Source organism: Lytechinus variegatus, chromosome 12 (genome assembly GCF_018143015.1).
Source record: "Lytechinus variegatus isolate NC3 chromosome 12, Lvar_3.0, whole genome shotgun sequence".
NCBI lineage: Eukaryota > Metazoa > Echinodermata > Echinoidea > Temnopleuroida > Toxopneustidae > Lytechinus > Lytechinus variegatus.
In genome coordinates, this window is record NC_054751.1 from 26894586 (window position 1) to 27016481 (window position 121896).

The 121896-nt window shown below is 34.8% G+C and overlaps 2 protein-coding genes across 6 annotated transcripts; one reads left to right on the forward strand and one right to left on the reverse strand.

Moving 5' to 3' along the window:
- The first annotated feature begins 9887 nt into the window (after positions 1–9887).
- LOC121425671 (MORN repeat-containing protein 4-like) lies at positions 9888–23176 on the forward strand. The gene is made up of 5 exons (XM_041621826.1): positions 9888–9993; positions 14836–14937; positions 19005–19119; positions 19850–19959; positions 21265–23176. The coding sequence occupies exons 2-5, from the start codon at positions 14871–14873 to the stop codon at positions 21417–21419; spliced, it is 447 nt and encodes a 148-aa protein (XP_041477760.1). The 5' UTR covers positions 9888–9993; positions 14836–14870; the 3' UTR covers positions 21420–23176.
- Positions 23177–30373: 7197 nt separating this feature from the next.
- LOC121425669 (attractin-like protein 1) lies at positions 30374–119800 on the reverse strand. Of its 5 annotated transcripts, none has more exons than XM_041621824.1 (24): positions 119409–119800; positions 115007–115093; positions 114243–114356; positions 92361–92483; positions 89110–89297; positions 78916–79075; positions 72157–72256; positions 71279–71495; positions 66068–66251; positions 65265–65419; positions 63959–64111; positions 63259–63408; positions 62563–62660; positions 62262–62379; positions 60928–61113; positions 59461–59655; positions 56768–56842; positions 53168–53327; positions 52513–52568; positions 51630–51794; positions 50800–50954; positions 39369–39503; positions 33419–33520; positions 30374–32028 (listed from the first exon to the last, which is right to left on the reverse strand). In XM_041621824.1, exons 1-24 carry the CDS (start codon positions 119696–119698, stop codon positions 31639–31641), a joined length of 3756 nt encoding a protein of 1251 aa, XP_041477758.1. In that variant the 5' UTR covers positions 119699–119800; the 3' UTR covers positions 30374–31638. The 5 variants fall into 5 exon arrangements, with proteins under 5 accessions (XP_041477758.1, XP_041477755.1, XP_041477757.1 ...); XM_041621821.1 differs by lacking the exon at positions 39369–39503 and adding an exon at positions 41281–41421; XM_041621823.1 differs by lacking the exon at positions 39369–39503 and adding an exon at positions 42924–43058.
- Positions 119801–121896: the final 2096 nt, after the last annotated feature.

Sequence of the window (121896 nt, forward strand, 5' to 3'; positions counted from 1 at the left end):
ACTTTGGATGACGCCCCTGTCAGTTGCCCCGATGTCCATGCGCCCCATGGTCGCCCACCGGATGAGTGCTACAGCGGTCTGGCGATCCCAATCATCTCTTGCATCCCACTGAAGACCTGGAATTGTTTCCCGAGCCGTCTGCTGGCTAATGTGTCATTGCTCCATCCTGACGCGTCTATGGACAGTCATTCCCACAGAGTCGTCGTACCTACTTTGACATTTTTGGCACCTTACGTGATGCAACCTGACGAGGTGATGCCTCCCTTGCATTCCAATGTACAAGGTCCTGACTTAGCTCCGCTCCAACGACAGACTGTTTACCTCCACACAGCCCACCCCAGTGTCCCATTTTTGCAGTGTAAACTAGCCAGTTATCCTCAATCTTTGTGAGTCTTCTGCTGAGCTCATAGGACTATTTCTTGACTTCGCTTATTTGAACTCATAACTCTTTTTTCATATCATTTGTACACCTTTTGCTTTGAATGATTTGTTTTTTTACTCTTTCTGTCAGCATTTAACATGACTTGTGATACACTTGATATTTTTTTTGTGCGTGCCCCCCTTTTTTTTCATTTTTTGATTGCTGTCCATGTGATGTTCCCATTATGTTTTTTTTATTTCACATGGATTTGATATACTTATAAGGCAATAAAGGACATTAGACTGGTATCAACATGATCTTGGTTTTGTAATATGTTCCGATGATTGTTGATGTTTATGACGAATGTGATTTTTTTATCATTGCCTGTTGTTTATCATTATGTAATACTGCATCTTTTTTTTATGTCAATCAGGTTATTGAAACTATTTGTGATTGCAAATTATATCAAGTCATGTTGCTTTTGACACTTACATGTTGCCTTACATATGATGTTTCAATAGTTTTCTGCTTTTTTTAGAATAGCTTATTGAGTTTTATATGATATTATTTGGATATTTCTATTGAAGCTTAGTTTGAAGCTCAGTTTTTCAGCATTTTATTATTCGTGCACTTAGGACCAATACTTTATGCATTTTCCTTCGAATTGTTTTATTTATGAACGTTATATGGATAATATTTTGTAAACGTGTTTTTGCTATTGCTCTTCAATGATATTTGTATTCCCCATATGCCAATAACATTTTTTTTAATTGCTTGGTACATTTCTTTGATGTGTTTAGAGAATAGTGGCAATGGTTTTTAAGGAATGTCAGTTTGAGTCAAAATGTTTGGTATTTTCATATAGCTTACATGTTTACAGAGAGGTTTTGTATTTTGAATAGTCACAACGTTTAGTATTTTTATATAGCTTGCATATGTCCAGAAAATTAAAGATAAAGGAGTTAGTATGGCAGAAAGAATTACTAAAAGTTAAATGTATACAATAGAAGGCTGTTGCAAGATCATTGTATGTTGTTGTTTGGTAAAGGAGCCATGCCTTTAATTTGTGTTTAAAATTGTAATACTTTTGATGACGGTTATTTGCGCAGAGAAAAGTTAGCATACTATGTGATTGCCCTTTTGAGTTTGTTTTATTATTGATGACTATATGCACAGAGAAAAATTAACATGCTGTATTACCGTTTTTATTTAGTTTATGTTAAACTAATATTGATGAGGGTATATAAACAGAAAATGAGACAAACTGCGCTATTGCATCATAGAATAAGTTTCATTGGATGCATACGTACTATGTTTATGTTTATCATCTTTATACTACATGCTTGAACATGTTTAGTCAAAGAGATTTTGTTTTACATGTATTTCGTAAATTGCATTAAACGTGTAGCCTACAGTATGCTTATGGTTAACATTCTATGCATAAAAAGTTTCATTTGAAGAGAATTTTTTGTACATGTATTTGTGGGATTGTCACACATAGTGTGTATAAAGAGATATGTAACTTGTTAGTGAAAAAGGTGCAAAGATAGCGGTGTAAAAAAAAACCCTTTGTATTGTATGCAATCAAAGTCCGCCAAGGCCTTAACTTAATCGTTGTTTAACAAAATTTAGAAATGTCAATCGTGATATTTTGAATTGTGTTATGAATGTCATTGTTTCAGTTTTGCTTTTCGCTTGAGGTTTTAAGTTGGAGTTCTGTACCATTTTTGATTGTACACAATAATCTTTAGTAATTATAACTCAAGATTGAAAGTAGAATACCTCGGGTATAATTGAGGTTCTTACTACTATGCATGTTTTTTGTTAATTCAGGAATAATGATTCATATCGATCAGTGAGAGGAAAAGGAAAAATGGATCACGCCAATATATGTAATTTTATAGTCGGCTATGTTCAGCCTTGGTTCCAATAAATGATGAATGACTTTACGCAAACTTATCTGATGTGTTTAATTCCTCTACTTTGGCGCTGAGGGTAATGTAAGCCCAAATATTTTCAAAATATGTTTTCTTTTATTCTCCCTATACGTCCTATCCCCACTCCTTTTCCATTAAAAAAATAAATAAACTTGAACTATGAAATGGGCTGCACTCCCTCTCTGACTCCTTATGCTTTCTCAATATAGATAATTAAACAACATGAAAACAAATTTCTTAAAAAGTAATTGATGTAAGTAAAAAACGTGTTAATAACGTTCAGCAAAAAAAAGACACAAAACTAAGATGTTAAACATGCTAAATCATTTATTTTTATTCATTTTCATTATAATTATTATTTTTGATGAGCTTGATTATAATCAATGAAAATTAATTCTTGAATGGATTTGGGATAACTTGAGATGTAACAAAACAAAGATCTGCAGAAATACTGAGCTAATTGGCTTACGAATCCATCACAATCATATAAATGAAGATAAGTTCACAAAGAAAAGATTATGAAAAGTCCATACGAAGAGGCCCAGGGTAGGCCCTAAAAGAATCACGTTAGTCATATATATTTTGTATATTCTTAAACCTTATATTCTTATATAAATTTCCATTAATTCAGTGATCAACTTTAAATATGACCAACGTTTATGATCGTTTTATTTTTTGCATTATTTCCGGTTAACGGTATTTTTTCCATTGCGGATTACACAGCTTTTTCTATGCTTTAATTATTATTGTTGAGCTACTTTATTCACTTGACCATGTTTGCAGCAATTTTCATATTTTCCTTGTCTTCGGATACCCATCATGCAACTGAGGTATGTTTATACTCTAAACACTCACATTTGTATTTCTTGCGTTATATCTAACAAATAAAATAAATAAATTACATATTTCACACGCAGCCTCTCATATTTTCCTTTTTAGTCTCATACAATCAGACACTGTTGATTTTGTTTACACCATTCAAACCCTATTTTTACCTCAACAAATAACATATTAACGCATAATTTTCAAAATTGTCATCATATATAAGTATTCTATAAAATAAAGAATATTGAACTACTAAAATGTCTAAATTACTAAGTTAAATCAATTTTTATATCGGGCAAGGGTCTCTTTCGTTGAAATATCAATGAAAGGTGTCTTTAAAAGGACATCGTGTTCTAAATAAGGGAAATAATGAAAATTTCGATTTTATTCAGTTATGTTTGTGAATCTTTAAAGTTTTTTTCTCTTTTTACCTCATTAAAGTAAGCTCCATACATCAATTCTACAATCAGTAATAAATAAAACATCATTTGATCTCTTTTTATTGAAATAAATGATTTTAAGAAAACTCATCATTCCGAAATAAAAGGTTCAGGTGAGGATGAAGACTAAATATTTTTCCGATACTATCGATATAAAACGATGTCGCGGACTTGGAAAACAAAATTGCCTTCGTGAAACGGTTTACGCTGATTTGTCGCCAATCTTCCTATCTCGGAAGAATGGTCCTAGGACGTTCCTACGTATCGCTCATCTCGTCATGCAATTCGCAACAGGCCCCAAGTTTATATATAGGGCCTTGACTTAGCTTATCTCTCCCCTCAGTGCTCGCACTGCAGGTTGGCACTTAATACTTCAGTTTGAAAGGACACTCGTAAAATGACGTCACTCTCGCCGATGAATATTCATTAGATTGTGGTCGTGTGTGTTCCATACAAACATGCACACAGAAGTGCATGCATGCAGAGAGTTATATGAGAGGAACATTGGCTCCAGAGAGAAGTTGTCAATAACGTGTGTGTACTATTCCATGCTGTCCGCATGGGAGAGAGTGCATGGCAATTCGGTTAAACGAAGTTTCCGATATAAAGAGATAATTACTCTATGTACAGTAGACGTATACTGTAATAGAGGCAAATGTCAGATCAGGGGAGGCTGGAGTACAATCAGGTTTTCTTTTTGTAAGGGAAGAATAGTGTATAATTATAGCCAATTGATCTAAGTAAGGGAAGTGAACAATAATGTTTTTTAAAAAGAATGGAATATTATGGAAGCTTAAAAGTGCCACCGAGATGTTGAGATAATTATCTCGGGAAGTCGACATCTTGATAGCAAAAGATAAGATGACGAGATCCTGGATCTCATCATGTCGACATCTTTTAGAAGAGATGATGAGATGACAAGATCCCGGATCTCATCATGTCAACATCTTTTCGAAGAGATGTTGAGATGGCAAGATCCCGGATCTCATCATGTTGACATCTTTTAGAAGAGATGATGAGATGACAAGATCCTGGATCTCATCATGTTGACATCTTTTGGAAGAGATGATGAGATGACAAGATCCTGGATCTCATCATGTTGACATCTTTTGGTAGAGATGATGAGATGACAAGATCCCGGATCTCATCATGTTGACATCTTGTAGAAGAGATGATGAGATGACAAGATCCTGGATCTCATCATGTTGACATCTTTTGGAAGAGATGATGAGATGACAAGATCCTGGATCTCATCATGTTGACATCTTGTAGAAGAGATGATGAGATGATCTTGTCATCTCAACATCTCTTCTAAAGATGTTGACATGATGAGATCCAGGATCTTGTCATCTCAACATCTCTTCTAAAGATGTTGACATGATGAGATCCAGGATCTTGTCATCTCATCATCTCTTCTACAAGATGTCAACATGATGAGATCCAGGATCTTGTCATCTCTTCTACAAGATGTCAACATGATGAGATCCGGGATCTTGTCATCTCATCATCTCTTCCAAAAGATGTCAACATGATGAGATCCAGGATCTTGTCATCTCATCATCTCTTCCAAAAGATGTCAACATGATGAGATCCAGGATCTTGTCATCTCATCATCTCTTCTAAAAGATGTCAACATGATGAGATCCGGGATCTTGTCATCTCAACATCTCTTCGAAAAGATGTTGACATGATGAGATCCGGGATCTTGTCATCTCATCATCTCTTCTAAAAGATGTCGACATGATGAGATCCAGGATCTCGTCATCTTATCTTTTGCTATCAAGATGTCGACTTCCCGAGATAATTATCTCAACATCTCGGTGGCACTTTTAAGCTTCCATAGAATATACCTGCATGGTGAAGCCAATTTGAAAGGAGGTGAGGCAAGTTTCAATGGAGGTTATTAAAAAAAAATAAACTGTACAACACATTATAGTGAAGCCAGTTTAAAAGGAGGTGAGGCAGGTTTCAATGGAGGTTTTTTATAAAGAATAAACGGTACCACACATTATGGTGACGCCAGTTTAAATGGAGGTGAGAAAAGTTTCAATGGAGGTTTTTATAACTGTACTCTGAATTATGGTGAAGCCAATTTAAAAGCAGGTGAGGCAAGTTTCAATGGAGGTTTTTAAAAAGAATAAACTGTACCACACATGATGGTGAAGCCAATTTAAAAGGAGGTGAGGCAAGTTCCAATGGAGTTTTTTATAACTACTACAAATGATGGTGAAGCCAATTTAAAAGGAGGTGAGGCAGGTTTCAATGGAGGTTTTTTTAAAAAGAATAAATGGTACCACACATTATGGTGACGCCAGTTTAAATGGAGGTGAGACAAGTTTCAATGGAGGTTTTTTCAAAAGAATAAACTGTACCACACATATCATGGTGAAGCCAGTTTAAAAGGAGGCGAGGCAAGTTTCAATGGAGGTTTTTATAACTGTACTCTGAATTATGGTGAAGCCAATTTAAAAGCAGGTGAGGCAAGTTTCAATGGAGGTTTTTAAAAAGAATAAACTGTACCACACATGATGGTGAAGCCAGTTTAAAAGGAGGCGAGGCAAGTTTCAATGGAGTTTTTTATAACTACTACAAATGATGGTGAAGCCAATTTAAAAGGAGGTGAGGCAGGTTTCAATGGAGGTTTTTTTAAAAAGAATAAACAAGATATGGGGTTCACTTAAGCATGCGGTGTGTAATATGTAGTTCAACTACTTAGCAGTGAGCAAAACACGGATATCGAAGTCTTGTATTTTGTCTTCAACTTTTACAACCTCACATTTTGACAGTATGAAGAAAAAAAAATACTTTTTTGGATAACCCAATGTTCTAATATACGTTTGGAAAACCGAATTACTATTTTGGTTATTTTCTACGAACCTTCACTGGCAACTTATTGTTGATATTTGGGTGGCTGGCCAAATTTCGTTATGTTGAGAAAAAATATCAAAGAGCATATGAAAAAAAAACATTTATGTAAAAAAGCTTGCCTAGCTGCTAGTATTTTCGTCTCTTGTACTATTTCATGTTACTCTGATAGATTTCATGTTGTTACACAAAATGGGGTTTAGTATTCAGAACAACCCTTAACTTTGCCTCAACCACAGTACTTGCCAAACTGGATAAATCAACATTATCAAGCTGTGTAGAAGAACTTCATGATCATATAGATACCATTAAGTGCATACATATGTAATGTCTTTCAAGCTGTATGACATAGATTTTCTTTTCCATCCAATATCAGCTTCTATATTTTTTAAGCTTAGTATTTGTTGTCATGTTGGCAAATTGTGAAATAGTTCATGTTGAAATATGTTGTATGACCTGTCATGCAGTTTTAATGTTATTTTTTAAGAAAATATTCTGTCATCATTTTCAGTACATATACAAGGTTTAAAAACTGTATCTTATAAAAGTTTATTCAATGTATGCCTTTACCAAAGTTGGCCATAAGCACAGTGGGTACGAACTATCACTGAAGACAACAGAGCAATCGCTCAAAATATATGTATAGCCTTATAAATGTGCAAGTCAATAAAATCTACTATGACTACATAGTTTTTCTTTGTGCAACACAGTCATATTTCATTTGGATGAATTAAAAATTGAGTGGTGTGTTGGGGTAATGCTATGGTAACTGCAGTTCTGTTGTACTCTGACGGTTGGTGTTGTAATGATGTGATTGCCAGTGTGTGGACGTCATGTTGTAAGAGAAAGTTAAAGTGTTTGCTTTGAAATGGACTCAACCCATGAAAGTTCAACTTTGTGCTGCAGAAACTGGTGTGGTAGTGGGATAATAATGATGATGAGGAACAGGGTACCCCAGTATTCAATGCTATTCTTAAAGCCACAATTTTAAGTATATTTTACTCAGTATTTTGCTAGAGTAAAATACTTATCCATCGTTGGTATTCAATTGCATTTTTTTGGCTAAGTATTTTGCCTAAATGTAAGTCGGCCATCTACTAGACTTAAGTCTGCATATCCAAAAATGAAACGCACAGAAATTCATTCATACATTTGGCACTATTTGGATAAAAATTTATAACATCACAATGGGTATTAGTATTTACCTCATTTTGGATAAGGTAAATTCTGAGATCTGATCTGCATGCAAGTTTAAGCATTTTGTTAAGCCAGCCAAATTGCTAAGTAAAATACTAATAAAATCAAAACTTAGAAATTAAAAGGCGGCCAAGGTATTATTTTTTCTCCAGAGGACATGTACAGATTTCTTGTTGACAAAGGATGACATGATTATTTTGCATAACCTGGCTTATAAAAAAATATATTATGTATATTCCATTTCAGTGATAATTGGATTTTTGGGAAGGGGATTTTTACGTATTGGGGGAATGGAAAAGTTTGCTTCTACATAAAATCCATTCCATTCCTCACCTCTCAAGTTGGCTTTACCATCATTTGAAGTACAGTTTATTCTTTTTAAAAACCTCCATTGAAATTTGCCTCACCTCCATTTAAACTGGCGTCACCATGGGTGGTACCCTTTATTCTTTTAGAAAACCTACATTGAAACCTGCCTGACCTCCATTTAAATTGGCTTCACCATAATTTAGAGTACAGTTATAAAACCTCCATTGAAACTTGCCTCACCTCCTTTTAAACTGGCTTCACCATAATGTGTGGTACAGTTTATTCTTTAAAAAAAAACCTCCATTGAAACTTGCCTCACCTGCTTTTAAATTGGCTTCACCATAATTCAGAGTACAGTTATAAAAACCTCCATTGAAACTTGCCTCGCCTCCTTTTAAACTGGCTTCACCATGATATGTGTGGTACAGTTTCTTTTGAAAAAAACCTCCATTGAAACTTGTCTCACCTCCATTTAAACTGGCGTCACCATAATGTGTGGTACCGTTTATTCTTTTTAAAAAACCTCCATGCATTGAAACCTGCCTCACCTCCTTTTAAATTGGCTTCACCATCATTTTGTAGTAGTTATAAAAAACTCCATTGGAACTTGCCTCACCTGCTTTTAAATTGGCTTCACCATAATTCAGAGTACAGTTATAAAAACCTCCATTGAAACTTGCCTCGCCTCCTTTTAAACTGGCTTCACCATGATATGTGTGGTACAGTTTATTCTTGGTATACCTTTATTCTTTTGAAAAAACCTCCATTGAAACTTGTCTCACCTCCATTTAAACTGGCGTCACCATAATGTGTGGTACCGTTTATTCTTTTTAAAAAACCTCCATTGCAACCTGCCTCACCTCCTTTTAAATTGGCTTCACCATCATTTGTAGTAGTTATAAAAAACTCCATTGGAACTTGCCTCACCTCCTTTTAAATTGGCTTCACCATCATTTGTAGTACAGTTATAAAAACCTCCATTAAAACTTGCCTCACCTCCTTTAAAATTGGTTTCACCATAATACCAGTACAGTTTTTTTCTTTTTAAAAACCTCCATTGAAACTTGCCTCACCTCCTTTTAAATTGGCTACACCATAATTTGTTCTTTTTTAAAAACCTCCACTGAAACCTGCCTCGCCTCCTTTTAAACTGGCTTCACCATAATGTGTGGTACCCTTTATTCTTTTTAAAAAACCTACATTGAAACCTGCCTGACCTCCATTTAAATTGGCTTCACCATAATTTAGAGTACAGTTAATTATAAAAACCTCCATTGAAACTTGCCTCACCTCTTTTTAAACTGGCTTCACCATAATGTGTGGTACAGTTTATTCTTTATAAAAAACCTCCATTGAAACCTGCCTCACCTCCTTTTAAACTGGCTTCACTATAATGTGTTGTACAGTTTATTTTTTTTCATAACCTCCATTGAAACTTGCCTCACCTTCTTTCAAATTGGCTTCACCATGCAGGTATATTCCATTCTTTTTAAAAAACATTATTGTTCACTTCCCTTACTTAGATCAATTGGCTATAATTATACACTATTCTTCCCTTACAAAAAGAAAACCTGATTGTACTCCAGCCTCCCCTGATCTGACATTTGCCTCTATTACAGTATACGTCGACTGTACATAGAGTAATTATCTCTTTATATCGGAAACTTCGTTTAACCGAATTGCCATGCACTCTCTCCCACGCGGACAGCATGGAATAGTACACACACGTTATTGACAACTTCTCTCTGGAGCCAATGTTCCTCTCATATAACTCTCTGCATGCATGCACTTCTGTGTGCATGTTTGTATGGAACACACACGACCACAATCTAATGAATATTCATCGGCGAGAGTGACGTCATTTTACGAGTGTCCTTTCAAACTGAAGTATTAATATAAGTGCCTACCCGCACTGCACTGCTCGCCGGCCGCCGGGTTGGCGTCGGGGCGCGGGCCGGCTGACTGACGTGACCGCGGTCGGATGCGGGTCGCGACATCGGCAGTTGACAGCGGAACGTGAGGTTGTTGTTGCCGTAGATTTTTTGTGAAACAGGCACAGGTCAGTAGAAAGAAAAAAATATGATTTTTTTCAGTTTCTACAAAGATTTGAATCTTTGGTTTTAATCATATATACCGTATCCCGCGATATGCATAGTGTTAATTCGAAGCAGGGCCTAGATAGATCTAACTTTTTCGCTGGAATAATGTCACTCAGCTCGATATTCATCATGCATATGCAAGAAGCACATACGGTACCGGTACGGTATTACGGTATCGTTCACATCCGGGATGGGAGCTGTGGGCGAGGCCGAGGCGACTCGCTGTGTGTGACCCAGAATTGCATTGACCGTGTAAATTGGTGGCACTGCACTGTACGTTTATGAGAAATACTAGTAGCCTAGTATGGACGGTTTAATCTGTAGTGTTAGCTCCGCGGTTCAATTTAATAACAGATAGATCTAGATCTAACAAAAAATACTTTGTACAGTAGAGGCGCGCGCGCATGGCAAATATATATGGGAGACTCTCCAATAAGGGAGACAATCTCCCATATTAGAGACTTGCTTTGCAAAAGAACAAAAGAAACAACACCAACAAAAGCATGATTTTTTCCACCCAAACTTTTGTTCCACCGAGGTAAGAAGCTCATTTTTTTTTGTGTGTGGATGACAGCAAAAATCCTTATAAAAACAAAAGTAGAATGTGAATTTTGAAAGTAGACGGTGAAAAGGGGTAATATTTCATGAGGAATCTGCTTATCACATTTTTATCTGCCGCCAAGGTAATCCTTTTTAAGCAAATGTAAACAAAGAAAATTGGTCTCCCAAACTGGAGACTGTCTCTGAAATTGGATACCCAAATTCTTTATAAAAGTCTCTGATATTGGAGATAATCTCTCTCATGGGAGACAGTCTCCAATATTGGCCGTGCACCTCTACTGTTGTATGGAAAGACAGTTTCATTTGGCCTTTGCTTTGGCTTTGCCTTGGTTTTAATTTTATTTCTGAAGGTCTACTTGTACTTGTAGTACGGTACTTTGTACTAGTAACTAGATCTACACAATGACTTATGTTGCGTGATGATACTTGATACTTAACTTGTTAAACCAAAACTAAAGTCTTAAACTTTAAAGCTTCATTCTCTGTAACTGCTGAACTACATTGGCTCCCCAATCATGCCAATGTAGTAAAATGTCAGAAATTGTTAAATCCTGTAAATAAATCCCCAGAAATGACAGTTATTCCTGTCTAACGTTAGATGACTCTTTACTTTTAATACTTTTTAGAGCTATTATAAGAAAAATTGTCGGGACAGGTCCAAGTGCACTATGAGTGACTGTACAGTGCGTATCAAAAAAAACGGGACAGATTTGAAAAGTCTATAAAATTTTAGTTTCAAATTATTATTTCTATATTTTGGTGTTAATAGGTGCTCTAAGGTCTGGTCTTTCAAATGCTATTAAAAAAATTAGTTTCGTTCATGCTTGAGCGAACACGGGACGTTTTTGTTGGGGGTTCAAAAAGAGGCTTGCGCCAGAATTGCAGAATATGAGTAATATGATGATCGGACTTCTTGCTTATTAGCAGACTTCCTCTTAACCTTTTCATTATCTTTGCCATAATTTTCAAATCATGCGGTCAAAATTCATTTTCAGATCTATTTATTTGCTTGAATTATTCTGTTATTTCTTTTCAATATGCTCTCTGTTAGCTTTGAATATTCCTTCTTCAAGCTAAAATTATTTTTTTTCAACCGAATTATGGGAGAGCATGGATTTTTTTATTCAAATCCTTTCATTATGTGCTACAAAGATTATGGTGCCTTTTGAACAAAGCCACACAGATGGGTGGGCGCTCGGGTTGCTCCCCCCCCCCAATTAAAAAAATCATGACCAAATAAAAGTGGACAGGAAATAAAAGGACAGATAGAAAGTAAAATATGATATTATTTTCTGAATATTATGTCAAAATCTATCACAAAATTTGATATTTTAATTAAAAAGTGGGAATATTTGCGTGCTCACAACTTTTTAATACATTTTACCCGATCTGCCATATCTAGCTCCTTCAAAATTGACTCAATACACCATTGTCATTGAAAGACATGAATCCCTTCCTGTGTTTCCTGTCAAGCAATTAAACTTGGTCAAGGAATTAATGACCCATTGAAAAATAGATTCATGTCTTTTAAAGGTACATAACATTGTTTGTTTCACATAATAAAACGATTTTAATAATCACAAGTTTTCCCAATTAATCATTCAAATCTTCTTGCTTGGGTTGACAAAAAAAAATCTTCTTTTCTCAGTTACTTATGAAGGAAAATTAAAAGGTAAGAGAAGATTAAATGAAAAAAACGAAATAATTGAATAAATAACTTTGTAAATGAAATTTGAGAGCATAATTCGAAAATTGTGGAACAGATAATGAAAAGGTCAAGAGGAAGTCTCCTGATTAGCAAGAAGTCTGATCATTGTATTACACATATTCTGCAATTCTGGCGCAAGCCTCTTTTTGAACCCCCAACAAAAATGTCCCGTGTTCGCTCAAGCATGAATAAAATTTATTTTTTTAAATTGCATTTCAAAGATAAGACCTTAGAGCATCTATTAAAACCAAAATAGAGACATCATTATTTGAAACAAAAATTTTATAGACTTTTCAAATCTGTCCCGTTTTTTTTTGATACGCACTGTATAGTGTGTGTGTGATGATGACAGCACTGAGTGTGAGAAGACAAATTGCATATTTTGATTTTAATAAAAGTAATACATCATCATGATACTTAGGAACATACTTTTGTCTAAAGTTACTGTCAGCCTCGCCATAGATGGGGTCTAGGCCAAAGTTGGTCGTTTCATTCATGTAGTTGCATGTGCTCACCTCTCTACTTTTGGTGGACTAATACCTTGTACCCCTAGAGCCTAGTAGACATTTCCAAATCGAAGCAAGCTTAGAAGGCCATGCGATACCACCTATGCAAATAGGTGGTATTGTTACATTTGCACAAGCACAGAAATAATTAATGGTATAAAACTTGAAATACATGTGCTACATGGGTATATTTGGTATCATATTAAAGGGAATCTTTATACCAATTACTTGAAAGAAAAAGAAATACTTGAGATGACTTCATTTACCAGTAATTAGCAATTATGTAACATCAATTGGCCATTTTTGCATGGTGGTAGACGAGGGGAGCATGAATTTTCATTTCATTAAGAAACTAAATGTGTAACATCACAGTACTTAAATATGTAATAGTTTTGGGGCTCACTGGCTTATTCTTCAATCATAAGTGGGTCAAATTTGAACTTTTAAGTTTAAAGGATACCTAATATAATTAATTGATGTAAATCATGAAATTAGCATGATGGAAATTGTGACTGTCTGGTGTGTAGGAAATGTGAGATAAAATACAGTTGTGGGTTACACCTTCAATAAAATTTAGAAGCTGCAAAAATTTCAAAAGGGAAAGCACAAACTAATTAAAGGCTTCAGAGATAAATCAATCTATTGTATTAATAATTATGACCTCATGGTTTCAATATTGACAGCGTAGACTGATAGTGATAACTTTGATGTGTCCGAATCTTCAGATTTTCTGGTAACATAACAGATAGCAAATACACCTTTTATGCAATTTTAATTAATGAAAACTTGTTTGTTGCAATAAAGCCCTCATCTGATGCTATTTACTTTTTTTCTTAATGTTACATCACACTGCATCTATAAATCACTAGATGACACATATTTGGCAGGCACAACAGTGTTCAGAGAATATTTTTCCAAATTATATTAAAAAAAACTAAACAAAAAACTACTTGAGAATGAAACTGGTACAAAGATTAAACTAAACAGAGGCAAATGTACCCATAGAATATGTTCTGTGCATTGACATTCAAATGACCCAGTACCAAGAGACCATGTCCTGCAGAATGTTGAGCAAGAGGGTATATTTAAAATATAACAATCTAAAATAACATAAAAGTATTTTTTCCAGGTGTCCGGATTTATTTATATCATGTTAGTTGTTTTTGTTCACACTAAGTTTAAATAAGCTAAAGCAGTAATGAGAACTTTTCATTGTGCATTCATATTTTTCCTATATTTATATGTTAAACCTGGCTCTCAGTTGTCAACCTGTGGTCCACTGGTCTTTGAGCCAAGAGGTGACAAATCCCACGATTTGAGTCAAATGAAATAATTTTTCATTCATAATAACCACAGTAAATATATTATAATATACTGGTTAGTGTTTACAAGTGTATTTGTGCAACTAAAGGCAAGACTAATTAATATTTTAGGGGTAAATCAAGCATTGATACATATTTACCCGAAAAATTATGTGAAATTTGGTCTTAAAAGATGATTGCGCCCATTTATTTTGGTACAGTTATCCCCAACAAGTAAAATATCACTGGAAAGGTCTCACTCTAAAGAGTTACATTAAAATATGCATTTAATTTCCCTATAGGGTGTAAAGTTTATCTGATTCTCAGATTTATTGGGAAGTATGTTTTTTTCACAGTTTTCCACATATTTGACCTTCAACTTTTTATGACATTACCCTATGCCTTTTCTGATTGCATTTTTGAATTCCTCAGACAATTTTCTTTCAGAATATATATACTTTTATGGGTATAGAATGTTAAACATAAGAAAAAAATACAATTGTATATTGGTGCGTTTTTGGAGGAAAATTTGAGTTGTAACGGAAATGGGCCCAACTCAAAACGCATGGCCAAAATTGAATCTATCTGTGACTGGTGTAATTGCTGATCACTGAATGTACAGACCAAATGTCTATGTATATCATTTGAATTATCAAAGCAATAACATTGCAGTAGAACTAAATTTTATCTATTCTATAACTTATCAAATACATTTTTTTTTCACAGATTGTTTTGTATTTGTTCCAAAGTAAGAAATTATCATGACATCATCTCAAGGAGTTTACAAATATCCAGATGGAGAGGAATACAAAGGAGAATGGCTGGAAGGTAATTATAAATATATATATATGTATATTTTTATACAGTGCGTATAAAAAAATGGGAGAAATTTTTTGAAAACTCTAAAAAAAAATTCAAATTATGATCTCTATATTTTGGTGTCAAAAGGTGCTCTAAAGTCTTATCTTTCAAATGCCATTAAAATAATTTAGTTTCATTCATGCTTGAGCGAACACAGAATAGAATGTTTTGTCTGGGGTTAAAAAGGAGGCTTGTGCCAAAATGGCATAAAATGATAAATATGATGGTCGGACTGCTTGCTAATCAGCAGACTTCCTCTTAACCTTTTCATTATCTTTGCCATAATTTTAGAATTATGTGGTCAAAATTCATTTCTAAATCTACTTATTTGCTTGAAAAGTTCTCTTGTTGTCCATTTTAATTTGTTCTTTTTTAGCTTTGAATATTCCTTCTTTAGGCAAGAACAATTTTTTAAAAGCCAAAGTATGGGAGACCATGTTTTTTTTTTTAAATCCTTTCATTGTGTGCTACAAAAGTTATGGTGCCTTTGAACAGTGGCATACTGATGGGTGGGGGCTCAAGGTGCTCCCACCCCCCCCCCCCCCATAAAAAAATCATGACCAAGAAAAAAAAGTGGAAAGGAAAGTAACAGAAAACATAGAAATTGAAATATATCATTTACTGAATATTATGTCAAAATCACACAATTGCATATTTTGATAAAAAAAGTAGAAATTTTTGCTTGCTCGCTTCACAACTTTTTAATACATTTAACCCGATCTGCTATACCGGGTACATGTATCTTGCTCCTTCAAAATTGACTCAATACACCATTGCTATTGAAAGACATGAATCCTTTCCTGTTTGTCCTGTCAAGCACATAATTAAACTTGGTGAAGGATCCAATAACCCCTTGAAAATAGGATGCATGTCTTTTATAGCATAACATACTTTGTTTCACAGAATGAAAGGATTTGAATAATTACAAATTCTCCCAATTTAATAATGCAAATCTTCTTACTTGACAAAAAGTCTTCTTTTTTTTCTTATGAAGGAAAATTCAAAGGTAAAAAAAGTTTAAATGAAAAACAAAATAATTCAGGGGCCTGTTGCATGACGAGATGAGCGATACGTAGGAATGTCCTAGGACCATTCTTCCGAGATAGGAAGATTGGCGACAAATCAGCGCTTTCCGTTTCACGAAGGCAATGTTGTCTTTCAAGTCCGTGACGTCGTTTAATATTCGATAGTATCGAAAAAATATTTAGTCTTCATCGTCACCTGAACTTTTTATTTTGGAATGACGACTTTTCATAAATTTATTTATTTATATAAAAGGAGATGAAATGATGTTTTATTTATTACTGATTGTTGAATTGATGTATGGAGCTTACTTTATGAGGTAAAAAGAGAAAAAAATTGAAGATTCACAAACATAACTGAATAAAATCGAAATTGTCATTATTTCCCTTATTTATAACACAGTGTCCTTTTAGAGACACCTCTCATTGACATTTCAACGAAACAGACCCTTGTCCGAAATAAAAATTGATCTAAGTAATTTCGACATTTTATTTGTTCAGTATTCTGTATTTTTATAGCATACTTATATATAGTGATAATTTTGCAAATTACGTGTTAATATGTTATTTGTAGAGGTAAAAATAGGGTTTGAATGGAGTAAACAAAATCAACAGTGTCTGATAATTAAGTATGAGACTAAAAAGGAAAATATGAGAGGCTGCGTGTGAAAAATCAAATTTATGTATTTTATTTGTTAGATATAACGCAAGAATACAAATGTGAGTATTTAGAGAATAATATACCTCAGTTGCATGATAACTAACCGAAGACAAGGAACATGAATATTGCTGCAAACATGTCCAAGTGAATAAAGTCCTGCTTTGCAATAATAATTAAAACATAGAAAAGGTTGCGCAATCCGCAATGGAATTCAAAAAATACTATTAACAGAAATAATGCTAAAAATTACAACGATCATAAACGTGGTCATATTTAAAGTTGATCACTTAATTTATGGAAGCTTATAATTATAATAATATAAGACTTAAGAATATACAAAATATGTTCAACATTTCAATTATTTTAACATGACATAATATATACATGTAGGAGCCGAAAGGGGCCTACCCTACGATTTGAAATGCGCCTATTCGCATGGACTTTCCATAATATTTCATTTGATAAACTTATCTTCATTTGTAATTATTGTAGTATGGATTCGTAAGCTATATGTCTAATCTGTATCTTAAATTAAATTAGCTATACTGCAGATTTTGTTTGTTTCACCGTATGACGTATCCCAATCATAATGAAAATGAAATAAAGATAAATAAATGATTTAGCATGTTTAACATCTTAGTTTTGTATTGTTCCTTTTTTTTAGCTGAACGTTATAAATACTTTTTTCCTTACATAATTTCTTTTAAAGAAATTGTTTTCAAGTTGTTTAATTGTCTACAATGAGAAAGCATGAGCGGTCAGAGAGATAGTGCAGTGCTGCCCATTTCGATAGTTCAAGTTTATTTTTTTTTAATGGAATAGGGGTGGGGATAGGATGGAGGGAGAATAAAAGAAAACATACTAAAAATTGGGCCTACATTGCCCCCGGAGAAGTTAAAATGACATCCGTTTTGGTCGTCTTGTCGACCTGAAATTGATGACAACTAGCCCCCATATAAAAAATAACTTGGCGCCATCCCAGATAAAATGTATCATCAACCCCCTAAAAAATATGTTTAGAGGTGATATGTCAGTGTGGCTTGCCGTAAACGCATTTTCTCTCAATGCCGACGGTGGCGGGCGGTGTGCAAAGAAGATCATGCCTACGTAGGACATGTCTGGAGGTGTCTTTCCAAGGACCATTCTTCGTATCGCCCAAATCGGCTTTGTGAAACAGTTGAGCGATATCTCGTTCTTACGTAGAATGGTTCTACGAAAGACCATTTCATGCAACAGGCCCCAGGTTTACAAACAAATAAATTTGTAAATGAAATTTGACAGCATAATTAAAAAATTATGGCAATGATAATGAAAAGATTAAGAGGAAGTCAGCTGATTAGACAAAAGTCTAATCAAATTTCTCATTTCTGCCATTTTGGCGCAAGCGTATTTTTGAACCCCCGACAAAAACATCCCGTGTTCGCTCAAGCATGAACAAAATAGTAAAAGTTAGAACAATATCAGACAAACGTTAAGAAAGTTATGAATTTTCAAAAGTTGTAAATATTGGTAATCACTATACCCATGGAGACTTCAAACTGGCCACATTTGACATGTCATAGGGATGTGAAGCAAGTACTGCTCTGCCATAGTCTTAGGGATCATCTCAGTTTTAAAGCAGCCATAACTTTCTTATTGCTTATCCAATTTCTTTCAAACTTTCTTCATTCCATTTTATTTATTTTCTTCTTTCCAACACAACATATTATGACCAAGGCCGGATTTCCCTTTAAAGTCATGAAAAGAAAAGTTTAATGGAGGAAGTACTATTCTTTCATCAAATAATTTTTGATTTTTTATGGCATTGTGGGTCTGAGTCCCCCTCTCATCATATTTTCGGAATAGATACATGTATGTAATGCGGCATACAAACACGTTCTTACAGGGTTTTATTACTTTTTCATTGATTGTGATGTATGATTTTACACAATTCAGTGTGAAAATTGCTTTTAAAAAAGTGATTTATTATTTCAATTTGTCTCTCTATATAGTTTGAGCTAATGTTCACAAATATGTTACTGCTTTTGCCTTTGATATTGAAATCAATATTTGTTATGCTGCTAATGGTTGTGAAAAAGGTTACCAAAAGATTTCTTAAAACATGAAATTGCATATAAATGTAATAAAACAATTAAGTTCATATATACAATCAATTTTAAAAGTATGACTGGATAGTATTGTATGTATATTATTGCCATTTTCAATTACCGGTACACAAAATTATAAAAAAAAAAATTAATGGGAGACTCTCCTATTACAGTGTCTGATGGCTCCTGCCTCCTGTCTCTCTCTCTCTCTTTCGCTTATTTGTGAAATTATATTGGGGGTTTCTTATCTGATCTTAAATAAAGGAAAAAGGCATGGTGTAGGAGAGCTGTATCTTTCTGATGGATCCAAATACAGTGGTCAGTTTGACAGTGGGCTCTGCTCAGGACATGGTACACTGCTCTTCGCTGATGGATCAAGGTAAATTGAAAAGCCAAAAAAGAAGCCTTAAACTTGACATAAATTTGAAAAAAGAAAAAAGTCTGGCATTGACGTGAAAAGCAGATTTTTTACAACTGGAATTTTCTCTCTTAATGCAGTAATATCGACCATCAAATGTGTTCAGCTTTCAAACCCTCATGGCCATGATATGCAGAGGGGGGGAGAAATATTTTTCATGCATGATTGGGACCTTTTTTGTGCTTTATCAAATTTCAAATATGAATTTGAAATTCATAATTCTTTGAATGCAATATATTTTTTAAAGATATGATTTGAAAATTAACTCTCCCTAAACCAAAACATAAACATAAATAAAGATATTGTCATGAAAAATAATTTTGTTGTACATGTATTTACATGTAGACTATATATGTAATCAAAGTGAGTTTGCATGTAGGATTGAGTTTAGATTTAAATCTCATTCTCTCACATGATAGATTGAATTGAAAAAAAATCTTGGTAAGTGTGCATCTAGATAATAGAGAGATCCGGATAAGAGGAGGCCAGATAAAGAGATGTCGGACTGTATGATAAATCATCGCTAAATCTCTGTTTCGTTTTTTGGGATGTACTCTATATACCTCTCTCTCTGAGATCCCTCAGATCATATAGAATGGATGCAAACTAACTATGATGTAGAATGAATAGAGAAAAACCCCGATATAGCAAATTTAGTTTGATTTTGAATACATTCATTCAACATGTACAGGTACGAGGGTCAGTTCCAACTGGGCAAGTTTGATGGTTTAGGTGTGTTCACACGACCGGATGGCATGCTGTTTGAAGGAGAGTTTAAGCAAGGAAAAGTGAATGGATTAGGTAAGAATGCCAATTGAATTGGTATGGACCAAATGGGTCTGTTTGATTTAAGAAAATTATTCTTGGAAAACATGAATAATGCATGCTTTGCCTGTTCTTGTTGAAATATTACAAGATTATTAGCTGATAATTTCAAATAAAAGGTTGATTTTGTAAACTATATTTCAGTTTTTGTTCATTTTGCTAGATTTACTCCTTACTGTGCGATATTGAGAGTAGAAACTCAGGGCTGTTTCTGTTGTCAATATCAAGTACTGGAAATTTATTTTACAAATAAATATTCATGGTCAATAACTTGGCACCACTTCAGTAGTATGGAATAGGGCCTAGGGACTTGTAATTTGCTATCAATAACAGAATTGAGGAAGTGGAGCACTTTTACCAATCTGATATCTTTTTAGAAAGTTCTCTATATTATGTACATGTAAGTTACCCTTGTTACAAAGTGAACAAAATTCATAACAGTAAAAATGTACCACCCAAATCATAAGCGTTTGAAATTTTGGAGTCCATAAATTTTGTATCTGTACAATTTGTTTTACATTGTGCAATGCAATAAACAAAAACAAAAATACAATAATTGAACAATAAATGAATCTGCATTTGAAGATGGTGCTGACTTTGTGAGATGTTTCATTCATGATGATGATATCAATGGGGGACTTCAAATCTATTGTTGGTGATGGAAGCACAATATGGATTGCATTTCATAGCTCCAAAACCTTATGTGACAAATAATCCTGATCACAATATTGACAGCTCAACACCTCCATGTAGTGAGTGACTTTTCAGGACCATCTCCATTTTATGTTTGGTGTTATACTTGTGTACAAACTGACCTAATACCAACACCAAAGGTCAACACTGAATTTAATAATCACCTATTGTGTTAGATCAAGTGGACATCAGACTAAATGGGACCAAACAGGAAGTACACAAGAAAGATTGAAGGCCATTGACAAATCAGCAATTTAACTTAGTACATATGGAGTTTTAGTTCATTGTAATAATAATAATAATAATAAAAACAAAAAATATCAGTGTTGATGATGAGGACAATAGTGAATACAATAAGAACAATGAAATTGGATGATTTCAAGTCCGGTGTTGGTGTTCAAAGCACAATTCGGTTTGTGTTTTTTAGCTCCTAGCCCAATTCTAGTGAGTGGCTTTTCAAGACCATCTTCATGTTATGTTTGGTATTATACTCATGTAAAAATTGTCAACTCTGAACTTGAAGTCATCCTATGTCAAGTGAACTTTAATACTAGATGGATTTAGATTTGTTTGTCTTTCTCTCTGCAGGGTTGTTGACATTTGCAGATGGCACCCATGGCTTACCAAGGAACGAAGGACTGTTTGATGGTACCAGGCTCGTCGAGCGACAACGAGCAAAAGACATTGTAACAAAAGCCAAACAAGCCGCTCAAACAGCAAAGAATATACAAGTCAGAGTATAGATAGATACTCCAGGGGGAAAACATTTGAGTAGAATCTGTATCAATGAAATGTATTTATGCCATCATGGACGTGTTATTTTAGCAAAAGAATATATGTTACCAGGCATGGCAAAACCCACAAAAAGTCACCCATAAATTGATTTTTTATTAGATATATTACGATATTTTCATTAGATATCCATTCTGAAAGAGGAGATTCTCAGCTTTAAAATGAGATATAACTCATAACTTATTTCATGATCATAACCCTTGTTAATATAAGGATGATAATTCACCAGAATGCTACATTTGAGAAATCTATTGATTGCAGGTCCTATAGAAATGCGATCCTAAAGATTGCATAGTACTCTATTTACTGTCTCCTGCACACATTTTGGGCTTTCATGTAGCTTCATGCATTTGAAATTTATAATATTAACTGTTACTCAATGTCGTACGTTGCTGCTATAATGATATAAGTGACAAGTTGGAAGTTGTTATCTGGAATTTAAAATGTTTTATATTGTATATAGTTTTTCTCATAGAAATGATGAAAAAAAACCTTATCCTTATTTCAAACTTTCAAGACACTTTTTATGGTCATTGATATCCAATATATTATATGATGAATATTTCATAATAATTTATAATGACAACTAATCTTTCTACTTGTTAGTAATGTACCATTAACATTGGAAGTTGTATTCGTTAATACTATTAAAGCTCACAGACATTCATTCTTTTTATTCTGTTTTCTAAACTAACATTCCAATTTTTGACAAATGTAAAGCTATGAATGCCTACATGTGAATCCCCTTGTGTGTTTTTTGTACATAGTGATATAATCTTGCAAGGTGTTAAAGTAAACTTTCATAAGTCAAATATTTGCTCAACATATTTGTCGAACAGATTTTTTTAGGCAAAGTTAGCTGTATTCCTCTATTCAGATGCACCTGAAGAGGGGTTCACTCTATTGGTTTCCAGCCGCCGAGACTGAGAATGTCATGATTTACTTGTCCAATCGATACAGAAGCAATGTCAATATTCAATATATTTTTATACACTGTAGGAAATCAAAATCATTGTCCTTCTCTCTTTCCCTCTGTCTGTCTCTCTTTCTCTTTCCATTTCTCATTAGGCAAATACTGTATATAGATTACTTTTCTTTAAATTATATGCACTTATGTAGGGATGAACATTAGATCTGATTAATGTTTTCATAATTTATTAAGGAAATCTGCTTTCACTGTACACTTGCATATTTGTAAAATTCCCTTACTTCCTTCAGCAGATTCCCCCCCCCAAAAAAAAAAAAACATGTGACACCCTTTTATAAAGAACCAAACTTAATTTGAATACAAAGCAGGCTGGGCTGGCACCTTGTGATGTATAAAAGTTATATTGCATGCATGATATCAATTATTTCCTGATTTTACTCATTTTTTCCTTCTGAAAAAGATATCAAATTACCGTTTAAGCAAAAAAAAATTTTATGGCAAGTCATGAAATTGGATTAAATGTTCATGAATTATATAGAAATATTCAATTAATGGGCTGGCCCAAATTAGATTATTAATTATTCTTATCAATACAAGGTGATCACTTCTAGTTAATGAAGATCTCATTTTGAGTTATATATATGCTAGATTTTTTTTATATATAATATACATATAGATGAAGGGTGCTATGTTGATAATACAGTATAGTTAGTACATGCAATGAAGTGGCGGATTCAAGATTATCAAAATAGAGGGGTGTGCTATGATCAAATTTGAAAATAAATAGGGTGCATGTGACATTTTTCCTAGATTTCTGTATTGATATATTTTTTTACAGTATCAAAATTTAGAAGCCCCACCTGGATCCGCCACTGTGTAATGCAGACAAAAGGATAAGAAATATACTTGGTTAAATCAACATTCTTCAAATATTTATTAGCAACTCCTCATGTTGATTATTTTCTTCTTTTTTTTAATTTTACGTTTATAGTGAGTGGTAATAATGCAATATATGTGTGTCTTTCACCAAGTAATTTCTTTAAGAATTGTGTTCAATGTATCACCGAGTATGGTTAAATTCCGACATAAATCAAAGGAAAAATAATAAAATGATTTGGCAATGCTAGGTTGACGAAAACGTGCATATCAAACAAGTTACGTGTATATCCCTTGAAAGTCGCTGGTTTAAGCCTAACCTGCACAGAGTTGTAAGATTTTGAATAACTGAAAAGCTCAAGCCGAAGCAGTTTTCTCTATTGAGCACCGCTTTTGAAAGCACTAGGCATGGACTAGAGAATTTCTGAAAGGGATCAGTGTTAGATCAAAGTCAGAATTTACTGCAAGGCCAAGGGTCATTGTGCTTGGCCAAGCTTCCTGTCAACTTGGGTCTTTTCTTACAAAGATTGATGATATGATCAACCCCAACTATATGGAAATCCATCAATGTCCGAATTTTTCCTACAGGAAATTGCAATGTTCTCTGGCATACAAAGAGAAGCAGACTGAATTTTCAAGACAATGATGACTATATGAATTGACATCATATCCAGAAATTAGTTTGAGTAAGTATTTCAGATGTTGGTGTTGCTGGCCTTCCATACTCATGGGAAGTTGGATCAATCGCAACTCTTTGTAAGACGAGAAAGTCACCATGACAGTTGACTCCCTTTCGGACTGATTTACATACGTATGGAAAAGTTCCTTGAAAAACAAGTGCAGTTGGCTGTGAATAACATGCTTGAATGCGCATTTTAATTTGGGACAGATTATTTTAGTGAGGACTAGAATTTGGAGAAGTGAAAGGGGTATGGTATCGAGTGGTCAGGAGAGCTGGGCCCCATCTAACAAAGAGTTGCAATTGATCCGATCAATCGCAGCTATCTTAATCCCAACATCTAAAATGCAAATTTGTTCAAAATACTTTCTAGATATGATGTATATTCATACATTCATCACTTCCTTGAAGATTCAGTGTGATTCTGTGTTTACTAAGGATATTGTGCAAATTTCCTGTTGAAAAAATTATGGTATGGATGGATTTCCATACAGTTGCAATTAATTGGATCAATCGTAATTCTTTGTAAGATGGGGCCCAGAAAATCCAACATAGCTGCCACGCTGCTTTATCCAATGCCTTTATCTTATGCCTGACACAGCATATAGATTCATCATTTCAGAAAAGTGAGCCAGAACTCAGTTGATATACATGTATTAAGTAGTATTTTGGGCAAGGATTTGAGACAAGGACTTGTAACCCCAACAACATTTATTTTTAAATCTTGATTTTGATGATGATTTTGATGATGATCATTGATGATAATGAAATAAAGTTATTAAAGTATTTTGACATATATATATATACATATATATTATATGAATTTGTCAATGTATTTAGTGTGTGAGAGGCATTGGTTTGATAGAATTTCTTAGTTTAGATAGAGACCCTTAAAAAGATCAAACAAATGGAACAAAATGCTTATTTCACCAAAATGTGATATTTTATTCAAGATCATAATCATAACCATTTCATCTCACTCATTTTGCCAATATTTATAAAAAATTTCTTCCCATCATAAACAATCTTTGTGCATACACTTTATTACATTAAAAATGTCAAACTGTATTAAACATATTAAAATCTATTAATATATAATCATCTTTCATACAGAGATTGCACCATCACTGATTACATAACATTTGCTCTACTAAACGAAAAAGCAACTAGTCAATCCTAATTTTGCAAGTGTATATTGGCAGGTTCCTACTGTTAAAACTAAAAAACTAGAAGCATCTTGGATACCCATGGAGGATACAAGTAAAAGTTCTCTGAAATTATAAATTACAAGCAATTTAACAAAAAAAGAGTCATTCTAGAAGTGAGGAAAAGAGGATTAAAATTATGTAAAAAGAACCGATAAAGGCTATTAAAAGGAGATTGACCTGTAATATAGCTCGATAGTCTAGAATGTATTTTTCATTCCTGTACATACACAAGATAATCCAAGAACCTGCTGCATATTATGACTTCATATACAAGCACCCCCCCCCTCAAAAAAAAACATAAATGCACACTTGTACATGTGATTGTTTGAAAATCATTTGATGTTTGAACTTGAATCAAAGTAACTCTTTCGTAACAAACATGACAGTCTGGGAAATGTGTGTGTGTGTTGGATTTTTAGTAGTAACTCCAAACAGCTACATAGTCTTCAATGAGTTCCAATTCATCCTGCCAATGCCAGAATTTATTTCCATCAACAATATCTTAACTTGCAGCTGAATGACTAACCTTCAATCTAGGTATAAGGTACAACTATTGTCTTTGCTTTTAAGGGTTTGATGCTGTTTAACGTCAGCAATATGTCTGACTCTGATACAGAAGACAGGAAAACAACCACTGATTATACATGTACACACCGTCTTGTTTGGTTGGGTTTTTATTATGGCTTGTCTGAAAACCCTGCACCGAATCCTGGTCGATAAGAAAACAATGGCCAAAGCACGATGTGAGTGTATAGGCAGTGACTGCTTACTAAGACTGTTTATAGTTTTCTGCATCAGACACATCACTAAAGGTTTGGCAAAACAGCAAAGATAAAGCTGTAGCCACCAACTATATTACAGGCTACAGAAGGACTAGACCAAGTCAGAAATATTTTTAATATGTCCCTAAATAAATTCTGCATTTCAAGCATAGAGCAAGCATGAAATTAATTACACTGACAAAGACAACTGTTGTTAATGAAATATGGAATTCACATCTATAGAGATGAAAAATTATTCAAAAATCTATGACAGAAATCTGAAGCAAATGGAATGATAAAACAGGAATGAATATGTTTTCACTTGCAGAAACTAATCCATAGCTTTTTTGAAAACACTGCTAACATTGTTGATAAACATTCACTTTGGAATGCCTGAATTGAGTAAATCTTACAAACAATCATAAACGTGAATGATTCTGTTCTCAATCGAAAATAATGTTTACTTATTTTCAAGCTGACTTAATGCAGAAGTATGAATCAAGTAAAATCTATTTTTAAAAAAGAGCTCTATGTGTAGTCGGCAAAAAGCAGTCAACTACACATACCCGATCGCATACAATTATCTGTAAAAAAAATCAAATGTTGGGGCTAATTCACGAATGTAATGAATATATGTGATGATGTATAATATCAGAGTTCAGAACCATACAAAAGATATCAATAATTCATGGCAGGCAAACTTATAACATGTTTATATACAGCATACTGCATCTTTTTATACATCGGATACACACTCATTTGATAGTTAATTCAATTTCCTTTGTATGTAGATGACCGATGCTCTGCTTTTGAGAATCAACAAGCATTTGTTGTGTAGATTACAGCGTTCTTATTGGCTTCTGTTCCCATGTGCCTGTCAAATATTGCAATATTGTGGCAATGTAAAAGCATTCTGATCCAAGAGTAACAGAAAATAATCCCTCTTCAGAGCCTTGAACGAGCTACAAACAATTACATTCAACTACTAAGCTAATTTGAATCATCGCAACATGCAATGGCAAATGATGACATACATGAAAGAACATTGTGAAAGGTAAATCATTTTCTTTATAAAGATCAATCTAGCGCATGAGTAAAGCAAGTGATCCTAAATGGCCTATATACAGTACACACATTATTATAAAGCTCTGCACAAGTATCCTATCAATAGTACTGAATAAATCATACCTGTAACAGCTTCTGGAAAGTCTGTATAAGTCTTTTCATTGCAAGAGATATAGACCAACAAGCCAACATGAAATGGAATTAATTGGACTACAAAACAGAGGTACAGAAATTAAAATCACTCGTAAGCATATTCTGACATCTTTCTGACTACAAAATGTATAGATAGCTATGAAAAATATGGTAGAGTGAATGGTAATAATAAGGAAAAGAAAAAAAATGTTTTTAGCATATCAAAGGAACTTTTTAACACACAGGACATATGGGATACTATGACCATCGTCAATGCAGAAGTTAACATTTGAAAGACAATGAGAGTCAAAATACAATGCTGATTTTAGTTTTTTACTTGTCTTCATTCAAAATTAGAGAAAAACTAATGAATAGCAATGTCAGTGTATGTATTGAAACTTCTGATGGCAATTTCGACATTAGCCCTTGTTTATGTTTTCCATTCTGCTGGCTAACTATTATCAGAATATTAAATAATATTTTATTTAATAAATGACATAAGCCATTCCCTCCAAACTTTAAAACATTTTTCTACTTCTCGTATTACTGTCCGAACCAAGCTCTGTGTAAATGATATTATGTACTTTTTAATCCAACACATATTTTCGTTGTGCATTTCATGCATGTACACACGGAAATCAGCATATCAAATTTTCAAATCCAACCAACCATAGTTAGGTTAATAAACAATCAGAGTATACACAAAATTTGAAAGATTATTTTTCTATATATACTTCTGCAAGTACTGATGGATACGTAATAAGCTTGAGTATGGGAGAAACTATACATCAGGCTATATCTCCAAATTCTGCTGGGTACAGAGCTCTCTAGATTTACTAACGCATTTAAAATTATCATGGTTCTGTGGATATACATGTAGAGTACACATTCCATTTTTTTTCTTTGTTTCATTAAAAAAATATCACTTAATCCTCTATTCACTCAACAGATTTTCTATTTTACACGCATGTTAAATCACATACCGTTTACATTAAGACAACAGTCCGAATATAAACCTTGACAATTTCTCTCATACATACATGTATCTGACAAATAAACCATAACACTTATTTGCAGCATAGTTCATTTAAAACATACAATGGGCCCATGGCAATAAAACCACATCGGATAAAATATCCAAACAAACCACCTCTTTGCTATGTATATCTCAAAATATCAGACGTAAATTATCATGCCAGTTAAGATTGCCATTTCTCTATACGGTAAGCAAGCAATCTTTCATCAGACATTTTTTAACATATACTTGCACACTGCACTTCACCTGTCTGACACCAGTACCGGACGCAAAGAAACGTAACAGAGGACCTGTTAACACTGGTTATATTACATGTCACAATAATGTGTTATTTCCATCTTGGATCAGAAAGACGAGACTGGCCTACTGTCTACTCCTTTAGTGCAAACATGTTTCTGTGTGGTCAGTACAGATGGTGACTTGTACTGTTAAGGTGTTCCTTCTAATGGCTCCGCACTAAATTCCACACACTAATCAAATGACCAACTTTAACCTTGGGTTTAACACTATAGCCTACCCTAAACCTATTGCAACCCTAACCCTAAACGTACATGTAAGACGAAAATAAGCGGGGAACATTTATCGCAGGAGCAATGTCATGTCACCGTTTTAGGAAGGGTTTTCAAGTTGATGCTTCAAGAAGGAGTGGGCAATCAAAGACGTGGAAGAAACAAGTTGGGGAAGAGGAGAATAGGTGGGTTGAAAGAGAGGATGTACAGAACCAGAACTAGATTTATCTTTAAGTTATTGCACTTTGGCACTTTCACAGTATTCTCTTGCCTTGTATTTTGACGTAAGCAATTTGTCTATGCCGAAAGCTGTTGTTCCATTGCATGGGCGATGGGGCTGTGCTCGCATTGGGGTTTGGATCATATTAATCACATACATTCAAAAGCATTGTTTTACATTACCATTTCAAATAAAGAATGTATAGCTCATGATGTCCCCCTCCTCATATTCATATTTAGTTTAGAACAAAAAATCCAATGAGTCCTGGGTATAGGAAGCAAAGGCTAGCTACAATTAAAATACCACACAAGCCCTATCCCTCTTTGTATGTGGAAAGGTCCTTTTGGATGTGAAATCAATGATAATAATTTATTTCACTTTGATAAGTATGTACATCATCAATTACATTCATTGCGTTGATTTTATACTTTTAAAAAGATAACAAGAATGCTAAAAAGTACACCATACGTCTAGCTAATCCCCAAAATATACATAAGGAGAAAAATGGAAGTAAGAATAACTTTGGCAGAAATCTCTAATTTACAGTTTGAAATGATAAAACTTAAACTGATGCACACATTTCCTTTCTCTTCATCTCAATTCAACTTTCTTTAATTCCAATATTTTAACTTTATCATTTCCTCTATCTTTTTAATTTTTCATCAATATTTCACCCATTCTCCCTCTCTCTCTATCTGATGTATCATTCATAAACCATGCCCTTTACTGTCATTCCTAGATAAGAGTTGGAAGAATTTGCAAAAACGTTTATACTTTTATAAACAGTAATGAATAACATAGGATTTGTACAGCGCACGTATCCACTTTGTTAGGTGCTCAAGGCGCTCCTACATTATCCCGGCTAAGCCAGTCTACCAATTCCGGTGCGCACAGCTTTTTTAGGAATTACTTCCTGCCAGTACCCATTAACCTCACCTGGGTTGAGTGCAGCACAATGTGGGTAAATTTCTTGCTGAAGGAAAACACGCTATGGAATCGAACCCATGTCCTTCAGATTGAAAGACGAGTCTTAACCACTAGACAACGACGCCCCCACACACCAAATTTTAAAATAGAATTGCCTACAATTTTAAAAATAAATTACTTTTATTGTTACTAGACAACCCAGAAACTGAATGTTTCTATTCTTATTCAAAAGAAAAATACTACAAAATTTCTTCAGAAAAAAATTCCATATCTAATATAATTTCCATTCTTTTGGAAAATCAGATGCCAGGGGAATTCAATGAATTTGCATCATATCGCTCTGTATAAATGCTAGATTCTTCTTAAGTGCAGTTTTAAATTTAGAAGAAAAATATTTTATGCTCCAAAAATTAGCCAAAATTTGGTAGAGCCTTGGAACTATTGTCAGTCATGTTTGACAGAGATGTGAATTTGTTGCAAAAATGTCAAACTTTTTAAACGTTTTAAAATCGTCTTTCAAACTCAAAATGAGCTATTGCCAAAGGTTAAAAAAATTTGGTAATCTTTTGGAACATTATATGCAAACATTGTACTTTGCTATTTTGTGGTATGCACATGCCCCAAGTAAAACCATACTTCAGTCTTGCAACCAAATCACTACTTGACAAAATATCATCAAGTTGTCAGTGAAAATATATCCTTGAAAAGATTAAAAAGTACAATTATTTGCACAAATGTTTCTCATTCATTTCACTGTCTATTCAAGCTAGGGAATAAGAATAATCAAAATCACAAAAATTTCACCTGACAACAGCAGGAAAATTAATACACATGAATAAAACCTTATAATTGGCAAAAATCATATTAAAAAAATTCTGTCCAATTGAAATTACACATGTAATTTAAACAATGGCTTGTAAGTCCCAGATTATGTGTTCAGATTTCAAAAAAAATATAATGCTGTTGAATCTGCTTAAATGAATATCAGATTCCATACTTATCTTCTGGAAATTTATATCAATTTCAAAAGCAACTCAATCCAAAAATATAATTCTATTTTGAAACAAAGTCTTTACATAATCCCTAATCCCTGCACTTTCACACGAATTCATATCAATCGATAAGGAAACCTTACTTGGCAAAAAACCCCACTTCATTGCATTTCCTTACAGTTTGCCTTGCAAGAAAAGTGATACAAAAACCTAACGCAGTCATCATTCAAAATCTATAAAATCATCTTCAAGTATTTCAATGGCAATACATTTCAATTTCAATCTACAAATATTGACACATACTATACAGGATAAATTAGGCACTAGAAATAAAGATATATCTCTTAATAAAAAGACTCTAATCTCAAGATGTCAGTCATATCAATCAAAATGCAGTAAGTACATAATATGAAAGTCAACCTGGATATTGAATTTCTATGAATAATTAAGTCTACACAAAAATGAGATCTTTTTTAAATGAACATAGCAAAGTAAAATACAAAATAGTGTTTTATGACATCACTAATGTAGATAGCTTATAAAATAAAACATATGAAAGTTTGTACAATGAAATTGAAAAGAAGATGCGTGGGCATTCAAATATATCATGATTAAAAGAAAATGAGAAAAATTTCACGAAGCCAGTCATATCATGTTGTTATTCTTTCATGAGGAAAAAAATGCTGGAAGAAAGCCCTAATTACGTTTTTCTTTTAATAATTTTTAAAAATCATATATTTCACTTTCCATCTACAGTTATTAAAAAGACATAATGGCATTGAGAGAATTTGTCTGACATGTTGAAATACGAGTTAAAATGGAAGGGAATGAATGGCGTTATACCATAGCAGGGTTATCATACTCTGCATGATGTCGTATGTGTCTAGTATCATCTAACACACCGACTGATAGTGTATCGTCAGAGGGTATCGCTGCTAGCGGCGCTACCGGTAACTGGTGTCTTTGAAGCTCTTCTTCCCTCTCCCGCTGTTCTCTCTCCCGTACCCTATTCTCCCTCTCCCTTTCCCTCTGGTCTCGCTCCCGATCCCTCTGCTCTTTCAGCTCGGCTTTCTTTGGTTTGAGCTGAACGAGGGCCGATGCTAAAGCTAGTCGAGGTTGACCTAACGGGGGCGCTTCGCCATCCGGCATGGGCAACTGTAGGAATACGGTCATGATGCCAGCTTTGCTGTCGCTGCATGGCTCTAGGGCGGCTAGTACTTGATAATTCTATGAAATAAAAAGAATATATGATCAAATATCTTCATTTCCTTTTAAGAACAGTCAAACTTGCTCTAAAGTGGTATATAAATCTAATTTTAGTGACAACCAGAATAGAAGAACCGGCCGTCTATTAAAATGATGAGGTTGGTTGCCACTGAATGATTTTCCACATTGAAACATGTATCAAAGAAACCAATTCATCAGTGGTGTACAGATACAGATACACTTGCTTGTATTTTTTTTACAATCTTTCTTGTGTGGTCTTTAAAGACAAGTTTGACATTAATTCACAATCTTCAATGTGTAACATTAGACACAGGTCAAATGAATACATGGTATGGTGTGAATTTTTCACAATGTTACCAATTTGAGGATAAAATCGTCTTTTTTTTTTTATTAGAATTCCCAACAGGATTTAATGAAAATAGCAATGAACCAAACAGGTTGCAATATGGGTAGAAAACATTTTCCTTTATACTTCTGCAAACATACAGTATTGGATGAACAATTTGATTTTGGGTCTTCATGATTTATTGTGCCCAATGGGCAAAAAATGACTCTATTTTTTGCTAGCTACTTTTGACAACCTACTACCTTAATCTGCAAAATTGGGAATTTTTGTTAATATATCAGTGAATGGGGATTTTCTGGGGCTTTTCATATTTCCAGGGCTCTTGAGCATTTTGGGGGAGAAATTGATCATCCCGAGCCCCCGTAGAACTTCTATCACTGGTGCCCAACCCCAAAATTGTTAAAGGGGATTGAAACCTTTGGAACATATAGGCTTGTGTCGAAACAGAAAAATCAAAGAATAAGAACAAAGAAAGTTATCGGACAAATAATGAGAAAGTTATGAGCATTTGAATATTGCAATCACTATGCTATGGAGATCCTCCCACAGGCAATGCGACAAGGATGTCTGATGTCACATGTGAACAACTTTCCCTCTGATGGACTCTAAAATACCCCCAAAATGTCTCTTTTTGCTTTTTCTCAAGGTGATACAAACTCTTTATTCATGATGTATTTTGTTTAATCTGTATTACATGCCCTCCTAATGAAAGAACACATGATCTACTGATAGATGTGATAAAAGAGGCAGTTCAAGTGAAATATATAACTAAAGTAATGGGGAGAGTTATTCACAAGTGACATCACACATCTTTGTCGCATTGCCAATGTGAGGATCTCCTTAGCATTAGTTATTGCAATATTCAAATGCTCATAACTTTCTCATTAGTTGTCCGATTTTTCTCAAACTTTTGTTGATCTGTTTCTTTGATTTTTCTGTTTTCATACAAGCTATCTTGTTCCAAAGGTTACATTCCCCTTTGATTCCCACAAAATAGAAAACGAAAAGGTGTGACAGTCAAGCAGAGCATTTCTTGTTTCTTACTTGGCATTCGGCAACTAGATCTGGTGGTGCTGATTTGCTGACCTCCACATTGACCGCTGCAAATGGTCGACTAGCCATCACGGCCATCTCAACCGCCCGTTGCTAAGGAACAGCAGAATAGGGGAGGCAAAGTGTGGAGAGATCAGAGAGATACTTCCATTAGAATACCGCATGTCATACTTGCAATTCATCCTATCTTTAATAATTCTTACCATTTATAAAATAAATGAATGCAGCAGAAATATGGATTACTTCCATCTTTTTCAAATATATCAATTTTAATAACTATAAAATACATAAAATATCCCCTAAACATTCTTTGATTGAATAAAAAGCATGACATTTAATCATAATCATAATAGACTTGAGACTTCTCATTCTTATTTTTCACTGAATTTATCTTCATTTTATTCCAAATCTTTATGTCAAAGTGCTTACTCGCTGATATATAACTCTCTGGATTAAAATTTTATATATAAAACTGACATATGCTAGGATAGCAAATATATTAAAGTCACTTTAGACTCAAAATCTTTTTAAAATATTTGCGAAAATCAAATTTTAACAATATACTAATCAATACAAAAATATTACACATTATAGATCTAAATGAAATGCAACTTTCAGAAAAAGATGACTTTGCCATTTAAGCACTAACTGACAAATTTCTGCAATGTAGCAATACATTCTCTTTGGGCATTGCTCAATTTCATCACTATGTGTTAGTCTAATCAAGGACAATCGAAACACTTATGCATATATATAGTTTAGACAGTTAGTGAAGTGCATCTAAAGCAGTATTCTAAAGTGAGAAATATTTTGTGCTGTAACAATCTGATGATATAAAGGCATGCAACAGAAGGCAGGTATGCGAATTAGCTGGATATACTACTACAACATATAAAATAATGAAGAAATGAAATAAAATACAAGCATGAAATGGAACATGATACAAGCAACAAAATCAGCAAAAGGAATGTTAGGACAATTCACATTCATGAGCAACAAAACAAAAAGTAAAAAGAAGTATACAAGCAATCAAAGTGACCAATTCTTCTTAAAAAGCAAATTTATCTATTTTGTATCCTCTTCAAACTCAGTTAATCTAATTTTGAATAATTAATAATGTGCATAACCCAATATTTAACTCATCTGGACCCCCACCCACAAAATTATTTAATAAAAAACGAAATAAATGAAATCGATAATGAAAATGATAAATATAATAAATCAAATAGAATTACAATGAAAAAAATCTGTAAAATAAATTATTAAAAGAATAAATGAAAATGAAATAAACAATTGAATAACATATAACAATCAAAACAGATCACATAAATAAATGGCTTTCAGAAAACTCTGGTGGTTTACTGTCTCCTGGCAGTGTAGAAAGCAAGGTCATTTGTACTAGGTCCATGATTGTACACCCAAAGAAATCTTAAGCAGCTTTATACATGCCACACCATTACAAAACAAAAATGTGACAATATAGCTTAAATTGTCAAGTTCACCTTGAAGGGAAAGTTCACCTTGATGATAAGTCAGGTTTAACATAAGCGGGAAAAATACAGAAAATTTTTGGTGGAGGTTTGTTGTAACTCTTTCAAGGAATAACGGTTATGAATTTTTGAAGTTTTGATTTCAAGACGTCACAGACAAGCAGCTCCACCAACTGTCATGTGATATAATTATAAATGTGTTTTATTTTCCTAGAAAATATACTTTATTTGAGAAATGGATATATCAGACACATCATTTTGTATCCCATGCAATATTTTCATTACTCGTGTTCCAATAAAAAAAATAGAATTCACATCGCATGACATATAGGGACACTGCTCACATTTGATGTCACAAATTGAAAATAAGAAAATTCACAGCTCCCTAATTCTTTGATGGATTTTCATCAAACCTTCACTAAGATTCCCTATTTTTTCTGCCAACTTATCATCAGGATAAACTTCTTTAAGTATAAGTGGGATCCAGAGTCATTCTTTTCATATGATTGAAGGGGTAGGGGGGGGAGGGCAGGGGTGCCCCACTCCTTCTGTATGTTTCCACAAATGATCACACCGCAACATTTCAAAAGGGCCCTATCTCAAATCATTCTAAGCCTTATTATCAAGAAACAAACATCATTAGTTGGTCAGGGATAACAGACAACATGATCACACAACTGCAACAATATGAAGCATAATCATTCATTGGGACAAATTCTCTCACACACGCTTATCATACCTTTTCATCACATAAACAAACAAAGTTTATAATAGGCACAAAGGGAGGCACACATGTATATGTAAAAATGAAATTTGAATGTACATGTACATGTATCTCACTGTTTGATGGCGGTGACAACTGTACAAAAATCTTTGTACTTAAATTTTCTAATGGGTAAGAAAAGCAATCTTGATTATCTTGTATAAACTTGTCGTGTGGTAACACAATTAAGGTTTACTTTTAGATTCATGAATTAAAGGATGAATGTCAAGAATAGCATTTGGTCAAGAGCTGAAAATGACGACCAGTAGGTGAACTTGGTGCGTTAAACATTTGCAATCTGCTGCAAAAAAATAAAATAAAAAGAATTAAAAACATTTTTTGGCTACAAGCAGCAAAAACCTTGTCAGAACAATTCAATTCTAGAGGCCCTTTATCACCATTTCTCATCCTACAAGCTGTTGGATCTGACAAAATTCTCTTGATTGGCCGAGAAGGGATGGGGAACATTGGATGTAAGTTATCAGCCGAGAAGGGATGGGGAACATTGCATGTAAGTTATCAGCACCCCCCCCCCCCCCTCTCTCTCTCTCTCTCTCTCTCCTGCAGTCCAGGGGAAAGGGGTATTCATAATGATTTAAGTCTTACTAAAAATACACTTTTATTCCTTGCTGTGTGTGCATGGCCATACGCAGCACGGGGCAGGAGAGCATTTCCTCCTATAACTTTTGAAAACTTATATTTTTTTTACTGAAAATTCTACAAAGTTTTGCACAAAATCTTCAATTTTACTTTTAAAAATGCAAAATTGCCCCCAAACAAGCTCAGTCACTTTGGGTTTTGCTCCCTCCCTTCTTCAATTTTTGTTTATGCATCCCCCCCTCCCGAAAAACTTCTGCGTATGGCCTTATGTGTGAGGTACATGTATATAGTGCATCGTCGAATGCATGCTATTGCATATCAATCAACCAGATTAGCTGTATAAATAAAAAAATAAATAAAAAAAATGTCATGTGTGCATAGGCATTGAAGTAGGGCTTATACTAGTTGTAAGTCTCCAAGATGGTGAAACCCCCCTTGATTACATCAAACACATAATATAAAAACTAATCAAGTCCATGTCCTCTGAAGTAAATGTAGTGTCTACTCCAATGTTGATCTGGATGAATGATGAATAATGTAAGTCGTAAAATTACATACATGTACTACAAGATACCCACTGAGAATGTACATGTTATTTGATAGTTAATGATGCCACTTATTTCAATTTCATTTAAATCATATGTCGAGTAAAATGCAATGAATATGGGAATGATATTAGAAAATACTAATTTACAAATAAATCTGCTGGTGTTCTAAATTTCCTTTATAACATTTTTTTTAATGACATCTTTTATTTCATGTGGTGACTTCAACAGAGTAAATAATGAAATTGAAAATAAAGTGATAATATTGGATTTGGAAGCTTTCTAGCTGTTGTTGCAAAGAGAACTAGGTTGGTATACATACATGTATACCTATTTGAGTTTGATTCATATCAAAATACAAACAGTAGAATATATCACCAATTTGTAATAAAAATTGAAAACTTGCAATATTTTGTCTCAAAAGAAATCATCTATAAACAGAACAGCCAAGTTTAGATCCATGCCACTCTTTGTGTGTATTTAATGTAATGTGACCTCATTATTATTGTAAATAATCATTAAAAAGGAGCAAATTTAATGCACATGATTTATAATAATTGGACTCTATTTAAAGCAAGAGAGCAAAAAACTAATGTGCATGCCTACATATCAACTTTAAAAAAAGCAAACAAATAAAAATATACTTAAGCATCAATTAATTTGATATTTTTTTACTAGCTGCATGTAATTTAGAGCCTTTGAATATTGGTCTTGCTTTGCAACATCAAGGGTATAAAACAAAGGAAATCTGTCATTTATCAATACAACAGATTTGCAAACATTCACTTTATCACTATCCAGAAATAGTTCTTGCAGAAAATTGAAAATGCATTTTTTCTACAATCATAAATCAATAAATCATTCTTGCTTGCTCCACATCAGTCCTTAACAATCATTCAAATTAATTTGGCTATGTGTAACCAATGCATTCAGAATAAGATTTTTTTCCATCATAAAAGGCAATATTGATTCAAGTTCCAATACTATGGCCATATTCTTCTAATTTTGGATAATTGTAAAAATATTTGTTCAAAGGATCAGTTAACAATTATAATCAATTTTGTAGTGTCATTTGGACTCTGTTCTCAAGGGAGGGAATTTATTTACCAAATAAATTCAGACAATGTGATAAAGGTGATATACATAATTCACATTATGAGTAATACTGACACTCTGGTGGTTATATGAATCAAATGGATAAATAATGATCAACCATGTTTGCACTGGGTTACAAGTACTCGGTGGTATGTTGTATAATAGAGGTAGAGTTTATATGGGGACAAAATGATTTGAGACCTTTAAATGCAAGACAAATATTCATGTACATGTAGGAATAAAACATACGATAATGATACACGTTAGTAGCTTTTATTTTAAAGTGCACTAGATGATTGGTACATGTATGTAGAAAGAATGCATTAGTGGGATTAATCATCAATACTGTTAGCCGCCGCTATCTCTGTCAAATCTACTGGAATGTTTTCCCACAGGAAATCCTTATATATACACAGATTTTTAAAGCCTATTTTTTTAAGGTATTATTTTTCAAATTTTCCAAATGCCATAAGATTGACTTTGCATGGAGAGGTTTCTTTGGTTAAAGTACCCATCTTACTTTTCATTCTTCATCTTTATTATATGAATAACTTCCATTAAGATGTCACTCTATTTCTTGTCCTTCCATTTCTTACAATATGCCTACAACCATTGTATTTTCTATTTTGGTTACATATAAAACCAGGTTAGGTAACAATTTGGTCTATATTTCAATAAGGACTTTGATAAACTAAATCTTGATAACATCAATCAAATAGAACTGAGTTACTAAAGTAAAAGCCTACAGTAGTTGAGTTTTGTTTAGAAATAAAAATCCTAGCAATTTAAAATACAACAGAAAATAAATGAAGATGAGATGAAATATATTAATTCAATGGATATACATGTATATTGATAAACAACATGACTATAAATTATAGGGTGCATTTATCATCTCTTTTTAGGGGTAGAATTACGGTTCCAAAACATGTTTTGGGGTAATTTTTGCAGATGATAAACGCAAAGGTGTGTTGAGAATGGCGGTCAAAAAGCCTCTTCTAATCACACAATTTTGTGCAATCTGTAACGTATTTGAGCCAGAAACGTGTATCTGGATAAGAGATAAACACAAGTCTATTTCCAAGCGTGCTTTTTAAACTTCACTCCACCCATTTGTGGTTTCAGTGAAAATGCGCAATGCAGCTACGCAGTGCCAAGGCCAGTGTTTATGCGTGAGCAATTCATTGATAATCATCACCCTTTGCAAACCATACTTGTAAAGGTCTTTGCATACATGCACTTTAATAGTGGATATGGATTGTGCTTCGAACATAAAAGTTGATAAATGCACCCATAGTTGAAATCATACATGTATAGGTATCAGATGGGATGAGTGTACCTATGGACCAAGCCGTAAGTGTACCCCTACTTGCGTTTGAATACTGCACGCAATGTTTGTTTTTAAATGCCACAAGGTATAGCGGGTCTTTGGACAAGAAGAGACTCACCCTAACACGACGATGGCGGTCATAGCGATCCTTTACCTTGAGGCCCGCCAGAAATATGAGGAGGAGAGATAGGAAACAGACAAAGAATGCCACCAACACAGTCACCCAGTCTAGCAGGGGGTGATACTGGGCTACCTAGGAGGGCCAAAAATAAAGGGGGGGACAAGGCAACAAGATACGTTCAGGGATCAGTACCACTACATTGTTGGTGGACACGTTAATACCATCCTGACTGTTATTTGTCCACATTCACACGGTGTATATATGTGGAATAGTCATGGCGTTTGGTTCTACACACCTGGGAAACCTACATGTACAAAGAGTGGCAAAGGCAAAAATGAAAAATGGACCAGTTAATAGACACCTTTGGTACCTGTTACACTTATTTTGTATTGACCTCAAAAATGTCCCGCTTAATCACTTTCCATGCCAAAGTCTTAAGGATCTGTAAAAAGAGAATGTGCCACCTAATTTGCTGTGCTAACCGTTTACTCAAGTAAAGGGGTCTGAATATTCAGTCTCAATGCCCTATGTACTGAAGGCCCTCTCATTCAAGAAATTGAAACAGCAATTTTTATATGTGCTAGTCTTTGTGAAAACCCACTTGTTGATCAAAGTTTCAATCAGGATCTGTACCTCCAGACTACATGAATGTACCACCAGTGCCTATACGGTGTGTGCGTGTTTGGTTGGCTGTTGAAAACTTGTTAAATCTAAGAAAAAGCTTTTAGAATTTTAGAATTATGGCAATGAAGGCAACAGGATATTGTCTGAAACAATCTCCTCTTATAGGAGGCATTATGGCTGAGGAAGTAGAGCGGGGGTTTCAGATTTAAGTGACCAAGGATGATTCCCACTTGGTGCGCTAGTGTGCCCTTTGGTAAATCATTTACCCCCATTACCAGGTCCTTCAGTCCTCTGGTTGCTTGCTTGCTTATGAGCTTCCACAATTTCTTAGCAATCAGGTAAAAAAGTCTTCACCAGAAGAACTAAGGTTATTAGGGTCACCATTTAGACTCTAAATGTAATTTTTGAGCTTTCAAAACTTTGAAAGTATGAAATGTGGTGTTGTAACAGCCTACCAATATATACATCATTTTGATCTGGGATAAATAACAAATGAGTGTTAATCCTATTCAAAGAGGATTGATCGATTGATTGACTGATTGATTGATCAATCAATTGATTTGGGAAATGTGTCTTGTAGTTTCATGATAATAAGGTTTCTGTATTTTGTACTGTAATCTGTTTAAGTAAGTGAATTTTTTTTATAAGGATTATTCAAGAAGTACTATGTCTGTGTAATGTCATGTTCACATACACTCACAAGCAACACAGGTACACAGAAAATAACACCATTTCCACAACACATTGAAATTGATTTCAAACAAACAAATATAAACTAAACTCCACTGAAACCCTTCAAATTCAGTAAAAGTCAGGATAAGTTAGGATGGGATAGGGTATTACAAATACCAAAGGCTAACAACAAACTCCTATTTTATTATTAAGCAACACAAACAAAAATGCACAGAGCATGCAACAAAATACACTCAATGCATAATCCACTTTCATATCCAAGCATCCATAAAAAAGGATGGAAATTAAAACCAGAGAAAATAGTTAACTAACATTATAGTTGAGAAAAATAAAACAAAATCATATGTTGAGTTAAATAGGCCACTATTTAAAAAGGCAAGGGAGGATTATGGGTAAAGGTCCAGGCACTTTTAGCATGCACAATGGGCAAAAGGTGGCATGCCTCATGCAGATGAAAATCATAAGGTGAAAGAGGCCAGTCACAACTGTCTTCTAAATCTCCCTTTGAGAGAAATATATATAACCAGGGTGACTGTACGATTCCGACTGCCACCATACCCTGGCGACGACGACGACGGTGGCAGGAACGTACCTGTCTGTGTCTGAAAGCATCGCAGCGCTGTTTAAACTTCCAACCCAGGACAAAGAAGAGCAGGAAGAAGAGAAAACAGCTGAAGAAGACGATTAGGAACTGAAGCAAGGTGAACATCAGTAAAGGATGGATCAAATATACCTGTTGGTGAAACCAACCCCACAGCAAAAAGGTATAAAAAAAAAGAGACAGGAGGAAAATGGGATGAAAAAAATAATAGAGATTGTTTGCAATCTGTAGATCAAATATACCTGTTGGTGAAACCAACCCCGCAGAAAAAAAGTTAAAAAAAGCTGGGAGGAAAATGGATAAAAATTTTTTTTTACTTGATTGCAATCTAAGGATCAGATATGTCTGTTCTTGAGACTAACCCCCGAGCAAAAGCTAAAAAAGATGGGAGGAAAATGGATAAAAACTCAAAGAGCTTGTTTGCAGTCTACGGATCAGATATATTTGGTGAAACCAACCCCACGAGCAAAAAGGTAAAAAAGCATGGAGGAAAATGGATTTAAAAAAAGTTTATTTTCAATCTACAGATCAACTCTACCAGTTGTTCAAACCCAACAGCAAAAAAGGCAAAAAAAAAATCGATCAATAGGTAAGATACACCCTTATTGCTGGTTAAAAAGTTCAAAAATATATACCTAGAGAGAAAAGGAAATGATGGATAAGTAAGTGTTTGCAAAATTTATATGCAAATTGACCCTTCATTTACTATTAATCTACCAGCAAACAGAATTAAAAAATTTGGTGTAGAAGATTTAGAAGTGGAAATCAACTTTAAAAAAATAACATATTTTAAATCTATGCCTCTAATATCATTTCTTGTTCCGGAGAACAGTGGGAAAATTGGGAAACTGGCGGCATGATTTTCAAGAGCTGCAACCTTTCCTGTATAAACCAATAAAAAAACCTGTAGATACAGACATATAAATGAAGGATAATGTGTTTAAAAGTTACCCACACAACTACATGAAAGCTTGGTCTATAAAGTCATAACCTGCTTTGCCTTTGCAAAATTAATTATAATGAAACAATAAAGTTTTACTATCTCTTTAAGTCATGAAGATTGTTTTCTTGTATTTTCTAGCTATCAGGTGAGAAACCCTAAGACAGGAAATGATTTTGCAAATGATTTTTTTTTCATGAGGAAAAAAGGATCTCCTTAAAAAAAAGATACCTCAAGCACAACCTTTGGTAGAAAGAGCCAGAAAAACTAAACAGGAAAGATCATATACATGTATGATCTTGTCCTTGTTAAGAATTGAAATGCATTTTTTGAAAAAGAAACTAAGGGCTGCTTTTCAAGCTAAATCCACAAAAGTGCCTTGCCACTGCTACGAATAGAAAGTGAATTACACAGAAGGGCAAGTGCTGCTGATGATGATAGTACAATACATTACATTATCTGCAATAGAAAATAGACATCAACCAAGTTAGTGGACACAGGAAAATGAAGAAGAAAAAAAAAACACCAACAACCACACCAGATTGACGGATGTTTGGGTGCATTGGATTATATGAGTATGTGCATAGAACACTATGATTAGTTTTGAGAGGCAAAATGTGAGACTGGTCAAACTGAAAACCTTGATATAAAGAAAGATCCACATCTTGGATGAGGGGGTTCCCCGACGTCTTACCTGGCGTTCACGACGTGTTATCAAACAAGTCTGTAAACGAACACCCACAAAAAATAGGAGCAACGTTACAATGAAGGCACCCAGTGCCGCTGCTATGTAATGAAGAAGCTCCGGCTGTACATCCACATACAAAACCTGACAGGTTTAGCGATACGCATGGGAGGGAAATGATGGAAAAGGCAAAAAAAAAATACAAATAATAATTCTATTCGTTCATGTCAATAGGTCATGAGGGCAAAACTTTTGTATATTCACACCATGCAGTTGATTAGACTGTGCTGTATAATCAAGTTGAATGATAAACTCTAGAGTTAGTATAGTATAGTCAGGGTGATATGATCGTCAATGCAATATTGTGCAGGAAAGCATTCCATCCGGATCTCTGAGGAGAGTGACGTCATGCTAAATGTCCGGACATGCACCGGCGTGAGTGCAGTTACACTACCTGTCGGATACGTCGGAATTCGAGGTGTTGGTAGATACGCCAGGTGAACGTCATGAGACCGAGTAAGAGCACCATACAAGAAACAAAGACAATCAGAGCTTCAAGCACATCCTGGAAGTCACCACTAAACTGAAGGGGGATCTAGAGGGAGGGGTATGCAGAGTTCAATTGCCATGGCAATTCAGACCTTCATGGCATTTCACACAAGAAATTCACCTTCATGGTTAGCAAAATGATTGACAATGCAAATACGTTCATGTAAATCATGATTACATTAAACAATTATTGAAAAAAAGAGAAAATCTAGGGATACTTAGAGCAATATTGAGTTACAAAAGTTTATATTCATTTTCAAGATGCCCCCCCCCCAAAAAAAAAGAAGAAGAAAAAACACAGTTTCTCTATGAAATTAAATAAACAATATGACTGAACTGTCAGGACTGAAGTTTTATTTCAGAAAACTGAAAATAAAAGAGATAACCGAATGGATAAATGAAAATCAGAAATATGTGAGTAAAGGGGAATTTCCAAGGCTCATCGGGGCATCTGGGGGCGAATTCGCCCCATGGCCACTTGTAATGTTTACCTGCCATGCGCAGAGTATTCAATTTCAGTTTGATAACACAGAAACACTCACATGAATAGCATCAATCTCTTGCTTGTCAGCTTCAAAACTATTTTTGTACCCTAATGGAAAGAATCCTGTGTATGACCTACATGTACTGCTATTTTCTGCTTACATGTACATCAAGGCTCCACATTAACTTTTTTTGGTGGTGGCCCATTTGGGCCACCAAAACCTTCAAATAATTTTTTTTGGTGGCCCACTAATAAAGTTTGGTGGCCCGAAAATATAAAGAAAAACATTAATTAAAAATGAATAAAACAAACTGAAATATTCTGCAATCACTAACACGTACCACTATTCTTTGTACATCTTGTATATAAATCGTGCTTGCTGTTATTTTACTTTGCATAAAACAAAAGAAAAAATGAAGAAAGAAAAAAACAAAGAACAGGTCATAAAAAAAAATTTGAGAAAAACAAAAGAAAATATAAGAAAAATGAATAAAACAAAATTATCAAAAAATGGGGAAAATTATTATTATTCAGTAGAAACATGTTCTTTAATCAGGTATTTTCAATGGGAAGGGGTATAAATCAGGGGTTTAATCACTCAAAAAAAATGAAAGAAAAAATAAAATGGCAAAAGTTATCTGGAAAAAACAGTGAGACAATTCCTTCCCTATATTTGACAAAATGATGGAAAAAAAATCACATGTCATATCAATGAAATGCCTTCCCAAAGTATTTACTTCCTTAAGAGTGGTTTAAGAAGTCATTTGTAAACAAGAAAGAAAGAGCGGCCTATTTATTTTTGGCTCAAAGAGACACAGCTTCGAAATAAACCAAATATCAACATACATACAAATGCACATATGGGACTGTGATGTACTCACCTATGTGTATTAATGCATTTGGAAATCGGTCTTTTTGAGTCAAAAGAGAGGTCATAATTCCTCCTTTTAATGCTTGCAATTAATCAGGTTTCAGTAATATGGACTGTAGAAGGGCATTTCATTGGTGTAAAATGTGACTTTGACGTAGATTTCCAAAGTTCTGGGGAAGATTTCTTAGCAGTAACATTTCGTATCGCAGCTCCCTGGGTCTAAATAGTCTGCTCGTGCACGTCACAGCTAGCTGCATTGGTTTCATGCATGCAAAGCTCAGCCAGACAGCCGGCGTGGCCGGCTGAATAATAGTTACTGTATGCTAGCGGTAGGCCTACATACTGTCATGACTATGCACTCTTTGTGTGTGTGTATTTGTGTGTAGATTAACAAAAAAGGCGCATGAAGAATTGGCTTGCAATTTTAACTGTAGAAGGTTGATAAATGCCTGCAAAATCGGGAGAAAAATTGCGCTACTTTGAAAATTATTGGTTGCCCGATTCGGGCCACCAAAACTTAACATTTTTTCAATAATGGTTGCCCGAGATGAATTTTTGGTGGCCCCGGGCCACCGCTAATGTCGAGCCTTGTGTACATCATTTATCTGGAAGATTACTCGGTAACATTTTTTTTCATCATTTGATTTGGTAAGCATTTCTCCTCTTACAAAGGTTAACTGGATCTTATGCCGTGATGGCACTCCCTCCTTCCACTTCATTCTGTTTTAAGTATCCTTCTCTTTCAGACCAACACAAGTGTTTTCCTTCTTCACCCATTGAGTGTATCTTTCATCATGTTGAAAAAAGTGATGAGAAAAGTGGATACATGTACTTATCAACTACTTTTGCAATTTCTCTCTACAACTCTAAAACTTCAATTTTTTCTTAAAGTAAAAATTACTTAGGATTATCTTGGACAAAAATAAGCTTCTGAATATGTCACTATAAACGTAAGTTATTTTGACAATTTTTTTTTTAAATAAATGATTGCTTTCTTCCTTTTTTTCTTTACTCAATTTATCAATTGGAAATGTTCTGGTAAGTGTAGCAGAGGTCTATTAAAATGTGAAGTAAATTAGTGTTTTTCACTTGTGTTAATGTGTAAATACACAAATCAGTAATATCGTGCGTGACAATGTGTAGCAGTAGTCTTTCCTCAACCAAAAGTTTTATACAACACCACGATATAAAGCACAAAAAGTTCTGTGCTTTCATGACAACTTTCATCCCCAAAGCAATGGTATGATGTAGACAAGCCCATGATCCAATGAATGCAATTAAGAACTATAAGTTTGATAATCATAGTCAAGCATTTGAGAGATATTTCTAACATTAGAGGCAGTTAGTATAAGGGCTGTGTTAGTCGCCGAGGAGAGAGAGGAAAACAAGAGCAAAAGAGAGAGAAATTTGACATACACGTTTGGAGTATCTATATCTCTCTTGTAGCCTTGATATCATAAAAGTTGATCCCTTTTTTTATTAAGGGTAATCATGTAATATGGGATTTACTTTGCGGGGGAGGGGGGTGTCGGGACTGAAGAAAACGTCACATTTTGACGAAAAACATTTTGCATCATATATTTATTGAGATCGCTTTGCTTGTTACGTCAAACTACATATCCATTTTTACTGCATCCGATCATCATAATCATTATATCGTGACTCGAAGTTGTTATTAACAATGTCATACCAAAGACTTAGAAAATGGTACCTCGTGCCTCGATGCAAGGTGTTTGGCATATTCAAATAGAGAAAGGTAATAATTAAGCAAAGCTCACTGGATGCTTGTAGTATGCATGCAGCTAATATGGACTACTATTATCAAAGAGAGATATGACAACCCAAACCTGAACTGCTGAACGTTATTAGGCAATAAATGCTGAAGGATTATGTTGCGGTTGTTAACGCTCACAATGGACCAGTTCCAGAAATGGAGAAAAATATTAGAATACTTGGGCTAATGCACATCAACATGGCAAGAGATGAAGATCCCATTGCCAGCTAAAAACAACAGATACCAGGTCAGAATTTATTCAGACAATTTTTTTTTATTCGCATTGTATATTAGGAAGATAAAAAGTAGTACAGAGAGAAAACAAATATATAAATACTGAGGAAATCGGAAGCATGGTGAATCTAGAAGAATGACTTTGTCAGTGAAAGCAATAAACTGCAAGTGCAGATCCAGCGGGAGAGAACCTTTGTGTCCTGGATGGCGACTTACCCGATGTGTCCGTACTCTTGTATACAAGTTAATAGCAATCCTGCCAAAGAACATACCACAGGAGAAGAGGACAACAATGGCCATAACTACCAGGGCTATAGCAAAGAGGATTACAAAGATGTGTGTCCCATCATCTATCGTAGGGTGTCCGTCATCGTTCCAAGAAGGACTTACATATACACAGTTACTCGTCTCCAAGCACAGCTAACAAGAGGACATGAAAGATATGTTAAAAGCCAAACTCAGGCAGTTGCGGTGGGTAATTCTTTGGCGGGATAGTCTTTATAATGACACAAAATTGTTGTGAATGTCATCATAGAAATTTTTAGCATGGTTTGAGCAAGAGATTGTGGATCTATAAGAAGTACCTGAAAGCCTTACTGAAAACCAAGTGAGAAAATTTGAGATTCACTTACATAGATAATCATATGTGGGCACGAGCACTGATTACCGCTCGCAAGAAGACACATCAAATGAAGCATGCCTTGCGTATTGTACAGACCAATTTCTAATTTCCTACCAGTATTGTTTGGCGCTTAATATAATTATTTGCCTCTGCATCCATACACCTTGCGTTCATTTTTATTACCATTGGTTACAATCAATTTTACCAATGTCACCATTTCTGGAATTCATCTTCAACATAATGTGAAGAAAATGAAAGAATATATCTTGAAATCCTGATATCATTCTTTTCTAAGTGGAGCTACAAGTGAAACTGGACTTTGGAGTGGAGCACAAGTGCAATGCAAGATCTCATGGACTATCAGATCAGCACAAAAGAAGTGAAAGTAGGAGAGGGGGTAGAGGGCAGGAATGTATAAAAGAGAAAGAAAAAATGAGAAGGGTTTGGCAGAGAGGGAGAGAGAGGGAGTGAGATAGGGAGGGAAGGTGAATATACAATGGACCCAGTGTTTCCTCTATTCAATGAAGTTCATAGTCACAGTATTTCAATATCATGAAATCCTAATGCCTCTCTCTAACATATCATTCTCATTGATAAAGTGTGAATGAAGGGGATGATAAAATACTTCCAAACTTTGATAATCACAATCCATTTTTATAATTGAAACAAAAGTGTTTTACAGATATGATTTAAAGAATGATAAATGCCCTGAAAAAAAAATCCAATGTAAACAAACACCGAAGACAAATAACTCATCAATAACAAACGATGAGCAAATGAAGATAATGCAAACTAGGAAATTGTTTGATTTCCTTTTCTTTTGACAGCGATGAACAGCCTTTCTCCTTCGGAAATGCTTATCTCAAATGCAGAACCAAAATCTTCACGGGAAGAAAGGATTAAAACAAAAACATTCCTCTGGTTGATTTCATCAAAGATTCAAGAATATACACCAATTTTCTTCTTGTTTTGAATAAATCAAATTCCTCCCATGATAATCAGCATCATTTGATATTCACAACAAGATGTCCATTGCCATCTGCTCCAAGCCAAGCTCCACCTGCTAAGGGAATACTTATATATATGTACATCGTTCATGCATTTATTTTCAGGTGAACTAAAACGCACATTAAGAATATGAAATCAGAAATATACATGTATCAAAAGGTATGTAGAAACTGAGGCTACATCTGATAAGTTGAAAAGAGCAACGGTTATTCAACTGAAAACATTTACCTTCACAAAATTTTCTGAAGCATGTTTCTCAATAATTTGGCACATTTATATTAAGAGCAATCCAACTACAGAGCTAAAATTTCATTCACATTAAAGCAGAAAACCTACAAGAATTGACATCACTGGCAAGTCTTATGTAGCACTGACGCTTATCTTAATATAGATATACAGATATATATTAAAATTTTATACAATCAAGTTTTTTCCCCCTTCTAATTCAATTTTAATATCTAGGATGTCTTATTTTCTTTCTTCTTTTTTTGCCTGCTTTCCTTTTTGCAGTAAAGTTGGATCCCCCTTAAACTGAAAGAAACACAAGGGCAAGAGGCTCAAATAAGAACATGCAAGAAGTTTTCCTTCTGCTCAAAGTTACATTAGAGGAAATAGCAACCGTAACTAAAATATGAGGCCAAATAGATGAGGAAGGAGGGGTCATTCCAAAATTATGGGGGTAACTTAAAACCAAATAGAGGGAAATGCAATAATGATATACTGTACATTTGTAGCAAAATATCAACACTTGACACTGTTATGTATTACAATGATGGGCTTATAATAGACAGATATAATTGACATATATTATGCTCATAATTCAATGTCACAAATTAATAGAAATATTGTATGATTATGGTTCAAATTAATTTGGGGGACAATTATGTAAAACGGAATGTATTTTTACTCATACTTCAATATTTCTGTCATGAATTTGAATAAACTCATATTGCTTTCATGTATTTTGTATGTTTTTTTTCCATATTCAGTAATATTTGGTGATCTTCCATTGACAATTATTTAAACTCTTCAGGTTTCGCCATGAAAGAGAAGTTCAAGTTTGTATTCATGAAAATAAACAATTTCTACAAACTTGAAATGTTGGTGCTGCCTGGCTTATGACATATCACGAGACCTGAATTTCAGATTCCTTATTGGGTAATTACAAGTTTGGTGTCGGTGTTAGTGTTGAAAGCACTTTTTAGATTACATTCTCTTGCTCCAACATCTAATGTGAGTTTACAAATATGATCCAGATTAAATCATTGATAGTTCAGCAACCAGCTGGAAAAATATTGAGTTTAAGTTTGGTGCAGGCTGGTGTTGATCTAGGAAGCACAATTTAGATTTCCTTCCCCAAACACAACACATATTTATGAGTTGTAAAAATTTGATCCAAATAACATTAGCGGCAGATCCAAAGGAAATGAAATTCATTTCAGGAACAGGCCCATTTTAAATTTGTAGATGTACTGACAAAAAAAAAATTGGTCCAATTTTAACATAAAAAAAGTTAGCTCTGAACGCAAATTAACCAATGTTTGTTGTGTGAATTTGAGAAAATGAATTACAGGTCATAATCTGTGACTCGTGGAAAAGATGACTGTGCCATGATATCTAGTGCATTTAATACTTGTTCCATCAATATGAAAACTAAATTTCTGAATTTCATTCAACTGTAAAAAAAAAATATATATATCAGATATCAAATGGTAATTTCTTCCCTCTTTTCTTTTTTTCTTGGGGGGGTGTTGTAGGGGAGGAGTATCTCAAAATGATTTTATTAGTACGTATTTACTAATTTACTCTGAAGTTTGTAAGATTTGAACATGAATAGAATGGAGTATTTTTTAAAACCAATTCATTTCTTTCATTTGTAATATGATTTGAATTATATCTGTGATATTTCAGAATGTTGACCATGGCAGCAAGTAAAATTCAATTATGATTCTGGTTTTCATAAAATACATGTATAAGGATAAACTGCTTTTATTTGAAATAAATTTCCCAAACATCAATAGTTTCAACTATAATCAAATGGATAGTAAAAAGTAGTGACAAAATAATTATAGAGAGCTAAGCTTTTGATCCAAATGTAAAAATTTTAAAATAGAATAATTTCTGAATATTGTTAAAAATTCATATCTTTTCAGATAGACTACCTTGTCTCGCCAGTATTGACACAACACTGCACAAGGTAGGAAATATTACTTCACTAAAGGCTACAGTATCAGGCAAAATTTGTAAGAAATGCTATTTCGGTCGATATTATTATTCATTTGGATCACAAGTTGAACTCCCGGAGTGGCTTTATTTTCATTGAATAAAATGAATGCCCCTGACCTCAAATGACATTGGTGTTGTGAAATTGGAGAGGTAGAAGTAGAAAGTTGTGTTGCCTTCTATGCTGAAGTCATATTCGTAACGAGAGAGCTTGCGCCTGTAGGTAGATTCAACATAGGTACCATCAACCACGGTCTGCTCGCCTTCAACATCTCCTACAACAAACGAATGAAAATAGTAAGTTAAACTGTTTCACAAAAAAATATGATTGATTTAAAAGTCATACTTACATTCTTACATGTGCATGATATAAGTCAAACATATGTATCAAACATATGTATCTGGGGCCTGTAACAAAACCCAGTGCTTGATCTTGGAATGATTTTTACAGTTGATTTCATAGATTATGTGCAATCAATACAAATCAATGGTACAATCAATCGCTGTTCATTGTGAAACAGGCCCCTGGTCAGATGAAAGCTAATCAATAGCGTTCTGAAGCTCCCAGTTTTAAGTATTATAAAAAACAGGAATATCTCAATTTGTAATCAGAAATATCACCATGATTTTAAAAGAGCACTGGGGGGCTATGAACTGTGATATATTGCAATGTATGTTATAAACCTGTAACAAGCCTGAAGAAAACACATTCTCCGCTCCCTGGGGGTATTTGTGCAACGCTTAATTTTGATGCCGATAATCCGAAGCAAACATTGTTTCATGTCTACATGCAAGCTGACCCGTGAGTGATGATCTATTGCCATGAACGCCAATGGACCTGTAACAGCCAGAAGAAATATACATTCTCCACTCCCTTGGGAGTTTAAATTTTGTTCACACATTCCATGAAATTACATTTCCCACTGAGATGCGTTTAAAGGGTGACTTACTTGCAGTGTATGTTATATTGAGGTAGACTGGTCTGTCGACACGTAATATAAACTCGATATCTCTGTTCGGGCTGGTGGGGGCAGTCATCATTGCGATACGGGTGTAGTTTTTATCCTCCTCATCAGAAAGATTGAACGTATACTGCCAGTTCATCAAAAGCTTGTCTGTCAAAATAAATGAGAATTAACATTCCATTTATTTAATTCTTTTGTTCACCATTTCAGCATCGTGGTGGCATATACAATGTAAACAATTTCATGTGACCAGCCATCCCTAAACTAACAATAGGGGAGGATTCTCTGTAAATAGTAAAAATAGTACAGTAATTTAGTTTTCAAAAGCAAAATTTAGCTTATCTGAGTCATTCTTCTTCCATATACCGGTACTGTAAAAATATGAGTTTGTGAAATTGACTACAAGACAATATACAAGAGTTTCTTCAACGACATTTTTGCTGACTGCTTGAAAGTTGCAGCGAGAGTACACAGTGTGCACATCTCATGTTTGAGTAAACCCTTAGTCAAACATTTTTTTCTCCTTATTTCTTGAAGCTCTTGCTGAAAATCTTCCCAAAATTACCTCTGTCAGCAGAGCAGCTTGAAGCATGGAAGCTCAAAGCCAAGTGGAATGTTACAAATGAAATCCGATGGTCAGCTGTAGAACCCATCAATGTATTTTGCATAAAATTGCAAGTGTTACATCTCCTTCCTAACAACTCCCTGACTGAACAGTGTAACAGCATTGAAACAATAAATTGTACGAGTGCTAAACTCTTCTTCAGGCCCAGTTGTTGATTTAACTTCAATCAGGGTCTGTGCCTGCAGACTAGCTGCTGGCTGCCTGCAGTGGTTGAAAGGGTAATAGCTCTGAAGGCCTACTTACAATAGCAGTATCCACCATTGACGGGATTCCCATAGTACTTAGCATTCGTTTCACACCTGGAAATATACAGAGAATACAAGAGATCAACGTCAATATCAAACATTTGTATATAACTACATCATCTTATCAGCGACAAAAAAAAATGGCAAAGAACAATTTTTCACTGAAGTCATTCTGTTCATGATATTGGCGCCCCCTCAACACTATGTTTTGATGACACATGCACTATATGAATATCCAGTAATGATATTATTATCATTCATCATCCTCCTCCTCACCCCCCCCCCCCTTCTCCCTTCTCCTCCTCATCAACATCCTCTTCTTTCTCCTGTTCTTCCCCCCCTCATCCTTATCAACATCAATATCCTCCTCTCTTTCCTCCTCCTCATCAACATCATCATCATCAACATCAGCACCACCATCATCATCATCACCACCACCATCACCATCATCATGTTCATCATGATCATCATCCCATCACAATCATCATCCTCATCTTCATCATCTTCATCATCATCATCATCATCATCATCATCATCATCATCATCATCATCATCATCATCATCTTCATCATCTTCATCATCATCATCATCTTCATCATCATAATCATCTTCATCATCATCACCACCATCATCATCACTAATTTTACGCTCACCTGTCACAGTTATTACCGGTCACTCCCTTGGCATCACAGTAGCACTGACCAGTGGTCTGGTGGCATATATCCGAGTGACCGTTACAGGAGCAAAGGTTACACTCGCCGCCGTTCTGAGGCCGACCATAGAAACCAAGCTGACATGTGTCACACTTCTCACCTGGGAGAAAATCGGAAACAGAACGATAGCTTATAGAGCTACTAAAAGACTATTTGTATGGCAGTTGATATCAATGTATCACGTTGTCCTAATTCACATTTAAGTAAAATGTTACAGCATTATTATGATGTTTGAGACTGAATGATTTTGCTAAAACGCAGGTTTTCCATAGATTCAAGCCTGCATATGTATGCTGGCCCAGTCAAAACAGGTTAAGGTGAAAACATGATGACATGAAAACATCAGGGGGCCTTTTCATAAAGCTCTTCGTAAGTTAAGAGCGACTTTAAGGACAACTGTTGATCATTTTTTACGCGTTTCACAATCGCCAATGAATCGCTCTTAACTTACGAACAGTTTTATGAAACACCCACCTGGGCAGTCTTAGACAATTATCTCCTTTATTTGAGAGTTGGCACTTTTTTGGAGGGGTGGGGGTGTCTTCTTGTCTCCGAACCTAAAAACGATGCTAAGCTTTGTCATGTGAAGTCTGAGAAAGCCAAATGAAGTATATTGAAAATGGGCAAGGAAATATTTGATGTAAGCTGGCATAAATTCATGAATATATGAGGTTTCTTTTTTAGCTCCCACTATGATATGTCAAAATATTATTGCATCCTAATAGGAGGAGAAATAACTGCATACATTTACTTTCAAAGATTTGAATAAGTGGTATGCAAGCTGATATGAATGCATGATTCTTGTTCATAATTAGGTTATTACTTCAGGGGCCCATCTTACAAAGAGTTCTGATTGATCCGATCAATCACAACTATGGACGGCCAGCAAAGTCAACATCTAAAATGCATGACTGTTCAAAATGTTTTCTTGATATGACGTGAATTACACAAATTCATTCTTTTCTTGACAATTTGGTGTGGTCGCCTTTGCTTACAAAGGACATTTTGAAAATTTTATGTAGAAAAAAAATGACACTGATGGATTTCCATAGAGGTACGATTGATTGGATCAATCGTAACACTTTGTAAGGCGGGGCCCAGAATTCACTCAAAAGGTGTAAGAAGATTTATTTCTTGGCATGCAGTATTATATCTGGAATCCAAAGACATATTAGCTAAACTAATCTTCTATCAACATTGTAGCATGATTGGAAACTACAATCAAATTTTGCACTGATTCCATCTTAGACTTTAATGGAGTCAAGATGCTACTTCAAACTTTTCTCAAAATAATCATTTAAAAAATTCCGTCAGAATAGGGTCAGGTACAACAACTTTCAAATTATTTGATGATTTTTTTCTTTAAGGTACCTATATCAATTCTCATGTAAAAGAAAGGGGGGCCATCACTTCTTGGGGTAAACATTGAGGTCATTCAGCATTATATATGTTTGAAAATAAACATTCTCAAATTAATTTTTTTTAACTTCATGCATTGTCAAAGTTGGTGTTCAAGCCATCAAAATATTGTTAAATCAACTCAAATAAAAACAAAATTAAATCAATTGGCATATCAAGCAAGGGCTTTCACACACCATATTCATGCAAAATACATATCAAACTAATTTTGAAACAGAAAAGAAAGAAAAGAAAATCAGGTATAAAAAGCTTTACAAAGTAAAATTAGACTATCAGCAAATCATTCCACCTATTGTGAAAATCTCCACTAATTTCTTTTTTTTAATAAATTCAAAAGATGAATTCTCTGCATGGCTGAATTGGCATTCATTTGAGTGTTTATTTTTCTTTCTCACAATGCATTGCCAAGAATCATTCACTATATCTACAAGACTTGACTTCTTTTACATATTATACCTGACATCCTCAAGTCAAGAAATTGAAATAAATACAGATACTTAAACATATGGGATAAATATGGATTTTACATAATACAAGATATAGCAATATTTCACATCACACTACATCACAAAATTATACTTAGGGCATAAATTAAATATTAGATTACATTATATAAGCATACATATAATAATTCAGAAACAGTAGGAATGTGAATTCTAAGCCTGGATTCTATTTTGCACATACATGTAATCATTATAAATTTGGTGGGACTAAGCTGAGAAGTTCCCCAAGGCTCTACTGTAGGTCCCCTTCTGATTCTTTCTTATACTAAAATCTTGAAATATACCTTATGGTCATCAAGGTAAATGCTTTCACACATACATATAGGTCTGTTCTGCAGAGAATCACACCTGTACAGAGACCTTTAATAGCAGTAATTTTATAAAGCGCCCTTCCCACTACACAGCTTCGTCAGGTTTTACCAATTTTACCTCACTAAATTGGCAAACAAATATTTTCTGCCTGCTTTTCAACATAGTTCAAAATCTATTATAAAAAAATTGTTATAAATATAAATTTATTACAAAAAATTTAATAAAAAAAGTAGAAATTTTAATTCCCAAATATTGATTTTTATGAATATTCCATAGCAAATTTATACATTGCAATGATTTATTCAGAAATAGCACAAAACACTGCATTGGGATTGCAATTGAATTATTCAGTACATTCTTCTCTTTCTGCTCATACATCATGTATAATTGCCAGCATTCAGATAAAAATTTGTTGTACCTCTATGATCAGTATACGATCAAAAGTACTAAACACTTAAAAAGTACAAGGTAAAATTGCAGCCTGATTTAGGCAGATGTACACTCATTATGTGAAGTTATAGTCAAAAGTTTATAATAGTTATGATAACGATTCCTCATCTTGTCTAAGGTAAAATATACATTTCCATCATAAAAACAACAGACTTATTTATAAAAAGTGTGCAATGGTGGTTCTATCACTATGCCAGTCATAACTATAGTAAAGCAGTTTGTGTAAAGGCCATAGATGCGGCATACATTCAGAGATTACAGTAAGCTTGAAGATCAAAGACCAATCACCTCGAAGCATGGACATAAATGACAAGTTTATACAGTTTAACACAACAGTATAAGGAGCGACGCAAATAACATCAACATAATCAGTAAAACTAGTGAAAGATTTTGATAACAATCCTAGGAAAAGGCTTGACCTTTTTTATTTTACCAGGTCTCTTTTGAGCATTTCCAGAATGAAATTGCCCCGAGCCCCTGTGAAATTTTGTCCATGTACGAGAAAAACTTGATGGGTCAGCCAGGTTTACTCAAGCATTTATTTAAGGAGACTGAAGACTATATTTATATGTATAAAATCAAACTGGACAAGTCTCACTCAAATCTCATAGCAAAGACATAAGTTTCATGTTTCTTTTTTTTAAGCCAGATCTTATATGTATACCTGTAGAAAAAATAATGTGAATAACACAGTACTACCATCAAAAATATGAAAAAACCCAAACAGCCATACAAAGCAAGGGTACATAAATTCAAGCAAAAACACAGTCAAACCAAACTTGTATAGAAAATGAAACAGACATCGATTAAACTAAAAAATAAGAAAAAACAGCAAAAGCTTTCAAAATTGTCGCACCTTCTGTGTAGTCTTCGCACAAGCCACACTCAGACGAATTTTTCGGGCAGGTACTGTGACCATTGCACTGGCATGCTATGTGTGTGTCCAACGGGTTTAGGGATGGATACAAATGATGGAGATTGGTTGGACCGAGGAGTAAGGACAGCAGAATCCAAGGAGGAGGATCACCAAATGCACAAAACAAAAAAACAAAGATAAAAAAATAAAGAAAAGAACAAAATATTCAGCAGCTAATCACAAACATTCAAGTATTTCTACGTCGATTAAGAAACGGTTAAAAATGAAACGGGCAGCGAAGTTTCAAATAACAAAATGGAGGTGATGTACATCGTAACTCTAAAATACTCTACATGAAAATGAAAATGATAAACAAAGAGAAATTAATGAAATGATAGGTAAAACACAATATCAGCCATTCATTAAAAATCATTACAATCCAAACAGTATTATGAAGGAGAGTTTTTAAACAGGTCTGTATGCAACAGACTACATGGTTGGTCTATAATATGAATTCAATAACTGAATGAACATTGCTCTATGGATTAATTAGTTGTCAAATCTTAAGAATTTGAAGAAAAACATTTTTTTATCCATTATGTGGAATGAAAAGGAACAATGGAAGCTAGTAATGTACTATGAAAAGCTATATGATAAATAATTACATTTATAACATGGTGATAAAGGCAGATTGAGTATATGAAGAAGAGAAGTTAAGAGAGATTAGACGTATGTTAAAGGGGTAGACCTAGATAGGAAGCCCGATACAAAGAGAGGACATAGACTATGCATAGAGTATGACAGAGGTAGAAGGGCTGAGACAAGAGGTTGATACATATATGTAGAGATTAAGACAGGAAGAGTCAAGGGGGGAAGAGGAGAAGGCAACGAGAAGAAGGGGAGAGAAGGAGGAGGGGAGAGAAGGAGGATGAGGTGGAGCAGGAGGAGGAAAGGGAGGAGGAAGAGTAAGAGAAGGGGGTGGGAAGAGGAAGAGAAGGGTTTAGGAGGGGGAGGAGATGAGAAAGGTAGCAGTGGTGTATAGTTTGGGGGATTGTAGGGGTGGTTGCCCCCCAAAAAAATTAAGACCTAGAAAAAAAGGGGGGAAAGAAAGAAAGGAAAAAAGAGAAGGGTGATATATGATATAATTTTCTGAAAATTATGTAAAAATCTATCACAAATTTGGATTTTTGTGTGAAAACATCGAAAATTTTTGGTAGTTCCCAACTTATAAATTTTATCCAATCCATAATATCTTGCCCCCTCAAAACATTTTGATCATTGCGCCACTGGGAAGAAAGAAGAGGACAGGAGGAGGAAGAGGACAGGAGGAGGAGAAGGGGGAGGGGAATGAAGAGGAGGAGGAAGTGACAGAATATATCAATGCAGATAGGAAAGAGAATGGCTGAAGACAAGAAGAAATTAAATGAAATTAATGTTGTTTTTTAAGGAGAATCATCACAATATGAATTATAAGAACAAAATGCACAAAATCTTCAATATTTGAAAAATCTTTGAGCTGCATAATTCATAAACATTTTTTTGTTATATCAAAATGAGTTTATAATGTGATTGAACAAATCATTCCAATGTTTGAACTCTACAGGGGATCCCATATTATGTGAAAATTCTAAATGAAAATTAGAATTATTGGACTCAAAGAATAGCTGAATGAGTGGCATATCCTCTGCTCTGCATGAAAATCAACATGAAATGAATAAAGCAACCATTTAATAACTGGAGTGATGGGGGGGAGATGTCAAGATGCATACTAACAGAATGCACAAGAATGTTCTCATGCAACATGCAACAAATAACATGTACATCAACGGACACAAAACCAGACACAATCAGTCTTAGACCAATATTACTTCTTTCTTTCATGAATAAGCCCTGGCTTTCTGGAATGCCTTGGTCCTGACCAAGACCTTAATCAAGCATTGCAGACTTGGTCTAGGTCTTGGTCTAACTCTCACGTCTTGGAATAATAATATTTCCAATAAATAATAGGGTAGTTTGAAACACCAGTATAAAGCCCCCTACAAATGTTATTATTATTATTACATATATATGTAAATTTCTCTCTTGGAAGAAAATTTCACTTGCCAACGATTTTCATTATTGGTCTAAAACTGAGCTTAGGACTACAGAACAAATGGTTTTATCACATTAAATAATTACTTGTTCTATTTCACAGTGAACAGATTCACCTCTAAATCCTAAAATCTTCCAACAAATAACACAATTCCTCGTCATCTTATTTCTATCCTCACTCAACTGACATTATTTATAATAGAATTCCACTATCATGCACTAGTGTAAAGCTACAGTATATAAAAAATGGAGAGCTTGAACTTGAATGTGTTTCTATGATCAGGAATATATACTAAAATAAGAACAGATCAAGGGAAGGAAAAAGATTGGAAATCAAGGACAGAATTTTGAAAGCTTTTCATTTGCTTTTAATATGCCGAAATAATTGTAATTTTATACTGTATTTTTTTCTGCTTTATTGCTTTCTTTTTAACTTTTTTTTCAGAGGCAAGATCAACAAAGGCAAATACTGAAGAGAGCAGCTCATGTTTTCACAAACTAGATTACTTCTCTGATTTATTTTAATTCAGAATATATCCATCTATCACATGCTACGACACTCAACAAACTTGAAGGGGGGGGTGTGTTGGAGGTTGACTTACATGGACACTGGACGAAATACCACCTCTGTGCGGGACACATGGCGTAATCAACCACGGGGTCAAGCTCCGTGTTGATGGGTCCAGTGTAGCTACCGGTCATACACGCCCCTAGACCGTCTCTATTGCCAGCATCACACCAACCGCATCCAGGATCGCCCTGGCATTCGGCACACGTCTGGTAGTCAGAACATATTTCTTCCAAGAAAAGAACAAAGTGAGATCAATGTGTCATGGGCAAAACTACCAATGAAGCTCTACTACAAATGGGCATTGTGATGTGTGCTTGTAATCCAAGCTACATTGAAGCTCTATTGAAGATGTTACAATTTGAAGCAGATTTTTGAAGATTTAGGGGGTGTTGCAAGAAAATATTTGCAATCAATCGCAAATATTCTGTTGCACTTTTAACTATATCAAATCAGATTACACTCCTTGTTTCATGGAGCAGATTCTTTTCCAATCGTGCTTTTTAATATGTTTTTAATTTATCATTTATCTATACAAGTGGAATGCCTCTGGCCGTCTCACCTGCATCAGGCGGTTCAATATAGCAGCAGTGCTGACTTTGAAAACTACTCTAACTCGCACAAGATGTTCAGTGATACATGGTTACTCTTATGTCCACTTTTTATGAACTAGACCAATAAACTTACAGAGATATGATGGTTATTCAACAAAAAAACCAAACATGGCCAAAGTTCATTGACCTTACATGACCTTTGACCTTGATCATGTGATTTGAAACTCGCACAGGATGTTCAGTGATACTTGATTACTCTTATGTCCAAGATTCATGAATCAGATCCATAAACTTTCAAAGTTACGATGGTAATTCAACAGATACACCCAATTTGGCCAAAGTTCATTGACCCTAAATGACCTTTGACCTTAATCATGAGAGCTGAAACTTGCACAAAATGTTCAGTGATGCTTGATTACTATTATGTCCATGTTTCATGAATCAGATCCATAAACTGTCAAAGTTATGATGGGAATTCAACAGATACCCCCAATTCGGCCAGTTCATTGACCCTAAATGACCTTTGACCTTGGTCATGTGACATAAAACTCACGCAGGATGTTCAGTGATGATTGATTAACCTTATGTCCAAGTTTCATGAACTAGGTCCATATATTTTCTAAGTTATGATGACATTTCAAAAACTTAACCTCAGGTTAAGATTTCAAAGTTGATTCCTCCAACATGGTCTAAGTTCATTGACCCTAAATGACCTTTGACCTTGGTCATGTGACATGAAACTCTAATAGGATGTTCAGTAATACTTGATCAACCTTATGGCCAAGTTTCATGAACTAGGTCCATATACTTTCTAAGTTATGATGTCATTTCAAAAACTTAACCTCAGGTTAAGATTTGATGTTGACGCTGCCGCCGCCGTCGGAAAAGCGGTGCCTATAGTCTCACTCTGCTATGCAGGTGAGACAATAAACGATCTCCCGACTTACTTGGGCATTTCTCTACATTAGTCCTCCATTCAAGGCAGAGGCCAAACGGAAATGATGTCATGTACGTCGTGGAATCAATACACCTCTGTTGGCTTTGACACCACATACAGCTATTAGCATTGTCTGACAGGCACGATGAACAGGTAGCAAAATTATCGCATGGCTCGCTGCAAGACCCTGTGTTACCTGTATTACAAAAAGAAATTTAAAAATGCCATTTCAAAGAGTCTGCCGATAACAGAGTACCGAAACGATGATGTCAGTTGCCATGGTGTCATGGCGGCCTGGTTCTAAACAAATGAACCCGGGGGCCATTTCATAAAGCTGTTTGTAAGTTAGGAGCGACTTAAACAGCGACTGGTGATCCTTTCTTACGCGCTAAACCATAGCCAGGATCACCAGTCGTTCTTAGAATCACTTTTAACCACAATAGCTTTATGAAACGGCCCCCTGTTATGGCACTTAGAATGATGGTAACAACCAGAGACAAAACACATCACCATTTTTGCGAGCACAAATGTGTACAGACAATTGTGCAGCTGCGACTCAGTTTAGAACCAGCCGGTTCAAGGTCATGACATCGTAATATCACACTTCGTTACTCTATATTGTGCACTTGACAAACTCAACCAATTTGAAGTGACAATAGAGATACCGTAAGAATAATTTGTAAATGTGATTATATGACAGAAAACATCTGACACATATATTTGAACAGAAAGATAATCATTAAGAATTGAAAATTTATCAATAATTTTTACTCACATTTACTTTACCTATCGACAGCCACTTCAATAAATGAGATGCTTTTCACAATGCAATAAAAAGCAACTATTCTCATTTTCAAGTACGGGATTATTGAAGCTATTGCATCTTATTCATTGTGTATCAGGAGCTGGAATGAGCTTCCTAAATTCATATGTCTATCTCCTTCTTTGGGAGTTTTCAAGAAATATATCAAGACCCTTCTATTTAATCACAAATGAAGTATATAACAACTGATTATCTTTTCAAGTGCTGTTCATCTTGTTTTTGTGAAACGTCATAACATTACTTGAGTGAGTAAGAGTTCTACAGAAATGAAAATATCATCATAGCTGTTATTATCATCATCTTCATCATCACCATCATCATAATCGTCAGCAACATCATCAGCAACACTATCACTGTTATCGTCATCATCATTAATATCATCACCACCATCATCATCATCACCATCATCATTATCACCATCACCATCATCATTTTCATCATCATCATCACCACCACCACCAACACCATCATCTTCAGCATCATCATCATGATAATTATTCCAATAAAATGACCAAACTTACCTCCAGATTGTGATGATTGACACTTTCCTCCAGACCACTGACAGTAGTTCTGACTGTTACATGACCGACAATTATAGAACACTGAACAGGAGGCTTGCTCACATTCTCGACTCTCGATCTGAAAAGCAATTGAAGGATGACCTTTTTAAATGACTGAACCCATAAAAGAAAAAGAGTGGGCGACATTATGCCTCATTATCATTTCACTTGTTAAAACACACACACATGAATTAAGGAATTGAAATGAATTTTATTTTAGTCCAGTGAGACAGTTGGGTACATCCCATATATCCAGTCTTACCTCATCAGCACAGTGCCCACTGCAGTTTCCATCGCAAAATCCACAGCCAGGTACCTCAACACACGATTGGCAAGTCGTCTTTAGACCACACTGTGGATCTGTTGGATAGACAGTGAAGTGATAAATGATCTCTTCAAATGCTAAAACGTTTTCCAAAAACATATATAATAATCCGAAATCTTGCTTTATCAAGAAAATAAACCATAACAATTTGAGTTTTATACATTAATTTTTGTTTATCTTGCAAGCTCAAATGAATAAAAAGAATGTATATGATATTTAAATCCACATACATTTTTTTAAGTCCACATTCAACCTCATAACTTTATAGGGATTGAGTGGATATTAGCTAGTCCTCTTTGATATGACCGACCTATAGGGCAGGTTGAGTGGTTACTGGCTAGCCCTCTTTGATATGACCTACCTGTTTCTATAGGATACGCTGAGTAGTTATTGAGAGCCCTTTTTGATATGACCTTTCAATTTCTATAGGGAAGGCTGAGTGGTTATTGGCCAGCCCTCATTGATATGACATTAGGCAGGCTGAGCGGTTATCGGGTACTCTTCTTTGACATGACCTACCTGTTTCTATGGGGCAGGTTGAGTGGTTATTGGGTACTCTTCTTTGATAATACCTACCTGTTTCTATGGGGCAGGTTGAGTGGTTATCGGGTACTCTTCTTTGACATGACCTACCTGTTTCTATGGGGCAGGTTGAGTGGTTACTGGCTATCTCTGGGACGGAGTCGACTGATACACAGATTTCATTGACGAGATCCCAGACGCACCAGAGGCCTGGAAGGCCTTCACAACACACGGAAGAATTAGTAATAACAGAGCAATTCCCTGGAAAAAAAAAGAATGAAGAAAGAATCATAAATCAGTCATAAATTGGGCACTTTACGAGTGACATCCAGAATCAATCAAAGATACATGTAATCACATGTGCTTGCACATAAACATTTCTTATGAATAGACATTAATCAAACATAAAAGGGATTTGGACATGTTCTATAAAATCTTTGATAGACCAAATACACATTGAGTAACTTGCCCTAATTCAGCTTTTTAGCATTCCTTTTCTTTTCATTTAGAGCTGTTTTGTAGCTATTTACTTTTAGCTCTCTTCCCTCCTTTTTAAAGCTATTTTGTAGCAATGTTGTAACTCTTGAAAAACAGCTTGAAAACACTTATTTTTTCCCCCATTTAGTTTTCTCCATAGTTTTATCCATTAACGGTTACAGAAAATTTTGTCCCTAGTGCTCACTTAGATAACTGGTAAAGGCCTCCCTTTACTTTTGTATCGATTAATATCAATGGAATTTTAGAATATGTATATATATATATATATATATATATATATATATATAATTCCGAGACGAAAGAAAGAATATACCTGGGATATATAATAAGGCACTGGTAGAGAGAAGACCATTGTATCCGCTGTATATCCACATAGATTCTTCATAGATAAATGCTCCATGAGCGAAACGAGAAACCTCATTGTGTAACCCTGTGCTCATTTCTATCGACTCCCAGCTTCCACATTCTGGTAAAAGAAAAAACTGAATTTATTATCAGATTCACTGAAATAACTGTCAGTCAGAATATAGCTTAAATCGTCCACATCCATGCCTATATGTGAACAATCCTCCTACTCTTCATCATCATTGTCATCAACACTATCATCATCATCACCATAAACATCACTAACATCATCATCACCGTCAACATCATCATTATCATCACCATCACTAACATCATCATCATCATCACCACCATAACCACCACGATAACCATCACTACTCCCATCATCGTCAGCATCATCGTCACTATCAACACCGCCGCCATAATTATCATCATAAACATCCCTAAATCATCATGATCAACAACATGATAACCCTCCTCCTCATCATCACCAACACCACCACCATCAACCTTACAAGGTTAAACATCATCAACAACATTAGAAACCTCCTCTTCCTTGCCACCAACACCACCACCACCTCTACAAATACTATTGTTACCATCCTCAGATGCTTCCTCTATCTCATCTTACCCATAGCTCTCATCTCCTTCTCTCATTTATCACCTTTTCAGTTATCATCATAATGAAAGATAGCAAAAAAGTGTATATTCATACCAAAATCATCAAAAGGATTGTAAGAGTTAGACCAGTGGTATATGGTGTGGTGCTTGTGACTCCATGTCGTATTTGTATTTTTCAGTGTCTAACTGGAGCCCAATGGCTGTTGATGCGGTCCTCCCACAGCACCAGTTAATTTGATATAATTTTGGCCCAACTATATATGCAGCATACATAAGGTTTGATTTTGCAACATATTTCATCTACATGTATCAAGGTTGTGTAATTTTGTATCATATACTATTAAGTGCCATAATTTTGTCAATTTTTCTATCATATCTTGTATTTTTACAACCCGGGTCCCGTAACACAGAGGTTAGCAATTAATCGTACGCTTGATTTTTACGATTGATTGTACAATGTAGTCGATGGAATCAATTGTAGAAAATGTTCTACGATCATTGCTAACCTTTGTGTTACGAATATGTTTTCCATGTCATTGCTGATTTGTTTTTACTTTGTGCATGACAATTAATGTTGAATATCTGAGAAATCTCTTAACCCTAACCCTATGACATTGTAGAAATCACCAATATTATGTCATTTCATTACTCACCGAGATTATATGCTAAGAAGTCTTTTGAGTAGCACTTGGCTCCGTTAGGGCGTGTATTATCAGTATGTGTATTGCCCCCAAATACAAGCATTAACCCGTGGAGAATCACTGCAGAATGAAAAAACCGTGGCTGACCGCTCTCCTTCAATATAAGCCTACAAGAATAAAACATGAATTTGAATCAATAATATTCATTTATGGTGAAATCTGTATATAATGATCACCCACGGAAGCCAAGGAACATGTATATGAAAGCTGCTGCTTTTGTCAGATGTTGATACACCAAGTTTGTATGTATAATAATCCCCCCCCCCCAAAAAAAAAGTATTTCTTAACTGCTTGTTTACAAGACCAAAGGATTATCAATGTCATTTTTAGAAAAGATGCAATCCTTCCATATTATCTAATTTTGCTGTATCCAAGAACATTATTCTCCTGTTATCCCCTGTCGTAAGAAACAGAGAAGTAAATTAATGAGCATATGGGCAATTCAATAAAATATGTACGTCCCACCCCAATTACATGTACATGAAACCTTCATGAAATTTTCTGATTTTGTGTTCTTTTGACTTGTCTGTAATGCTTTCAAAGGACTATGACTTGGTCAGTTTATGAAATGAAGAGAAACTTGAGAAAAATGAGGGTCGGATGTATAAAAAGGTTGATTATTTTACGGAATTGCCAACATGGACAAAAAACAATTATTATCCATCTCGTCTGTCTGTGGCCAGTCTTCAATTGAGTGGACTAATTTGGTATTAGGTGTGCGGAAGGATCGAGGGTTTATAAATGCATCGACTCACCATGATCTTGTATTGATATCATATTGGTATGTTTGATCAGACAGCATGTGTTCTTTACCAGCCTTCAGTTTGAATCCTCCGTGTATGTATACCTTGCCACTGCTGGGAAGGTACACACTGGAATGGCCATATGCCCCTTCTACAGCAGCTCCCCTAGTCTTCACCTCAGACCATTGACCTGATGCTATAATGAGGCAAACAAAAAGAAAAACATGTAATCAAATATATTTTCAAATCAATGATATATTAATCCATTCATTTAAAAAATAATATTTATCATCTCTTATTATTTGTTTGGTATTGTCTGTGACTGGGAGGTTAAAAGCAAACTAAATCACTATGACCCCCCAGGTCTCCCCTACCGATATTATAACCAAATGGGTGAGTGCAGGTGGACCACTACACCAGGGTTTCCCCCTACCCTTAAATAAGAATAGTGCAGACATGCAAAGGTGGCGACTCTCCTCTACAAAGGGCCTCCATTTAAACATCCTATCCAAGGGACTGAGTGTTTTTAATGTAAAATAGCCTGCACCAAGTATAAAACAAGGGAGGGGCATGGTAACACACAACGCAGGCTTTAGTCATCCACCCTAGATGGACTTGAACCTACAATCAGGCCTGTGCTTACATGTAACTGACCAAGTCAACTTGCTCAATTTAAACTACTACAGTGTATTGATTAAAATCATAAATGTTAGATCCGAGTCTGTATCATTCAGACTACACTGAACTGCATTCTTATCAGCTAATCAGCAAGCTGGATAATATTCATTTTTTATCAGATGAAATTCCATAAAGCATGAAACTGAGTCCATTGACTTTGGCCGATGCCAAAACTAAAACACACAGGATGAAAGTCAGATAAGAATGACTGCAATATCATCTTTTGCAGATCTATATTTTGACATTTTCACAACCAGAATAAACTACTCATCATACTTTTTCTTTTCTAATTGGAAAACTATTCACGTTTCAAGACCTATCTAAATTCACACAAATAAAGACATTAACATTTATCAAAGAAATGCCACAAAGAGCCAGTAAACAATTCGGACTCTAACTATGATATTGATCAAATGGGATAGGGAAATTAGGAGGAATTTTCTTAATTCAGTTCGTTGTTTGTATGCCAAATCTCATTTCCAAATTTGCAATGATAGGCAACTGATTAGAACAATAGATTTTTCATAATAGAAGGTGAATATAATTCAGTTTAGATAATAATCTTGCTCATTTTCTATGACGGCTAATTTATCTCAAGGTCAAAATACTAGGTCATGATAAAATAGAAAAACATATTGAAATGATTTTTTTTTAGATTGTTCTTTGGGACTGATGTTGCTATCATATGATGAAAAGTGGCCCATGACTGACATGTAAAAAACACAATTAAACCCAAAGTACAAGGTTTCACATCAAGCCAATCAATTTTTTTATTCTTTTTTTTCAATATGAATCAACACCATTCCTAAACTGCCCATTCTGGGAGCCAAACGGAATGTGCCGGAGGGGAGAAAATTCCACATTGTAATACAAATGCAAAATGCTGATAAGCATGAATGCATGATGAACTCAGGTTAGATTTGGTAGTTAAGAAAATGATAAAAAAATATAGTCTTATTATATTCAGTACAACATTAGATGATAACTTTACATGTATACATGTATGGTCTTTCATCCTCATCGCTCCCTATATTTCATATTTATATTATAAAAGTCATCTGACCTGTCGCCATCAGACAACCATCATGATCAAATTCACAAGGAAATGCCTCCAATCACAACCCTTGTGTGCAACTGTGCATGAAGTGATACATGTATGTTCACTTCTTTGTTCCCTGTGCAATTGAAATTTGATTATTATCATTTCTTTGTTTTTTTTCCTTATTATTTTATTAATTAGGAATTGACAGTTTACTGTATTTGTTTCGAATAATGTTGTATTATATTTTACTGCCATAAATTTGATTTGTCATTGAAAAGATGTTTTGTTATGTTGAATAATTGATAAAATCCCTTTCAAGGGGAAATTAATGAATATGTATTGATATATACATTTGTTTTCCAGTCAGATTTATTATCCTGGAGGTAACAAATTGTTCATAATACATGTACTTAATAGAACCTATATGATGTAAAGACATGTAATATATTAAACTTATATTGTAAATAGTACATGAGCACTGTAAATCTGTGTAATTTGGCTGCAATTCAGATATTTCAATTAAGACCTGTCTAAACTATATATAGCAAAATATAGCTCCCTCGTTTGTGCTTTATGTACATGAATAGACTGTAGGATATGACAACCCATATCCACTTTGTCTATTCCAGTAATATAACTCATTTCTATTGTGTATCTAATATTGAACTTACAATTTAAAAGAAGGAAAAAAATCAACATTAATTTTACCTTTAATTTTCTTTCTCGCAATGCTTTTTGAGCTTTGCCAGGGTTAACTTTTGACCCCAGGGTATGTAAGAAATACATGTACATGTAATTATTATTTCTTAGGAGCTTGGGGGCAATTGCAGAATTTTGGGGGCTATTTCTTTCATTTTAAAGGGCTACTTTTTACGGGCAACGAGCAATTATGCAGTCAATGGAAATATCATTCTGCCATAGTTGGAATATCGATTTTCTGAATAATCTTGAACATTGTTTATGAAAGATCTTGGGGCGACTCTAAAAAGAATACAGAATCTCCAGATCTCAACCCATGGATTGCCAGCTATATGTTCGCTATGGGCTGGCTATGGGTTAACAACATTTGCACAATCACTATTGATCCGCCTTCGTTCTCAATAATAGTGAACCTACATTCAGGAAACAAACCAAGGCCACTGGATTTCCTTTGATGCTAAGAAAAACTTAATCAGATTCAGATACCCCCATGCACAAATACATGGTCCTTTCAAATTCAATTCTCCCACCTGACCAAAACATACATAACTATATTAATGTTCAGACAAATCTGGCTTGCACACAGGAAATAAGGCTAAGTTTTCAATTAGAAGAATAAGTCAGAAAGGGGGATTTGAACTATGATTTATCCCTTGCCAGGCAAGGATTCTACCACCAGGCCATCATCAGTTCATTATACAGTCGAGTGATCTTGAAACAAACACTTCAGCTCCTCAAGCCATTGGTTATTGTTCTAAAGTGGGATTTAATTTAAACTCTGGTTTTGAGTTGCCGTTTAATTAATGGCAGCTAATTGTGACACAAACACTGGTTCAATTTATCAGCTCCATTGACACATAATTCAGAACTATCTGAAAATAGTACCGACATGTATAACAGTTTTCTTTCTGTCATTAAAGCATGACGAAAGAGCAGAATAAACACTGGAAATATACAATGTAACAGAGTTTTGATATGTTTTCTCTGAAATTTTGCACAGAGTTTATAGACAATGGCCTAAATTAAACTAGACTCCAAGATATGGACCAAAATGTCTACTTCAAACTCCTCCAGCAAGCATTCTAGAATTGCACAACTCATAAACCTTTATGAGTTCAGGGTTGCTTGGTTTGTTGTTTTTCACAGAAGGAAACTAAACATTCCCATATAAGGTAGCTCTACACAATATTGTCGTTTGATAGGGACTATATACATGTAGTTCTATGGTCTACAAAGTACACTGTTTCAGTTAATGTTCTAGTTAAGGCCTTATTTAAGTTTGGTAAGACTTAACAATGATATTATGGGAGGATTTTTATTTCATTTCAATATGAATAAGAGAAAAGTACAATACTATACAATTTTTTTATCCTTCTAATATGGGCAAAGAAATACAGCATGAACAAGCTAATGAGACTTTAAAAGCCCAATAACACAATCATTTGCAATCGTTAAATGGTCAATCATAATCATTATTGCACATTTATATTGCACAACATACTGACTTTCCAGCAAATGATCAAAAGTCTTTTTTTTTTTACTCCGCCCATTAGAAATCAAATGAGTAATCAAATTATTTCAATTTACATGACACCTATATAGATCCCTGTGATTTGATTGGATGTTTGATATTGTTCATTCAGCCCATTTTGCAATGACGTCATCAACCATGCTATTTTGGATCCATTCATCGTGCAATTTCGGATCCATATGACTTTGTCCATTGCACGCACACACCGAGACTGCAGCTGCAGTCACCAGCAGTGCGCATGTTGTAATGACGTAACAATCATCAGACCAAACTCATACTGCATGAGCATGTTTGGCATCGAAATTCATTAATTTCATATGAAAAAAAAGGTGTCATAATGATTTTTTTCATTCATGTAATGGGGAGAATACTTCATTCGGGGAAAGATGAAATAATGATCCATTCAACTCAGCTACGCCTCGTTGAATGGATCATTTCATCTTTCACTTCATGAAGTATTCTGTCCATCACACTCATAAACATTCATTATTTCTATATTATATAACTCTTTATACGCACGCAGGATAAACCTAACAACAAAATTTCATAAGGCTCAGATCAATCTTACTTTTCTTTCTAAACTATGCTCCAACCTCTGATACATATACAGGTGCATGCAAGTCTGTTCACCTCCCCCCCCATCACATTTTGTACAGGTACATTCTGGCAAAATGAACATGAATGGATCATTCAAACATAAATAGATTATTACAAATGAAAAACCAGAGAAAAAGTCAAGGTTGATCACTCATAGTCCACCCAATAAACCAGTTCACGGTTAGCTTATGATCAACTTTTCTCAAATGACCTTTGTGATTTTTCATTAGGATAAGCACTATCATTTTCATATGTAGATGTTGCGTAAGCTTTACCGGTAGATATTCAAATTCTAAGAACAAAAGTAATTGTATAGACCAGGTGACTAGGATAGTACATCAGGGATAAAGTTTGGAAATCTGTTTTATTGTCTGCCTTTGGCACATTTGACTATTGTTTAGGCTACTGTCAAATACCAGTGATTATGAAGGCTCTATTTATTACTCTTCAGTTTGGATGTGATAAAATGAATATTTTGAAAGGAATACCTGAATAATCATCAAGTCACAAATGCTTATATGTCAGTGAATTTGAAAGCCACCTTCATGGTTTATCTCAAATGACCGTTTTCTGCTCGTGCGCAGTTTACAACCGTGAACAGGCTTATTGCAAATCAATGGGAGGTTGAATAATTTTGCATGCAACTGTATATTTCTCTTCACTTCATTCAACTTACTGATGTTATATTCCTGGACCAAGTTAGTGTAGCTATATATGGGACTATAGCCGAAGATAACAATCATGACATCATCAATGATGTGAGCACTGTGACCCTCCAAGGCATAGGGTCCATCCGTCATGTTGGTCCATGTTAGACTAGGAAGATGAAAGGACCACATCTCTGCTGTTATAGCACTCCCAAACAACGATCCACCGTACATATAAAATGTATCCTGCAAATAGCCAAAAAGTCAAATACAATGTATAAGGGTAAGAATGCTCATCACTACAGGAACTGCGTTTACACAAATAAGGACTAATAATGTTTCTGAAGAGAGTGAATAAGAAAAAGGGAATTACAGAGAAAACTGAAAGATACGTACAAGGGGAGGAAGAGCAGGAGAAGAAAGAGAAGGAGGAAGAGCAGGAGAAGAAAGAAGAGGAAGAGCAGGAGAAGAAAGAAAGAAAGAAAGAAAGAGAGAGAGAGAGAAAGAGAGAGAGAAAGAGAGAGAGAAAGAGAGAGAGAAAGAGAGAGAGAAAGAGAGAAAGAAAGAGAGAAAGAAAGAAAGAAAGAAAGAAAGAAAGAAAGAAAGAAAGAAAGAAAGAGAGAGAGAGCATTGGCAGAAAGAGAGAGGATAGAGGGTAGGGAATCAGGAAAAAAATGAATAATTTAAGAGAAAACACTACTAAACAAGGGCCTCAGGAAACTGCATAATTGTCAGAATATTTTTATCGCTAAATGACGTAAATGCAGCCATGGTTGAAAATTTCATGTTATACATCATCTTACAAGAGAGCAGTACAATGTTCATTGCAACATTGCCAAGATTACTCTTATTAAAATGCTTGTTTTCCTTTATTTTTATCTCCATGAAGACAATTAAATGGTCATACCTCATAAAAGACTGTGGAATGTGAATATCTTGGTCTGGGAAGGACACCATATTCTGCTTCAGTATTGATGACCAACGACGTTTCTGATGGAATGTTGTATCTGAAACAACAAAAATAAGAGAAAAAATGTTATCTTAAAAAAAACAATTTTTAACTTGCATTGCATCTTCCATTATAATTGGCATGTCATCTAGTGGCTACATGTCACCTGGTTAAAAGATGACATTATTATTGTTAGTAGTAGAAGTATGGGAAATACATGTAGGCCTACCCTTTGGAAGTATATTTTAGTGCAAATTTGTTATTAATTTTCAGTTGTTTAAAATGTATGAATTCATGTAGCACTATGTCCAACAGGCGACCTGTAAACTGACAATATATTGAATGATATAATGTACATGGTAACATAGAAATGAACAAGAAGTGTCTTTAACAGCAGAAGCTTGAAATGATACATTAAAAAAGGTGAATCTTAATAATACTCTCTCCATGGGAAAAAAAGTCAATGAGAGGACAGAATCTGACCTGGCAAGTTGAAACCCTTTATAGCTCATTTAATAAACACTACCATGATCATTGTATTCATTACATACATGTACTCATCAATATATATCGAAATCCTCACATACACATTCTACCATTCCAATAACACACACACCTTCCTCTTCATAATCTCACTCCATTCCATGGGACATGTAGTTCATGGTCATTCACCGATATGGAGTTCATTTTGGAAAATGTCATCAATTTTAATAACAGCAGTCTGTATGTGGGGCGCCCCGTAGTCGTTTATTTAGTTGATGGAAAATCCTTTCAAAATACTAAATCTACATCAGAGGACTCCTATAGAAATTGAATCAAGTCAATAATGAATTCAGTTCATCAATATCATACAATATCAAAACATGTAATTAAAAAATGTCCTGGGGGGGAAAGGGCTAAATAAATGTTCATGTAGGTGTTAAACACGAATCTTCCATTTCAATATTGTTTAATACATGTTTTGCTTATAACAGACCTGCCAACTTCTGAGAATGAAAAATTGTATTCTGTGATAAGAAGAAAACTGCATTTTCCCAAAAAAAATATGTATTTCGTAAAAAAATGCATGGCATGCATGCTCATCGCGGCGCTCAAGCTGCATGCAAGCTAAAATGCGCACTGGTATTAACAAATGATTGAAAAAAATAAAAGTTACCTGAAATTACATTGATCCAATAACCTTATTTGTGTTGTTTTTCTTTTTACAAAATCATATTTTTTAAAGAAACACTAAAATATGCCCAAAACGTACTCATTGGCAGCTCTGTTATATTACATAACATAAGATACTAATAACAGAACATATAATATAAGTTCTACTGTCATGCACACACAAAAAAGATCAGTTAATTTCAGGTTTTATGTGTTGTTATAAAGATGCAGAAAAGCAAAGCTAACCAAAACAATGAAAATTGTCACATGCAACAAAGCACTGTTTTCCATCTCAAACTTTATATTTTCACAATATTACTAAAGTAGTATTCCAATTGATGGCCGAGACTGTAGTCTCAGTGTATGTATCTCTTCCATGAAATACTCGTTCATTTTATATTCATTTCATGATAAATTGATGCATGCCTGGATCTGGAAAAAATAAGTGGTGGTTTGTGGTTCCTCAGCATCTTTGCTCCCAACGCCAACTGAACTCTAAAGCCACACTAGTAAAGTGGATTAGGCTTCATGCATTCAAGATGGTATTGGATCTGGGCAGGGTTTCATGAAGTGATTCACCGATGGCAGCTCTTACAAGCCACTGAAATCCTAGCATCCTATTGGCTGAGAACAACTGATCAATGAAACTCAGTGAAAGGTTACTTCATGAAAGTGTCTTGTTCAATGAATCTCCAAAACATAGCTTGGAGAAGATGACAAAGTAATGTAACTCTAAACGTCATTTGACATTGCATCAATTCTTATTCATGGCCAAACCTGCCAATGGACCTACATGTACTCGGTCCATGATCTGACACGCAGTATGTCTTGGAATTACTCAAAACAGCTCAAAGCTCACAAAATGTTCATTATACTACTACATTCTTTTCATTCTCATAACACTCAGTCAAGCAATAAATTTCACTATCCCAAAGTTAAAACAAATTTTACAATGTACTTGATTCATTAAACACATAGTGGCCCTCCTAAATGGAACAATATTTCTAATATCAAATGTTCAACTACAATAACTTCACTTAAGCCAAGTTAAAAAATGTGGACATAAGTGAATATTCAAAGTAATTTTTCCTGCCTAATCCAACATTTATACCGTCCCCCATCCGTATGTACATGTATGCTGGTGATTGCTGATGCTGTGTGTATATTTTTCATTTAATTTTCTTATTATGTACCTTGTTTTAATGGGAGCTACAACTCACATGTTTTTATATATAAACTTTTCAGTAGTTTCTATTTTTCTCTTTACATGTCATTTTCATTCTTGTACATATTGTATATTGTTTTTATGTTGGTGGGAAAATAAATAAACTGAACTGAAGGACTTGTTGCACGATTGATAAATCAATCACACGATAGATCATAAGTTTCAGCCATGATTCACCCACATTCAAACAACCTGTATTACCCACAGGTGCAATCAAAGAAAACATGTGTGGACACTGTAAACTAGGGCACCACCACTGCCTTATGATATCACATAGAAATATTATTTTAAAGTAAGAACAATTAACATTTGATGATCAAGTGACAGACCAAAAGCTTGCAAGATCTCATTAAATGTTTCTTTTTTTTACAAACTTTATTTCCTTTATAAAGCTAACACTTTAATATCATGTGTGCTCGTGTCAAGATTCATAGTTTACCTTGTCTTCCCATTTCTTAGTTTGTAAACACCTTATAATGAAGAGCGAAATGATACAATAATCATGATTCTTAGTATCACTATAAATGGCAGCGTCAGAAATACACAAAGGGCGACAGGCAATTTCGCCCTCATGAAAGCCCATATAAATCGCCCCTAAAATTCCCCCAAAATGCATGCTTTGGCTGCCACCATTCTTTCTTGAAATACCCCCAAGATCTGTTCCAAACAATATTCAAGATTAAATGAAAAATCAATATTCTAACTGTGGCAGAAGAATAATATTTGCCTTTACTGCACAATTACACCCCCCTAAAAAGTAGCCCTTCAAATGAAAGAAATTGCCCTAAAACATACTGCAAAAGCCCCTTTAAAAAAATACAAATTAATTCCTACCCTGGTGATAGGGGTGTACATATTGATCTGAATAGAGAAATCATACTTCTTTCTATCACCACCCTAGATCTTGAGGACAGAGCATAATAATTTGCATAATTGATGGAACAACCTAGAAAATAATGAGGTCATAGTAATCAGGATGTGAAGGCATACATTGTATTTTCTGCACAACTTATCTGCCACATATGTAGACAAAAAACAACATCCTGCCTCCAGATAATACATTAAACTATAGGCAAATAATGCTGATTAAAATCCTGAAATCTGTCCACGTAAACTTTTTAATTTCTTTAAATGTTATTGTTGTTACAATCATATTAGATTATGACTTGACTTTCCAACTTTGCTTTCTTACCTACAGTGTGTAATGAAATGCTCACAATTTTCATGGCTTACAAATTCTAGATCCATAAGAGTTATTTGAACATTAAACAGTACCGAATTTGACGAGCAGTAGAATGATAAATGCTCAAATCACTGCGTGAAAGATTTTCATTAGTGCGTCCATCATCAATGTAGGCGAGCAGCACATTTTTATAGTTGGACCGATGCTACGGGTTTGGAGAGGGCTCACAAATCATTATTAAAGATCGGTATCGAAGGAAGGCTGTATAAACACCTTGCCTTTTATGAAGAGAACGTGCTTCTTCAACAGAGATTATTAAGACGATGAGTGAGGAGTGTGATAATAGGGGGTGAAGTTAAGGGGTATATGGAGGTTTAAAGGGGAGTTCACCCTGACAAAAAGTTTATTGTAAAAATAGCAGAAAAAATATAAAAAAATATTGCCAAAGGTTTGAAAAAATTCATCAAATAATTGAAAAATTATTAGAATTTCAAATATTTGATTTGTGACGTCATATTCGAGCAGTATTTCTACATAGCGAATGGTAAAAAATCAATGAAATGTCATTTTCTCAGAAAATTGAAAATGTTTTTCACTGTACCTTTTGTATACCAATAGACAAAATCATATCACACCCGATCATGAATAGAAAACAAATGAAGTCATCAGGAACCATACAAAGTTTGAAATTCATGCATTTTATATTACATAACACATGGGCAGCTGCTCGTTTATGACGTCACAAATCCAAAACTTTGAACTCTTATAACTTTCTTACTCTTTAACAGATTTTCCTCAAACCTTCACCAATATTTTTTACTATTTTTCTGCTATTTTTTACAACAAAGTTTTCTTCAGGGTGAACTTCCCCTTTAAGGAGAGCAGCAAGTCTTACAGGTAGCAAAGGGAAGCAATTTAAGGCGGTGCTGTAGCAGCCCGAGTTTGCTCAATCTCAAGATTTTAGCCCGATCGGCTCTCTTCGCGATTAATCTCGAGATTCAAGAAACTCCCATCTCCACCATCGCACGAAGAGCGATTCTTGCTCAAGCAAGGAATTCTGCACCTGTAATTTAGCGGGATAATTCATAAAATAGCGCGCTATTTTGCAAATTGACATGAGATTGCAATCTCGAGATTAATCCTGCAAACTAGCGAGATAACTGTGTCTTAACTCTCCAATACAAATAATCTTGAGATTGTTTAGATCTGGATTACTTGTCGGATCAGAAGTAGCACGCTAATTCGAAAACTCGGGCTGGTGCAGACGGCCCTATAGAGATTAAATAAAGAGGGTAGCAAGTGTACCAGAAGAAAAAAATAGATTCATGTAGTTTTTACATCACGTCTTGATCTAAATTAAAATGTTAAATCATCTCCTTTTACTCGATGCCACTTCTAAGGGGGTGTGAGTGATTTGAAAATATGTTGGGTCATCAAAATCTGTTTGGCCAATGATATTTGAATTTCAAATAGATGAACCTGTATCTTGATACAATTTAATGTGTTCATTGTTTAAATGAATTATGCATCATAGGAGTGGCATAAAGTAACAGGAAAAAAATAGGGAAATTCCCCTGCCTCAATTGAACTGTTGCATTTAATAAAGATCCCTGAAAGTGATGGTTGATTATTGCTGTCGGAAATGATTTAAAGATGAGCATGATTTAAACATTTTAGACGTGTTGGCCTAATAAGGCGCTTCAGATTTCATATTTATATATATATTTCAATAAATATTTCTATGGCACCTTTTCTAAAAGAGTTATAAGTGCATAAAAGAGGATTATGTAATAGCGGTCCACCAGTCTCCGCTAAAAAATCACCAGCAATCCCCTGTCCAAAAATAAAATGTAATGACTCAGCTCTAGTATTGACAGGAGAAAACTTTGCTTTGTATAAATTTTTTGGAATCATTAGCAATAACAAATCAATTTTTAATATGCGAAAATATGCTTCATCCAATAAAGCTAATAGCCATTAATAGTTGTTACCAAGATCAGTATTATATTGCACATACTACATGTAGTAAAATGGGCTAATGACATAATGAAGCAGAAAAACATTTTTTGTTTAGAGGCAACAAATCTATGGATCAATCGAATACTTGGGATGTATTAATGAGCAAAATACTTGTCTGAGCTCACCCAAATGTGTAATGCAAAATGAAGCATTTTGTGTGATCATGCATCAACACTATAGAATGTTTAATGAATCATGCTCATTGTTCATTAGGTCCATATTTACATTAAATATTTCATAAGAATGTACTTTATTGTTCATTGTTATTAGAATTTTTTCTGATAATAAAGAATGACAGAGCATTATCTCAAATATGGAATGTTAATTTGGCACGCCAGAGTTATTTCTTTCCAAAAATATACTATCAATCATCATGGAGACGATAATGTACGTACTGTGTAATGTAAATATTTACAATCAATGTTTCTGCTGTTAAATATTGCCAAGTATAATGATTGACTGATTTTCAGTTATTAATTTCCCACATATAAGGATCACATATTTCAGCTTTTAGCAGAACTTTTTTAAGTGCATGATCCATGAAATTAATAATACCAGATAATGTTGATCAAATGCATTTATATTCACACAAACATATAAAAACAGGTCAAACAAAATCATTATTTATAATAAAAATGTGCAGAGCGGAGGAAAGACATGAATGAGTCAGAAAGAAGATAAAGGAGAAACTTTTGAATTGTGAATGAATGTGTATTGAGTTATATGGGGAGCCACTGTATGGGAGCTGATGCTATGAAAATCCACTGTATGCGTAGCCTTTTCTGCAGCTTTTGTCTTTGCCATTAGGTTAACGAGTCTGATGCTGTTAGGTGAAATGTCAGCAATACATCTGATGTGGAAGACTACACATCGTGGCTGCAAAGCATTACAAATATTTGCAATTAATTACTATAAAACTTATAATTGATTTAAGGACCAAAAAAAATTGACTTGCAGGTGATTGCAAGTTTCTTAAAATGCCTCTTGAGCCAATCAAAATCAAGAATTTAACTAAATTACCAGAGCTGACAATCTATTCAGTGTTGAAAACAATCATTAAACACCCCAAATCTTGTGTATAAAACTGATTAAAAAAAAGAAAGCTACAGCCTTTCTTGTGATGGATATGAACACTCACCTGGACATGGTTATATTTTCTTTCTCATTATATGTATATCCTCCAATCACCCACAGGTCATCGCCGATCAGGATGGTACTGGCCGCGCCCCGCCCTTCACCGATAGCGCCCTCTTTTATCTCCCAAAGGCCATCTTCTTCCAGCGTCCCACAGTCTTGTCCTGCGGAAAGAAAACAATACAAAAATATTATCTGAATGTCGAACCCTTGATAATCAATTGGGGCAAGTTATTGAGAAAGTTATCATGACAATGGTCAGTTTGTATTTCACTATACCAAGTTTTTAATATATTTGTAATCCATATGTGAAGTTCATTTGTGATGCTTTAAAAAGCTGATGTTCTTTAGGAAATTAATGGATGGCTGTATGTATCGATCATTTGTGACAGAAACTTGTTGATATAAGATAAATTATATAAATCATATAATAAATTCCAAAAATGAAAACAAAATCAAAACTGACTTTTTATTTCCTATATACCAAAAAATTACTGTAAACAAGAAACTGTAGTCTATGAGAAAAATTGGTCTGGCCATTGAAAATAAACAAATATCTGGGTTTTTTCTTCACGTTATGCATTAATCAATATGCATTTAAACCCTTCAAATTTGCAAACATTTATGAAAAACAATCAGACAATAATGTTATCACACACAAACACATAAATTCAGAACAAGGACATTTTAAAAAGTTTCAAAATGTGTAAATGGCAGTAGAATATACAAAAGAATATAAATACATCAGGTCACCATAAGAGTAATATGATTTGTTCTCTATTTTAGTATATGTATGTGCCATTACTGTATTAACATGATTTATTTTCTTGTAATAGAAAACCATAACTGTAATCACACACAAAGGATATTATAATGAACCCAGCCTTATTGGATAAGGAGAGGGAATCATCAAAATACTTTCAAACAAGCTCATTATTACCCTATCAGACAGACAGAGGCCCTCTCAAGGAACACATAAACATTTTAATGACAAACAGATTCAATCCTTTTCAAAGGTTTGGAGGGAGATTTGTTTTTGTCATTTTGATCTTGGGATTCAAAAGTTATTCTACACTTTCTTTTCTTATTAAAGGTTAGGAGGAATAAAGGTAGCTGGAGGTATAATAATTGGCTAAAGTTAAAAATGATCGAAAGTATTGTCAAAATTCTATGAAAAATAAAATACAAAACATAGGTATGAATAGTCCCCATATTTTTTTTATTATTTGTCATACAATATCAAAATTTATAAAGCACTGAATGATGATTTTCAATTTATACCCTAACTACTATTTTCAGGATTTCAGTACACGGTTCAATTCTGTGGAATAATATTCCATCTACAGTAAGAAGGGCGGAAACCTTGCAATCATTTATTTCATCTTATTGGAGAAACCGAAGATCTTATTCCAGGTTTTAAGACACAATTCGCTAAACTTTATTCTGTTTGTATCATTCTAATTTGTTGTCCTTTGTTTTTTTTTCTTTTGTATGTGTTTAAATGTAACAGGGCCCTCTGGGAGAACAGTGTACGTCACTGATGAGGCTACCCTGAATAAATAAGACTTTATTAATAATAATAATACTATAAAAAATAATACCTTTTATGACTGTTTTTCTAGTATTACAGTAAATCACAGGGGCCATGGAAACGGTGGGGGGGGGGGTCTTTCAGCCCCAAGCACTTTTTTCCTAAACCATGTACAAAAACATACAAATGACCATCTGATTATGATTTTTTGCATGGTCAGCCCCCCCCCCCCCTCCCCACTTTCAAAATTGTTCCGCGGCCCCTGCATCACAAGACAATGTCTCATTCCATAACTCTACACGCAGAATAATAAAACTATGGTAGATGACTATTCTTGTGATAAAAACAAATAACCAACTTTTCTTCGACCCATCCAATATTATCCATGCCGCCAGCAAGTGCTTCCCTCATATCAACCCCAAGGCCATTCATTATTGCAAAAACGTTTCTTCTTCTCCAGCACAATTGCAGAAGACGACTTGATAATACAAAATTTAATTGAGCAAAGAGATTTAGCCATCTTATCAAATCTCCCCTGAGAAATCTCTGAGACGTGATTGAAGGTTGATAGTAATATGGTCTGCTGAAAGCGAAAGAAAATTCTTTGAACCACCTTATATACATTCAATAATCATCCATCTTTTTGTAATACCAATTTGAATCACAAAAAAAAACTTGAATAACAGGAATAAGAATGATGGAGAGAGTCAACTATAAAAAAATACTCAATATATTCAATATACCGGTACTCCTGAAAGTGTGAACTTATGTGATTTCTTCAGAGTAAAAAAAATTATGCAATAATAAGCAGAGAGATGCACTTCTCCATAATAATCAAAACAAATCAATGCATTGAGTTTTGCATCACACTGCCACTCTCCCAGATGCCAATTGTCAAATTTTAGATGAGAAAATTTATGAAGCCGATGATCTATTGGAGAGGGCCTCATGTAAAGCGATGATTAGGCAGAGAAACTGACCAAAACCGGGGCCCTGTCTCAATCGTAACTCTGTGAAAATCCATCAGTGTCATAATATTTTTTATACAGGAAATTGTCAAAAGGCCTTTGTATACAAATGAGAACTTACCAAATTGTCAAGAAATCAATGAATTTAAGGATTGATATCTAGAATTTTTTTTGAACAAATATGCATTTTATATGCTTTGCTGGTCAATCGCAACTCTTTGTAAGACACCCCCCCCCCCTGACATTGTGGTGAGAAGAGGAAGAGGGTACACATGTATGTGATGAGTCATAGTGAATGTTCAGGGAGCTGAAATTAATGCTCTCCACTCTTTGCTTTCACACCCATCTGATCAGAGAAAATAACCGATATCTTCATACCAGGACAACCAAATCTGAAATACATGTATCAGGTCAAACTGAATTACTTGTGAAAATGTGTTATTTCTCAGAGGAAAATACAATATGAGTTTCTACATTACATTTCAAAATTTTCATTTTTCAAATTTTCAACATTTCATTTCGATACATTTCAAAATTACAACAAAATAGCAGAATCAATCCAAGGTCAAAAATATTTTTGAAGTGTAAAAGCAAAATAAAAGTTAAAGTTCATGAAGAAGGATAAACATGTAATAATGATAACAACATAAACAATAACAATAAATAACAACAATAATAATAAAGATAACAATAATTTCTAACTTTGGGATCGACATTGCATGCAGGCGCAGGAAGCGCACAGTGCTACGGTACAGTAATGTACTCTGTGATGCTTCAAAATGAAAAATATATATTATATGGCAAAAGAGCAAGAAGAATTCACCAAAAACTGTCTAAATTTTGCAAATAAATATGCAGTAAATTTATCTCCCACCTCCTGAATCCTGGTAAACAGCATCATTTTATGCATGCCAATTGAACCACACCAGCCAGTGCAGCATAGGCCTACCGCATGCATGCACTAGAGCGTGCGCGCAACAGATGTCTACTATTTCCCACAAGGCAATGCGAAATTCGGACTGTCCACTTGCAAACGATGGGTGGCGCACCGTGTTGTAAATCCACCAAATTATTTAGGAATTATTGTGATGGAGTGGGTATGAAAGCACATTCTGATTCACCTTGCCTTTACTATCAATACAACACTTCCCAATCAAATATACAATTAGCCATGTACTCTGGATATAGTCGACAGGCTGTGCAAAGTTGCGAAGCAGACCTAATAGATGACACTGGCTGGCACTATAAAACAAATGCAATTTAATATTGGGTCACCTGAGTGAATATTCAATTAAATAAAATTGATATTGCAGAGATCATCACATATCTTGTGTAAAAATCTGAAGAAGTTTCAACTCTCTCTGAATAAAGGAAAAGTTCACCCTGAAAAAAAAACTTTATTGGAAAGATGGCAGAAAAAATTAATAGAAAATATTGGTGAAGGTTTGAGGAAATCCATCAAAGATTTAAAAAGTCATTAGAATTTTAATTTTCAATTGGGACTTCATATGCAAGCAGATTCCCATGGTTTATGTATTTGAGAAAAGTAATGCAAAATGTCATTTTCTAAAAAAAAATGAAACTGTTTTTTTAATTGTACCTTGTGCATATCAACAGACAAATCATTTCACACCTGCTCCTGAAAGAAAATTAATTTTAGTCATCATAAACCGTTAAAACAAAAAAAATATGATTTTACATGGGAATGCTGCTCATATATGACATCACAAATCAAAACAAAAATAAAAATTCTAGTATTACTTTCTTAATCTTTCATGGACTTTCCTCAAACCTTCACCAATATTTTTTTCCTGGTATTTTTTACAACAATCTTTTTGTCAGGGTGATCTTCCCCTTTAAATAAAGTCAGCAGAACTGTGGATGTAAAGGAGCAAAGGAAGAACATATCTACTTGATAGAATGTTACAAAGAATGAGAAGGGGGGAAAAATGGAAAGGAAATGAGCTAAGCAGAAATGATGGTGGCTTTTCTGAAATGATTTAAAAACACTGAAATCAGTGACTTTGAAGGAAAACTTTATTGCATTTACATAAAGCAAGATCAATCCCCCCCCCCCCATTTCCATTGGCAATGCCTGTTTCGGTGTTATTTCCACTAATAAAGTATCACACAATATACATGTATATCAAAATGAAAACAGAAATGAGTCTACTGTTATCTGTGAAATCATACTACCAATATAATATCAGTAATATATAAAGATAAGATGCTTTGTAGTATGCAGCTCCATTTATGTTCCAATAGTGCCCAATAGGTGGTTTCAAACCGCCTCGATCACAAGAATCCCTATTAAATTACAAGAACTTTTGAAGGCTAAAAAATACCCGTTAATTATTCTTGCATTCACACCGGTCTGAAACATACCCTTTTGGGATAAGTTCCTGAAGTTACGAGCATGCGCAGTATGGTCTGATAAGCAGGCAAAGGCGCGAGATTCAAATCACTAGCCCAGCAGCCACCCACGGCGCCCGAGCCCAAAGATACGCTGGGCTAAAAGTTCCCGTAAATTGCTTTCACATTGCTAAAATACCTGCGACCTTGGAAAAATCCCCGCGAAAGTTCTCGTAATTTCGCCAAGTACCTACTATTTAGCGGGTATTTTCTTTCGGGGAAATTACGCATACCGGTAATTTGCTTTCACATTACCAAAATACCTGGTATTTTCTGATAAGGCTAAATTTCCTGATCAGAGAATATCTGGAACTGACGAACTTCAAGGCGGTCTGGAACCACCTAATGTTCATGGAGATAATGTGTGGGAGTATGCTTTTAAGACAAATAATATTTGGTAACCTATATAGTTATGAGATCTGTAACCATAGCAATTATTGTAAACAATGCAAAGGCAAAGAAATAGGGTATAATCTGATAATAGTCAAATACCATTTTGTCAGGGCAGTTCTTAACCCCAAACTGTTATAATGAACCCCCTGCTAATTAATTTTTCCTGTTCACACGGTTCCAATTTTCATCTGAACCCTTGTAAATGGAAACATTTGCTGTTCTCACACAATTTGTTTAATAATCCTGGGCCCCCGTTGCATAATAGCTACCATTATAAAGGTGACTTTGAAATGCATTTGGTAACTTGCATGGAATCCTTGATTGGTTGTTGATCAGTGTTACCACGGTAGTTACCATTGGATGGCAAAGTTACCATAATGATAACTTTTAATTTATGCAACGGGTCCCTGGACCAGCAGTAGCCACTTGTATTCATGAGTGCTAATCTCTGATTGAACAAGGCTGAGTCGTGTCTTATTTACCATAGCCCTACATGTACATGTACGTAGAGTTTGGGTTAAAGAGAAATTTTACTTGCGAGAAAAATGGGACCTTCTAATTTCTAAATAATCTTGTGCCAACATAAAATGACATTTCAGCCCGATATCAAGTTGGTTTTAATAAAACTGAACTGAAAGGTGAATGAAATATATATTAATGAAGATTGGCAAAAATCCATCAAATATTAACACAGTTAGGAATCATTATAGTTTATTTGTGACAACAAATGCAAGCAGCTGCTCCATAGGCCAGCACTCAAGTCATTATATGAATTACAATTGTGTATTTTTTACAGTAACTCTCCATGATGAGTTAATTTTTACATAGCATACAGTATGTCTGATTTTTAATGCAGTACACTTTTTGGTTTCATCACAGCCCTGAAAGTAATTATCTTGACAAGCATTTAAATTCACATTATGAATCTATGTAAACGATCTGAAGAGTCCAATTCACAACTAATTATAGTTACAGAAAATGTGGCTTATTTCTTATTCCCTGAATTAAAAGTACTTTGCCCTTCCTTTACACTTTGTATCGGCAACTTTCAACAAACTGAATTCAAACACCTACTGTACAACAACAGGAAAGTTTATATCGAACTGAGTCTATGACGAAAAATAGATATATGAAGTCTATCACTGGATGCATTTATCAATTCTTTCTGGGGTAGAATAAAGGTGTCAAAACATGTTTCAGGGTATCTTCATGTACATGTATAGCAGGTGATGTACACAAATAAATTTTTAGGGTTCAAAATTCCTTTTTGAAACGTGCACTACTTAATTACGCAATTTTTACTGCTTCGTGGTGCCTATGCGGTATTCAAAAGCATCTATGAAAAGTGTAGGAATTAATGAGAGTATACATGTATGCTTCGGAAGTTCTGCCTTGGGTTCATCTACAGTGAGAAAGAGCTAGTCATAATGTCAGAATTTTATATCTGATCACAGTTATGACTCACACCATGACTTAGCCTGACAGGGTTACAAACCAAATAATTGTGTGTTTGACCATGAAAGCCATGGTCTTTACAAACAGCTTCATAGCAATGACTTCCTTTTCAAGTGTGTCTTCAATCATCAATGAATCTCCTTATTGAGTCACAGCATCTCACAGGTAGTAACAACTCATCATAAATGTATTAACAGTTATGGGAGCGCAAAGGGTATACAGCATCTCATACCCCTTTCATAAACCTATCCTCCAATTAGCCGCCTAAGAGTAATGCGGATAATTCAATAAAAATTGCGTTCACAAACTCCGAAAATAAGCTGCATTATTTTTACGAGCGCCCGTCCTGAAAAAGGCGGATAATCGTCATGACAACTGGACACGCCCCCTCCGATGCGGTTGTGTTGGAAAAGGGTGACCTTGTGACCGCACCATGGCAATTATCCGCATTATTTGGAAATGCGTTCATTAACTCAAAATCTTGTCCCGATGCTGCTATTATGCGGATAATAGCAGCATCAAAATAATGCGGATAACTCTGGTCCTCCTCCAATTTTACGACCAAATTATGCTGCTATTAGCCGCATAATTGGGTTTATGAAAGGGGTATCAATCTCATAGGTAAACAAAAATTTTTTTAAAATGTAAACAATATGAGAGTGCAATAGAGGGCAACAGGCAATTTGGCTCTCATGACAGCCCAAATCACCCCTGAAATTCTCCAACATTGACATTCTTTTCTATGAATTCACCAAAGATCACCAGGTGGTTTCAGAATTCAGACCGCCTCAAAGTTTGTCAGTTCCATGTATTTTCTGATCTGGAAATTTACCCCGATCAGAAAATACCAGGTAATTTGGGAAATGTGAAAACAAATTACGCATAATCTCCCCGAAAGAAAATACCCACTAAATAGTAGGTACTGTCAAAATAACAAGAACTGTTGCGGGATTTTTCCAAGGTTGCGGGTATTTTGGCAATGTGAAAGCAAATTACAGGAACTTTTAGCACAGTGTGTAGTAGGGCGTGGGTGGCTGCTGAGCTAGCGATTTTGAATATCATGCCTTGCTTGCTTATCAGACCATTTTATACTGCACATGCTCTTTACTTCAGGAACTTATCCCGATGGGTACATGTATGTTTCGGGGCGGTGTGAATTTGGGAATAATTAACAGGTATTTTTTGCATGAAAAATGTTCCCGTAATTTAACGGGGATTCTTGTGATCGAGGCGGTTTGAAACCACCTAAAATGAAGTGTTTTACAAAAAAATTACAGTATAAAAAAAGGAATAAATCTATATGTTTCTTATGACATTTTCCCCATTTTTTCTCATTTCAAACAAATTACATAGAAGTTTTCAGTAAGCATATGAATGCATGAAGATAATTCTCAGCAAAACAAAATCTTAGTGTCCTGCTTCAGTTAAATTGTCATAAGAATAAAGATTCAACTCTTTGTATATTATTTTTTCTGTTTCTATAATTATCTTCCATGTACAGGTAATTTACACCTCAGTAGTGCTGATTCAAAGCAAAACACAAATATAATCAAGAAACGGGTGAAATGGTGAGTTTTCTGAAGATTATTTACATTCATCATGGTATTTCCTCATGAGCAATCACTTTAAAACAATCACGGATATGAATACATGAGACTCGGAAGCAAAACATATTTTCCCCCTTTCAATGACATCATTTTACATTGATAATGTCCTTTAGAAGTGGATGATATCCTGAAACAAACCAACTATTTCTCAAATCATAGAACCGTATGATTTTATGTCATACTTTTCCAGCAATTTTCTTGTAACTTCCTGCTCTTTTCTGTCAGTCTTTCTCCCTTTCTTCCTCTCTATCTCACATCATAGAACCATATATGATTTTTGTCACACTTTTCAGCAAATTTCTTGTAACTTCCTGCTCTTTTCTGTCAGTCTCTCTCCCACTCTTTCTCTCTCTTTCTCTCTCCTTTTCTCTGACTCTCTCCCACACTTATTGATCTGTAAATTGCAAGCTCATTGACAATATTTACTCATTTGCATCAGTTCCTGAATGCACACACATTGCTTCCTGATTGTCAATAGTATACACGCATCCTGAAGTATTACGAAACTAATAAACCCGTTTTATACTGAACAATTCACAGTATTTCACTGCTTTAAATATACTCAGCCAAGTGTCTGTATACATGGCTCGTTGTTTGATATGTCAGGCATGTGTTTGGCAAATTGTTCTTCTCCATGAGCATCTTCCAATATTCTTATTCTTGAGAACATGCTAAAAACGTAAAGTAGCCTTGAGTCTATATTAGACATGATTTATAATGCATTTTGTTGTGCAATAAAAGGATGTTTGGGTCTAAATGATTTGCATAATAATCAAAGCATATTGCGCAAAGTGCCAATATTTAACAATTCCTACTATATGGATTTATGTACAAAAACTTGCTGTGTAATATCATATTGCACAATCAAATGAATAATGATCATTAAATATAGTAATAATTACATTGGATGGCCTTTTTCATGGGATATTAATTTCCCTATTAAACTCATAAAACATTTCTGGTATTCCATTCTGAGCCATCTAATATAAGCCCTACGTAATATGATCATTTGTTACAGCTATTTACTTATAAATAGTATGCAAGGGGTAGTTTATCAAATCTAGGGTATTGTAAGAATAAATGTAGGATTAAGGTTTTAAAATATATATTGTTCAAAGTTGATAAACTCTAAAATGGTTTAGAAATGGGGTTCAGAAAGCCTTTTTTAATCAGTTATACATAGGTTACAAACAAAAACTTCTTTGCTATGTCATTTAAGTTACTCTCAACTTTAAATACATGTATTCCTGTTTTACTATTTTATTTCATGATCCAAGTATATAAAGACATGGGAAAAGCACAAGCCCCTCCTTTCTAGGTCTCCAGGTCACTGAGCACAATACAGTAACACAATGACGCAACGTCAAGGCAGATTTTCCTACTGAACAAGTTGATGCACACACCTTTCTCAAACATGCTTGCTAAGCCATTTGGAAAAAACTACACAGCCAAAGACACCAACCGTCGTGGATCAAGTGGTTATTTGTCTTGTCTTTCAATCTGAGGAACATGGGTTCAATTCCTAACTGTGGTGTGTTTGCCTTCAGCAAGAAATTTACCCACATTGTGCTGCACTCAACACAGGTGAGGTAAATGGGTACCAGGTAAGGAAGAAATTCTGTCGATCGTCCCCCTGCTTCCGCCGCCTATGGCGCCAAGGTAGCCGAGATAAAGCCAGGGTTATAATAATAGCAGGGCCCACTGGGAGAACAGTTTACAGAACTGAAGTGGCTACCCTGGGTAAATATACCATTATTATTACCCTACAACCAAATAATATATGTATTTGTAGAAATGATTTCAACAACAAAAAAAGAAAGAATAGATCCTACCTTTGAAACCAGGTGGACAAACGCAGGCTTTAATGTTGCTATCACAGTAGCCCCATCCACTACAGTTATTAGGACATGCAGGAATATCACAGGCTTCTCCGAACCATAGAGGATCACAAGAGCAGTTCAGATGATAGCTGGAACAGTTCCCATGGCCACTACATCCATTACCTGGACAGCTCTCGATACTGTCAAGATAAAAATCATGAAAAATCCCATGGTGGACAAATATCGTTGAATATTGCAAGAATACAAACAGAATAAACAGAGAAAATCATACAAGCATCACCAGAAATGTTTCACCAACATTGGATTTGTATACTGTATAATATCAAATTTTCAATTTTCTATCATTTTCAAAACCCTGATACCAAGTGGATTTTGATAAAAGGAGAAGAATAAGGCAAACATATTGAAGTGTCAGCAAATTTTTCTTGAGAGAATAACAAATAATGGCCTTTTAAGATTCAGATGCTAGCAGTTATTTTCCAATGTGATATTAAAGTTCCATCTGATGTCAATGTATCCTTTCTCTTCCATCTTCATTATTTGAATTGTCATAACAAAAAAAAACGCATACTTGTGATTGGTTGGTTGGCGTGCACATGCATACTATGTACACTAATGGACCAACACACAAGTCATAAGTGTGCAAGTTTCAGTCAATTGCATACCTTATGTTTGATCACTATGACAATCAAAATAAGATAATTTTGTGAATACCAGCTTTAATATCAAAGATCCTAGCCATTGCATTTTGCATATCATCGCGACATGTACAGGTACATGTATGGCATCTACATGTATCTACATGTAGAACATGAACCCAGACAACATTACCACAACAAGGGGGTGTTTCACAATGAGACTATAAGCCAATTGCAAGAGCCAACTTGCGAGCGATATTTGACATGAAATTTCACAAATACATTAATACCTTGTTCACATTTGCTCTACGGCAGCCGTACTGCAAGTTTTTTTTTGCAAACCACCTATATGTAGCTCGTACATAAAAATGTTAAAACAGCTGTTTTCAACACGCCGTATGGCCACCGTAGAGCAAATGTGACCAAGGTATAAACAAGATTTAATCATCTGAATAATGTGGTGATGCATTATGTACATGTACTACATTCAACATGAAATCAAAGAGCAATTTTTCATCAGACTTTGTTTGTGAAACATCCCCTGCCCCTTTTTTCTTCTTTGGATCCCGATTCTGTTGATAAAGGGTGTTTTCTCACAGAACTGTCATGCCAATAGATAGTCAATCAGCCCAATTCAGTGGATGGGCATAATGTATGGAAATCAGAGTCTTTGACGTCAGATGTAGCACACCATGCACCCATCTCTCCTTCATATTCTACTTTTTGAGAGGCATTTTGGATTTAGATTCATCATCAGCAAGATCTGTCAATACATCCCTTGCTACAAGCTTCCTATTCCATTATTCACATGCATATTGCCTTCAGGACCGTTTTATTGCCCTCAATTTTAACAATTTCCTTGAATTTCATTCTAATCCATGTAGCCTTCTACATGTAATCGTCACAACTGCAACTCCCTATACCATGCTCAAGCCCATCTCGAGAGGAACAAAAAATACATTAAAAGCGTATCCAACCTTGATTTAAATGAAAATGTATACTCTCAGGACTTTCATAATGAGGGCCTCACTAGAAAACAAGTTGAAATTACTGCCTAATTGCTCATCTGACATTTCAAAAAATTATCATTAAAAAAAAGCTTTAATATTTCAAGATCTGCAATAATATCAAATACATCTTGTGTAATTGCACAGGGCAAGATTGTTACTCGTCTCTACCCTAATTGATATGTCCAAAGTCCACTTTGTAATCTACATTAATCATTAACAATTTTTATTCTTCCTGCATGTAGCTGTCAATGTGCCAGCGAGTTCTTGTGATGTAATATTAACTTGGGCATTGAACTGCCGCCATATAAACATAAACATTGTGTCACAATCGTTTGGAGATTTTTAATACCTATAGGGGTGACTTCTTTCCTCCCTTGCTCTTTCCTTGCCTTCATCCCTTCATTCCTCCATTCATCTCTCCCTATCTCATTTCAGTTTTAGTGGGAGGCAGGCACACCAGGGGCCTGTTGCATAAAACTTTTTACCTGAAAAAACTCTGGTAAAAACTGAAAACTAAGGTTAGTCTGATTTCTGCCATTGACTGTAACACAGTGCAAAAACTCCGGTAAAAACAACCTGAGTTTTCTCAGGTAAAAAGTTTTATGCAACGGGCCCCAGGGCCCCCATTGCATAAAAGTTACCATTATGGTAACTCTGCCATGCAATGGTAACTTGCATGGAATCCTTGATTTTGATTGGCTGTTGATCATCGTTACCATGGTAGTCACCATTGGATGGCAAAGATACAATAACAGTATACAAATAGCGAATAGGCATGAGTGCAATGGTGCGAGATTTCGCATGAGGTGAAAGAAAGATGCTCTATTCAACGAGGCGTTAGCCGAGTTGAATAGAGCATTTCTTTCTTTCACCGAATGCGAAATCTCGCACCATTGCACGAATAAGAATATTCGCTATTTGTGTTGTACAACGCCTCGGAATCTAGCGAAAATATGAAAAAAGAAGAGTTTTTCCCTCCAGTAATCTATGAAAAAGGAGCAAAAATATTGAAAGCGAAAAGCAAAATTCCACAAGCCGGGCCCACAAGCGCACATGATCTTGGACAGCATTGCGCATTTAGCCAGCGGGTTGTACGCGCATTGTCATCTTATTCAATGAAATCGCATTGTGACGTCACCTCCTAAAGCCGTGCAACGGTACATTTTGGATGGTACGTCTTGTGTGCAACGGTACGAATGTGTGACATTCAGCCTCCCATTTGATCGCGTACAACAAGCTAAGTAGGCGTTGTACAATAACAGTAACTTTTATGCAACGGAACCCAGGAATTTATTTTATCATGTTTTATTTAAGTCAATTTTTCTTGGGGGCAGAAATTAGACAAGTTTTTATATTGACAATGTACATGTAGCAACACAATCATTTTTTCTTATTCATGAATTTAATCTAGTTTTCAATTCATTTTTTTCTTGGGGTTTAGAAATTAAACATTTTTTTTAATACTGACAATGTAGTATTAGTTAAAACATTTTTAAATTAATTTGTCTATCTCATTTTTTCCAATTCATTTTCAATTCATCTTATAGGGGGTGTCAGCCCCATGAAACTCCTTAACGAGTATTATATATATTACCTGTATGATATATTGAAGCCATCTAAACTGAATGCAGCATCGCTGTAGAAGTACAGGTAAGCAAAACCAGATGTTGTTACTATCTCATGCTTGATGTCAACTGAATCATGGATTATAAGACCACTGCAAAGATCAAACAAAACAAGGCAATAAGAGTTATTAAGAAAGAAAAGACTCTATCAAAATGAGATACAATTATTTGAAACAAACTCTGATACCCCTTTTCATGTTATTCATGGATACTGTTTGAATGCGGCTTATTGCAATCTATGAAAGGTCGAGGACCAGAATAAGCCGCATTATTTTGTCTACAAAATAAAATATGTAAAATAACTATTCCAAGTTCATAATAATTACATTTGTCATAGTGCAATAAAGGAAGAAATATCCATGAAACTCGATATTACACATTAAAATTCAAGTAATTTATTTTTTTAAAGACTATTTCTTAATATTAATCATGTAAAAGATTATCAAATACATCCGTCTGACAGGTGGAAATGTATAATAGGCTTTTGATGAGTAACATCTCAATTTAACAGGGAAGTGGGGGTTTACTTCCCTGATTATTACACTTACTTAAAAAGGAGAAGAGAGTAAATGTAGCAACAATTTAACTTTCATGGATACACTGTTGGCCCGCTGGGCTTCAGTTCCAATTAACAACTCATCAAACATTTAAAGTCAATTTGACAAGCAATGATTAAAGCAATCTTCATGTGTTCATGTTTTCCGAAACTCATTTTTAGGAGTTCATGATCGGATTTTACAATCAGTATTTATAAGAGACTATATAATCATGTCATCTGGATGCATCATCACAAAAGTGTGATTTTAGCCCCAAAATAGGAAGTGTAAACACACCCTAATGAATATGCATGAGATATGTGAAGGCTGATACATCAAGCAAGTATTGAACAGCAGCGCATATGAGCTTCAAGAAAAATCGATGAGGACGCCTGCACATCCTGCTAAATCTTGTCTCAATCAATTCAGAGAACAGCAGAAACAGAGAGCAAGAGAATTCTCTTCGCTTTTTTCTTTGCCTCTCTTTTTTTCGCTTTCATTTTCCCATAATACTATTTCACCTTTTAATACTTCCCTCTAACCTGGTAAATTTTGCTTATGCCATCTACTTTCGTTTACACATATTGTTCCATTCCAAGCATTATTTTACATTTTCCTCTCTAACTAATTTATTTTAATACTTCCCTCTAACCTGATAAGTTTTGCTTATTAATCTATTTTTGTTTACAAATATTGTTCCATTACAAGCAATATTTTACATTTTCATCTCTAACTACTTTATTTTCAGCCCCTTGTAAACAAACACACTTGCAAATGATACCCTTAGCTAGAAAATTACACTGCATACATGTGTGAAGGCAGTTGCAAATTAACCTCAATTCTACTGTATTTGTTTTCTTTACAACTGCGAACATTTCTGATTGAAAGAGAGGGATGATTTTTCCAAAAAAAAGGAAATAAATTGTATTTCCTGTGATAGTAAAATCCTATCTAAACAAGAGCTCTAACAGGTAAAATTTCAGAATCTTTCCTCCAAATTCGGAATCGTTGAGACTTGAAAGGTTTGTGTATGATGTACATGTATATCGATAATGAAGTAAATGAGTTTGCTCAAAAAACAAAAATGTGATATTAATCTTGTTTCCAACAATTTGCTTGCTTATTTGTTTTGGTTAATAAATGTCTGTGTACATTACAGTTCATTGTTTACTATATGTATATGAACCTAAGCGTAATCTTATAACATTCACATGTACAGTATAAATTTTATTTCCAGTTTCATTAAAAAACGTACCCTCTTCAGTTGGAAAAATACTATCACTGAGAGCACTACATACATGTATTAAATAAAGACAATATAACATGGAAGGAAAGATACGATACAATACCAATACAACTATACATATCATGGAGAAAAGAAAAACAAAAGATGCATGGTTTATGATTTTAAACACTTTAGACAATCCCTCCTTTAAAGGAAAATTGTTCCTTCAACTGCTTTTTAAGGTCAAATCAAATTTATCCTTCTTCACAAGTATTTGTGAAAATCAAGACTGATGAAAAAACTAGATTATTAAACAGTGACATGTCCACCATGCAGAATACGAATGATTCTCATGATACATGTACAAGTAAAACTCTCCTCCCTTCTTTTAACGAGAATCAAACGCAAAGTAGATGGGAAATGCACAAGAGCGAAGGTCTTCATCTATATTCTACCCGCAGGCAACGCTTCCCACAAATCACTTCCGTAATTGGAATCTAAAGCCAAGTGAATACATTAGTATGTTCAAGGGAAATCATTGTTAATGACAGGTTCTAATGGATAAAAACTCGCACATGTAGCATCTGTACTGTTTCTAAACCTTTAATCTTGTGTTTAATGGTGTCATTATTTTTTTAACGATGATGATGAATAAGAGATAATGATATATCATAGTAATAATAACAAATAATGACAAATAATATGATTTTGATCTAAAATTGTATTGAAGGTCATGGAGGAGATACATGTATGACTCAAATAATATATCCAATGTATTATAATTTAAAACAAAAATAAAAATCCCTATATATATAGAATTTCTGTGTAAATAAAAGAAACAATTAACTTTTTAATGAGGTATTAAAGGTAAAGTTAATGTTCAATCTTAATGCTACATTTTTATCCCATTCTAGATTTACATTGTACCTACACGGAACAACCCTTTAAGATTAAAGCCAAGACAAAGGAAAGAAAAATAATGGAAAAAAAAACTTTGAGAGAATCCTTTAGTAGTTCCCTATATACATGTATGTATTACTTTCCTATAGAAATTATTTTTTACTGTTTCAATAGAAAAAATAGGTTTTATAAAGTATCATCTGAACTTTCAAAATTATTCATTTTCTCAGAAAAAGGGGAAATATTAATAACAAAAAAACAGTAACATTTGATGGATGATCTATAAAGCCTACATGCAGGTTCCATGTATAGAACTCTAATTCTACATAATAATAATACTAATAATAATAATAATGTATGATTGGTATAGTACACGTATCCACCTTGCTAGGAGCTCAAGGCTCTCCTATATTACCCTGGCTAAGCTAGTCTTCCGATTCCGGTGCACACAGCTTTTTTGAGGAATTACTTCCTGCCGGTACTCATTAATACCTCACCTGGGTCGAGTGCAGCACAGTGTAGATAAATTTCTTGGTGAAGGAAAACACGCCATGGCTTGGAATCGAACCAACGTCCTTCTTATTGAAAGACGAGAGTTAAGTATATAGTTCTGTTTTCAGGTGTATGTAAAAGACCTATGGGTTAATGTAGATTGAAAACACACTCACAGACTTCTTTACTAAACCCTGAAGTTGGTTGAAATATGAACTGACGACTGTTACATACAAAATTCCAATAATTTGTATGCATTTTAGTTTTAACTAGCAGTTGAAAGGTTCATATTTTATTAAACCGATATATGTAGGTTAATTACAAATTTCTGAGTGCCTGTAAACAACTCAAGCTCCTACCTATAATATTGATTCAACTGGGGACCAAAAGTCTCATAAGTAATTATTACTCATCAGGCAAACCCATTTAAACAAGTCTCTCCTTCTCCTTTATAATGCCTTTTAAAAAAAGCAAAACATAATTATAATACCTATACAAGTACAATACACAAGGTGGTTCATGAACCACACAAGTCACACCTCATTTCGCCGAACGATAAAATATGATATATGATCTTTTGACCCCTAGATGACCTTGGCTTTGACCTTATCTTCTTCAAGAATACACATGTGGAATTACCCAAAGATAATAATAGGCATTTATATAGCGCCATCTATCTAGAAATATTCTATTCTGAGGCGTGTTATTATTATTATTACCCCAGCTTTAGCTCCAGCTTCCTTTCAGCGCTCATGCATTCAAGGAATTAATCCTGCTGGGTACCCATTCACCTCACCTAGGTAGAGTGCAACACAATGTGGATACATTTCTTGCTGAATAAAATTACACCATGGCCGGGATTCGAACCCAAGACCCTCTGTTTCAAAGTCAGAAGACTTATCCACTGGGCCAAAACGCTCCACCAAGTCTAAAGGCAATTGATGCAGATATGAAGAAATGAGAGCAAGTTGAACAAACACTTCAAAAAAGGATGAACATGATCTCATATCATTTGACCTTTTGACCCCTAGATGACCTTTGACCCCATCATTATGAGGCCATATGTGGTATTACCCAAGGATCATATGTACCAAGTATGAACATTACTGATGTAAAAATAAAGAAATGAGAGCAAGTTGAACAAAAACTTTAACATTTTCAAACAGACTAATGGACCAACAGGTAAAGTGATTATTACATGTTTGTCTCTGCCAAACTTTGTTCAGGCGAGACAAAACTGTGTAATTTAAAGGGTAGAAGCTGCTGTAACCATGAGCACTTTCATTTCATTTTCATGAGCACTACACGTAGTCAAAAAGCAAAAAAGTTGTTCAATCTGCACATTTTCTGGGATTTTGGTCATAATGTGCTGTTACCATGGTACCACATGCACAAAATGAGTCTTACATCATACTCCAATATCAGTATGTATGCCAAATTCATAAGCACTGTTCAAAACTGAGAAATGTATGTAGTTCAATTTACAAGATTTTTACCTAATACAGTTATTATATGGCAACACAATATCCAACAAGTGCTACATGCAGCAAAATGTGTCTTGTACATCTTTACCTCAAGACCCAATATGTGCCAATTCTCATGAGAATTTGTCAACAACTGAAGAAGTTAGATCCGCCACATTTGCAATAGACCAACTGACCAATGACCATCCGACGAAAGACCACACATACAGTGTACATGTTATACAGCATTCATACAGCAGGGTTATGATAATTTAAAACTGAATGAATAGCTGTTTACAGAGTTTATACTACAGAGCATATACAGAGCAGTATCATGGATTTTAATTTGTGGAACTCTCAAAATGATTTTAAAAAACAGCATCCTTACAATCTAAAAAGAAAATTGAACAACATTGAAGTACTCACAACTCATTTAGAAGATGGTACCCCCCTCCCCAATTTTTTTTATCACGTTATTTGCAAAGCAAGGTTTAGAAAATGTTAGGGAAATGCATTCCAATTCTCATGGCTTCCAGCGTAATATCATGTTCTTTATTTTGTAGTCTCTTGCAGGAATTGATTTGAAACATGACAAGTACAGAACCATAAAAGACACAACACCGTTGTCCTTGAGCGCCATGGGTTGCCCACCTGGATAGGCCTATAATGTTACCCTTTGAAAAATGTCAAAACATCAATGCTCTATTTAAATCTTCTAATTTGCAGATCAAAATGGGGGAGGGAAGAAATATAAGCCACCATACCAACTCTTGTTTAAAGGAAAAGTCCACCCCAACAAAAAATTGATTTGAATTAAAAGAGAAAAATCCAATAAGCATATCACTGAAAATTTCATCAAAATTAGATGTAAAATAACAAAGTTATGACATTTTAAAGTTTCGCTTAATTTCACAAATCAGTTCTATGCACATCCTGGTTGGTATGCAAATGAGGAGACTCATTACTTCTTTTGTATTTTATTATATGAAAAATGAAACATTCTAATTATCTGCTCATTGTCAAGTGAAACAACGATTAATTCCTCCCTGAACATGTGGGATTAACATTGTTTAATATTATACTCTCGCCTTGCAAACAGGCGGTGGGTTCCCAGTATTGATTTCCCTCAGCAAGAAATTCATCCACAATAATGCTGCACTCGACCCAGGTGAGGTGAGTCTGGCCAGCAGAAAAGAAGGACTTCCTACAAAAGCAGTAAGCACTGAAATTGGTAGCTTTGGTGGGGTAACTCTGTGTGCCTTGAGCACCCATCAAGATGTATGCGAAATGCCTAATATACAATACCCTGATCAATTCTTATCACATCCAAGATATATACTGTAATCTTATTTTTGCAAAACAATAACATACAGATGTGGCCCCAAAAAAATGAGAAATGTAACAAAAATGACCTTCATTTTTTACAGAACCTCCCCCCCCCACATTTTTTTTTGTTTGTCAAATTTATCTGGACGAAAATGACCTTCCTTCTGTACATGTACATGTTACTTGCAAACAGTATTGATAAAATTTGCTCTTTCATCATTCAATGTTACAGCATTGTCTAAGAAAATTTCAGTCTTTTAAAGTTCATTTCATTTCAATATCATTTTCTGCGGGAGAATCATTAAAAAAAATTACTTTAATATCAATTACCAAGTTTCTATAATATTGAACTGCATAATATATGAACACACATTTTATCTTGTCTGAGTGTAAACATACAGGATCAGAAATGTTTTAACCAACATATAGAAATATAGGAACCAACATTTGGTAAATATAGAAATATATAAAAAAAATACCTATTCCTTTTGTTTTACACACACTTTCTTATAACCAATAGTCGGTAGGTTCTGTTTTTAATCAACCTAATATATTCTTCTGAGAGTGTACATGTATGGAGGAATACATCAATTCTACTCAAAATACACAACCAGGAAATGTAATTCTCATATTTCTCCTGGCTCCACGGTGTATTGATTTGATAATCAAACCGTAGAGGACTACATGTACATCTCATGCTTATTGCTGCTTCTTTATTTATGTTGTGTGACTCACAAGAGGAGCGTCTTCATACAAACTTGAGTTGGTCCTCTAGACTGCTATTGCTGATCTGATGGGATGAATGGGCATATCTTATGCTTTAGTCCTCTATTTAGCTTATTAAAATGACAGTTGAAAATATCTTGGACTATTTCCAAAATAGCCTAAAATAGCCTGCTATTTTGCTAGGTGTCTTTTAATACCAGACTACATGTAACGTCAGCATTTTCCCTGCTTGTTAAATTTAACGTTTTTTTTGAGGGGGGAACTTTAACACAACTTTTTTCATTTAGCCCTAACACCTCGTTCCCACTGTTTTACATTCTTTTACATAACTGATCGTAATCCCTTTCATACTGATCGCAATAATTTTTGAAAGATTCACAAAATTTCTATGATCAACTCGATTGTCATGACTGATCTTGGTCCAGTAACACAAAGGTAGTGATTGATCGTACTCTTGTTTCAATCCTGACAGTGGAAACTAGACCATTTATCCAAATCATTATATCTTCAGCCTGGGGTATATGGTATAACCAATAACCATCGATGACTACAATAATACATGTACATGTATTTCAGTAATACCCTCCGAAACAGGAAGGTTTGTTTCTTGTACAAAAGGAAAAGTTTTAGTACAAAAAGGGTTTCCAACGGAGGAAATGTCTGATGGTGGAATTAGCACTGGTGTTTTTTTTTGTTGTTTTTTTTTAAGGATACTTCTTTAATATCAAGGAAAGACATAACCATGAGCACTGATAGTCCTGTTTGCAGATATTTCCCAAGGCTTGAGAACAAGATGCAATTTTCCAAGGAATAAATCAACAGAAAAAATGAAAGGTCAATTGGCCGACCCAAGGCAAATTGATTTTGAATAATTGGTCGTGGCGCACATCCTTTCGGAGTACTCCATCCCTCTCCGTACTTCTTCTATCATGACCCGACTTCATTTGTAGGCATGGGCTTCTCTGGGTCGTCACACCAGTTCTCATCAGTGTAAGGAAATTACTCGGTCAATATTGGTTTTCCGTCTCAAAAATACACTCACAACTTTTCTTGTGATCGGGCGTGAACTCCTCTGTGGAGGACACATTTCTAAAGTGAAATACAAGCTGTATCGGGAAGGCATCATGTATCTGCATTGACTAGAGAGAATAATTCATATTTGCAGTACGCACGGACACGTGTCCTTTCAGTATTCATTTTGGGTTCTACACATTGTAAATTTGTGTGAGTCCTGCACAGGTTGCAAAAGATTTCAATACCAATACCATTTTAATACTTTTAAAAAAGTGCAGTATTAGTATTATTATGTTTTCCCTAGAAATACAGAGCAAGTATGCAATTTCCTTTTTCAGTAATGCCAGACTTTGGATCACATTATCACAATACTGTAAATTCATGGAATTGGAAATTCAAATAGGAATTCCATAATGATGATAATGTGAAATTACGGAGAAATTAGCAAAATAAGCATGCGATTGAGCCAGGTAGAGAGCCTTCTACCAAGCAATGTTTATTATTATGAATTGAAATACATGTACATTTTCTGATGTAAGCGCAGGGCTGATTATGACATCACCATAGCATGGTGTACATGTACATGTACAATGTGGCCACGATGAAAGCATGACCAACCAACATGATTGATACAAGATTAATACTGACATTGTGGTAGCCTATAAAATTAATGAAAGCTGCAGCTTTTGTCTTTGCAAAAGTTTAAAATGTAAGCAGTCTGATGTGGAAGACTAAGAACCGTGGCTGTGAAGCAGTCACCGCCATACATTACACTCAGTCTTGCATTTATAGCTCTTGTTCTATTTTTATTAACAATTATCCAATGGCAGTTTTGTGTAACGAAAAACCCACACCGAATCGTAGTCAATAAAAAGATAACAGAAATTAATGCAAGACCCCAGTAGTACAGGCTGTGACTGTTCCGCATGCTTCATAGTCACAGCTTGTAGTCTTCTGCCTCAGACATGTATGTATTGCTGGACGTTTCAAATAACATTAGACTCCTAAATCAATAGCTGAAGCGTCGGCCTTGATAGGCTAACAGCTAATACTGGAGCAGTATCGATTCCACTTCAAGAAACTGAATGTGAACAGGGTCTATAAAAAGTGGAGGCTAATCTTGCATTTGATTGACAAAGCTTTAAACCAAAAACCCACCACGTGCAGGTGTAGTGAGTCTGTTTACCATGACAGTATACTACTTAGTAGGATGAGTGAGTGATTGGGCCATGAGGCACATCCACTGCCTCCTCTCACATTATAGTTCAGTAACGTTAATATCAAGTGCATTGGGATAAACGGTGTTCATTACACTGAAATTACTGAATGTATTACACGCTCACCTCATAATGAATATTTACAAAACTGTAAATAGTATGTGTACTTGTTGCTAATTAACACAGCATGACAGCTTGTCCAGCATATAAATGCACAACGTTACATTTTCATTTTCAAAGTACCAAGAGATGCCAACACTCTACAATAATCATGATCACCTTCTATCATGGCTCCTGCCTCCTAGGAAAGTGCTTCACCAAGATTTGAGTCTGATTCAAAATCAGATAAATTCTTGAGTTCATCATCAACCGAAACAAATTATGGAAGAAGACAAGAAAAAAGGGGAAAGCGATGCATCACCAAGGGTTCGCACAGAAATTTGAAAACAGAATTCCATGACTTTTCCACGACTAAATTGCAGCTTTCCATGAGTTTTGTGACATCCCAGGGGTTATGTAGAATTTGGGATGTCACAAAACTGGGAAAAGTGGAAATCATGAACACCAATTATTTAGCAGAGTATGATCACAAAGTATGAGAGTTGCGAGACACGACAAACTCGAAAGCTGCCATAGCCAAGAGGTAAAATGCAATTCCATGACTTTTCACAAATTTTTCCAAGTTCCCTGACTTTCCATGACCACAAAATTTTCGAGGATTTTTCATGAATGTGGGAACCCTGATCACGGCATTGGTCAGATCATGTTCAGTGCAGCTTCCATGAATTAATCAATGAGATCAAGTGTTAAAATCACATGTGCACATTGACACATACATGTACATGTACAATGTAGATGTAAAGCATGACTTAAAATCAAACATAACTCTTTTTAACACACCCCAATTAAGGTGTCTTTAAAGGGGAATGAAACCTTTGAAACAAGTGGGATTGTGTCGAAACAAAAAAATCAAAGAATAAGAACAAAGAAAATTTGAGAAAAATCTGACAAATAATAAGAAAGTTATGAGCATTTGAATATTGCAATCACTAATGCTATGGAGATCCTCCCATTGGCAATGCGACAAGGATGTGTGATGTCACATGTGAACAACTTTCCCTTTGATGGACTATAAAATACCCTCAAAATGTCTCCTTTTGCTTTTTCTTATGGTGATACGAACTCTTTATCCATGAAGTATTCTTTAAACATCTGTATTACATGCCCTCCTATAGAAATAACACATTATCTATGGATAGATGTGATAAAAGAGGCAATTTAAGTGAAATATATACTAAAGTAAAGGGGAGAGTTGTTCAAAAGTGACATCACACATCTTTGTCGCATTGCCAATTTGAGGATCTTCATAGCACTAGTGATCGCAATATTCAAATGCTCATAACTTTCTCATTATCTGTCCGATTTTTCTCAAACTTTTGTTGATCTGTTTCTTTGATTTTTCTGTTTTCACACAAGCTATCTTGTTTCAAAGGTTTCATTCTCCTTTAATACATACTCATATAACGACCCCCCCCCCTTTCTCCTTCCCTCAAAATATATTATTTTGCATATAATGTAAATGTAAATAAAGCAACCCAGCACTTACAGTAACATTCTACAAACAAAATCATGTACACTTTTTGTTACCAAGGTTTATACATAGCACTTTGTTAATGGAAAATTAGTTCAAATCTAAGTAAGATAACACTACATGTACGTCAAGCCTTAATTCTCCCAAGTGACACAGATCTACGGGGGTTTGTACTACACTTTCAAAACATACAATGTACAAGTATGGTGTAGTTGACATAGAACATTTGAAGTTGGTAGGTACATGGTAGGTATCATTTATCATACATGCGTACATGAGAAATCTCTGGTTCAATTTTTATGTTGTAGCAATTTAACACAGTATATTGTACTTGGAATCAATTTCACTTGTATCGTAAGTTTTAAAAGTGTATCTGCACATTTTTTACAATTTTACTACCAAACAAGAATAAAAATTGCAAATAGTTAAAGTCCCATTGTACAATATTTTGCATGAAGTGAAAGATAGAACCTCTCTCTTTCATCAAATGCAAAATCTGGTACTATTGGACTATTAAGAATATTCGCTATTTGTGTTGTACAATGCATCAGCAGTTAAAAATAAAGATTATAGTCAATAATATTAATAATAAACTTTTTCTAGAGTTTGAAAACAATGCAATTAGAAAGTAAAATCCCTGAGCAGCATACTTTTAGCAACAGTACATTTTGGATGGTACGAATGTTGCCCATTCCATTGGCCTGGATACAACCAGCCAAGTAAATGCAGAAACTTGTCAGCGATGTGTAATGTAGAATATGTTAGGTGGCAAAATGAGAGCACCAAATTCCAATCCAGTACAGTCCTTTCAATTCATTTAAATGAGTTCTACTTGTGAATGTAACAAGAACAGAGAGCTTTTCTTTCTTCTTTCATACCATTAACTTTGTTGGTATGAGAGAGAAGACTGATATTACTCCTCAAAGATATGCTAAATATAGACCAATCATGTCAAACACTTTATCCATCAGCAACATTTTGCCCGCACAAGTGGTACCATATAACACCAATGGAGGTGTAATAATATAATTCATAGTCTCCCATGGATAGTCTATAATAGATCCTCGAATAAAGTGTTGAACTACTATTCTCTCAAAAATTAATAATGTCACACCAAGTCAAATTTGCTTTTTGACTCAGATACCAAAATTTTAAAACAAAACTACATGTACATGTACATGTATGTACATGTAGATATGGTCTCTAGTTGTTGGCATACCCCTCCCCCACCCATCCACTTTCTCTCCCCATTTATATTTATACACCAGCCAAACATGTGTGTCTATAAATCAAGTATCTACATTATCAGTTCTGAAATGACTACAGTAGGTTTATAATATGAATGATGGATATTCCCCTGAACATAATTTCTCTCCCCTCACATTACACTCCTACAAGGAAATGCCCCTAAAATTCAAAGAGCTTTCTTTTCAAGCTACACCAAAGTAATGGGGTATAAATTTGAACACAGGACATAGAGATGGAGTGTAGAGAGTGTCCATTCAGTAGAGAATTGGCTTCATGCATGGATCAATTTAAGCAAGTGTGATATCACCATGTAATCCTGATTTATGTGCAATTAAGATGTCATTTGCTGATCAACATGAATGCGTTGAGAGTTGAAACAGAAAGCATAGTAACGATTGAGCACTGTCCTTGGCTTGGCCGGATTTCTCTTTACGCAAGAGATCATACCGCGGACTATCACTCCGAGCAATGCAATTGCTCGGCTAACCCTGCTATTTTGCAGGGCCAAATAATCCTGTCCTGTACATGTAGATGGGTTTTTTTGCGAAGATGCTGTGAAAAAAAGTGGGCTAAACTTAACCCCAACCCCATAATTATGCATGTACATGTACATGTACATGTAGAGTGTAGATGGGGCTAAATGGCAATTTAGCCCCATCTATAGTACTTATGGGTTAAGGAAATTTTTGCTAATAATGTAAAAAGCATATTAATCTCAATCCCTTCCTTCATCCTTTACCACTATTTCTATAGGCTACCTTTTCCTTTTACCAATGAATTCTTCCATTCCTCAGTTTATGTTCCTTCATCCCACTATTCCTATACATGTACACCTGTAGGCTACCTATTCCTTTTTACAAATTCTGATTTTTTTCCACTCCTAACTTACATGTATCTACACCTCACTTTATTTATTCGTCCCCCTCCCCCTGCCTCACCCAATATCACTCCCTCTCCACTTTGGGTACATCATGCAAGGTTGATATGTCTTACTCAGAGATTTCAGATTTATTGGGCAATGAACTAACTAAAGAAATACATGATGAATATAAAAATAGAAGTTTGAGTAAAGGTTATAGATGTCAATAAACCTGGGTGCTCTATTTCTACCTCTTGTCATAAATCCACCATGATGCCACGTCCACAATGCAAATCTCTTCTATATTCCTCATATCACTCACCACGACCAAGCATCAGTTCAGACATCCAAATCTATTGCTAAGATTTTATCTCAAAACATAGCTGAAATTAAATTTGAACTCAATCCAACAAAATCAGCACACAAGTGTTTGAATTCATGGATAAAATATATATGTAAAAAAAAAAACAATTTTGGTAGAATATCAGTATTTGCTGAGAAATAAGAAAAACAAGCTTGGTATTTGGTCATGTTGACAGGTGTTTCTAAGCAATAACTATGTGTTTGTCTATGGGTTACTATATTCCATCATGCACTTCATAGCATTCAGTTTAAATAAATGTATCTTAATAACTTAATTAATATTTCATCTTTGAAAGCTATCAATTAACTATGACCATCTCTCTCCCTTGGATTTATTGCTCGCTGCCATTACTCAGAGTTGGCTTTAATGAGAAAAATATCAATCATTTTATTAGTTTGACCTACATGCTTATTTTCCATTTATTTATTTATTTTTAATCTTTTATTTGTTGATGTGAAATTGAACTTGCCCTTGTTAATAGGTATTGAACATCCAAGATGATCTCCAGAGGTGCATGGGTCAAGACTATGTTTTACCCAATTTCTTTGGACATTTGACCTTTTGAGTGATTAAAGTGCATTCTCGGCCGGGCCCAGCTTTGACTTGGTTCATCGTTTTTTTTAAGTATAAAACAGGCATATTTTTAATGATTGCATACATCATAAACCAATCCCTGTTCAATGTTTTATCACTCCTTTCTACATGTACATGCATATAAAATTATGCATCAAGAGGAAAAGCCAGAAGTCATTTCCTTTTCTTCCTTGCTGCGATCTCGAAATGATTAATGATGGATATGAATGAATAATCTTTTTCCAGATTACATGTACATTAACATTACAAAACATATTATTTACATGTTATGTCTGAAAAAATAAACAAATTGTCCATTTCAGTTGTAAATAATAGCAAGAGAGAGGCACAACGTTACCCAATAGGGACCTGTATTGTATACCCAGCGAAACATGGTAAGAGGCTGTAAATTAAAACTATCTTTCTCTTGTTACACCCAGTAATTGCATCGCTCACCTCCCATCTGTGTATAATACTGTAACGATCCCATACCAAACCCCCTAATGGATTAGCACTAACAAGCTTCTGATAAACAGGGAGAGATCAGCGAATCAATTATTCAGAATGGGCTTCTAGATATGGATTTAGCAGAGACTCAGGCAAGTAATATTTGCCAAACATCAGCGTGACTGGTGGGAAGGGTGGTATAAAAATGCTCTACTATGCAAACAATGATGAGTTGTAAATTAGAACACTATCTTCTACATGTAATTGTACTCATATAAATCATCAACTAATAAAATTAAAAACAGGTGTTTCAGATTTGTGTATAGGATTGGGAATGGGGATGATTGAGGAAAAAAAGAAATGTTACTAATATTTAAAAAATAATCAATAGATTTTTATCTGTTTATTGAATAATAGAATGTTATTTTTTAGTGCATTTGAGCAACTATTACCTGCAGGCTATGCAAGTTTAATGATAAAATAAAAGAAATGAAAAAATAGTATTGCCACAAAATATATATTACTATATATACTTTGACAAGGAAGGAAGACTTTGGAAATATTCTAAAATTTACTTGGAGTGGGGCGAAATGACTAAACCAGATGATGATGATGATAATAATGATTAGGATGATGATGATGGTGAGAATGATGATGATGGTGATGATGATGGTGATGATGATGATGATGATGTTGATGATGTTGATGATGATGATGATGGTGGTATTGATGATGATGATGATGATGATGATGATGATGATGATGATGATGATGATGATGATGATAAAGATGATGATAAAGATGATGATGATGATGATAATGATGACGATGATGGTGGTGGTATTGATGATGATGATGATGATGATAATGGTAATGGTGATGATGATGATGATAATGGTGATGATGATAACAATGATCATATTTTGGGGGTTTTATTAAGTACACATACACTGTACAGATTAAATATTAATCCAAATATCAATTACGGGAATGGAACATCAATCTGATTTAGACTACAATCAATCATTGGTGATATGAGACAATCAAATAAAAACTAGAACAGTAAATAAGATCAAAAGTAATAAGGAGGTCTTCTCAACACTCAACAAAACTCTCAGCCTCAACATGTAGTTCTATAAATAAACCATCAGCATCAAAATGTCAGCTAATAAATTACTCTTTCTCCACATCCCTGATCAGAGCGAGTCCAGAACCGAAAACGACCGAACATCCATCAAAAAAAGGACAGCCATTTTCTAAACACAAGCTACGGTATATGGGATTCATGTAAATGTATATTAAAACAGGCATTTCTGGATTAAAATGCTCTCAGGCAGAAAGGTTGGCAGACAAGATGAACAGTCGACTCAGAAATAATTTGTACAAATGGCTTCCGCCCATCAGAGGTAACAACAAAAATTTGATGCAAACATGATGTACATGTATGCTCATCAGCTCATGGGACAGGCCCTGTAAAAGTATACATGTAGAATGTAGATCAAGGCCAATTTTCTACAGGACACATTTACATTTCACTGAATTCTTTTTTCGCCAAATACATCGCATCAAGTCAAGCGACAGTACAACCTGGTTCCTGGACCATCTGTAGGCTATGACGATTGCACCGGACTTTTTTTTTCATGGGCGACAAAATCTTTTGTTTCACGTGATCAGTCAGCTAATCTAGAAGTTGAATTGAATATTTTAAGATTCACCATTTTCGTGTGTCCGTCATATGTTGACTTCATTTCAAAATCACACATCAACATGATACAGGCATATTCACATTATGTGCACTGTGCATGAATAAATGTACACATGAATATACTTGTACAGGATGTATAGTGTAACCTGAACTCTAAATCTTCAGTCGCATGACTCATCCAGCTTCTTGAGTGTCATTATGAAGCTGTGCCCCTCTATCATTCTCCTTTTATACTAAGGAAGGCCTCCTCATTAAATGAAAAAAGGAAGTAAATAACTGTTTGCAGGAGATTGAGCTGCTATCTATGTATGAAACAGTATTTCAAAACACCAAAGTACAACCTGTTCACCCATTATATATTTTTTTCATTTATATTCATGTTTCCTTTTGTAATCCTAATAGTAGAATAGTAATAAAGAGACTGCGATGCAGTGACTCCGATAGCTCACTTTCATTGTTGGCTATAAAACTGGTATAGTGGTAAGCCTCTGGTAAAGCTTCATCAATGTCAAAAAAATTTTGTTTGAAAAATATGCATAAAAATTCTGCATTAAAGTTGAAGTAAATGTAGTATGTACATATTACATGTACATTGAAAAATGCAACCATACATGTAATCATGTACCATGAGAGGAGGTTTGATTCTTCGCACTCAGAATCATGTACACGTACCACGGTTGCAGGTCTAATTCAATGCAATCAGAATCATGTAATATGATTGCAGGTCTGATTCAATGCAATCAAAATAATGTACCATGATTGCAGGTCTGAATCAATGCAATCAAAATAATGTACCATGATTGCAGGTCTGATTCAATGTTATCAGAATCACAATTGCAGGACTACAGTAATTCAATGCAATCAAAATAATGTACCATGATTGCAGGTCTGAATCAATGCAATCAAAATAATGTACCATGATTGCAGGTCTGATTCAATGTTATCAGAATCACAATTGCAGGACTACAGTAATTCAATGCAATCAAAATAACGTACCATGATTGCAGGTCTGATTCAATGTTATTTAGAATCATTGTACGTGTCATGTCTGATTAATTGTGATTAGAATCATGCACCGTGATACATGTACATGTAGCAAGCCATTGCAAATGATTGCATTCTGAATCGAGTACATGTACTTTGTTTGAGTGCAGGTGAGACTCACTGCAATCAGAATCACATACATGTACATGTACCATGATAGCAGGTCTGATTCATTGCAATCAGAATCAGATCGCAAGTCATTGCAATCAGAATCATGATCATGATTGCAAGTTTGATAATCATTGTAATCCGAATAAATGTTTGCAGACCTGATTCATTGCAATGAGAATCATAAACCATGATTCACCATGATTACTGTCTGATTGATTGCAATCAGGATCACTTAACCTCGGCATGATTCATTGCAATCCGAATACACCTTGATTGCAGTGTGTGATTCAATGCACTAAGAATCACGGACCATGATTGCAGGTCTGATTGATTGCAATCAGGATCAAGTAACCTCGGGTGTGATTCATTGCGATTAGAATAATAGACCATGATTGCAAGTGTGATTCAATGCAATGAGAATCTTGGACCATGATTGAAGGTGTGATTCAATGCAATATGTATCATGGACCATGATTGCAGGTCTGATTGATTGCAATCAGGATCACGTAACCTCGGGTGTGATTCACTCAATTAGAATAGACCATGATTGCAGGTGTGATTTAATGCAATGAGAATTAGGGACCATGATACATGTCTGATTTATTGCAATCAGAATCATGTACAGTACTACAGATGAAATCAGGTCTAAAGCAATGTAATCATAAGGCAATCACCAGAAAGTGTACATGTCTACTACACTATCAAATTATTATGAAGCATTTCATGGCATAATTACTGCATTAACACCAAGAGTGACTATGCAATATGCTGAATGTTGATAAATGCTTGCAGGAAACTCCTGTATAAACAATGAAAGGGACAGATCGTGCATGTTTCCATGGAAGGCTGATGAGGTGGAATTGTGTGAGGATTTTAATCTTCCTTTTGGAAGTAGAACTTAATTAGAAGGTGGAGAGTACCATAATCGGTTAAGTTGGAGGTAATTTGTACCTGATGTTCACGATACAATGTAGTAGACTTTGTAAAACTGTACATGTATCATTGTACAGTATGCACATGTACATGCACTTGACATGAACATGCATGCACTAAATGATGAGATCACTCCAGCTGTAACCATCAACGATTTTTATAGAAGTGACACCAAAAACAAGAGCAGCTGACCACAAAACCTTTCACTCATTGTCATTTCCTTTTATTGTCAATGATCTACTTTTGAAATATGAAGTGTATGTGAGTTCCGAAGCGATCCACAATAGATCTAGATACACAATGAAATTTACTTAAATGCGTTGAGTATGTACATGTACATTACATGTACATAAATGTACTGTACACACTGACTGTATGTATGGCAACTCAGATCCAAAAGTGGAAATGACTGGAGGGAAATTCATGTTCCATGGAGGACATGAAAACTGCCGAGAGTACTGCGTTCACGGAGGGGGGGGGAGAGTTGGGTGGCTTCACTGTAGCCTCACCTTTCCGAGACAACCGGAGGGGGCATTTATTGAAAGGCTCTTTTAGTTTTCATAATCAGTCGTTTCTGTGAAAAAAATTGATCAAATGAAAATCGCTTTAAAAGCTACAAGATATCTGTCTATTTTTGTTGATTTTGTTTTGCAGAATTAATGAAGTTTATGACAGTTCCTAGGGCCATCCCCCCCCCCCAACAAACTTACAGCTGGAAACACATGATTTGACAATTTCACTTTTAGGTCAGGTCTTTAATCTCAACGTTTCTTTCAAGCATGTAACTCCTGACAAACAGCAGTTTACTGTACATGTACGTGCTCAAAGTGGAGATTAACGATAAAGAACTAATATCAGAGAGATAACCAACAGTCCATTTCAGGAATGCCTTTATACATGTACATGGTGTTACTGCACACCCTATCATGAAAGTATGACGTATTGATGGATACATGTAGGGGAAGGCGGGGTAAGTTGTGACAGTTTTTGCTTTTTGCATGTTAGAATTGATATGATTAATAATCTTGTCGAAATAAGTACCTTGCCTTGAAATTTAATTCTTCTGAAATATTTTCCACCTATATATAACTTTCTATCCCCACACTGAAAGTCATCGTGACCTTTGAAAAAAACGATGTCAAATGGCTCAACTTGCCCCATATATGGGGTAAGTTTGAGCCACCTTCTGGGGTAAGTTGAGCCACAAAAACTATGTACAAAAATGTATGAGGGGAGAACCAGCATGTCAATTTTTTGTTTAAAGTCTTTTCACTTGCTAATTCTCTATAAATACTAACATCCTTTAAAAGGAAAAGAGCAGTCATGTAAATTTGCTCCTTTCAGCCAGCATTTCAATCAATTTTTATGGTTTGTTTGTTTTTTAAGATACATTACCATAGGAATTATCATGGCTCAACTTGCCCCATGCTGTTTGGCTCAACTTACCCCAGTCCGAACTTAGTGCGATAATTTTGTATCCACACATTTATTATGCATCCATCATATAAAAGACTATGACAAGAATGAAGTTCCATACCTGGACTAATAATGTTTTTATCATGTCTTTATTATATTTAAAACATGTGTGTTTATAAAGCACTTATCTATTTCACACTATTTTTTACTTTTTTGGCTGAAATTCATATTTTTCCCTCTAAAAAACTACTTTTTGTTTCAAAGTTGAAAACAATATGGTGGGGTTAGGGGTTATGCTATGGGTCATCAATACATGACACCACCACAATGTCTGACTCATTCATTATTGGCCTGGGGCTGGTGGCTCAACTTGCCCCTATGCTCAACTTACCCCGCCTTCCCCTATACCTGGGAATTCCCTGCCTATACAGTGGGGTATTAGAACATCAAAAAACCTCATTCCATAAAAGAGAGGACAGCATCAAAATAGAGCAATGCCAAACCCACTCAATCAAAAAGGCAGCGTGGCATTGGATAATACGGGTTGAGCTTGTTTATTCTATTTATGAAATGACATAAGTGAATGCGTAGTTTGAAAGCCAGGTACAGATTGGTGCCGATATTATGCCTCAAAGAAAGGAGTTGGCTTGCAGGTATTGGCAAACAGACACAAATAGATAATGTCAGACTTTGACCATTATTAAGCACTGCCTTGTACCACGTAATCATCAAGTGATATAAGTACATGTATGTAATTACTGGGTAAAATATTAGCTAGCATAACTACACCAATAATGAAAACAATTAAACATGATACATAGTCAACATACTGTTTTCCAAAGATGGCTGATTCAAGCAACGGGAAATGTCTTCAAGAAGGATCATATCATTATTGACATGATGTCATCTACATGTACATCTACAGGTGTATTAAACCTTCTAATGTACATGTATACACACACAAGGAGTACAATGTACAAGGAAGTAAAATGATAAAGAAATAGCAATGATCTCATTTAGCATATATTAACAAAATACTCTTCATTAGGAAGTTAACATCAAACTTTAGTGAAGCACTAAAATCCTGCAAAAACTGACACTGTCAAATGGTGGCAAAAATTAAACTACACCAATTCAAGACAAATTCATCAATTGGCAAAAGAAAATACATGTACACTACCCTTTTTTAATGATTTGGGTTCCTCCAAGAAATCAAAGTTTTCAGAAATTGTGCTCACATACATGTAAATCATCAATTAATGAGCCATAAACAGAGTTTATTTTTTTTTTTTGTTCTTTAAGTAAGAAGGCCCTACTGATTAAAGGGGTGGTCCAGGCTGAGAGAATTTATAGCTAAATAGAGTAGAATTCACTGAGCAAAATGCTGAAAATTTCGTGAAAATCGGACAACAAATAGAAAAGTTATTGAATTTTAAAGTTTAGTAATATTTTGTGAAAACATTCGTCATGAATATTCAATAGGTGGGCTGATGATGTCACATCTCCACTTGTTCTTTTGTATTTCATTATATGAAATTAGGTTTATTCATTTTTTTCCTCCAAGAACTAGAAAAATTGGATTGACAACTGATTTAGTGCATTAGATATTTATTGCTGCAACTTATTTCATTATAAGGGAGACAAATTATTCCCACAAGTATGAAATAATGAAAAAAATATGATTTTATGCAATAACATAAGAAAACGGAGAGGGAAGTTGTGACATCATCAGCTCGTCTAATGAATATTCATGACGACTGTTTTCACAAAATATTGCTAAACTTTAAACTTCAATAACTTTATTATTTGTTATCCGATTTTGATGAAATTTTCAGCGTTTTGCTCAGTGAATTCTACTCTGTGTATTAAGATATAAATATTTTCAGCCTGGACCACCCCTTTAAAGGTATTAACACATATGCTCATTGAGTCTGAGAATCACACAAACACTTTCATCTTTTTCAACAGAAGTTTTTATAAACATAATCCACAATGGAACTAACAATCCAGATAAATCAATCAGAATTGTGAAATAAAAACAAAATATCTGAACAAACTTTATCATAATTTTTTGTTATTTGGTTGGCCATTTGGCCCTTTTTTAATGGAGGTATTGCATTATTAAATCATGTCACCACCCCCTCAAAATATCAGTTGGAAGCACAATACACCTACATGTAATACTGTATATCTTTCAAAATAGGCCTACCATTTGGCCAGTCAATTTAATTTCTTGTGCATACACTGTACATGTAGAGGCAGCTTACAAATATATGCGAAAAATTAAAACGGAAATAAAGTCCCTTTATGTGCTCACTCCTTTTTGGTATCAACAACCAATCTAATATAAAATTCCTGATACAATATCTAATTATCACATCTAATACTTGAACCAAGTGTTTGAAAGCAACAATAAAAAAAAATAATTACATAAATAACAACCAGAGCACTGAGCTGATTGAGGAGTCAAATTCTAACTTTCACAAAGAAAAAATGAACCAAATATTTAAAGGTATGTCAATTTTTCATGTTAGATTACCAACACTATAGACAGACTTCAGTCACACATTTGATTGCAGACTATACATTGCACGATTATTATGAGCCCTACAATGTATTTGAAAAGCATGGTTTATTTCTCCAACTGGAGATAATACTCACTTGAGTGATGCTACTAATGGTGCATAGATTGAGTCACCATCGTATATATAAAGGTAATCCCAGCTACACTCTGTTCCAAACTCTTGCAGAATGAATCGTATATTAGCTCCGGGCCTGAATAGATTGGGAAATATTACCAGAATAACGATTTATGACCAAAATAAATAGGGAAAGGTCAAATCAACATTAATTAAAACATTTCACTGAAATTTTCCAATTTCTTGATTAAATTTAATTAACTACTGAAATAATCAATGCTGGATACATCCATACAGGATGGGTAATCATAATTATTATTCAAGAGCGACTTTATCATATCCTCTCTACAAAAATAAAAATATTTCATATTTCATGTCATACATTAATTACAAAAAACAGTGAAGGGAAATCATCAAATCTCCATATACACAAGTGCATTATTATAAATTTATGCATCACAAGCATAAAACTTGTATATATTAATTTATTCATTCATCTATTTATGTAATTATTCACTTATCCTCCCTATCTATGTATTTATTTATTCATTTATTTATTATCAATTTATCTATTTATTCATGAATTTGTTTAAATTCATTTATTCAATTATACTGTAGTTTTATGGTAGTATTATGACTTTATAGAGAACTGCTCTCAACTTTTAACATTCTTTAAAGTTCTTATTTAGGACCTACTACATTGTAGTGTTTGATTTCATTATATCATACAGTCACATTTTATTATCTCTTGATGGGGTAGACATGGTTTTTAGAATGAGTACATACCTTCCGCCATCTATGAGCCAAGTACATTTTCTCCTGTCTTCATAATCGTCCAAAGCTTCTATTATGTACCCTGAACTTTCTTCTAACCTGCAAAATGGAATATGACAAAAAAAATATGAAATCTAACAAAATCAAACAGCCATTACAATTCATACAGGGTTCCTTTGTAATAGACAGTCTCATCCAGGATGTCATCCCAGGCTATAGCTGAGGATAATAGACTGTTTAGAAGGTATCTAGGCATCAACCCGGGGGGAGAGGGGAGGGGCAATCATTCCCCAATGAAAATATGGGGGGGGGGACAAACATTGATTTGCACCTTTAAAAAAGAGATTTTTGCTTGTATTAATGATTTTTACACGTTTGTCACAGAGGAAACTGATTCCACAACAGATTACAGACAACAGAATTTCTTTTACAGAAAAATAATGAGGCCTAACAGTTGAATTACTCTAATTTCCAAACAAATGCATCCCCACCTCAAAGTCATTCATTGATGATACTTACTGCAGGGCTCAACATTAGAAGTGGCCTGGGGCAACCTAAATTGAGAGTCGGGCCACAAAATTCTGTAAGAGCCTACACCTATCATGTTTTCTATGGTTTTAAGGCCACCAAGTTTGCTTTGCGGGTCACCGAAAAAAATGAAATTGATGATTTTGGTGGACCGATGTGGTCATCAAGAAAAAACGTTAGAGTGGAGCCTTGCTTCAATACTGTACAACTCATCTCTGATGAGTACATTCATGATAGTGACTAATTCATGAGCGGCGTTCATCAGTAAAAGTAAGCTTACATGTATTACACATTAAAGGAAAATTCACATACATGTACCCCTGGGGTATTTGTGCAACATCTCTTTAATATGGTAATGTACGCCCCATAGATTTATTACACTGAATTGAACTACATAATCCAAAAATGTATCTGTTAAATGTTCTTGGTTATAAAATGTCAACAAACAATCAACCATTTTATTATATCATTAGAATCAGCGTTCTAGCTAGACCCATTTTAGTGGAGGTTGCTATTTCACGGCCCTATACAAAGTTTTTATCAGGCAGAGTTAGTGGTATTAAAATCAAAAGTTAAGGAACATCAATGTAATAACAATCTGACAGTAGCAAATCTTTGAAAATAATCTACAGCTAATGTAATACTTATCAAATATAAAAATGTTTTCAAATAAAAATAAAACAAGATTAGACTGAATAATACCCAAGTGCAGTTCCTATTTGCAAGGAGTTGGTATTGAAACACTTTTCATTTAAAATTACATTAGTACATTAGTAATTTTTGTATTGACCACAGCGCTCAAAAACTTGAATTTTGGGCATATTTTTCTGTACGCCCTCCATTGGTGGAAAGTAATATGGCAAGAAAATTTTCATTTTTCAAGCTCTATTTTTAATAAAGAAAAAAAAATAAAGAATCAAATTTAATAAGTAGCCAAGTTATATAATAAAAAGCTGTAATGGAAACTGACAGTGTAAAAAAATCAAGCATTTGTCCAAAAGAAAAAGAGAAAATAATCCAAACATTGTCAACCTTGTTTTGCCACACATAGAGATGTAACTGAGAACAAGGTTATTCATTGAAAGAGTGGTCTCCCATACTGATCAATAGTTTTTCACTATGAAGAGAAACAGATATATAGATAAGAACTTGATATTAATCCAAAGGCCATCCCAGGCCATGAACATTGATTGATCTACTTTTTATAGTTCACAGTGTATTTTTGTTGTGATGAGAACCCTTTCATCATAATCACACTAGCTGCCAGTTAGTAAAATAGTAGAGTTTCTTGTACGTTGTAGATATATACCAAGAGGTTGTGTGTCCGGACGCATGACATTTTACTCTATTTCGAAAAGTTTACAAACATTGTCTTTGATTTTTTTTAGCACAGAATGTAAGAAAATATGATAAGGAACAAATATTAATGGTAATAAAAACTATTCAATATACACTTTTGGCTTATTCCTGGGTTTAAAAAACAAGGCTTAATTTCTGTTAATAGGTGTCTGGACACCCAGCGCCCCATCCTAGAAGAGCGAGTAGCCAGGAGGCTTTTAACGTTCGAGAGTAAAAATCATTTACTACTCACCTAGAGAGTGAGAGTAAGTTCACGTCTATAGTGAATGATGCTTACTCTCTAGGAGCCTCCTGGCTAGTAGTATTATCACGATTATAGTACGTAGTAGTGCTGTTGTCGGGAACAAAAATCCATGTCGACATGTCGCTTAAAAATTAATCCCGATATCGACAATGTCGACATGAAAAAGGGACCGTAATTTAGCCTAGGCTCCCTAACAAAAAAATCATTCGATCATGGAACATAACACTCTCAATCAAACGTATTCACCTTGACACGAAGAATATCCCCACACTAGATCTATATAATACAGGCTCAGTTCGGGAAAACATATTTTCACTAAGCTAGAGAGAATTCACTTTCAAAATCACCGATTTAATCCACATCTTTTTCTGGAGAATCAAGTTTTGTACCACGATTCGGTCTCGAAAGCATTGCGCAATAACACTCGGAGCCAATTTGAGAATCACCAATTACAATAGTGATCATTGCGTATTATACGCTGGTACACATGTGCTGCAAACGCAAGCTCCTCAATTTGACAGTAAAAAATAATGAAAATCGACCGATAATTTCAGTATCACTTCCGCGGCGATCCGTGCAACGATCTCCAAACGAAGGAAGGGAAGTTTTCTGTGACTTCGTGATTTGAATTAAGCGCTCAATTGCGGCGGTCACAACTTTGACAAAAACGTTTATGTGAAAAGTAATGCATTGAGGAGCAACGTATTATCAAGCACGGTGAATAGCGATGGGTACGGTGAATGCTACTACGGCTACGCTACGCTCCCGATCGTCGAGGGGCGCGGCAGCTCGATCGGGCAGGCCGGCCCACACTCGACTCAGGCACTGACGTATTTCTGCTGCCGCGCAGCTCGCAGGTATTCTTTTTTCATTTAATGTGCCGCTTTATAGCTGAATAAACCTTTTAATCGCGCCCCTTACTGTGGATAAAAGCTTCCAACTTTTCAGCTAAGCTTTATACTCGTGACTTTAGGCTAGACCCCTTTTTATTTTATGTTTGCATGTCGATGTGGGTGCGTGCATGTCGACATGTCGGAAACATTGAAAATCCTTTGTATGTCGACATCAATGTCGATATGAGGCCTATCGACAACAGCACTAGTACGTAGTAGTTGGAGCTAGATCATTTTGAAACCAAAATAACGTGCAGAAATTTAAAATGTCAGTCTCACCAGGGATAAGGTATGCTGCATATCCCTGGTCTCACACTCAGTCTCAGGCCAATAAACGGTACGGTACAGTACAGAGACTTTTTTCAGAGAGCTCAGCTGCTAGTGTCAAAACCTATTTAGTATAAAATAATTATTTGGGCTTATTCTTTTTCATTGCTGTAAGTAAGTGTAAAACTAAAAAGTTAAAGAATTTTAAGACAAAATAAATAAACAAATGCAGTCTGAAAGTCTGTCTCCTGATGTCGAGATGATTGATTGAAAAATAATGATGAACTTGGTATACCAGTAGTCCAGTATGATGGGGTGTCCAAACTTCGCGCACTTTTCCAAAATATTCATCAGGCAAATCTTTTTTTCACAAAATATTTATAATAGTTACCACATTGACGGCAAGATCGTAAACTATAAAATCATGGACGAAAATGTAAAGTAGGTCAAGGGGTTTCGCCGGTATCGCGATCTCAAAATTCTATTCCGATCGGTGAATGCGGGCAGTGCTGGAAAACCTTTCAGAAAAAGCGTGACCTAACTTCGCGCACCAAAGATTTTTGTGGAGATTTGAACAAAAACTCAAGCTCAAAAAGTGAAATATTTACATCAGATTGATGGCAAAATGCTATAGAATCGGTTAGTACCACGTTTAATTCACATTTTTGATGATTTCTGCTTGCAAAAGGGTGATATCGTGATGCATGTTGATTTCTTCAAAACGGGCGCTAGCGAGTAGCGGTGACAAATTTGCCGATATTTTGCCAATATTTTCATAAATACTGAACTCAGAATCCTAAAGAAACTTTCACGAAAGGGTAATTTTAGGTCGCTTTTCACATTGATGATGTCAGATTTTAAGGATACTGGCTAGTTTTTGAGATAATGACCGTCCGCGAAGTATGGACACGTGCGAAGTTTGGACTCACTGCCATACTAACTATTCTATTGCCATTGGTCTTGGTAAATCCTGAATTTACCCTGAAAAAAAATATCATCAATCAAGCCAGCAACAAGTTCTGAACAACATCATGGCTGAATCAGTGCAACAAACTCCACTGACATAACATTACTGCCAATGATAATCCTTTTTTAAATGAAACACTGCCAATGGTGATTTTACCTAGTTCGTCCATGACAATGATCACACACATCGCCGGACCACCCGGGTGCACAGATACACGAACCCCTCTCACAAACCCCATCGGCCCCGCAGTCTGAATCCTGCATGCACGATCCCCGTATATGATGCGGTAATAACGTTAGCACTGTACAGAATATCAACACACAAATATATAAACGAGATATCCGGGGTAAATCCAGCCTGAATTTGCTTTTAGCATATAAGAAACTAAACACTTCCATGTCCGTCATCTTTTTGTAGATCTTTAGAATAATCCTCGTGATTGTCATATATCATTCCATGGTCTTGAAGAAAAATATTACGACTTGAAAATCAACGATTCCCATGCCCAGCTGAAGTTTCGTCGATCGCTATTACCGTATGTTTGCTGTATGCTACCGGCCGGCCGTATACGGTACGTACCGGTACACGATACGTACGGCGCGCAGCGCAGGACAAAAAAAAATTATCTCGCGGAATAGCATAAAATTACATGGAGTTTCAAGTCAGATATATATAATCTCGGGGTATAAATGTATCTCTTATTTTTAATCAGATGTAAAGGGCTGCAAAGAAAATAGGGAAAGGTAACAGAAAGGAGGGGTATACTAATGGAAAAAGGGAACTTAACAATTAGGGGCAAAAAGAGGAAATAGATTATAGAAGAATGACAAGAAAATAAGAGCCGGAGAGAGTAAAGTAGCGCATAAAACTAAAAGGAATGAAATAAGGGAGGGCAGGAATTAAGGGGGAAGAACTGGACAAAAATCGAGTTTCATCGTTAATAATGACTTTCATTATCGCTGGTGTAAAAATTGGGATGGGCCATAGTACATCCCTAGATTTTTCACGATCAAGGAAAGAACGGAAAAGAAAAGAAAGGGGGAAAGAATGAAATACATCTTCTTTTTTTAATGAAAACGATTAGAGTCGCTAAGAGTCGCTAATGTCAGCCCCATAGGCCCCATAGGTCATGTCTCCTCCATATTTTTGCCTCATTGCGCAACTGATCATTATTATCATAATTGTTATGCATGTAATTCAAAGTGCGTCCAGAAAACCAAACGAAACTAAAAACTAGATGAAACACCATCAATAAGAATAGAAGTTAATGACAAATATAATGTGCACACTGGTCAACGTGATGCACGGGGCTTCAAACATTGCCTGAGTAGGCCTAGGATCCCAACAATCATTGAGTTCCATGAAATTGGATCAAATATCCGGAAAGTTCATTTTATTCGACCACTTTTTTATATTTAAACAATGGAGCTAATAGCTCCATGTTTAAACCAGAACCGGCAAAAAATGTACATCATGTTGGTAAAGGCTTTATGAAAATCCGTGACTGAATAAAGGAGTTATAATTTTTTTTATAATCATGACGTCACTAACGTGCAGCCACTCCATAATTACTCGTGTGATTTTTTTACAATTTCCTCAAAAATTTGAATTGATTTTAGTTACTCAGGTCCTATCCTCAGATATACCTTTTTTATACCCTTCTATAAGTAAAATATGTTTATTGATCATGTTGCATAAAAAAAAACAAATGAAGGGACTCGGTTGCTTGCATGACGTCACAGATTAAAAAAATTGATATTCAATAACTCCGTTATCTTTTAATGTGTTTTCAACCAAAAAATCACTTTAAATAACGGTCTTTTTTTCTTCTAAAGTTTCTGCTTTTATTAAAAGCTAACTTGTCGTCGGGGTGAACTTTCACTTCAACACCCACGACTATACCAGATAATTTTTTAATAAACACCATACTCTCTCCTAGGCTATTAGCTGCAAATCATAATGTTTCGACACTTCCCCGTGGAACATTGGTGTTAAAGTCAACCCCGTGTTTTGACATTCACGTTTAATCAGCAAATTTGAGTAAGGAGATCGAAAACAATCGTTTTGCGGGTCATTTAGTTAAAGATAAGCCAAACTATAATGCTTGCATGTTTGTAAGTTTTATTCAAATATCATTTGTCATCATTTTTTTGGGGGGTGGAGGGGGTAATCGGCAAAACAGCCAGGGAGTTATTAAGAGGCAACTAAAAATGGAAATGAAATTAAAAGGAAAATTAAGTGAAAACTTGTCACAGAAGCATTATAAATCCCTTAGATGCACCTGACCTCCAGCGATAACGTCAAGCTGTGGACAGCCCTATACTGTCATTCATAAACCAATAATATTTCATACATCCAGGGTATGATGCAACAAATGGCTTAGGGTATATTTCAATTCAGCCAATGTTGTTTAATTATCTTATTGTACAATGCTATCCTTGCATGCTGGCGATTATGGGGGCGGTTATAATGATGATGGTGTTGGTGGTGTTGTTGTTGGTGGTGATGATGGTGGTGATGGTGATGCCATGATGATGATGATGATGATGATGATGATGATGATGATGATGATGATGATGATGATGATGATGATGATGATGATGATGATGATGATGATGATGATGATGATGATGCAAAATGGGTA

Bases quoted from the DNA above. Each gene is read 5' to 3' on its own strand.
- LOC121425671 (XM_041621826.1), top strand. From the start codon at position 14,871: ATGACATCATCTCAAGGAGTTTACAAATATCCAGATGGAGAGGAATAC. The intron at 19,120-19,849 runs GTAAATTGAAAA...CAACATGTACAG, and splicing joins CTCTTCGCTGATGGATCAAG to GTACGAGGGTCAGTTCCAAC. The intron at 19,960-21,264 runs GTAAGAATGCCA...TTCTCTCTGCAG, and splicing joins AGGAAAAGTGAATGGATTAG to GGTTGTTGACATTTGCAGAT.
- LOC121425669 (XM_041621821.1), bottom strand. From the start codon at position 119,698: ATGACAATCACGAGGATTATTCTAAAGATCTACAAAAAGATGACGGAC. The intron at 89,298-92,360 runs GTAATATATATA...TTATCTTGACAG, and splicing joins GGCTTCAATATATCATACAG to TATCGAGAGCTGTCCAGGTA. The intron at 41,422-50,799 runs GTCAGGGGCATT...TTTCACCAACAG, and splicing joins CAACACCAATGTCATTTGAG to GTATATTTGATCCATCCTTT.